The sequence below is a fragment of the Oncorhynchus gorbuscha genome, linkage group LG08 (genome assembly GCF_021184085.1).
Source record: "Oncorhynchus gorbuscha isolate QuinsamMale2020 ecotype Even-year linkage group LG08, OgorEven_v1.0, whole genome shotgun sequence".
Lineage (NCBI taxonomy): Eukaryota > Metazoa > Chordata > Actinopteri > Salmoniformes > Salmonidae > Oncorhynchus > Oncorhynchus gorbuscha.
The window spans coordinates 16,728,374-16,872,552 of record NC_060180.1 but is presented as its reverse complement, the minus strand read 5'-3'; the positions used below and the strand labels follow the sequence as shown (position 1 = coordinate 16,872,552).

The following is a 144,179-nucleotide window of genomic DNA, read 5'->3' as shown; positions in this document are numbered from 1 at the left end:
CCTCCAGCTAAATCAAAAGAACACAGAGGTATTTTTTGAGTCAATGAACAGAGTGAGAATCTAGCCGCACATTTAATTCACAGGCAATTTTTTACCTTTATTTAACTAGGCAAGTCAGTCAAAACACATATTTTTTGCTTTGCTTTTCCTTAGGGTGCTTTTTTTCTTCAGTTTGTGTCTGTCACGCCTGATCTGTTTCACCTGTCTTTGTGATTGTCTCCACCCTCTCCAGGTGTCGCCGATCTTCCCCATTATCCCATGTGTATTTATACCTGTGTTCTCTGTTTGTCTGTTGCCAGTTCATCTTGTTTCGTCAAGCCTACCAGTGGTTTTTCCCTCTGCTTCTGTTCTCTCGATTGTTCCTGTTTTCCTGGTTTTGACCTTTCTGCCCGTCCTGACCCTGCTTGCTGTCCTCTACCTTTGCCCCACTACTCTGGATTACTGACCTCTGCCTGACCTTAAGCGTGCCTGCTGTCCTGTACCTTTGCCAGACTACTTTGGATTATTGACCCCTGAACGTCACAACCAAGCATTGGACACTTTGCGGGAGCAATTCCGTGGGTTGTCTTCTAGGCAGCCTACCATGATGGTAACATCCCAGCCCCTTAGTAACCCGGCTGGTAGCAGCCCCGTCACATCGGTTTCCCGGGAACCCCGCTTACCTCCCCAGGAGCGCATCGATGGAGAGTCGGGCACCTGCCGGGCGTTTCTCGCTCAGTGTTCCCTCTTCATGGAGCTGCGGCCTTCCACCTTTCCCTTGGACTGCTCTAAGATAGCATACCTCATCACACTGGTGTCCGGGAGGGCCGTCGCCTGGGCTACGGCTGTTTGGGAACAACAGTCGGCCGTGTGCTTCAGTCTGGAGGGATTCATGGCGGAGGTGACAAAAGTTTTTGAGGCTCCGGTGTCCGGGAGAGAGGCTCCCCAGAAGTTACTCCAGCTTCGGCAGGACTCCTTCAGTATAGCGGACTATGAACCCAGAAGTTACTCCAGCTTCGGCAGGACTCCCTCAGTGTAGCGGACTATGAACCCAGAAGTTAATCCAGCTTTGGCAGGACTCCCTCGGTGTAGCGGACTATGCGGTGGATTTCTGCACGCTAGCAGTGGATGTTGCCGGGAACCCAGAAATTCTGTTTGACTCATTCCTGCACAGATTATTGGGGGATGTAAAGGACGAGCTTGCAGCCTGGGAACTACCGACGGATTTTGACTTACTCATCTCTTTAACCATCCGGAACAATGGTCAGCTACGGGAACGTAAGAGGGAGAAGAGGTCTGATTGCGGTCCCAATCGCTCACTCAAGGATCCCACCTTGCATCGGCAAAACTTCGGAATTCCCCGGCGTCTACGTCCCTGAGAGGATTCGAGCTTACCCAAGTTCCTCCAAGAGCCTCCGAAGATTTCCGATTCACCTCTCCCCGAGCCGATGCAGCTTGGCAGGGCTAGGCTGTTTCCAGCCGAATGTGTACGCAGACTTGACACCCAGAGTTGTCTGTATTGCGGTACTGCCGGTAATTTTGTGTCTACCTGTCCCTTCAAGAGACCTAGCTCATTCGTTGGAGTGAGTACTCTGGTGGTTCTTAAAGATAATTGTTCTTCTCCCCTTACTCGCCGCCCTCTCCATGCTATCCTGTTGTGGGGCGATCAGTCCAAGTCTCTCCAGGTACTCATCGACTTGCGGGCTGATGTGAGTCTTATGGACGTTACCCTGGTATCCGAGCTGGGCATCCCCACTCAACCCCTCCCCATTCCCATGGATGTTAGAGCGCTGTACAGGCGCTCTATAGGCCGGGTCACTCCAACTAAATCAGTGATCAGTGGAGTGAGGTTGGCCACCTCTGGTATTGCCTTTTTTTTCTTCACCTATTTACATTTACATTTAAGTCATTTAGCAGACGCTCTTATCCAGAGCGACTTACAAATTGGTGCATTCACCTTATGACATCCAGTAGAACAGTCACTTTACAATAGTGCATCTAAATCTTAAAGGGGGGGGGGGGGGTGAGAAGGATTACTTATCCTATCCTAGGTATTCCTTAAAGAGGTGGGGTTTCAGGTGTCTCCAGAAGGTGGTGATTGACTCCGCTGTCCTTGTCATGTTTTGTCATTTATTATCTTGTCTTGTCCCTGTGCTTCCCATTCTATTCGTTTCCCTCTGCTGGTCTTATTAGGTTCTTTCCCTCTTTCTATCCCTCTCTCTCCCCCTCCCTCTCTCACTCTCTCGCTCTCTCTTCTCTCTATCGTTCCGTTCCTGCTCCCAGCTGTTCCTATTCCCCTAATCATCATTTAGTCTTCCCACACCTGTTCCCGATCCTTTTCCCTGATTAGAGTCCCTATTTCACTCCTTGTTTCCCGTACCTGCCCTGTCGGATCCTCATTTATAATTCACCGTGCTGTGTCAATGTTTTGCCCTGTCGTGTCGTGTTTCCCTCAGATGCTGCGTGGTGAGCAGGTGTCTGAGTCTGCTAGGTTCAAGTGCCTTCCCGAGGCAACCTGCAGTTCTCGATCAAGTCTCCAGTCTGTTCTTGTCTTTACGTGTAGTATTATGCTTTTTGTTTTGTAAAGTTTATTCTGGATTAAATACTCTGTTTTCGCCAAGTCGCTTTTGGGTCCTCATTCACCTGCATGACAGAAGGATCCGACCAAGGAATGGACCCAGCGACTACAGACGCTCGTAACACTGCCGTCGAGATCCAAGGAGCCATGCTCGGCAGACACGAGCAGGAATTGTCTGCTGCTCGCCATGCCGTGGAGAACCTGGCCGCTCAGGTTTCCGACCTCTCTGGACAGTTCCAGAGTCTTCGTCTCGTGCCACCTGTTACTTCCTGGCCTGCCGAGCCTCCAGAACCTAGGGTTAATAACCCACCTTGCTACTCCGGGCAGCCCACTGAGTGCCGCTCCTTTCTCACCCAGTGTGAGATTGTGTTCTCTCTCCAACCCAACACATACTCTAGAGAGAGAGCTCGGGTTGCTTACGTCATTTCACTCCTTACTGGCCGGGCCCGAGAGTGGGGCACAGCTATCTGGGAGGCAAGGGCTGATTGTTCTAACAATTACCAGAACTTTAAAGAGGAGATGATTCGGGTTTTTGACCGTTCAGTTTTTGGTGGGGAGGCTTCTAGGGTCCTGGCTTCCCTATGCCAAGGTGATCGATCCATAACGGATTACTCTATAGAGTTTCGTACTCTTGCTGCCTCTAGTGACTGGAACGAGCCGGCGCTGCTCGCTCGTTTTCTGGAGGGACTCCACACAGTGGTCAAAGATGAGATTCTCTCTCGGGAGGTTCCTTCCTGTGTGGACTCTTTGATTGCTCTCGCCATCCGCATAGAACGACGGGTAGATCTTCGTCACCAGGCTCGTGGAAGAGAGCTCGCTTCAACGGTGTTTCCCTGCTCCGCATCGCAACCATCTCCCTCCTCTGGCTCTGAGACTGAGCCCATGCAGCTGGGAGGGATTCGCATCTCGACTAAGGAGAGGGAACGGAGGATCACCAACCGCCTGTGCCTCTATTGCGGATTTGATGGACATTTTGTTAATTCATGTCCAGTAAAGGCCAGAGCCCATCAGTAAGCGGAGGGCTACTGGTGAGCGCTACTACTCAGGTCTCTTCATCTAGATCTTGTACTACTATGTCGGTCCATCTACGCTGGACCGGTTCGGGTGCTACATGCAGTGCCTTGATTGACTCTGGGGCTGAGGGTTGTTTCATGGACGAAGCATGGGTTCGGAAACATAACATTCCTTTCAGACCGTTAGACAAGCCTACGCCCATGTTTGCCTTAGATGGTAGTCATCTTCCCAGTATCAAATTTGAGACACTACCTTTAACTCTCACAGTATCTGGTAACCACAGTGAGACTATTTCTTTTTTGATTTTTCATTCACCTTTCACACCTGTTGTTTTGGGTCATCCCTGGCTAGTATGTCATAATCCTTCTATTAATTGGTCTTGTAATTCTATCCTATCCTGGAACGTATCTTGTCATGTGAAGTGCTTAATGTCTGCCATCCCTCCCATTTCTTCTGTCCCCACTTCTCAGGAGGAACCTGGCGATTTGACAGGAGTGCCGGAGGAATATCATGATCTGCGCACGGTCTTCAGTCGGTCCCGAGCCAACTCCCTTCCTCCTCACCGGTCGTATGATTGTAGTATTGATCTCCTTCCGGGGACCACTCCTCCTCGGGGTAGACTATACTCTCTGTCGGCTCCCGAACGTAAGGCTCTCGAGGATTATTTATCTGTGTCTCTTGACGCCGGTACCATAGTGCCTTCTTCCTCTCCGGCCGGGGCGGGGTTCTTTTTGTTAAGAAGAAGGACGGTACTCTGCGCCCCTGCGTGGATTATCGAGGGCTGAATGACATAACGGTTAAGAATCGTTATCCGCTTCCCCTTATGTCATCAGCCTTCGAGATTCTGCAGGGAGCCAGGTGCTTTACTAAGTTGGACCTTCGTAACGCTTACCATCTCGTGCGCATCAGAGAGGGGGACGAGTGGAAAACGGCGTTTAACACTCCGTTAGGGCATTTTGAGTACCGGGTTCTGCCGTTTGGTCTCGCCAATGCGCCAGCTGTTTTTCAGGCATTAGTTAATGATGTTCTGAGAGACATGCTGAACATCTTTGTTTTTGTCTATCTTGACGATATCCTGATTTTTTCACCGTCACTCGAGATTCATGTTCAGCACGTTCGACGTGTTCTACAGCGCCTTTTAGAGAATTGTCTCTACGTAAAGGCTGAGAAGTGTTCTTTTCATGTCTCCTCCGTTACTTTTCTCGGTTCCGTTATTTCCGCTGAAGGCATTCAGATGGATTCCGCTAAGGTCCAAGCTGTCAGTGATTGGCCCGTTCCAAGGTCACGTGTCGAGTTGCAGCGCTTTTTAGGTTTCGCTAATTTCTATCGGCGTTTCATTCGTAATTTCGGTCAAGTTGCTGCCCCTCTCACAGCTCTTACTTCTGTCAAGACGTGTTTTAAGTGGTCCGGTTCCGCCCAGGGAGCTTTTGATCTTCTAAAAGAACGTTTTACGTCCGCTCCTATCCTCGTTACTCCTGACGTCACTAGACAATTCATTGTCGAGGTTGACGCTTCAGAGGTAGGCGTGGGAGCCATTCTATCCCAGCGCTTCCAGTCTGACGATAAGGTTCATCCTTGCGCTTATTTTTCTCATCGCCTGTCGCCATCTGAGCGCAACTATGATGTGGGTAACCGTGAACTGCTCGCCATTCGCTTAGCCCTAGGCGAATGGCGACAGTGGTTGGAGGGGGCGACCGTTCCTTTTGTCGTTTGGACAGACCATAAGAACCTTGAGTACATCCGTTCTGCCAAACGACTTAATGCCCGTCAAGCTCGTTGGGCGTTGTTTTTCGCTCGTTTCGAGTTTGTGATTTCTTACCGTCCGGGTAGCAAGAACACCAAGCCTGATGCCTTATCCCGTCTGTTTAGTTCTTCTGTGGCTTCTACTGATCCCGAGGGGATTCTTCCTTATGGGCGTGTTGTCGGGTTGACAGTCTGGGGAATTGAAAGACAGGTTAAGCAAGCACTCACGCACACTGCGTCGCCGCGCGCTTGTCCTAGTAACCTCCTTTTCGTTCCTGTTTCCACTCGTCTGGCTGTTCTTCAGTGGGCTCACTCTGCCAAGTTAGCTGGTCATCCCGGTGTTCGAGGCACTCTTGCGTCTATTCGCCAGCGATTTTGGTGGCCGACTCAGGAGCGTGACACGCGCCGTTTCGTGGCTGCTTGTTCGGACTGCGCGCAGACTAAGTCGGGTAACTCTCCTCCTGCCGGTCGTCTCAGACCGCTCCCCATTCCTTCTCGACCATGGTCTCACATCGCCCTAGACTTCATTACCGGTCTGCCTTTGTCTGCGGGGAAGACTGTGATTCTTACGGTTGTCGATAGGTTCTCTAAGGCGGCACATTTCATTCCCCTCGCTAAACTTCCTTCCGCTAAGGAGACGGCACAAATCATTATCGAGAATGTGTTCAGAATTCATGGCCTCCCGTTAGACGCCGTTTCAGACAGAGGCCCGCAATTCACGTCACAGTTTTGGAGGGAGTTCTGTCGTTTGATTGGTGCGTCCGTCAGTCTCTCTTCCGGGTTTCATCCCCAGTCTAACGGTCAAGCAGAGAGGGCCAATCAGACGATTGGTCGCATACTACGCAGCCTTTCTTTCAGAAACCCTGCGTCTTGGGCAGAACAGCTCCCCTGGGCAGAATACGCTCACAACTCGCTTCCTTCGTCTGCTACCGGGTTATCTCCGTTTCAGAGTAGTCTGGGTTACCAGCCTCCTCTATTCTCTTCCCAGCTTGCCGAGTCCAGCGTTCCCTCCGCTCAAGCGTTTGTCCAACGTTGTGAGCGCACCTGGAGGAGGGTGAGGTCTGCACTTTGCCGCTACAGGGCACAGACTGTGAGAGCCGCCAATAAACGCAGGATTAAGAGTCCTAGGTATTGTTGCGGCCAGAGAGTGTGGCTTTCCACTCGCAACCTTCCTCTTACGACAGCTTCTCGTAAGTTGACTCCGCGGTTCATTGGTCCGTTCCGTGTCTCCCAGGTCGTCAATCCTGTCGCTGTGCGACTGCTTCTTCCGCGACATCTTCGTCGCGTCCATCCTGTCTTCCATGTCTCCTGTGTTAAGCCCTTTCTTCGCACCCCCGTTCGTCTTCCCTCCCCCTCCCGTCCTTGTCGAGAGCGCACCTATTTACAAGGTACATAAGATCATGGACATGCGTTCTCGGGGACGGGGTCACCAATACTTAGTGGATTGGGAGGGTTACGGTCCTGAGGAGAGGAGTTGGGTTCCGTCTCGGGACGTGCTGGACCGTTCACTCATTGATGATTTCCTCCGTTGCCGCCAGGATTCCTCCTCGAGTGCGCCAGGAGGCGCTCGGTGAGTGGGGGGGTACTGTCATGTTTTGTCATTTATTATCTTGTCTTGTCCCTGTGCTTCCCATTCTATTCGTTTCCCTCTGCTGGTCTTATTAGGTTCTTTCCCTCTTTCTATCCCCCTCTCTCCCCCTCCCTCTCTCACTCTCTCGCTCTCTCTTCTCTCTATCGTTCCGTTCCTGCTCCCAGCTGTTCCTATTCCCCTAATCATCATTTAGTCTTCCCACACCTGTTCCCGATCCTTTTCCCTGATTAGAGTCCCTATTTCACTCCTTGTTTCCCGTACCTGCCCTGTCGGATCCTCATTTATAATTCACCGTGCTGTGTCAATGTTTTGCCCTGTCGTGTCGTGTTTCCCTCAGATGCTGCGTGGTGAGCAGGTGTCTGAGTCTGCTAGGTTCAAGTGCCTTCCCGAGGCAACCTGCAGTTCTCGATCAAGTCTCCAGTCTGTTCTTGTCTTTACGTGTAGTATTATGCTTTTTGTTTTGTAAAGTTTATTCTGGATTAAATACTCTGTTTTCGCCAAGTAGCTTTTGGGTCCTCATTCACCTGCATGACAGTCCTGGCGTCGTGAGGGAGTTTGTTCCACCATTGGGGGGCCAGAGCAGCGAACAGTTTTGACTGGGCTGAGCGGGAACTGTACTTCCTCAGTGGTAGGGAGGCGAGCAGGCCAGAGGTGGATGAACGCAGTGCCCTTGTTTGGGTGTAGGGCCTGATCAGAGCCTGGAGGTACTGAGGTGCCGTTCCCCTCACATCTCCGTAGGCAAGCACCATGGTCTTGTAGCGGATGCGAGCTTCAACTGGAAGCCAGTGGAGAGAGCGGAGGAGCGGGGTGACGTGAGAGAACTTGGGAAGGTTGAACACCAGACGGGCTGCGGCGTTCTGGATGAGTTGTAGGGGTTTAATGGCACAGGCAGGGAGCCCAGCCAACAGCGAGTTGCAGTAATCCAGACGGGAGATGACAAGTGCCTGGATTAGGACCTGCGCCGCTTCCTGTGTGAGGCAGGGTCGTACTCTGCGGATGTTGTAGAGCATGAACCTACAGGAACGGGCCACCGCCTTGATGTTAGTTGAGAACGACAGGGTGTTGTCCAGGATCACGCCAAGGTTCTTAGCGCTCTGGGAGGAGGACACAATGGAGTTGTCAACCGTGATGGCGAGATCATGGAACGGGCAGTCCTTCCCCGGGAGGAAGAGCAGCTCCGTCTTGCCGAGGTTCAGCTTGAGGTGGTGATCCGTCATCCACACTGATATGTCTGCCAGACATGCAGAGATGCGATTCGCCACCTGGTCATCAGAAGGGGGAAAGGAGAAGATTAATTGTGTGTCGTCTGCATAGCAATGATAGGAGAGACCATGTGAGGTTATGACAGAGCCAAGTGACTTGGTGTATAGCGAGAATAGGAGAGGGCCTAGAACAGAGCCCTGGGGGACACCAGTGGTGAGAGCGCGTGGTGAGGAGACAGATTCTCGCAACGCCACCTGGTAGGAGCGACCTGTCAGGTAGGACGCAATCCAAGCGTGGGCCGCGCCGGAGATGCCCAACTCGGAGAGGGTGGAGAGGAGGATCTGATGGTTCACAGTATCGAAGGCAGCCGATAGGTCTAGAAGGATGAGAGCAGAGGAGAGAGAGTTAGCTTTAGCAGTGCGGAGCACCTCCGTGATACAGAGAAGAGCAGTCTCAGTTGAATGACTAGTCTTGAAACCTGACTGATTTGGATCAAGAAGGTCATTCAGAGAGAGATAGCGGGAGAGCTGGCCAAGGACGGCACGTTCAAGAGTTTTGGAGAGAAAAGAAAGAAGGGATACTGGTCTGTAGTTGTTGACATCGGAGGGATCGAGTGTAGGTTTTTTCAGAAGGGGTGCAACTCTCGCTCTCTTGAAGACGGAAGGGACGTAGCCAGTGGTCAGGGATGAGTTGATGAGCGAGGTGAGGTAAGGGAGAAGGTCTCCGGAAATGGTCTGGAGAAGAGAGGAGGGGATAGGGTCAAGCGGGCAGGTTGTTGGGCGGCCGGCCGTCACAAGACGCGAGATTTCATCTGGAGAGAGAGGGGAGAAAGAGGTCAGAGCACAGGGTAGGGCAGTGTGAGCAGAACCAGCGGTGCCGTTTGACTTAGCAAACGAGGATCGGATGTCGTCGACCTTCTTTTCAAAATGGTTGACGAAGTCATCTGCAGAGAGGGAGGAGGGGGGGAGAGGGGGAGGAGGATTCAGGAGGGAGGAGAAGGTGGCAAAGAGCTTCCTAGTGTTAGAGGCAGATGCTTGGAATTTAGAGTGGTAGAAAATGGCTTTAGCAGCAGAGACAGAGGAGGAAAATGTAGAGAGGAGGGAGTGAAAGGATGCCAGGTCCGCAGGGAGGCAAGTTTTCCTCCATATAATAATGCTTTAGTAATAATAGCCTAGCCACTTGTTACTAAAATGTCAAAAATGTACATATGAGTTATCATACACTTTGAAATTATATGAAATAAAGTGTTGATTCTTCGAAGTGAAGTGTTTAAACTTGGACAAAGTAGTAGAAGTAGAAACTGATGCTGCTGCAGCATTGTTCATCTTCACAGTGGGAATCCAGTCAAAATGGGTGTCTTGATAGAGGTCAGCTGGTGAACGAATATACAGTACATAAGGAAGTGAAAATCACACCTAATGTTAAAATATCACTATGCCATCAGTGCTCTTGAATGTTTGGTTGTGTTTAATTCATTCAGGTGTTTTAGTGTCATATAAAGACTATATCTATTGTTGGGCTGGAACAACCAATAGTCAACACTGCTGGTTTTCTATCCCATTGAGGCCTTTGTCCTATGCTGTAATGTCCCCCCTTTTATGAATAAAGTTCTCAACAAATTATCATTGGGTCAGTGCCACTGGAGAGTTTTTTTGGACAATAATGTCCTACACCAAGCTAGATGGAGGTCATATTGTACAATTTGTGTCTCCCCTTTCGTGGACCTAAAGTAGATGGTTGGATTCAAGATGAGGTTGTTTTTATTGAACTGTTTGTCAGTGACAACAGAGTAGGCCTAGGCTACCCTGTGATTTGTTGCATAAAAAAAAATCTGGTATTGTCTCCAGTCATATAAAGTGTAGTAGAATTGCATGACGTGTTTATCAAAAGCCACATTTTCTCCCGTGCAAAGGAAAGAGAAGGAACATCTCTGATGTGGCCTATAGGCCTATGCCACTACACGCTCAGCCACGCACAGTGATTATATTGAGCTATATTAATAGCCTAAATTATGATTATCCATTCTACTCATCACATTAGGTATGGTAGGCTTACATTAGTCTGCAAATGCCATGATCGATGCATTCAATGCTTTATTTTTTTAAATTTTATGGTGAAAAAAAGAGCTTCCCCAAAATGTGAAACTTGTGTGTGCGTGCGTGTGTGTGCCTGTTAAACTGTGTTGGCTAATGTTTCTTTGGCCTTTTCACACTCATTTTGGAGACACACAGATGGCATTGTTGATGCTGTCATGTTATTACCATGGTTTCAACTTCAACTGAAGTTTTTATGTGGCTACTCTTGCTTGGAATAAGATGAAATCGACTGTGTAAAACATTAGATAACTTGACTGTACAAATGGACGTTATAGTTTATTATTGTATTGTGCATACTTTACTTTGCAATTCTACGCACCATTTGCTGTCGGGTGTGAAGACCTTTAAAGTGTTTCCCTTCTCGATGTAAAATCACATCTCCTGTGACATCAACACCTAACATTTCTTTCCTTTTCCTGAGTTCGGAAACATCATAGCTGTCACCATGACGGCAATGATTTATCACCTAGAGTGCATCTATGATATGTGTGTGTGTTTAAGGGTTTAAGGGTTCCAATTGTGTCGTGGCCTTTTCTCATACTAGTCCATCAAATTGGTTTCCATGATGAACAGTGAACTATGTCACACCTGAATAAACTGCATTCAGACAAGAGCCCTTGCTTCTAACCATGCCTTTCTGTTATGAATCATCCCTATGGTTACCATAATGATTCAGGAAATTGGCAGGGGGTATGGTTTAAAGGTGAGTGCTTCGTGAACTGTAGCTCAGTTGGTAGAGCATGGCGCCTGTAACGCCAGGGTAGTGGGTTCGATTCCCGGGACCACCCATACGTAGAATGTATGCACACATGACTGTAAGTCGCTTTGGATAAAAGCGTCTGCTAAATGGCATATTTTATTATATTATTATTATTATTATTAAAAGGAAATGGGTCAGAGTCAGTCAGAGACCAATAATGGAAGGCTCTCCTGCATTCCATTCACAGCCATTAAAGATGTTGGCTATTCAGCCATTAATTCTGGGACACAGCAACAATCCGCCTGGATAGCAGTAATGAGGTCAACACAGGGTCAAAGGTCAAAAGTAATGTGCTGAAAATATAAGACAATAAGAACAATTGAATGACAACCGGAGGCTACTTGGCCATATAGGCTCTCCATTTGCCTGGATGGAATGGAACAGTGGATTCAATGGGAAACAATAGAGAATAAATCAATATTATAGTGATAAGATAGGCATTTCATAAAATCATTATGTACATTTCAGCCGTATTATCAGTACATAGATCAGAAAAGCTATGAAGGGGTATTTCAAACTGGACTCGGTCTTAGTGCTTTGTCTGTTTGAGATAATCATGCTCTGTTGTAATCTGTCCTCTCCCTCTCCTGAAGAACAGTGTGTGTGACAGGTGAGGAGAAATGACCGCATCTGTCTGTCAATAAGGAGTGTGGTTCAGGAGCGGCGGTGTCCTTTCAAGGTAATACACACATCACACACAGTCCGTTCAGAATATGGATCACTTGGTTGTTGTTTGCTGGACTCCTTTTTCCCCCAAAGCCCATTCGTTTGCTCTGTAGTGACGCGTGTGAAAGGGCAAAAAGGATGGAACTTTGTGAGGTCAATTTCTCACACCCACGGCAGCCATGTTGTTGTTCTGGTAGCTTTTGGTCATTTGCAGTGCAGTTCCCTCTACTTAACACCATCACAAGTGTGAGCAAAGCGCCTATGTCATTATGGCATCCATACAAAACAAAATATAAGACTTGCAGAGACCTTTCTCTAACCATGGACACTACACTCACTGATTCTGAACACATGCTTTTTATGTATATGGATTCATACGTTTTTTTTCTGATCCTCTTAGTTTGGGGATGTCTACAGCCCATGTTCAGTAGTGGAAAGGGTGGTATTGCGTAAAAGCAACAATATAATCGTGACAGGCTCCAGATAGATCTGGCGTTTCCAGAGTCTTTGACCTCCGTCTGAGGCAGGTTGTGTAACAAGCATCAGTTGGACGGGCTTTAGGAAAAAAGAGTTGAACTGGTAGATAGAAACACATCTGACGTTTTTCACTTTCGGAGATTTGATACACAAATTCATGTAATGCTGTTGTCGTGAAACGTACATATTGTGATTATATACTGTAGATAGCGCAATTATCTCGGACAAAAACTGCAACAGAATATATTCAGAGCCATAGATAAAGCCACCTGAACACAACAATAAGAGAAACACCAATAAACTGTCTGTCTCTGCACTCTGGCATAAATGCAGTGTGTTAAAATATGATGTGTGTGTATCTGAGCCTCACAAAGTTCTCGCCTCAGCGAGGCCAGGTGTCTGTGACCCTGAGAAGGTAAAGAAAGCAGGAGGAAGATTGCCATGAAAATACCTATTGTATCTACAGTTCACAGGCTATTCACATAAAGGAAACAGACATCATATAATACATTCTTGGCAGTCTGAAGAACTGCTCATCCCAGTAGTTGACCTTTACTATACAGTACCACTATCACCATGGTTACGTACCCTGAGAAAACTATTGCCTACATGAAAGATAGTATGTCAGCAACTGAAATCCTATTTTCAGGACAACACCAAAATATGTTGAAACCTTTGTGTAAGGATTGTATATAAATTAATGTGTTTGGCAATATCCGATAGTATATTTACATTGACAACTAATATGTCTGCACTCATATGCTACAGTAACAATGGTATTATTTAGATATCATTGGCAGCTGGTTAGCCAGGCAGGTTAAATGTGAATTGACCTCAGGCTCTTGGTACAATTTCCATGTGACACTTCAGTCTAAATCTGTACTACAGTGATCACCCGAGCCTGACGTTTCACACCCCCACAATCCCATTTCGTGTCACAATGGACCTGCCATGACCCCAAGTTAATATGGTCTGAGCTACTCAAATAAACAACCATGGCTGTGTGGTCAGGGAATCCTCAGGGAATGTATTTTCCAAATTAATAAACAAGACCACTGATTGTTTGGTTATTAAAGACAAAACCACACAATAATACAGTTTTAAGCAAGGTTAACTTTAGTAGGAATCAGACCTAACTAGCACTTCACCTTGGGCAATGCAAGTCAATCTCTTCCCAATCAGACTTATGGAGGGTGGGTTTCTTTGGAGTCAGACTAGTCTCTCCTCTAATGTTAACCAGTGCTTCAGCAATCAGAACAGAGGTAGTGTCACGACTTTTGTCGAAGTCAATGCCTCTCCTTGTTCGGGCGGTGCTCGGCGGTCGACGTCACCGGTCTTCTAGCCATCATGATCCATGTTTCATTTTTCATTGGTTTTGTCTTGTCTTCCTACACACCTGGTTCCAATCCTATTCATTTATTGTTGTGTATTTAACCCTCTGTTTCCCCTCATGTCCTTGTCAGAGATTGTTTATTGTTATGCTCGTGTTTTATTTTATTATTTTATTATACTTTGGTTTTGGAGTATTGTTTTACGTTATTAAACTACTCCATTATAACAAGTTTGATTTTCCTGCGCCTGACTTCCCTGCCACCTAAACCCACGTCATGACAGGAAGCTAGACATGAGGTACCTACTGCAGAGCTGAGAGAACAGGCAAAGAGCTGACAGAGACATGCTGAGCAATGTCAGAGTGCAGTTCTCTCTGGGCTATTCAAAATCAAATCAAATCAAATTGTATTGGTCACTTGCGCCGAATACAACAGTAATATGCTTACTTACAAACCCTTAACCAACAATGCAAAAAAAGAGAAGACAATAGAAGAGCACCAATTTGTAAGTCGCTCTGGATAAGAGCGTCTGCTAAATGACTTAAATGTCAATGTAAATAACAGTATCAAGCCTATATACAGGGGGGACCGGTACAGAGTAAATGTGCGGGGGCAGATTTTAAGGTAATATGTGAGTAGAGTTAAAGTGACTATGCATAGATAATAAACAGAGAGTAGCAGCAGCGTAAAAATGTGGAGGGGAGGACTACAACAATGCAAATAGTCTGGTTAGCCATTTGATTAGCTGTTCAGGAGTCTTTTGGCTTGAGGCTAAAAAATGTTAATCCGCCTTTTGGACCTAGACTTGGCGTTCCGGTATCGCTTGCCGTGCAGTAGCAGAGAGAACAGTCTATGATTAGGGTGGCTGGAGTCTTTGGCAATTTGTAGGGCCTTCCTCTAACACCGCCTGGTATAGAAGTCCTGGATGGCAGGAAGCTTGGCCCCAGTGATGTACTGGGCCGTATGCACTACCCTCTGTAGGCTGAGCAGTTGCCATACCAGGCAGGGATGCAACCAGTCAGGATGCTCTCGATGGTGCAGCTGTATAACTTTTTGAGGATCTGAGGACCCATGCCAAATCTTTCAGTCTCATGAGGGGGAATAGGCTTTAGAGTGTGTTGTGTGTGTGTTTGTTTGTGTGTGGATTTGTGTGTGTATGTGCACATGTTTTCCTACATTATCAGGACCCCAAGGTCCTATCATTTCCCCTTAATGTCCTGGAAAGGTAAGAAAACAATAACTTTCTTGAAAAGTCAGGTCCTGAATCTGTTCAAATGTAATTTTAAGCTTAAGGTTTAGGGTTTTGGGATTAGGGTTAGGTTTAGGTTGTTGGGGTTAGGGATAGGTTAACGGTTAGGGTTAGAGTTAGGGTTAGGTGTAGGGTTATGTTTAGGGTTTTTTGGGGTTAGGGATAGGTTAACGGTTAGGGTTAGAGTTAGGGTTAGAGTTAGGGTTATGTTTAGGGTTTTTGGGGTTAGAAATAGGTTAACGGTTAGGGTTGGAGTTAGGGTTAGGTGTAGGGTTAGGGGTTAGGGAATATAGGATTTGTAATAGGGGAAGAAAATACACTCCAAAAAATCCTGACATTTCACGAAAACACAGCTGTGTACGTGTGAGAGAGAGAAAGAGAGAGAGAGAGAGAGTGAGTGAGAGAGATAAATAGAGTTGAAATGGGATGCTCATCACCAGGTTATTCTTCAGGTTCGAGATGCTGTTCAAGTCAAGATGCAGTGCACTGAGAAGCTAAACGATCAGAATATTTCAAAGACTCCACCAGGCAGTCCTTCTCACATGAAGCACCGATACATTGACATCTCACTTACTTTTTTCTAAAGAGTGATAATTACCCATGAATATGCATGATAGCATTGACACTTTCCCCAATCATTAGTTGGCAGATTCCCTAGCGTGTGGACTCTCCCATCCCGCTGAATCTAAACCGTCCCCTCAGACGTGACATGAGTCTGAATGTCAAGAGATAGGGCTGTTAGACATGACTGTCTCATTGCGAGTGGAGCGGGGAAGGCTATGGTAGTGCTTCTGTTTTACCCTTTATCCTTGCCATAGCTCCTCTTCAAATCGATTTACAGATTACCGGGGAGACAGGAGAGCAGAAAGAAATAGTTCATCATTTCCATCCATTTAGCTCTGGGGATGTGGCATGTTTCCATCAGAAATCGGCCCTGTCACTCCAGTGGTATTTTGGCTCCTTTTTGGCAATGGTGGTTTTGCAGCACTCTGTACATGTATCGGCTCAGTGTAGGCCTAGTGTTTGTCATGACAACCAATTATCCACTGCAAGAGCAGCAAGGCTAAGTAAGGCAATTAAGTGGTGAAACAAAAGTGTATGTGAAAGGAAGGTAGACTAGCAGTTAAGATCATTGTGCCAGTAACCAAAAGGTCGCTGGTTCAAAACCCTGAGCTGACTAGGTGAAAGATCTGTTGATATGCCCTTAAGCAAGGCACTTAACCCTAATTGCTCCTGCAAGTCGCTTTGGATAAAACATAAATATATAGTGGGTGTGTAGCTGTGACTGAAATTTAATTTACCAGCCTACTTGTAGTGGCAGTGATACAGAGTGAATGATCCAGTGGAACGGTTGAGAGAGCCAAGCCAGTGTACTGTAACCCCTACTGGGAGACAGAACCGGGTGTCAGTGTATCATAATGTAGCCTGCATGGTCAGTATTGTGCACCATAATTTACCTACATATTACATAATGCACTTTATCATTCATTACCACTGTTGTGCTTTGTTGCAATGGATATTTCAATTGTAAAAATATACATGTATATGGAAAAAGTCAGAACTGACTTCATTGTCATTTAAACATTGTTGCATCCTTCATGTTTTTCTCTATACAATCCATAATTAGATTAGCTGGGACATAATTCCTACTCCTCTGAATCATGGAAATTGATGTATAGGTGTTCAAAAACTATTAAGATATCTTTACAGAGGCCAGAATTGTTCAATTTAAGTCAAAACCATGAGTACGTTCCATTAGCTCCATATCCTTGTCCAGCAGTGAGATTGTTGCCAGGCTCCCACTCAGAGGTGTCATGCACCAATTATTTAACAGGAGGCACAAAGTATGTGAGGATGGAGGTGGGGTGGTGGGGAATATAGTATTTTTCAAACCCCTGAAACATATTTTGCCTGCAGTCTACAGCCATGATCCTTATGCCTAATTCTATGTAAAAAGATGTATATTTTTCTGTATAAATTATCTAAGCATACCTCTTTACCTGTTCAATTGTCATTTTTATGAGTCATTCTGACTGTTGTAAATCACATATCTCAATTTACTGCACTAACATGCCAAGGATATTACATCTACATTACAACACAGTACATGGGATCACACCACACGTTATCAACACAGGCACATATCATGGCATCATAATTAACCCATTACAGTCACCAGCAAAGCACTCCCACACCATCACACCTCCTCCTCCATGCTTCACGGTGGGAACCACACATGGGGAGATCATCTGTTCACCTACTCTGTGTTTCACAAAAACACAGCGATTTGGAACCAAACATCTCAAATTTGGACTCATCAAACCAAAGGATCGATTTCCACCGGTGTAATGTCCATTGCTCGTGTTTCTTGGCCCAAGCAAGTCTCTTCTTTTTATTGGTGTCCTTTAGTAGTGGTTTCTTTGCAGCAATTTGACCATGAAGGCCTGATTCACAGTCTCCTCTGAACAGTTGATGTTGAGATGTGTCTGTTACTTGAACTCAGCAAATAATTTATTTTGGCTGCCATTTCTGAGGCTGGTAGCTCTAATGAACTTATCCTCTGCAGCAGAGGTAACTCTGGGTCTTCCTTTCCTGTGGCCGTCCTCATGAGAGCCAGTTTCATCATTGCACTTGATGGTTTTTTTGCGACTGCACTTGAAGACACTTTCAAAGTTCTTGAAATGTTCTCTATTGACTACCAACGTCTTAAAGTAATGATGGACTGTCATTTCCCTTTGCTTATGTAACAATTGCTTAACAATATGGGCTACTGTATGTTTACGTTTAAACTCTATTGAACCAGTTAGGTTCGCTACTGGAGCAGTAGGGAGAAATGAAAACCACACAACTGAATAATTGAGGAAAAGAACGACGGCTTGTATTTTGTAAATAAAAAAACGTACAAAAAATGTATCACCTTGAGTAAATATTGATATGTGAAATGTGTACAATGAGCTCAATATGAATGAAATACATCAATAGTACAATAGACTTAGATATCGGCCATATATCCTGCCTATAGTTTACTAGGGTGCACCCAACTTTATCTTAATCTGAGGGTCTCTCAGATTTCAATGTTCAAAGTTCAATAGCAATACAAAACATGAATCCACAGAAAAGCATAAACCAATTGTTGTTGTGTGTAGATTGATAAGGATTGATCTTTTAAATAACAAAATGGGGGAAAGTCAACAGGTCCGAATGCACTGTATATCTAGCTTAAACCGTCAGATTTATAATGGGGATTTTTGTATTATGCTAATTTGATGTATGCGGGGGCGCAGACATGGACCAAACATGCTGACCAGACTGGACACGTAATGTGTGCGAGCATCGCAAAATAAATTTAGAGATCCATGTTATTCAATTATTGCACCCACACTGCTCGCGCGTGCTAACGAGCGTCTGCGTTGCCAAGGGTTAAAATAGAAGTCATTCCTAATTCTGGCGCAGATCGCTCTGCAAGTCCTGCCTCTCCCATCTCCCCATTTTATAGAAGTAGCTTTACACCCACGTGGGTGATTGAAAGATTAAATGTTTTGCTGGTTGTCGTGGTAATACTATGAATGTGTAGATGCCAATCAACATATACGTTCAAAGATGAAAAAGCCTGGAAGGAGGAGAGATGACTAGAAACGATTCGGTTGGCCGTTTTATGTGTGGATAAATTATCGGAGTAGAGGATCTTGTGCATTTCAGGTAAAATAACAACTCAATGTTTATATCCCAGGACAAATTAGCTAGCAATAGCAAGCTAGCTAAGTGGGACAAATTAGCTAGCAAGTGCAAGCTAACTAGCTAAATTGCCATACATGTTTAATGCTTTTCAACCTGTCCCCAACTTAATGTCATTGGCTCAGAGTATGTTTTGATATTTTAACCTGCGTGTCGTGATCACGTTTGGTGTAGGGGGACAAAATACATTTACAAAAAAATGTCCCTATCAATCATTGCCCCCTAGCATGTGGGATGGACACACACACACACACACACACACACACACACACACACACACACACACACACACACACACACACACACACACACACACACACACACACACACACACACACACACACACACACACACACACACACACACACACACACACACACACACACACACACACACACACACACACACAACCCCTTTGCCCAACAAACAACCATAAGCTCAGATGCTCAACAGTTGTTTTGTCCCTGAGGCCAACTCAAGAAAGGACTTGATTTACAAACGCATATACTGTACAGTTGCAGCTGTTTGAGAAGGCGTGCAAAAATGAGGAGATTTGATTAACCATTGTCAAGTCCTAGGTGAGATCAGATACACCCATATCCCCTGAAACACACACACGCTGGTCCCACTTTGTGACCATTTCCCAAAGCATCTGTGTGCAGTCAGACCTTTGATTATTTTGTGAAACCAGGGCCACAATAATATGCTCCCTCTCTAATTGTCCAAATGTGACACCCTCCCCATGGGTTACTGCAGCTAGTGTTGCCAGCACTAGCTGCAGCAATACCATCACCAAACCCCTCATGTTCCAACTGTATGAGTAACCCAGGATCCTACCTGTGTGTATTCTGTTGCTCATTTACAGTCTTCTGCATGGCAGTTTATGGATGAGCTGGGTTTAAGCCTAATGGTCCTTGTATTGATTGGTTTGTGTATCCTTCCCCATCGCAGCCAGGGATTGAGCAATGGGATTGTTATTCAACATATCCAGACACAATCCAGACTCGTTTTATTGGCCTCCTCGTAATGGATAATGTAGGGTTTGTTTGGAGTGCCATTATATCCCTCTGTGTTTGTGTGTCCGTTTAACAAGGGGACGATGAATCTTAAATGGTCTATTGGATAGATTATCTCCATGCTCTAACAAATATTAGACAGAATATACCAAATCGAATTTTCCAAATAGAGTTCATTGTTGGTTTATTTTCTCTGTTGATTGTTTTTCTGAACATTGCAGGGTCTATTATATTAAATCAAGGCAACATTACAAAAGGCTTATAAATTGCAGCCTGGGAGATTGGTATTACATTCTCCACACAGAAATGTAAGACTATAAGTCATTTGAAAACCATGGCCAAAATACCTATAGTCGATAGGTAAAACTTTTACAGTGATATCAAATAAAGTGCATTCGGAAGTATACAGACCCGTTGACTTTTTTCACATTTTTCCTCATCAATCTACACACAATACCCCATAATGGCAAGGCAAAAACAGGTTTTTAGAAAATGTTGCTAATTTATATATGTTTTTAATATCACATTTACATTCAGACCCTTTGCTCAGCACTTTGTTAATGCACCTTTGGCAGCAAGCACAGCCTCGAGTCTTGGGTATGACGCTACAAGCTTGGCACACCTGTAATTAGGGAGTTTCTCCCATTGTTCTCTGCAGATCCTCTCAAGCTCTGTCAGGATAGATGGGGAGCGTCGCTGCACAGCTATTTTCAGGTCTCTCCAGAGGGGTTCGATCGGGTCCAGATTCTGTCCAGATTCTGTCTGGGCCACTCAAGGACATTCAGCGACTTGTCCCAAAACCACTCCTGCATTGCTCTTGGCTGTGTGCTTAGGGTCGTTGTCCTGTTGGAAAGTGAACCTTCGCCCTAGTCTGAGGTCCTGAGCGCTCTGGAGCAGGTTTTCATCAAGGAAAACGTTTTTGCTCCGTTCATCTTGCCCTCGATCCTGACAGGTCTCCCAGTCCCTGCCATTGAAAAACATCCCCACAACATGATGCTGCCACCACCATGCTTCACCGTAGGGATGGTGCCAGGTTTCTTCCAGATGTGACGCTTGGCATTCAGGCCAAGAAGTTCAATTTAGCAGACCAGAAAATCCTGTTTCTAATGGTTTGAAAGTCCTTTAGGTGCCTTTTTCTTTCACTGAGGAGTGGCTTATGTCTGACCTCTCTACGATAAAGGCCTGATTGGTGGAATGGTGCAGAGATGGTTGTCCTTCTGGAAGGTTCTACCATCTCCACAAAGGAACTCTGGAGCGCTGTCAGTAACCATCAGGTTTTTGGTCACCTCCCTGACCAAGGCCCTTCTCCCCAAATTGCTCAGTTTGGCCAGGAGGCCAGCGCTAGGAAGAGTGGTGGCTCCAAAGAGCCACTCACAAGAGTGGTGGCTCCAAACTTCTTCCATTGAAGAAATATGGAAGAAGCGACCTTCAATGCTGCAGAAATGTTTTGGTACCCTTCCCCAGATCTGTGCCTGGGCACAATCCTGTCTCGGAGCTCTACGGACAATTCCTTCGACATCATGGCTTGGTTTTTGCTCTGACATGCACTGTCATATGTGGGACTTTATATAGACAGGTGTGTGCCTTTCCAAATCATGTCCAATCAATTTAATTTACCACAGATGGACTCCAATTGTCACGTTCTGACCTTTATTTCCTGTGTTTTGTATTTAGTTAGTATGGTCAGGGCGTGAGTTGGGTGGGCAGTCTATGTTTGTTTTTCTATGATTTGGGTATTTCTATGTTTCGGCCTAGTATGGTTCTCAATCAGAGGCAGGTGTCATTAGTTGTCTCTGATTGAGAATCATACTTAGGTAGCCTGGGTTTCACTGTGTGTTTGTGGGTGATTGTTCCTGTCTGTGTTTTGCACCAGATAGAGCTGTTTTTGGTTTTCCACGTTTATTGTTTTGTAGTGTTCATGTTTATCTGTTTTTATTAAACATGAATCCATATAACCACACTGCGTTTTGGTCCTCCTCTACTTCACCACAGGAAAACTGTCATCACTGTATATGACTGAAATGAAGAGAAAAGGTCATATACAGTATAAAGCACCTATATACGTTGGAGAGCTTCTTGTGTTTTCCACCATCCAGTGCAGGCAGGCCCTGAGTCACAGAGAGACAGTGACCAGCAGTAATCCAGAGGGGATCAGTGTGTATGTTCTCACCTCTCTGCTAAGAGCCTCTCCTGTTAGTGCACCTTCTGTCTCTCGTTTCCATCAGACCCATGGACAGATGGACAGAGGGTGGTGACTGGAGGCTAAACCCACAATGGGACCATGAGGAATCAGAGAAAGCCAGGGGACACCATGCCATGGAAAAACACACAGTTGCACACACACACTTACACACACAAACACACACACTCACACACCAACAGCAACGCAAGATCTTTCAAGGCGTGTATAAAATCAAACTGGTGACAGCTCCTCAGATGTCGCTACGTGAGGCACAATGTTTGACTGGTGGCACATACATTATCACATTGTATTATCATCTTTCTCACCAGCTGAAATGCAAACCGGATGTTATTTACCTTGCTCACATCTTTCTTGCCTTTGTCCTCTGTCCACTTTCTCATTTTCCATTTCCCCGTTCTATTCCTTCCATCCACATGTTTATCAGTGGTGTTAAAAGCCTGTCTTATCATCATACTTACAGCACCATCACAGACTGTATCCCAGGAGTCTGGTTGAGCCATGTTGACCCTCGATTCTTACCTATGAAAAATACCTGCTGTTTACTTTCCTAATGGACTGTGCTCTGTGGCTGCCTGGCTACAATTGATGTGGCGGTACTGGAGAGAAGATGGAACGCTTGGAGATACCATTACCGTCAGGTCTAATGTCTTTTTAAAAGGGAAAGACCATCAGGGCCCACACACACATGCTGCTCTGCGTGCTGCTTTGTGGCGATTGCGTGATGCGGTACTATCGTCATCTCCTTTTGTACAAGGTCAGCTGTCCTCCCGGTTCCTACCTTCGTCAGAGCTCTCTCACATGAGCAATTAGCCACTTGGCAGAATGTACATTGTGCACTGTATATAAGCTTATGATGAGGCGTTGGGTAATGTAAATAGAACATTCCAGACCAAGTGTTTATTTGCCCTTGTTTAGCTGTGTAATCATTCTATTAGCCCACTGAATAATATGTCTTTGTGGACTAAGTAAAAGCAGGTGTCGCTTGCTTTGTGGCTTAGGCTGAAAAGCATACATACACACACACATATAAATATATATATATATATGCACACAAACACCGACCTAACCGTCAGGTCTTGACAGTCGGTATTCAGCTGGTCTTGTGGCATGAATGGAAAAGCTCACCCCCATCTGGGAGAGACCGACAGATGTAGCAGTAGACTCCCCAATCTGCCATTGAAATACAGATATAGTTGGTATCATAAGTATTCACCACCTTGGATTTTTAAAAATTCTGTTGAAATAGATTCAATTGTGATTTTTTTGTTGTTGTTGTCATTGTCCTACACAAAATACGAATCAAATTGAGGAACTAAAATACAGTTCCTGCATAAAATATTCAATCACCAACTTTGTTTAGGAAAGCATAAATGAGTTCAGGAGTAAAATGTGGCTTAACAAATTACATAAATGACATATGGATTCCCTCTATGTTAAATAATAGGGGTTGACATGATTTTTTAAATGACTACCCCTTCCTCTGTCCCTCATACATAAAACATCTGAAAGGTCCATCAGTCAAGTGGTGAGTTTCACGCACAGATTCAACTACAAAGACCAGGACACCTAATAAAGAAGGGCAGTGATTGGTAGATGGGTAACAATAGCAAATCAGACAATGAATATCTCTTTAAGCATGGTCAAGTTAATAATTATGCTGTGGATTATGTATTAAACCACCCAGACGCATCAAAGATACAGTCGTCCTTCCTAACTGAGCTGCAGGACAGGAAGGAAGCTGTTCAGGAATGTCACCATGAGGCCATTGGTGATTTTCAATATCTACAGAGTTCAATGGCTGTGATGGGAGAGAACAGATGATGGATCAACAACTATGTAGTGACCTAAAAATATACAAAACAAAAATATAGTGCCAACAAGGCACTAAAGTAATACTGGGGGAAAAAACACAGCAAAGGAATACACTTTTTTTGGCCTAAATGCAAAATGTTATGTTGGCACCAATCTCTGCCTCCTTATTGTCAAGGATGGTGGTGGCTTCATCATGCTATAGGTATGCTTGACATCGGCAAAAACTGGGGAGTTTTTATAAGGATAAAAGGAAATGGGATGGGAAATTCCTAGAGGAAACCTGTTTCAGTCTATTTTACACCAGACACTGGGAGAGGAATTCACCTTTCAGTAGAACAATAACAAACAACACAAGGCCAAATCTACACTGGAGTTATTTACCAAGAAGCCAGTGGATGTTCCTGAGTGGCCAAGTTCATCCCCAACACTTTGAGAGCTTGAAGAATTTTAAAAAGAATAATTGACAAATATTACACAATCCAGGTTTGCAAAGCCCTTACAGTAAGCCTTGTTCACATTGACAGTTTGAAGTGACTCAAATCCTATTTGTTTGCATATCTGATTCAAATTGTTTTCCTGCATTCTGAACAGCCAATAAACATATATAATCAGATACTTCAAGCCTCATTTCATACAAATCTGATTCCTGGCCATGCGACTTGTGTCGAAACAGTCAAATCTGATTTATTTGTCCTCAAGGGGTTTTTAGATTGTTATTAGGCATATCTTGTTGCTTCCAATCTGCTGTGTTGACAGTTTAACATTAACACGTGGTAACTAACTATTTTGTTAAATGTTTACAAACAAATTAATGAATGTGCTAGAAAGCTAACAGCTAGCTAGTTGACTGCTGTGGCTAGCCATTAAGGTCTCGTTTTGAAAGTTGGGTCATCTTTCCCTTTGAGGCTTTAAAATTGTTCTATGATTTTTAATATTCAAACAACTAGGAAACATCCAGAGCAGGCATTGTTGTCCCTTTAGCTTGCTACTTAACTTCTGAGTGCTAGGAAGCACGATCACCACCACCAATCAGCCTACACCACTGCGTTCGCACCCGACATTACTACGACAACTAGCATAGCCATGTCAGAAAATGACTGCTGTCTGAACACACACATTTGATTTGGTCACATTTTATTTGCTGTTGTGACAGTCAGTATTCAAAATCTGATTTAAAGCAACAAAACTGATCTGAGCATTACGGCCTGCAGTGTGAACAAGGCTTTAGAGACTTACACAAGCAAAATCACAGCTGTAATCGCTGTCAAAGGTGTTTCTAACACATATTGACTCGGGGGGGTGAGTAGATTTATCTAATCAAGGTATAGTAGTGTTTTATTTTCATTAATCTTTTTACATTTATAATTGTTCTTGGACTTTGACGTTACAGAGTATTCACTGTAGATCGATGGCAAAACAAATGACAAATAAATCCATTTTAATCGCACTTTGTAACAATAAAATGTGAAGATATCCAAGCGGGGTGAATACTTATGATAGGCACTGTCGAAGAAAATGAAACATACCTCTCTAACTGACAGTAAATGCTGATTTTAAACAAATATATATATTTTATATATGTATACATTATTTTTAATATTTTGATGGGTAAATGGAAGTAATATCTACATTTACTATCATAATCATGATTCTACATGTTGTGCACGTCAAGCAAGTCAGTGAGGAAAGCCAGAGCAAGGCTCACACCAGAGACCCTACAGTCATAGGCCAGAGCAAGGCTCACACCAGAGACCCTACAGTCATAGGCCAGAGCAAGGCTCACACCAGAGACCCTACAGTCATAGGCCAGAGCAAGGCTCACACCAGAGACCCTACAGTCATAGGCCAGAGCAAGGCTCACACCAGAGACCCTACAGTCATAGGCCAGTGCAAGGCTCACACCAGAGACCCTACAGTCATAGGCCAGTGCAAGGCTCACACCAGAGACCCTACAGTCATAGGCCAGAGCAAGGCTCACACCAGAGACCCTACAGTCATAGGCCAGAGCAAGGCTCACACCAGAGACCCTACAGTCATAGGCCAGTGCAAGGCTCACACCAGAGACCCTACAGTCATAGGCCAGAGCAAGGCTCACACCAGAGACCCTACAGTCATAGGCCAGAGCAAGGCTCACACCAGAGACCCTACAGTCATAGGTCAAGTGCACTCTTTCCTGTGCCTGTCAAGACATCCCTCATGTGCCATTAAAGCCACATACATACAGGAAGGCTACACATTAAGACACCTTTCAGCTCGTCTGGTAATTGGCCAGAAGGGCTAGGATAGGTATGGTTGACCTATGCGTTAACTAGGCAGGTGCTGGAATGGGTGCGTTGGCATGAGAGTGCCTATTTCAGTTTCAGAGGAACTCATCCAGCTCATAGAGTGAATCAGAAAAATATTAGCCTAATTAGAGCTGGGCCTGGTACTCAGACTCCGAGGAGCTTGGCAAGCAGGGGCACTCGGTATTCTCCACCGGTAATGGCAATTAAAACAGACCACTAATAACCCAGACGAACTCCCTGTCTGATGACAATGGGTAGCAACACCTTCCTTACAATGCTTAAATAGTGATTGAATAATATGATAGACGTTGATTATAAATGAATGCCAAGCATATAGAGAATTACTGCCCAAACAAGGTTGGTGACAAGGGATCCCCTGTCAAACATTGTAGGCTATATGGATGCCTCTCCACACAGGTTCAATACATCATCTGTCTGGCTATATGAGGTTACATGAGGCTTCCTCTTGAAGGTACACTCAAGTCACAGTGAATCAGCCAAAGTTAATCAAATCTGACGATGAACTGTCTTTAATTGTGAAGCTATAGTAATTTTATTTTATCTTTACTGTCATTCTTCCCATTTCTCTCTCTTCTTTATTGCTACCTTCTCTGCCTCTCTGTTTCTCTTCTTTATCTCTGCCTACTGTCTTTCTCCCACGGTCTCTTCTTTATCACTCTGTGTCTAATCTCTCTCTCTCTCCAGATCCCACTGGGCACAGACGTCAATTCAATGTCTATTCCACGTCATTTCACTGACGTGGAAACAACTTTGATTCAACCAGTGTGTGTGCCCAGTGGGATGACTGATTCATTCCCTCTCTTGATTTGCATGTCAAGGTTTTTTCAGAGGAAGTTAATTCATTAAGGGACACAACGTATTCACCTCTCCCACTTGTTTCTCCCTTTCCAATTATCCTCCATTCGCACTGAGAATGTGTGTGGAATAACAATGGCAGGATTATATCTCTGTCTCTGTCTTTTTTTGCCGCCACCTGTCTTCTTCCTAACTTCCTCTATTTATCTTTTCTCTCTCTCCTCCACACTCTCTCCTGTGTCTCTCCTGCCTTCCTCCTAGCTCCATCTTTCTCGCTATATCTCCTTTCTTCCTACTCAAACCTCTCCATTTCACTCTCTCCTTCTCTCTCACTTGTATTTCTTTGTCTACCTCTCTCTCTCTCTCTCTCTCTCTCTCTCTCTCTCTCTCTCTCTCTCTCTCTCTCTCTCTCTCTCTCTCTCTCTCTCTCTCTCTCTCTCTCTCTCTCTCTCTCTTTGCCTCTATCTCTCTGGAACTCTCTCAGTCTTTGTCTCCCCCCGACAGAGATAGAGGTTAGGTGAGAACAGCACTGCTGCTGGGATGCTTTGGCGGTTGTTTGCTGGAGATCATTAATAATGGAAATTGTTTGTGAGACGGAGGTTTTCGTTCCAGACGCAGGGCTATATTGATGCTAAGCCTTGGCATGGCAAGAGCCAGTTTACGTTTCATTTACACTGATTTATAGGAAGGAAGGATAGAATGAAGAAACCAATGCGGTGGAGTTTTTTCACTCCCAGAAAGGAAAACAGAAGTCATAGAGTTGACCTTGCTACCCGTTGGGGAAAATAAGGCTACAGTTACAGGCATGTCAGGTGCTTCATATACACTGAGTTTACAAAACATTAGGAACACATCCCAAATATTGAGTTCTACCCTCTCGTTTGCCCTTAAATTAGTCTCAATTTTGTCAGGGCATGGACTCTACAAGGTGTCAAAAGCGTTCCACAGGGATACTTGCCCATGTTGACTCCAATGCTTCCCACAGTTGTGTAAAATGGATGGATGTCCTATGGGTGGTGGACCATTCTTGATACACACGGGAAAATGTTCAGCATGAAAATTCCAGTATCGTTGCAGTTCTTTACACACTCAAACCATTGCGCTTTGCACCTTCCACCATACCCCATTCAAAGGCACTTAAATATTTTGTTTCACACATACACAATCCATGTCTCAATTGTCTCAATGCTTAAAAATCCTTAGTTAACCTGTCTCCTCCCCTTAATATACACTGTTTGAAGTGGATTTAACAGGTGACATCAATAAGGGATCATAGCTTTCACTTGGATTCACCTGGTCAGTCAATGTCATGGAAAGAGCAATTATTCTTAATGTTTTGTACACTCAGTGTATATAAAGCCCATTTACACAGTATTGTACTCCTTTGGTATCACAATTACATTCAACAGCCATTATTAATATAACTGTAAAAACAGAAAAATATTAGTATTTTTGTTGCAAAAATATACTTGTTTTGAAGTTTATGGGAAATAGTACATGATATATTGAACAAATAATTCACAAACAGATTTGGTGACAAAGGGTTTTAGACCGACATGGACTAGATTGCTGCTTTATGGTAAGAGTCATCGGTCTTCAGCAGAATGATCTTCATTGTGAATACAGTAACAAGACATGTCTGTTCAATCCTCACACGAAGGCAATGAAAACATCACAGCGGAGGTGAACATCACAAATTAAGTCCCAGCGGGCTATGACAACAAACCAGCGAATCACCCGCTGGACAAAGGAATCTCCCGGCCCACAGTCTGTCTCTGACCTGCAGTGAGGAATATGAATAGCACTTACATGATAGCACAACAATTACGTTTTCGAATAAGGGAGAGAGAAGGTGGAAAGAGAGAATAAGAAGAATTAAGATAAAAAGAGAGAGTGAGAACAAGAAGGGGGAAGAACAAAGAGAGAAACAGTCAAAGAGAGAGTGAGTGATGGGTTCAACTTATTCTTGTTCAGTGCCTAACTGGGTTCCATTTTAAAGCACAGCAAGTTTTTCCTAGCCACCGTGCTTCTACACCTGCATTGCTTGCTGTATGAGGTTTTAGGCTGGGTTTCTGTACAGCACTTTGAGATATCAGCTGATGTACGAAGGGCTATATAAATATATTTGATTTGATTTGATTTGATTTAGGGTTGAACATTAGTTTGTAAGATAGGCTTAACTTCAGGTCATTTACTGTATTAAAAAAGTAATATTGAATTGTGTTTGGTTGACAACACAACCAAATATCAACATTTTAAAGGATAGGTCGCAACAAAGCATCCTTCACTCATGCTGCCAAACATACCCTCGTAATACTGACCATCCTACCGATCCTCGACTTTGGCGATGTCATTCACAAAATAGCCTTCCACTCAACAAATTGGATGCAGTCTATCACAGTGCCATCCGTTTTTGTCACCAAAGCCCCATATACTACCCGCCACTGCGACCTGTACACTCTCGTTGGCTGGCCCTCGCTTCATACTCGCAGCCAAACCCACTGGCTCCAGGTCATCTACAAGTCTCTGCTAGGTAAAGCCCCGCCTTATCTCAGCTCACTGGTCACCATAGCAGTACCCACCCGTAGCACGCACTCCAACAGGTATATCTCACTGGTCACCCCCAAAGCCAATTCTTCCATCTGTAAATAGCTCATCCAACTACCTCATCCCCATACTGTATTTATTTATTTATCTTGCTCTTTCGTACCCCAGTATCTCTACTTGCACATTCATCTTCTGCACATCCTACCATTCCAGTATCACATTGCTATATTGTAATTACTTCGCCACCATGGCCTATTTATTGCCTTATCTCCCTTATCCTACCTCATTTGCACACACCGTATACAGACTTCTTCTACTGTATTATTGACTGTATGTTTGTTTTACTCCATGTGTAACTCTGTGTTGTTGTATGTGTCAAACTGCTTTGCTTTATCTTGGCCAGGTCACAGTTGTAAATGAGAACTTGTTCTGAACTGGCCTACCTGGTTAAATAAAGGTGAAATACATATACAGTATACACTTCAACTATATATATATATATATATATAAATGGTAACTTTTGTTTTTGATTGAGTTGGAGACGTGAATCCAACATATAATTTGGTACATTTTTGACAAGTTAATATACTATATATTGTATTTCAACAGTGATATTGAATTGTGTTTGGTTTTCAACATCAATCAACAATAACAATCCAAGCAGAAGATACTCCTTCAAATGTTGATATTTACATTTAAATCAACCAGAGCTTGAAACACTAGGCCTATTTTTGCCTATTTTTAGTTGAATTCAGGGTTGAAGTGAAACAATAGCTGTTGATGACTTTGCAAATTCTATGTAGGCCTAAATAACCATCATTGATTATATATGAGTGACAAAGTATGGTCACATTTCTTTATTTTTGATAAGATTATTATTATTTGTATTTTTTTTTTACAACACATAACATACAAACGACAACATCACACAAACATTAACATCACACCTGCCCAGACCCACATGCTCACATCTCTAGTTCCCGCATCACTCCCTGCCATATGGCCTCAAACTGCTCCATGTTGTTTCTCTCTGTCGCCCACGCACTTTCAACTCATTGACCTTCCCATTGTGTTAACGACAGAGGATTGGTGATTTCCCGATATACCTTTTTTTCAAGATGATTGATGATACCTTTTTTTCAAGATGATTGACGAGAAGAGCCTCGTCCAACCCATCAGATATCTCACTTCACCCTTATATGCCATGTCTTGAAAAATACAGACAGATGACATTAAAATAAAATTGACATTGTAATTCTTTTCTAACTCCGCCCATAACTTTTGGACGTTATATAATTCCCAGAAGTCCTGGATTATTGAGTCATTGTTCGTTTCACACTTAAGACAAGACTCTGGCGTTGTGCTGTAGAATGTGTGAATTTTGTCTCTTGTATTATACATTCTATACGTTATTTTATACATTTTAGTTAACTGTCATTGTATTATTTATGTTCCAACATTCCCTCCATCTTGTGCCAAAATCAGTTATTTTTCATTCTTGGTTCCAAAAGTTTGTATTTGTTTCTAAGAGATAGTCAGTTGGAAAGGCTCTCTGCATGATTTTGTATAGCTTTACCTATCATATTAATATCCCTTTCTGACTCAAATAGGATTCCTTGAAGATTTCTCTGACGTCCGAAAGATTTCAAATCGACATTATATCGACATCGATATAGCATTTTTAAGTAGCTTTTTCCCGTTTCTCCAAGTTGCATGTATTTTGAAAATATCTACATTGGTCAATCCAAAATGGCTTATTAATGCTCTCATGGAAATAAATGAATTTCCTATTACCAAAATGACGGGTGAATTCGGAAAAGGATTGTTCCATAGGGTTATGTTTAGGGAGTGATATTGGTACTTGTACAATATGTTGGATTTTCTTCCATGTTGTTATAGTGTTCTCAACTATGAAGTTATTCATGTTCTTTTCTTTATCCTTTGAAAATAGATACATGAAAACATTCTGGGGATGATCATGCGCATCTTCATTAAATACCCATTGATCCTCTTCAGTGTATTTATCTATATGTCACAAGTAAAAGCTTTGGGCGGCGAGTTGATACAATTCCAAGTCTGGAAGGTCACATTTCATTTGCTCTGTTACCTACTCTGGAATGATTTTGATAGCAACAGTGAGCCAATGTATTTACTTTTAAAGCGGCGATCTCTCAACAATAATTCTCACGCTAGCACATTGGTGATAGTCAGTGACAAACGACTGAGCACACACTGGTTGAAACGATTTTCACGTCATTCAATGAAATTACGTTGAACCAATGTGGAATAAACGTTGAATTGATGCCTGTCACCAATGGGAAATATCATAGCTAAGCAGGGCTGGGTATAGTTAAATCCCTGGATGGGAGACCAAAGGGAAACTGAAGAGATCAATTCTCCAGTAGGAGGTTCTGCTCAGCTCACTGTCTTTTTTCTGGTAGTGGATATAACAATGGAGATCTGACATTGTTTTAAAGGTACAAATTATCCACATATACAGTGGGGCAAAAAAGTATTTAGTCAGCCACCAATTGTGCAAGTTCTCCAACGTAAAAGGATGAGAGAGGCTTGTAATTTTCATCATAGGTTCCTTCAACTACGACAGACAAAATGAGGGGAAAAAAATCCAGAAAATCACATTGTAGGATTTTTAATGAATTTATTTGCAAATTATGGTGGAAAATAAGTATTTGGTCAATAACAAAAGTTTATCTCAATACTTTGTTATATACCCTTTGTTGGCAATGACAGAGGTCAAATGTTTTCTGTAAGTCTTCACAAGATTTTCACACACTGTTGCTGGTATTTTGTCCCATTCCTCCATGCAGATCTCCTCTAGAGCAGTGATGTTTTGGGGCTGTTGCTGGGCAACACAGACTTTCAACTCCCTCCAAAGATATTCTACAGGGTTGAGATCTGGAGACTGGCTAGGCCACTCCAGGACCTTGAAATGCTTCTTACGAAGCAACTCCTTCGTTGCCCGGGTGGTGTGTTTGGGATCATTGTCATGCTGAAAGACCCATATGACATTCTCCTAATCTTCTCATGGATCATCTAAATGCTCTCTAGCAAACTTCAGACGGGCCTGGACATGTACTGGCTTAAGCAGGGGGACACGTCTGGCACTGCAGGATTTGAGTCCCTGGTGGCGTAGTGTGTTACTGATGGTAGGCTTTGTTTCTTTGGTCCCAGCTCTCTGCAGGTCATTCACTAGGTCCCCCCATGTGGTTCTGGGATTTTTGCTCACCGTTCTTGTGATCATTTTGACCCCACGGGGTGAGATCTTGTGTGCAGGTCTACAATTTTGTTTCTGGTGTCCTTTGACAGCTCTTTGGTCTTGGCCATAGTGGAGTTTGGAGTGTGACTGTTTGAGGTTGTGGACAGGTGTCTTTTATACTGATACAAGTTCAAACAGGTGCCATTAATACAGGTAACGAGTGGAGGACAGAGGAGCCTCTTAAAGAAGAAGTTACAGGTCTGTGAGAGCCAGAAATCTTGCTTGTTTGTAGGTGACCAAATACTTATTTTCCACCATAATTTTCAAATAAATTAATTATGTGATTTTCTGGATTTAAAAAAATCATTTTGTCTGTCATAGTTGAAGTGTACCTATGATGAAAATTACAGGCCTTACAGGAGAACTTGCACAATTGGTTGCTGACTAAATACTTGTTTTGCCCCACTGTATTATACAAGGTTTGTCGATGTTGAAATTTGGTTACCATGATGGCATAATTCTGTGGTTGAAATGTCACCCTCTCAACAAAAGTTTTTTCAAATAAAATGTATTTTCCATTTAGATTCCAGGTCACAAAATGTTGACAAATTACATTGAAACAACGTTTATTCAAGTGGGAATAAATTCTCTGTGATTAGCCAACACTGTTTTTAGAGGCAGATAACCCTGACAACAACACAGGTATTCTTGGAATAACAAAATACCACTAAACAGAGGATAAACCACTAAACAGAGGATAACTTTACCACTGTTGGTGTTCATTGTTGATCATAGAAGGAAATAAACAGTATTTGTCCCCTCATTCAGATTACATCCTCTGACTTTCGGGTTACCTGAAAATGAAATAATCTCCAAAATATTGCTACTTTTAAAACAAGCAATAGAAAGCTGGTTGTAATTTCAGTTTAGTCCACCAGAAAAAAACAAATCTGAACAAATATTATGGTTAAACTCAAATATACTAATTGATAACAAAATTGAAGAAAAAAAACGGTATAATCTTTCTAAATTATATCATTAATAGGACTGGTGGAGTTATGTCACAAATAAGGACTAAGGACTAAGGACCCAAAAGTGGACAGCTCCACCATACAGCTGGAAAAATAGCTGGGATGAGATTTTTGATGTACCGATTTCATGGCACATGGGTTAAGTATGAACTGATACACAAAATGATGCAGAATTCAAAACAGAGTTTTTTCAATTTCAGTTATTATACAAAATTCTTGCAACATATATATGTACTATGGGGGATACAACCATCCCAGCTCTACAGATTTTGCTGCGAAGAGACAGAAACATTAGACCACTTATTTTGGTACTGCCCATATGTAGCTTGTTTTTGGTCGCAGGTTCAGAAATGGCTATTAAAATGCAACATTTACTTGGAGCTAACTCTGCAATAGCACTGCTGGGTGACTTGATAAGTCACTGTCAATCGATCAATATTATAATAATACTCTTAGCAAAGGTTTTTTTATCTTTAATTTACAATCTGTAGAAACTATGAGAATAGAAAGGTTCTGAACTTTTGTGAAACATCACAGCACAGAGGAACAATATATGACAGCTAGAAATCCAAACTGGATGGTCTTCAGAGGTAGATGGGAGGGGTTGAGGGTAGCTGAACGCTGGGACTAAAAACAAACAAAAGGTCATATAAAATACACTGTCAGTGTGTGTAGTATGTATAAGCTGGAAGTCTAAACCTAAGGAATCAATGTCCGTTTGTTTATTCCAATTAAGGGAGGGGTGGTAGGGTTAGGAGAAGATAATAAAGAAGGAAAACATATAACAAAAATATATGTTAAATAATATATTGACAAAAAAATATAAACAGGGGACTGAAAATTTGGCAGACGATTACATCGACAGAAGCCACAATCTATCTAGAATATTAAAGCTGATCCACACATAAAAAAGAAATAAACAAAATAATAAAGAACAGTCTTGGAGAGCTGCAGGCTAGGCAATCAGTTAATCGAGGTCTTTTTGATTTAGCTGAATGAGGTGACCACTGATCTAAAGGCTCCTGTTCTGTTGTTGCTCCAGGATACTGTAGTAGTTAATGACTATGTCATTGTCAGATGCAATCTGAGCGGCTTACCGTCACACCCTCAAGACGTGTATTGAAATCTCTGACTTTTCCCTATGTCCCAAACCACCACAAACATCAGATATCTAATCTCACAGAGTCTGAGGCAGTGGTTTCCGAGGGAGAGAAAGAGAGAGAGACAGAGCGAGAGAGAGTGAGAGAGAGCAAAACACCATCGGAATGTGCAATTCCTGTGGCACTTGTGGCCGAGTAATCAATGCAGGTGTGATACCCATGATCATCCCCTCTACCCTCACGCCCCCTCGTCTGCCTCACTACCCAACAGACACAAATAGCAGTTCACACAGTGAAAGCTTAGCAACTAGTAGCAACTGAACTCCCATCGTTTTCTGTTCATCTTTGCTTATGCCTCCTCTCTAGCTGACAGTCATAATGCACTTTCATCTGGGTACTTTTATTTTTGGAGGGTTATTCATGGTTTCTCAGGCAACAGAAATGAAATAGTTTGATTATTTTGACTTCTCTTTGGTGTGTTAGGTTCTTTTCACTATCAGTTCAAACAGCAGTCATTCATGTCTGTATGAAAAGCAGAGAAGCAGAAAACTCATAATATGGGGTGCAGAAGCTATTGGTAAACTTCCATTTAAAATATATATCCTTTGAGGAAGTCTTAGTGACACCTTGTAGATAGACAGGTAACATTTGAGAGTTATTTGTGATATTGAAACAATATTTTAAGTGTTTGATGGAGTAATGTCTGCTTTTTAAATCACCCATTCAAACTTAATTCTCGATAATCGAGAATTTCAATAAGCATTTCTCTACGGCTGGCCATGCTTTCCTCCTGGCTACGCCAACCCCGTCCAACAGCTCTGCACCCCCCTGCAGCAACTGGCCCAAGCACCCCCCGCTTCTCCTTCACCCAAATCCAGACAGCTGATGTTCTGAAAGAGATACAAAATCTGGATCCCTATAAATCTGCTGGGCTAGACAATCTGGAACCTCTCTTCCTAAAATTATACGCTGCATTGTTGCAACCCCTATTACTAGTCTGTTCAACCTCTCTTTCATATCGTCTGAGATTCCTAAAGACTGGAAAGCGGCCGCGGTCATCCCCCTCTTCAAAGGGGGAAACACTCTAGACTCAAACTGTTACAGACCTATATCCATCCTGCTCTGCCTTTCTAACGTCTTCGAAAGCCAAGTGAACAAACAGATCACCGACCATTTAGAATCCCACGGTACCTTCTCCGCTATACAATCTGGTTTCCGAGCTGGTCACGGGTGCACCTCAGCCACACTCAAGGTCCTAAACGATATCATAACAGCTATCGACAAAAGACAGTACTGTGCAGCCGTCTTCATCGACCTGGCCAAGGCTTCGACTCTGTCAATTACCGTATTCTTATCGGCAGACTCAACAGCCTTGGTTTCTCTAATGACTGCTTCGCCTGGTTCACTAACTACTTCTCAGATAGAGTTCAGTCTGGCAAATCGGAGGGCCTGTTGTCCGGACCTCTGGCAGTCTCTATGGGGGTGCCACAGGGTTCAATTCTCGGGCCGACTCGTTTCTCTGTATATATCAATGATGTCACTCTTGCTGCGGGTGATTCTTTGATCCACCTCTACGCAAACAACACCATTCTGTATACATCTGGCCCGTCTTTGGACACTGTGTTAACAAACCTCCAAACAAGCTTCAGCGTCATACAACACTCCTTCCGTGGCCTTCAACTGCTCTTAAATGCTAGTAAAACTAAATGCATGCTCTTCAACTGAAACAAATCAAGCCTGGGAGTTGTTTGGAAGTTCTGACTTAGAATATGTGGACAACTATAAATACCCAGGTGTCTGGCTACATTGAAACTCTCCTTCCAGACTCACATTAAGCATCTCCAATTTAGAATCGGCTTCCTATTTCGCAACAAAGCCTCCTTCACTCATGCTGCCAAACAGACAAACTGACTATCCTACTGATCCTTGACTTCGGCGATGTCATTTACAAAATAGCCTCTAACACTCTACTCAGCAAATTGGATGCAGTCTATCACAGTGCCATCCGTTTTGTCACCAAAGCCCCATAAACTACCCACCACTGCAACCTGTATGCTCTCGTTGGCTGGTCCTCGCTACATATTTGTCGCCAAACCCACTGGCTCCAGGTCATCTATAAGTCTTTGCTAGGTATAGCTCCGCCTTATCTCAGCTCACTGGTCACCATAGGAACACCCCCGTAGCACGTGCTCCAGCAGGTATATTTCACTCGTCATCCCCAAAGCCAACACCTCCTTTGGCCGCCTTTCCTTCCAGTTCTCTGCTGCCAATGACAGGAACGAATTGAAAAATCACTGAAGTTGGAGACTTATATCTCCCTCACTAACTTTAAGCTGTAAATAGCCCATCCAACCAAATAACTGCCTCATCCCCATATTTTGTTTTTCTGCTCTTTTGCACACCAGTATTTCTACTTGCACATCCTCATCTGCACATATATCACTCCAATGTAAATTGCTAAATTCTAATTACTTCGCCACTATTGGCCTATTTATTGCCTTACCTTCTTACTTCATTTGCACACACTGTATACAGATTTACCTATTGTGTTTTTGACTGTACATTTGTTTATCTCATGTGTAATTGTGTTGTTGTTTTTGTCGCACTGCTTTGCTTTATCTTGGCCAGGTCACAGCTGTAAATGAGAACTTGTTCTGAACTGGCCTACCTGTTATATATATAATATATATGTATATATATATTAAAAATAGTGGCAGTCTGCAGTTCAAACAATTGGCCAACCCATTAGTATATTGCTTAAACACTGAGAGATGGAACTGGAGAAATGTCAAATTCATAGACAAAGCTAAATATTTGAGGACTGACCATCCATTAAATAAAAATTATAGTTTCAACTGTGTTTTGAGACTATATATGTTTTTTTTTACAATTGCATTGTTAACAAACAATGGAGTAAAGCTCATATTTTGTGTGCTGATGGGTTACGGCAGTTGAATGGAGGCATTTTTAAGTTATATTCTTCTTCACGAGTCAGTGGGGATATATTGTTATGGTTTTACTAGAGCGTTATGTCATCTAGAGATAGCATCCCATTTAGATGACAACTAATACTCACAGGAGGCGCAATATCACACAACAATGTAGTATACTAACACAAATCTATGGTTTTTATATACCCTCACCTCTACAGGCAGGTGCTGTAACTCTAGCACAAAGGGACATTATCCACCATCATGCACTGCCATGCGAGCATAATTTCACCTTCATTCAGTCAGAGAACAACTCTCCCAGATAGGATACAGTACACAGATAGCAGACATGAACACGTGTGACCTATGACTGTAACAATATCATTCATTTAAAAGTTAAAAAATGTGTGTACCAATTGTAGATTGCTCCTTTAAAAAATGACTGTGTGTACCAATTACAGATTGACCCTTTTAAAACAATCTATAGCCTGTCTGAAAGGTCAAACCTGGAGGGTTCCAGTCTTGAAAACAACAGCAGGGGTTTTGGTGTGTGTGTAGTGTGTTTACAGTGTGTGTGTGTGTGTGCAGGTCTGGGGCAGTGCTCTTCCTTACGATTGAAGGCCAGGATTGCCAGGGTGATACTTCCCCCCCCACACACACCACAAACGCACGTACAAACATTTCAATGACCTCATACAAGTTGTATGATCTTTTTGGAATGACTTGGGCCGTGTTGAGGCTACACCCAGTTAATAGGCTAGGGTTATAACCTCGCAATGTTCATACAATGCTCTCTAATGGAACAGTAAAAGTTGATGACTCAGTCATTAGATAGCATTATATGTTCTGCATTATCTTCTCTATGACGACATCGTTGGCATGTTTTATGCATGCTTCAGTATGCATACAACGTCTCTTTGAGGTGGTGAGTTTATTCACAGGACTGAGTTTTCTGGGGAAGGCTGCATTAGCCTCCCAGCTCAGCTGGTCTCCGAAAAACTATAGCCTTTTGAGACTTAGGGCCCGATTCAATCCGTAGAGCTGAAGTTCAGTATTATAGTGCGATTAAAATGTAACGGTTGAGCCAAAATACCCAACGTTTACCGTGAACGCATTCTCCACTGACGTGGGAAGCCAGGAACGTTGCCTTTACATTTCTATCACGCTGTAGTTCAGCGCTTTTTATCGCAATGGATTGAATCAAGCCATTGTAGTACATGTAACCATCACACACAGTAAGTGAAAGCCATTTGTCCTACCTAGAGAAGAGGTCATGGTATACTGACGTCATCCTCAGAAACAAATGTATTTCTAGAGGTGGCATGCGAGAGGATTTGAGAAAGATGAGAGAACTAGGCTGTCATGTGTTATGTGACTGAGGCTTTGCATCCATGGGGATGACGTCTTATCTTCACCTTGATTAGACATGAATGAACACCCCCACGCAATGTTAATTGAACACTGTATTGTTGTCATTATAATCAAATAGCTTTTTTAATGAAAGGATTAAGGGATTTCATTCATCGATTCAGTCTTTTAATGAGACATAGACTGACATTTTGTGAGACAAATTAGTCAAAGAGTTGCTATTTCAGACCTACAAAACAGAATGCACTGTACTCTCCCTGGCAGGTTTGCCAACACTGGCTTGCAGCTGCCTGGTGTGCCTAGTGTGTGACCAAAAGTAACAGAGGATGTGCCAATCAAAATGGAAGTGAGCATCAATCAATCAATGAGGAAACCAAGCAGGGAGTTTTTACCGCAGGAAGAAGTAAAGAGGTGTAATGGAGTGCGTACTGGCCGCAGAGAAGTCAGGCGCAGGAGAGCAAAAACGGATTTACAACGGTGCCATTTAATAAACATTAAAACCACCGTAAACAGAACAATCAATGAATGGGTCAAACAAAACCCGGTATCTACCAGTATAACGTACACAAGCACTACAATAAACAATTCCGGACAAGGACATGGGGGGGAAACAGAGGGTTAAATACACAACATGTAATTGATGGGATTGAAACCAGGTGTGAGGGAAGACAAGACAAAACCAATGGAAAATGAAAGGTGGATCAGCTGATGGCTAGAAGGCCGGTGACGTCGAACGCCACCCAAACTAGGAGAGGGACCGACTTCGGCGGAAGTCGTGACAGGAGGCTTATCTTGTCTGGATAAATAAATCATTGTCTCACCAATGTAAAAAGGCAGGTGTGTGGGAGGGAGTCTGTAGGGATGATGGAAACACTAATTAACGGAGAAGATCCTATACTCTATATATATATATATATATATATATATATATATATATATATATATATATATATATATATAAAAAAAAAAATTGTAGGATCTAGTTATTTCCCTATGATGATATCAGGCCAGTCCCTGTCTAGGACAATACTGCATAGGTATTCCTTTTCATGATCCATCATGCCAATCTTTATGTGATATGTTGCTTTTTAATGGTATCTACTGTAATTGCCACAGCTTTACTTTAGGTGATCGATAGAACACCTGTGTGATGATGTAATAGAAAATCAAAGAAATAAGATTATAGCAGTCCAAGATGACACATGTCTGGTTTCCTCTGTATTGATTCTCAGATAGCCTACACCTTTGGGATGAGGTCACTGTACCTGAGAGAAATACTGCTACAGATATCATGGAATCATTCAATTGAGAATCATGACACACATTTTGGCTTGTCCTTATTTAAGATTGTGTCTGCGAATTGTAATGAGAGAAGTAATCATTGGGTAAGCTTGCAGAGCATGAAAACCAATCGCCATTCGGCGTGCGCTCAACTCCAAATATCCCCAAACATGCTCAGCAGATAATGCTCTCTCTTTGAGAAAATCGACTTTTCCATGGGCAGTCACATTGTAAGATGTGGCCAATTATAAAGCAGTGTGGGATGTCGCTGATCTACGGCATGTCGTGTACAACACAGCTCTGGAATAATGTGCAAGATATGGTGAAAAGATTGCTTTGTCTGTTTGTTGTGATGTTGCAAGCTCCTTACATTGTCTCCATTCTCTTGTTGTTTCCAATGCAAGGCCAAAGGAGCACCATTTTGTCTGCTCTGGGCTATAAAGAGTCAAAGACCTGATATGCTCTATTGACCGACAAGCCTCCTTTCAATGACATGTAATGAAAACAAACACATTTTCATGGCTGGTTTTATATGATTCACATCATCTTGTCATTGCAATGAATTGTCTACATGGCATTGTGTTATGGACTCAAAGACCTGTACCCTGGTTTGTTTTGGGTCCAGACCTAGAATCAATGCCCACTTTAGAGAGCTGAATGACCAGTTGTGGTTCATATCACACAGCAGAAGATATAGCCTGGGACCCATCACACAGCAAGCAGAGAGAAAGGGAAATAGCATCCGTCTCTATCTAATCCCAAACACACTTTCCCAAATCTCCTCCACAAGTACTTGCACTGATAACTACAAAGACCTTTGATACCAGAAGGGCTATGTATTTCATAAAAACAAATTTGATCATATTGTTTGTTGTTGTATCCTTTTTGCCTCTCATTACAGTCTTCTCTTCTCTGTTCCACCATTTTCATTCCTCCCTCTCTGGTGCTCAGCTGCAGGAGAAGCTGCCATGTTCCCTGTTTCTAAGAACCAGCTGCTCACATAGAGGCCACAGCCCTTCACCATATTGTAGTAAAATATGTTGTCCATTCAAGTATAGGCTACAGTCTACATACTTGTGCATAAGACAAATAATTGAGGCACAAGCTTTTTTTATAACCAAGGCTACAAAGTCTATATGGGTTGGCCTAGCAGTTAAGAGTGTTGGGATAGTAGCCTAGCAGTTAAGAGTGTTGGGATAGTAGCCTAGCAGTTAAGAGTGTTGGGATAGTAGCCTAGCAGTTAAGAGTGTTGGGTTTGTACCCGAAATGTCACTGATTCAAATCCCAGTGCCAACTAAGAGAAACATTGTCGATGTGCCCTTGAGCAAGGCACTTAACTGTAATTGCAGCTGTAAGTTGCGCTGGATAAGAGCGTCTGCTAAATGACTAAGATGCAGCAAATGTTTATGCCTGGCACTGTACTTGGACACTGGTATAATTTTCTGCACACCAGGGGTCTAATAAAGCAAGGAATCATTCACAAAGTTATTTAAGGAAGACCATGTAGAACTAGTTGCTGTAGGTGTTTCTATTCAGGGATTTCCTACCAGACTTTTCCTACTTAGTTATTCACCACCAAATCTGACCAGAGAAGGAATTCTCCGGTGTCCTGGAAGTGTCCTACTCCTCTCCACTAAGACTCGATAGAGCTGAGAGAGAGGAAGAGAAGAGGGAGACACACCCGCCGGCGCCGATTGGTGGAACGTCACGCGGAGAGGACCTGAACCGAGGAGCTGATAAATGATAGATGAAGAAGGAGAGAGAGCTGAGGATGCAGGTTTGGTCTGAAACACAACCACCCGTCGACTGGTCTCGTAGCATCGCCCACACAGCAAAGAGACGCTAAACCCGAAGGACGGTCCAACTTCCACTAGCCCTCAGCAGCCGAGGAGATGTATCCCCAAAAGGTCTGATTCCGACATCTCTTCAGAGGAGCATCCCGCCCGAAGAATTCACTCCGACAGGCACCCTGATACATGCCAGACATGATGCTCGGATCTCTCAGATATGGGACAGCAGTTGGATTGATATTACTAAACTCGCTGGTTCTTGCAACACAAGCCACGGAGGAAGGGATATTTACAAATCATCTCTTGGTTCAATTGCATGAAGGCGCACACGATGAAGCGCACCAACTTGCAACGGAGCACGGGTTTCAAAGCTCCCGGAAGGTAAAACCGTAACGTTAGGCTATTATGTGCAGAAAATTAGGATTATGTAGGCTAATTCGATTTTCATTGATGAACATGCCCAGTTTTTGTCGCTAAACTCCACTTGAAAAAAATAATATTATTATTGTTATTTTTCTTTTCTAAATGGCCTAGAATATTATACATATTATTTGGGCTATTATTTTTCAAAACATAAATATTTGTTTTGACTTCAGTTACATGTTTTTAATTTATAGCATATGATTTGAATTATGCCTAGGCCTATTTGTTTTGTTTTTCAGACGACCGTCAATTAAGTTGATCTCGATCATTTATTTGGTTACATAATATATCGGTTTATGTCGCCTAATCTTCATATTCGATACATAAATATGTCTTGAGCCTAAATTGCTGCTGTAATCTAACATTTTCTTCGAATGCTATCACTGCAACTGTCAATCAGTTACATTTGTTCCAAAACTGCCACCATATTGCCAGTATATTTCTTGGTCTCCAGTAATTTTGGAAATTATAAATGTGGCCTGAATAGATTATGTGAATTTGGGCATGCTAATAGCAGCCTAGCATCAGTTCCACTGGGATCATCCTTGAGGACTCTGCCCACTCAAGACATCATTGAAAACTAATTTGGTTAGTTGATGACCTGTAGCCTCAGCCTAAAAATATAGTTGTTGTCAGTTCATAAATATAGGTCTCTGTCAAACACTGTAATCAATCAATCAATCAATCAAATGTATTTATAAAGACCTTTTTACATCAGCTGATGTCACAAAGTGCTGTACAGAAACCCAGCCTAAAACCCACAAATAGCAAGCAATGCAGATGTAGAAGCACAGTGGCTAGGACAAAACCCATAGAAAGGCAGTAACCTAGGGAGAAACCTAGAGAGGAACCGGGCTCTGAGGGGTGACCAGTCCTCTTCTGGCTGTGCCGGGTGGAGATTATGACAGAACATGGCCAAGATGTTCAAACGTTCATACATGGCCAACAAGGTCAAATAATAATAATCACAGTGGTTGTAGAGGGTGCTACAGGTCAGTTGCATAACTGCATTCATTTAACTGAAATCAAATCAACATCAAATCAAATGTATTTATATAGCCCTTCGTACATCAGCTGATATCTCAAAGTGCTGTACAGAAACCCAGCCTAAAACCCCAAACAGCAAGCAATGCAGGTGTAGAAGCACGGTGGCTAGGAAAAACTCCCTAGAAAGGACAAAACCTAGGAAGAAACCTAGAGAGGAACCAGGCTATGTGGGGTGGCCAGTCCTCTTCTGGCTGTGCCGGGTGGAGATTATATCAGAACATGGCCAAGATGTTCAAATGTTCATAAATGACCAGCATGGTCAAATAATAATAATCACAGTAGTTGTCGAGGGTGCAGCAAGTCAGCGCCTCAGGAGTAAATGTCAGTTGGCTTTTCATAGCCGATCATTAAGAGTATCTCTACCACTCCTGCTGTCTCTAGAGAGTTGAAAACAGCAGGTCTGGGACAGGTAGCACATCCGGTGAACAGGTCAGGATTCCATAGCCGCAGGCAGAACAGTTGAAACTGGAGCAGCAGCACCAGTCCTGAGGCATGGTCCTAGGGCCTGACCCTAACCCCCGACACATAAACTACTGCAGCATAAATAATGGAGGCTGAGACAGGAGGGGTCAGGAGACACTGTGGCCCCATCCGATGATACCCCCAGACAGAGCCAAACAGGAAGGATATAACCCCACCCACTTTGCCAAAGCACAGCCCCCACACCACTAGAGGGATATCTTCAACCACCAACTTACCATCCTGAGACAAGGCCGAGTATAGCCCACAAAGATCACTGCCACGGCACAACAAAAGGGGGGGGGGGCGCCAACCCAGGCAGGAAGATCACGTCAGTGACTCACCCCATTCAAGTGACGCATCCCTCCCAGGGACGGCATGTGTGTCTTCCGCATTTAGACCACCCCAATCTGAATCAGAGAGGTGCGGGGTGCTGCCTTAATCGACGTCATCGGCACCCAGGGAGAAGTTGTTGGAGGTTAACTGCCTTGTTCAAGGTCAGAAAGTCAGATTTATCCACCTTTTTGTCTCCGGGATTCTAACCAGCAACCTTTTGGTTATGGGCCCAACACTCTAGGCTTCCTGAGCTGACACACACCCCCAAAGAATGTTGTAGAGTTACTGACTAACGGAGGGTAACTATAAAAAGAAAGAAAGAAAGTTTCACACTCTGAATATGCTCTCAACAATTTAAAGGGTACACCTAACCAACGTATCGGCACAGAGTGCCTTCTTCAGGGTTGAATAAACATACGAATATTAACCAAGGAATAAACATAAGGATTCTGATGAGGTCACTATGTTCTCACACATGCACACCTGCTCACAGAATATGTAACACTTTGGGATGGTCCATCTGTAGATGCTCTACAGACCATCAGTAACATTTCAACTAACTATCTACTAACCCTAACCATAACCCTCATCCTAACCCTAAACTTAACCCTTATCCTAACCCGAACCTTAGCCTTTAACCTTATTCTAAACCTAACCCTAACCGTAATCTTAGCAAGCAGTTGCTTATCAAAATATAGTTTGTCGACCGTATCACCATGTGTAGAGCATCTACGTATGGAAAGACGGGACTATCCCAATAACGTGTGACCACAGAAGATCCTTACACTCGCTATGTGAAAGCCTGAGTATGTTCTTATCCTTGAGCCCATTCATTGAGTGTATATTGCACACACATGTTCAATTGCTTGTGCGCTGGTGCTTTGTTTTGGAATTACATGCCAAGGTGTCAAGTACGCCTACACTGCATTTATGTGTTTGTTCCATACATTTAGACCGAGCATTGTCCAGGTCAGCAAGACGATCTAAATAAGAGTCCATTTCTAAAGTCTGTATACTCTTCATACACTTTAGCAGAAATCAATTCACTGAATTCTCAATGTAAGAAAACAATTTGATCAGAAACCAGCAGAATACTTTGTCTTCAGACATGGCAGTTTATACTTATCATTTTAGTAATTTAGCAGACACTCTTATCCAGAGCGACTTACAGGTGCAATTAGGGTCTTGCACAAGGGCACATTTTTCACCTAGTTGGCTCAGGGATTCAAACCAGCGACCTTTCGGTTACTGGCCCAATGCTCTTAAACAGCCCAGTGAATGCAGGCCCTGTCATCACACATCAAACACCTTAAGCAGCCATTGATGTCTCAACAGGAAAAATGATCCCCCTGACTGAACTGCCTTGTCAGATGTCAGAATAAGAGCGTGGGTGCAATTGGCTGGGGAGCAAGGCATTGAGGCGAAGCATAAAAATCGAGGTTACTGTGGTTTTGTGAATTAAAATTCTCACTTCGGCATTCAAAATAATGGCATGTCCCTCTTGGCTACTGAAGACTTGATGTGTAGTTTGACAGGGATGATTAGATACTGAATGTATGTTGTTTTGACTGAGGTTTAATGGCAGAATCTCTAACTGGTTTCTGAAAGTGTCTGCTTGCTAGTCTTTCTCCTTGTAGACACTTCCATACAGTAGGCTATCCCCCTCCATCCACTCTTTCACTGCTTCACACATACACCTTCTCTAGATTATGTAATATCCAGCTATGTTTGTCTCCATAGCACACACACCATTAAACAATATCTGTGCAGTGACACACACACATTAAGCCAATTCCCTAATGTTTACTTTGAATCACCAGCATTTACTGTACATAACATCCTGTGAAAAGGGAAGCCAGGATTTACTCTTGAACATCCTCTCACATCGGCTATTTACTGCAAGTCTTACTGTATTGTACGATGGCTGAGTGCAGTGGACCCTGGTAACCATACATTACCATAGCTGCATAAACATACTGATTCACATAGATCAGACAGGCACATTAGACTGTGTTTCATTGAAAACTGTGACCTGGCATCCCAGCCTTTATTACAGCGTATGGAGGTCTTTAATCTTACTAGGGAGCCTTAGGCACTGCTCGTACCATGCATCTCATTTCTTCCCTCTGTGATTTATGGTAGTTCATTCCAGCAGTGCACACTTTCTTAAAATAGACCCTGTGATTCCACAGAATGGAGTGATGCTCTCTCTCTCTCTCTCTCTCTCTCTCTCTCTCTCTCTCTCTCTCTCTCTCTCTCTCTCTCTCTCTCTCTCTCTCTCCCCCTCTTTCCATTCTGCCATTCTGCCATTCACTCCATTACTTTCTATATATATATTTCGGTCCATTGCTTAATCTTTCCTCTCTCACCTGTCTCCTTCCTCCATCATTCTCTGTGCCTCCATCAACCGCTCTCTCATTCCCCCATTTTTCTTTCCATAACTTCATCTCTTTCTTCTCCCACTCTCTACTTTCCTTCTCTCTCCAACACTTTCTCACTCAATCCTTCCCTCTCTCTTTCTTTCCTTGTCTCACACAATTATTTTCTCTCTTTTCCAGCTTCCCTTTGGAGAGGGCCTTTTTCACTTCTACCCCCAGGACACCCCTCAGAGGAGGAGCAAACGCAGCCTTCGGCACAGACAGCGTCTGGAGAAAGACCGCAGGGTGAGTAAAACACACACACGCACGCACACATGCACACACACACACACACACACACACACAGACACCCAGGTTGCCATGGAAATGGGCCTAGTTCCAACGCCACCCCGAAAAAATGATTACAATTTGAGGCTGGCTCCTCAAGGGACATACTAGCCCCTAACAAGTTTATCTATCAAAGTTATTATCTTGTCTTTGCATACAGTGTTATTTTTTTAAATCAGTCATTCTTTTGCAGTATGACTATGATGATCAGGAGAGGCTTGGGCTGTAACAAGCTATGATTATAACTGAATTTCGTCATGCAACTTGTATGTTTAGTGCTGAAGTCCATGTGATTTCTTATAGTAGCCTACATAATCACTTCAGAAAGCTACACAGCATTATTCCATCCAGCGCGTACCACGAGGAAAGTATTAATTCAGTTCTTAAATTAAATATAACACTTAAACATAATGCACTTCTTTTTAATCTCATGTTTCATGTCAAACTGAGAAATTGGTTTTGCACCTTTCTTTCAATCTAGCCACATTTATTCACATAGATATAAAGGTGAAAAAGACATAGACAGCCCCTGGTTACTGACTTGGATATACTGTATAATGCCTTCAGAAAATAGGCACCAAAAGTAGGTTATACCAAGCATATGGTAATGATCTGTGGTCCTTCTGTAGCTCAGTTGGTAGAGCATGGCGCTTGTAACGCCAGGGTAGTGGGTTCGATCCCCGGGACCACCCATACGTAGAATGTATGCACACATGACTGTAAGTCGCTTTGGATAAAAGCGTCTGCTAAATGGCATATATTATTATTATTATCTCAAAACTACTGCAGATTTCATTCAGAAATGTAAAAGAAGAGCAGAATATCAATACTTCTTCACGAATGGGATGCTTTTATCAGGAAGATAGAATGACAATTTTCCATCTTTATATCGCATGAAATTTCTATGTTTATGGGTGAAAGCAATTTTGTTGAAGATGACCCAAATCTAACCACAGAGTTTCTAAACCCAGAGGCGCAACCTCACAAGACTTCCGGGATTGCTTGAGAAACAAACCAAGCAGCTTCGGACACTTGTGGGGGTCGTAGATAGTCTCATCTTTCCATAATAGTCTAGCTCTGTCATCTTTCACCCCAGATGCGGAAGTGCAACCTCACAAGGATCCCCCCATTTTCCCCCCTATTTTTTTCCCCCACCTAAAATGACAACGAAATCTAACTGCCTGTAGCTCAGGACCTGAAGCAAGGATATGCATATGATTGACACCATTTGAAAGGAAACACTTTGAAGTTTGTGGAAATGTGACATTAATGTAGGAGATTATAACACATTGAATCTGGTAAAAGATAATACAAAGAAAAAAACATGCGTTTTTGTTGTTGTTGTACCATCATCTTTGAAATGCAAGAGAAAGGCCATATTGTATTATTTTGTCCACTAGATGGCAGCAGTATATGTGCAAAGTTTTAGACTGATCCAATGAACCATTGCATATCTTTTCAAAATGTTGTATCGAGATTGCTCAAATATACATAATTGGTTTATTAATACATTTTCAAGTTCATAATTGTGCACTCTACTCAAACAATTGTATGGTATTATTTCACTGTAATAGCTACTGTAAATTGGACAGTGCAGTTAAATTAAGAATGTAATCTTTCTGCCCAGATATGGCTATGTCCTGGGAAATGTTCATGATACTTACAACCTCATGCTAATCACATTAGCCTACGTTAGCTTTACCGTTCCATGGGGGACACACCGATCCTATAGAGGTTAAACTGACAGATGTATATGGGATTTTTTTTATTATGTTAATTCGATTCCCGCAGGGCGGAAATATAGTGTAAACCCCGTAAGCTCTACAGCTGGGATGCTCTCCGCTCAACATGCTCATATTTTCAGCTTTTTGTGGTTCTGAAATAGTGGGAGAGGTTAGCTGCACATTGTTGCTGCCTCTGTCTCTTTTAAAGTATTACAAGCTTGTTCTCCTGTTGTGCTTTGACTGTTTCTCCTAGGACAATGGGTTGTATTGTGGAGGATGACCTAGATAGAATCCCCTTCGATTACTTTGAAAGCAATTTTCTATAACTTTCCTTTTTGCCACTCTTGTGCTAGGGAAGAGCACATAAAATTATTATAGGTTCTAGTTATTATTCTGAATTATAAAAAATGGATAGCTAAGAAGGTGCAATTTTGTTGAATTTATGAGCCTTTTCTAATACATTTACGACGACATAAGGAGTAATCATGATCTTACAGGTTCCTTAGAAAACCAACAGATTGTCTAGTGGCCCTATTGACTGAAGTAGAGTATTGATTAGATTCTGTTTATGTCCTCGGGTAAAAAGTGGAGGTTGGTTTATACACACAGCTCTGTTATCTTTGAGTTTTCCCTAACCACTGACACAGGATCAGATATTTTTCCATCCCTCTAATAGAAACGATTAGGATTGGGGGTAGGACAATGTTAACCTAGATCTGTGGTTAAGGGCTCCTCCTTCCTCAAGCCAACTACAGATAGATCTGTGACACATGTCTGCTTGTGTCTTCATTTTGACATTATCCCTCTTCCCTAGTCATTCATGTCTTGGTATAAACCTCACATTTGTTCCACCTGGGGAACATGACATTTGAGTTATAATCCATAGGGCCACATTTCTGACCATGAATATAAAATGTGCTCTATCTTTGCAGTTCATCCTCTTAAATGTAAAGGACCCTATTTGATTTTTAAAAATTAAATTCAGTCTGGTATGAGAACGATCTGCAGAAGCAGGGTGTCTGCGGAAAGCGGAGTATCTTGGCTATTGATTTGTCCCTTAAAATCTTTGGTATGACTTACTATACTGTATATGAATGTATAAGAGCAGGCCGAGCCGATGACCTAATTTCAAAATGGCGGCTACTTACATTCCGGTTTGTATGGTGAAGCATACATCAAATTAAATCAAATTGTATTGGTCACTTACATATATTTAGCAGATGTGTAGCGAAATGCTTGTTTTCCTAGCTCCAACAGTTAAGTAGTATTTAACAGTAAAGTAGTATCTAAAAATGATTCACAACAATACACACAAACCTAAAAGTAAAATAATGGAATTAAGAAAGATATAAACATTAGATCGAGCAATGTCGATGTACAGTAGATTAGAATACAGTATATACATACAGTACCATTCAAAAGTTTGGACACACTCATTCAATGAATTTTTATTTATTTTTTATTTTTTAAACTATTTTCTACATTGTAGAATAATAGTGAAGACATCAAAACTATGAAATAACGCATATGGAATCAGGTAGTAACCAAATAAATGTTGAACAAATCCAAATATATTTTATATTTGAGATTCTTAAAAGTATCCACCCTTTGCCTTGATGACAGCTTTGAACACTCTTGGCATTCTCTCAACCAGCTTCACCTGGAATTATTTTCCAACAGTCTTGAAGGAGTTCCCAATTATGCAGTTGCAGAGTAGTTGTTGGCTGCTTTTCCTTCACTCTTTTTATTTAACTTATTTCACCTTTATTTAACCAGGTCGGCTAGAGGTTGACATTTGTAACTGCGACCTGGCCAAGATAAAGCATAGCAGTGTGAACAGACAACACAGAGTTACACATGGAGAAAACAATTAACAAGTCAATAACACAGTAGAAAAAAAAGAGAGTCTATATACATTGTGTGCAAAAGGCATGAGGAGGTAGGCGAATAATTACAAATTTGCAGATTAACACTGGAGTGATAAATGATCAGATGGTCATGTACAGGTAGAGATATTGGTGTGCAAAAGAGCAGAAAAGTAAAGAAATATAAACAGTATGGGGATGATGTAGGTAAAATTGGGTGGGCTATTTACCGATAGACTATGTACAGCTGTAGCGATCGATTAGCTGCTCAGATAGCAGATGTCTGCGTTCAAACTTATCCCAAACCATCTCATTTGAGTTGAGGTCGGGTGATTGTGGAGGCCAGGTCATCTGATGCAGCACTCCATCCCTCTTCTTCTTGGCCAAATTGCCCTTACACAGCCTGGAAGTGTGTTGGGTCATTGTCCTGTTGAAAACAAATGATAGTCCCACTAAGCGCAAACCAGATGGGATGGCGTATCGCTGCAGAATTCTGTGGTAGCCATGCTGGTGAATTGTGCCATGAATTCTAAATAAATCACTGACAGTATCACCAGAAAAGCATCCCCACACCATCACACCTCCTCCTCCATGCTTCACGGTGGGAACCACACATGCAGAGGTCATCTGTTCACCTACTCTGCGTCTCACAAAGACACAGCGATTGGAACCAAAAATCTCAAATTTGGACTTATCAGAACAAAGGACAGATTTCCACCGGTCTAATGTCCATTGCTTGTGTTTCTTGGCCCAAGCAAGTCTCTTCTTATTATTGGTGTCCTTTAGTAGTGGATTATTAGCAATAATTCACACAGTCTCCTCTGAACAGTTGATGTTGAGATGTTTCTGTTACCTGAACTCTTTGAAGCATCATGAGATGCTACTTTTAAGAATCTCAAATATTAATTTGTTTAACACGTATTTGGTTACTACATGATTCTATATGTGTTATTTCATAGTTTTGATGTCTTTACTATTATTCTACAACATAGAAAATAGTAAAAGTAAAGAAAAACCGTGTAATGACTTGGTGTGTCCAAAATTTGGACTGGTACTCTATATACATATAAGATGAATAAAGCATTATGTAAACATGATAAAAACATTAAACTAAATAAACACGGAATAAGTTGATTCACACCGAAAGCCTGGACTCCACAGAACATGTGGATGTCTTCTTTGTCTGCCTGTGACCTACCGTTATTCATCACCAGCCCAGAGAGTCAAAATGTTTATTTTACACAACGTTTTCACCAAACAGCATACATCTTACAAGAGAATGTTTGATTTGGTCTGTGTTTGAGCTATAGCTTTATGGGGGGTATGAAATTAATCCTTAGGTTGATAATGGCAACATTGAATGTCCACCGAGTGACTATATCTTTGCGCATGATAAATATGATGATAACACTTAGATATCCCCTGTATGTCCTCCGAAACCACCACAGTGTTTGAGAGAGGTTGGCGTTGTGGGAATGTATTTTTTATAGTTAACAATAACTTTTTGGCACATCCAGTGTGCAAAACAGTGCAATTACCACATTGGGACACTTTGGAGAGGTTGTGTCATGTCATGTGTGTAGGTGGCAGTGAAGTCAGGAGCAGGAGATTTGGTATAATGGAGTAGTTTAATAACGTAAAACAAAAACTACAAAACAAAAATAAACGTGGGTACAAGATCCCGTCGCGCACCAATCCATAAAACACGAGCATAACAATAAACAATATCTGACAAGGGCGTGAGGGGAAACAGACGGTTAAATACACAACAATAAATGAATGGGATTGGAACCAGGTGTGTAGGAAGACAAGACAAAACCAATGGAAAATGATACATAGATCAATGATGGCTAAAAGACCGGTGACGTCGACCGCCGAGCACCGCCCGAGCAAGGAGAGGCATCAACTTCGGTAGAAGTCATGACAGTACCCCCCCTCCCACCGGCCTTGGGGATGATCCGGAGGACGAAGCACAGGGTGATCCGGATGGAGACGGAGGAACTCTAGCAGCAGAGAAGGATCTTACAGGTCCGCCACATGAACCCGGCATCTCTCCTCTGGACTGTACCCCTCCCAGTCCACAAGGTACTGAAGGCCCCTCGTCCGACGTCTCAAATCCAGGATGGAACAGACGGAGTACGCCGGGGCCCCCTCGATGTCCATAGGGGGCAGAGGAACCTCCCGCACCTCAGCCTCCTGGAGCGGGCCAACCACCACCGGCCTGAGGAGAGACACGTGGAACGAGGGGTTAATACGGTAATCGGGGGGAAGCTGTAAACTATAACATACCTCGTTCACTCTCCTCAGGACTTTAAATGGCCCCACAAACCGCGGGCCCAACTTCCAGCAGGACAGGCGGAGGGGCAGGTTTCGGGTCGAGAGCCAGACCCTGTCCCTGCCTCACTGGGGTGACGGTCTGCGACAACTTTCTGGCACAGTACGGCGCGCGCTGAAGGTTGACGTGGGTGGCCTCCCATGTTTCCTCCTGAACCAGTCGTCCACCGCAGGAGCCTCTGTCTGACTCTGATGTCAAGGAGCCAGAACCGGCTGATACCCCAATACACAAAGAAATGGAGAAAGATTAGTGGAGGAGTGGCGGAGCGAGTTCTGGGCCATCTCTGCCCAGGGCACGAACGCCACCCACTCCCCCGGCAGGTCCTGGCAATAAGACCTCAGAAACCTATCCACATCTTGGTTAACTCTCTCTACCTGCCCGTTACTCTCGGGGTGAAAACCTGAGGAAAGGCTGACCGAGACCCCCAGATGTTCCATGAACGCCTTCCAGACCCTTGACGTGAACTGGGGACCCCGATCAGATACTATATCCTCAGGCACCCCGTAGTGCCGGAAGACATGTGTAAACAGGGCCTCCGCAGTTTGTAGGGAGACCAGGCAAAGGGAGGAGACGACAGGACTTAGAAAAACGATCCACAACGACCAGGATCGTGGTGTTACCCTGTGAAGGTGGAAGATCGGTTATAAAATCCACCGACGGGTGCGACCACGGCCAATGTGGAACGGGTGACTTACCTCTGGGAAGGTGTCTAGGAGCCTTGCACTGGGCGCACACTGAGCAGCAGGAAACATAAACCCACTAAGACAGCGCACTGTCCGACCGATCCCAGGATGACCAGAGGAGGGTGACGTGTGGGCCGAATAGATCAGCCGATCGAGGACAGCAGACGGAACGTACAGACGCCCAGCTGGACACTGAGGGGGAACGGGCTCTGCACGTGACGCCCGATCAATGTCCGCGTCCAGCTCCCACACTACCGGCGTCACCAAACAAGAGGCTGGGAGTATGGGAGTGGGATCCCTGGACCGCTCCTCTGTGTCATACAGCCAGGACAGTGCATCTGCCTTAACGTTCTGGGAGCCTGGTCTGTAAGAGAGGGTAAACACAAAACGGGTGAAAAAGATGGCCCACCTTGACTGGCGAGGATTCATTCTCCTCGCCGCCCAGATGTACTCCAGATTGCGGTGGTCAGTCCAGATGAAAAAGGGGTGTTTAGCCCCCTCAAGCCAACGTCTCCACACCTTCAAAGCCTTAACGACAGCCAATAGCTCCCAGTCCCCCACATCATAGTTTTGCTCCACCGGGCTGAGCTTCTTTGAGAAGAAGGCACAGGGGCGGAGTTTCGGTGGCGTACCCGAGCACTGAGGGAGCACAGCTCCTATCCCAGCCTCGGAAGCCTCCACCTCCACTATGAATGCCAAAGAGGGATCCGGATGGGCCAACACAGGAGCCGAGGTAAACAGAGCCTTCAGGTTCCTAAAAGCCCTGTCCGCCTCAGCTGACCACTGCAAGCGCACCGTGCCCCCCTTCTGCAGTGAGGTAATGGGAGCAGCTACCTGACCAAAACCCCGGATACACCTCCGGTAGTAGTTGGCAAACCCTAAGAACCGCTGCACCTCCTTTACCGTGGTGGGAGTTGGCCAATTACGCACGGCTGCAATGCCAGGGTCCTAAACTCCAGGGCATACTCCTGGGCGCTCCTCGTCTCCTGCCTCAGATGATAGAGACGCTCACCTCTGCCCTCGAGTGGGTGGTCGAAGACTGCCCGGAAACTGCGGGTGAACTTCTCAAAATGGTCCAACGCCGCATCTTTTATGTTCACACATGGAGCTGGCCCACTCCAGTGCTCTCCCGGTGAGGCACGAGACGAGGGCGAAACCCTTCTCACGGTCGATGGAGCTGGTTGGACCGTGGCCAGATAAAGGTTTAATTGGAGGAGGAAACCCTGGCAGTTGGCAGCATTTCCGACGTACCACTGCGGCATGGATAGACGGATCCCACTGGGTTCAGGCGGGAAAGGGCCGCTCAGGATAGACCCCGGTTATGCTGGTGGAGGCATTGGAAGAACTCCCTGTCTCTCCCAGCGGTCCATATTCTGGACAACGTGATCCATGGCGACGCCCAGATAGTAAAGCTTCTCCCGTATGCTCTTGGACGTGTTTCTCCACCTCCATGTCTGGGGTACTTACTCCTGCTGACTTCATATTTATGGTCAGAGATTCTGATGCCGTGTGTGTAGGTGGCAGTGAAGTCAGGCGCAGGAGAATCAAACTTGGTATAATGGAGTAGTTTAATAACATAGAACAAAACTCCAAAACCAAAGTCCATAATAAAATAAACGTGGGTACTAGAACCCGTCATACACCAATCCATAAAACACGAGCATAACAATTAACAATCTCTGACAAGGACATGAGGGGAAACAGAGGGTTAAATACACAACAATAAATGAATGGGATTGGAACCAGGTGTGTAGGAAGACAAGACAAAACCAATGGAAAAGGAAACATGCATCAATGAAGGCTAGAAGACCGGTGACGTCGACCGCCGAACAAGGAGAGGCATTGACTTCGGTAGAAGTCGTGACAGGTTGAAAGGACACTTGAATGTACCCTGGATACCCCATAACACCACCACTATTTGAGTGAGGTTGATATGGTAGAAGTTGTGTTTTTATACTGAACAAATAGCATTTAGGGATTACAAATATGTCATAGCACTGGAATGATCTCATTTAATATGCCACTTTGGAGAGGTTTAGGGATACCTGGAATAGTCCCGTGACCACACCTGACACCACTTACTAAAACATCTTCCCATTTCTAGTTGTTAGGTCTATCAATCCCATTTCTAGTTGTTAGGTCTATCAATCCCATTTCTAGTTGTTAGGTCTATCAATCCCATTTCTAGTTGTTAGGTCTATCAATCCCATTTCTAGTTGTTAGGTCTATCAATCCCATTTCTAGTTGTTAGGTCTATCAATCCCATTTCTAGTTGTTAGGTCTATCAATCCCATTTCTAGTTGTTAGGTCTATCAATCCCATTTCTAGTTGTTAGGTCTATCAATCCCATTTTTTTTTCAGATGTTATTCACATGTTGTGGAAGCCATCTGATGTGTTTCCAGTTCTGAATATCAGTAATTCATTTACAGCTTGTCAATGAAAGATTATTTTTATAATATAAGTTATTTTGTGTGTGCTTGATCTTGTGTATTCTGAACTATGTAACGCCTACCTATCGTCTGATAATTTCCTCATAATCTCCCAGATGTGTTCTTTCCAGATATACCATGTTTTGGCATGTCGGAATCATGTAATGAATAGCAGTTACTTTTGGGTATATCTATTTAGGTGGAAATCTATATTTTGCCATTACATCTAAAAATCCACTTCGTTGTTAAGACAGTACCATGTTGGAAGGGAATTAATCCATCTAAATGTGCTGTATCTTGGTGCTCTGAAATAGAGATGATTTAGAGAGAGAGGGAGGGAGAGAAAGATAGAGAAAGATGGAGGACAGCTCAGCCCTTTGAAATGAGGTGGCGTTTGAAGCCTTGCTTGGTGGTGCTTCTAGTTGGCAGGCAGGAACAGGGAACGGGCAGAGAGCAGGTGGGGAGCAGAGCGCGGGGAGGGTGATTGTGCATGGGCTCCTTCTGATGATGTGAGTGGGCGACATGAGACACTGGGTCGAGGGCTGTCTCGAGGGGAAACACCAGTGCTAGTCATATAATGGAGGGTACGGATGGAGGGGTATGGAGGGAGGAAGGAGGAAGGAAGAGGGAGGGAGGGAGGGAGATAGGCGATGGAAGGAGAGAGGGAGAGAGATGAAGGAAGATGGATGGTTATTTTACGTTCCCTGTTACGTCACCAGGTTGAGATGTGCTATGTGGCTCCATTAAATGGCTATATAGTGCACATTAGTCCATTTTCCATGTCTATGTTGGACAGTTTAGCAAAATGAAAAGGTATACAGGATAGAAAACACAATGCTCTGAGTCTGAAAATTGTTTTGTGACAAAATGCAAAACGCTTTGCTCGCATCTATCTGTAACATAGGATCGTCAGGGGTCCACCCTGACTGCTATATCTGTCGCAGGTACTTAGGCAGTGAAAGAAGAGATGTGTTTTATGGGCTTGGTCCCTTTTAAAGCCAACAATAAGTGTCCTCTAGCCTTGTAAAGAGCATGCTTAACGGCGGATCCCTTATCTACGGTGGTAAAACACATCGGACAATGCCTAGTCCACTCTCCATCATGTGTGTTTACACATGTAAGCTCAGGAAGGACTTTCTTTCATTGCATATCTGACTCTATTCAACAAGCATGCAGTTGAAAATAATATATTGACTCAATATTATGAACTTAACATCAATGTGATAAGTAACCTAGCTGTGGTTGAATTGCTATTTGGCCAAATTGAGCCACTAGCTGCAAGTTGTTATATTTTTAAGTCCCTAAAGGGAGTTGAAATATTTTGGAATTCAATAGTAGTGCCTTGATGGAAACTTACCTTGACATTATGCAAAATAATGTAAATTCCATCTGAGGATGAGCTATTAGCTGGAGAGAGGTACATTTATAGAGCTCATCTTAAGACAGCACTGTGTACTTTACCAGTCATTCTGAGCAAGGTGTTCCAACTAAATTAGTGTCCTTGAGCAGCCCGTGACAAGTAGAGCAAGGTCCTTTACTCTCCCTAATAACTTCCAGATAGAGAGCCCTACTCCAGTCTGAAAATGAGGCTGTAGCCCAGGCTGCAGAGAGAATATAAAGCATTACTGTACAGGCACTTGATTTGGCTCTGGTCACTGTCTGAGTTACTTTCATTGCTATATACTTTTATCTTAGTTTAACTGCCTCAGAGTCGCTGAGAATGACAGGGAGAGTGAGAAGATTCAAGGCTTTGATCCGTTAGATGATGTCTAATATAATATTCAGCCAGGTCACAATTTCATGTAGCAATATTGGTTATGATATTTTCAGACTCAATTTTATTAACTTGAGCTTTATATTATATTGTGCATTTTGCTGTACAGTAAATGATAGACAAAGCTTGTAGATTTTAATACATTTGCCAATGTGGAGATCCATGCTTTTTATGCTTGACTGTTGGGATTTTTGGACTTAAAGCTAGAATCCTTAGTTGCTACATCAAGTTTTGGACGTATAAATTAATTTAGTATACCATTGGTTCTTGAAGAATATAACTTCTAAATGCCTTATGAGCTTAGTTCAACTGTCATACCCATCAGAACGCAACGCTTGCTTTAATGCAATGTTTGTAAACAATGTAAATCTGAACAAAGACTGTATAGCCTCAAAACATGGTTAAAACTACTATTTTGATACCATGGATGGTCGGTCATTGAATCCATTGCCCTGTCTATGAACCTGAGTGGTTGCACTTCTCCAGGCCCATCCCTCAGCTTCTTACCGAAACAGAGGCGAGATGGCCTTTTGTTACTGTTTCAATTCTACTTGAATTCAACTCCAGCTTTTATACTAAATAGGCTTATGCTACATTGCCTCTAGCGAAACACACTGCCCCCTCACTAGATCATTAATGTCTCCCTTTCATCTTGAATACTGTTTGTGTCCACAGTTAGTTTATCTTGATTAGATCAGACCATATAACCCAGATATTAACAAACCACTCCTTTAGAAACACCATTGTAAATCTTTATGAAATCATGAGAAAAAAACACCCTCTGTTGTTGATCCTGCTTTTGCAAAAGTGTCCCTGTTGCAGCAGTAAATAAGCTCTTTAGTCAAAGTGTCTTTGATGATGGGAACAAACACAAGGACTTTGTCAGGCTAATTGGGGAGTTCTTTTGTCTGCTAGGGCACCCTCTGAAACAGTCTCTTTCAAATTCCCGTGTGTGTGTGTGTGTGTGTGTGTGTGTGTGTGTGTGTGTGTGTGTGTGTGTGTGTGTGTGTGTGTGTGTGTTTGTGTGTGTGTGTGTGTGTGTGTGTGTGTGTGTGTGTGTGTGTGTGTGTGTGTGTGTGTGTGTGTGTGTGTGTGTGTGTGTGTGTGTGTGTGTGTGGTACTGTAGGGACCCAGCTGCATGGCATGTATGATTCAGATGATTCAGACTGAGACAAATAGAATTAGCCTGTTGATTTATGTGACGCCCCCCTCCATCTCTACACTAGAGACACAGGTGGACGGGGTAGGGCATTATGAATGTACAGGGCCTTCAGAAAGTATTCACACCCCTTGACTTATTCCAACTTAGTTCTGTTACAGCCTGAAATCAAAATGGATTAAACAAAAATATATCCCATACTGACAAAGTGAAAACATTTTTTTAGAAAATGTTGCTAATCTATTGAAAATGAAATACTGAAATATCTAATTTAAGTAAGTATTCACATCAATACATGTCAGATCACCTTTAGTAGTGGTTACAGCTGTGAGTCTTTATGGGTAAGCCTCTAAGGGCTTTTCAGACCTGGATTGTACAATATTTGCACATTATTCTTTTAACAATTCCAATTCTTCAAGCTCTGTTAAGTTGGTTATTGATCATTGCTAGACGGCCATTTTCAAGTCTTGCCATAGATTTTCAAGACGATTTAAGTCAAAACTCGGCCACTCAGGAACTTTCGATGTCGTCTTGGTAAGCAACTCCAGTGTATATTTGGCCTTGTGTTTTAGGGTATTGTCCTGCTGAAAGGTGGACTTGTCTCCCAGTGTCTGTTGGAAAGCAGACTGAACCAGGTTTTACTCTAGGATTTTGCCTACGCTTAGATATATTCCGTTTCTTTTTATCTTAAAAACCTCCCTAGTCCTTGCCGAAGATAAGCATACCCATAACATGATAAAACCACCACTATGCTTGAAAATATGAAGAGTGGTACTCAGTGATGTGTTGTGTTGGATTTGCACCAAACATAACGCTTTGTATTCAGGACATGCTGTAACATTCATTTCTTTACCACATTCTTTGCAGTTATACTTTCTATCTATCCTCAGTTTTCTCCTATCACAGCCATTAAACTCTGTAGCTGTTTTACAGTCACCATTGGCCTCATTGTGAAATCCCTGAGTGGTTTCCTCTCTGGCAACTGAGTTAGGAAGGACACCTGCATCTTTGTAGAAACGGGTGTGCACTGATACAGCATTCCAAGGTCTAATTATTAACTCTGTCTTGCTCAAAGGGATATTCAATGTCAGGTTATTATTATTATACATGTTTTTATATATATTTTTTTGTCTCCCAATAGGTGCCCTTCTTTGCGAGGCAATGGAAAACCTCCCTGGTCTTTGTGGTTTACAGATAATTGTATGTGTGGGGTAAAGAGATGAGGAAGTCATTCAAAAATCATGTTAACCCCAGAGAGTCGCTTGCTGCACCGGTGTGTCAATCTATGTTACATAATAAAAAAATAAAGCTTGTTTTGTACCTACCCCCAAAAAGGGGTTCATTAAATATGTGTAAAAAAATATGCTGTATATCTCTTGGATTTAGGACAGGCACTTCAAAACCTTGTTCCTTATGATGTATTTTTTGACTGTCCTTTTCTGCCATTTATGAATGTATTATTCAATGCATTTCTATGGGCTTTAGTAGTAAAGGCCAAAATCTATATTTGATCCCCCCAAAATTATATACAGTACCAGTCAAAGGTTTGGACCCACCTACTCATTCCAGGTTTTTATTTTATTTCTTAAAACTATTTTTTTGCATCGTAGAATAATAGTGAAGACATTAAAACTATGAAATAACATATATGGAATCATGTAGCAACCAGAAAAGTGTTAAACAAATTAATATTTGAGATTCTTCAAAGTATCCACCCTTTGCCTTGATGGGGTTTTATAGACTGGGTTTCTGTACAGCAATTTGAGATATCAGCTAATGTACGAAGGGCTATATAAATACATTTGATTTGATTTGACAGCTTTACACACTCTTGGCATTCTCTCAACCAGCTTCATGAGGTAGTCACCTGGAATGCATTTCAATTAACAGATGGCCTTGTTAAAAGTTAATTTGTGGAATCTCTTTCCTTCTTAATGCGATTGAGCAAATCAGATAGCCCTATTTGGTAAAAGACCAAGTCCATATTATGGCAGGAACAGCTCAAATAATCAAAGAGAAATGACAGTCCATCATTACTTTAAGACATGAAGGTCAGTCAATCTGGAACATTTCAAGAACTTTTAAAGTTTCTTCAAGTGCAGTTGCAAAAACCATCAATGCTATGATGAAACTGGCTCTCACGAGGACCACGACAACAAAGGAAGACCCAGAGATACCCCTGCTGCAGAGGATAGGTTCATTAGAGTTACCTGCCTCAGAAATTGAGCCCAAATAAATGCTTAACAGAGTTCAAGTAACAGACACATCTCAACATCAGCTGTTCAGAGGAGACTGCATGAATCAGGCCTTCATGATCGAATTGCTGCAAAGAAACCACTACTAAAGGACACCAAAAAGAAGAAGAGACTTGCTTGCAACAAGAACCATGAGCAATGAACATGACCAATCTGTCATTTGGTCTGATGAGTACAAATTTGAGATGTTTGTTTCCAATTGCTCTGTTTTTGCGAGACGCAGAGTAGGTGAACGGATGACTTTGAGATGTCTGGTTCCCACCGTGAAGCATGGAGGAGGAGGTGTGATGGTGTGGGGTTGCTTTGCTGGTGACACTGTCATTCATTTACTTAGAATTCAAGGCACACTTAACCAGCATGGCTACCACAGTATTCTGCAGCGAAAAGCCATCCCATCTGGTTTTCACTTAGTCGGACTATCGTTTGTTTTTCAACAGGACAATGACCCAACACTCCTCCAGGCTGTGTAAGGGCTATTTGTTCAAGAAGGAGAGTGATGGATTGCTGCATCAGATGACCTGGCCTCCACAATCACCTGACGTCAACCCAATTGAGATGGTTTATGATTAGTTGGACTGCAGAGTGAAGGAAAAGCAGCCAACAACTGCTCAGCATATGTGGGATCTCCTTCAATACTGTTGGAAAAGCATTCCAGGTGAAGCTGGTTGAGATAATGCCAAGAGTGTGCAAAGCTGTCATCAAGGCAAAGGGTGGATACTTTAAAGAATCTAAAATCTAAAATATTCCATATGTGTTATTTCATCGTTGTGATGTCTTCAATATTATTTTAGAATGTAGAAATTTGTAAAAAATAAAGCAAAGCCCTTGAATGAGTATGTGTGTTCAAACTTTTGATACCTAAAGGGGTCCTAAAATTCAAAAATCATATAGCTAAATAATCTATAGTATGACCATCTCAAACAATTTCATATGTCAGCTAATATTCCCTTTGAATGGATGTTCAGTTCAAACAAATGAAAAGTAGTTCCCTCTAATGTACACTTTGCACAGTTATGCAAATTACTTATAGGTAAAGTGTTTATGAGTGGGTTTCTTGTGTAGTCACCATATACACCTGAAGTACATTGTAATGATACATTTTGACTATATAGATTCAGATTACTCTGAATATAAAGGGCTCATGGTGTAATATTTGCATTTCCTTTCTCAGGTAAAGAATGTGTTGGACCAGGAGGGCTTCGGCCGACAGAAGCGAGGCTACAGAAGCATCAACGAAATTGACGTCAAAATTACCGACCCCCTATTCAGCAAACAGTGGTATCTGGTGAGTTGTCATCAGCGTCCGTTATACTTGTTTACTCACTAACCACTGATCACAGACATATTCACGGCTGCTCCTCCTATGGAGATGAAGTCTTCTCATTAGGTCAGTCAATATTGCCCACACCATCTCATCTCCCTGTTTATGTCAGCCTCCTCCCCCAGTGTTTACCCTAGACTGGCAAGCGTGACTTTCCTTTCCACCAGGGCCAACGTGCCTTCCTTTGTTCCACTTGTCAGATTAAACGCTCCGCAGTAGGATCCCAGCTAAGTGCCATATCTGTGACATTTACTCCCCCTCCCTCCCATCCTCCACACCTCATCTCTTCCTCCCCCTTCCTTACCCCTATCTTCCTCCATGTTGACTAATTATCTAATGGCCCCTCGGCTGGGTGTCCTGCGTCACGGCCTGTCTCCATATTGTTTGTGTGACTGATTAGATCAACACGGGCCAGGCTGATGGGACCCCTGGACTGGACCTCAATGTGGCCGAGGCTTGGGGACTTGGCTACACCGGGAGAGGCATCACCATAGCCATCATGGACGATGGTAGGTACCAGTATAGACCTTACGGTTGAAGTTGTATCACTATCTTTTTATTTTTTATTTTATATATTTCACCTTTATTTAACCAGGTAGACCATTTGAGAACAAGTTCTCATTAACAATTGCGACCTGGCCAAGATAAAGCAAAGCAGTGCGACAAAAACAACAACACAGAGTTACACATGGAATAAACAAACGTACAGTCAATAAAACAATAGAAAAAGCTATATACTGTGTTTGCAAATGAAGTAAGGAGGTAGGCAATAAATAGGCCAATAGTGGCAGAGTAATTACAATTTAGCAATTAACACTGGACTGATAGATGTGCAGATGAGGATGAGGAAGTAGAAATACTGGTGTGCAGAAAAGCAGAAAAACAAAAACAAATATGGGGATGAGGCAGGTAGTTGGATGGGTTATTTAACAATGGGCTGTGTACAGCTGCGGAGATTGGTAAGTTGCTCTGACAGCTGATGCTTCAAGTTAGTGAGGGAGATATAAGTCTCCAACTCCAGTGATTTTTGCAATTCGTTCCAGTCATTGACAGGAGAGAACTGGAAGGAAAGGCGGCCAAAGGAGGTGCTGGCTTTGGGGATGACCAGTGAAATATACCTGCTGGAGCGCGTACTGTGGGTGGGTGGTTCTATGGTGACCAGTGAGCTGAGACCTGGAGCCAGTGGGTTTGGCGACGAATATGTAGCGAGGACCAGCCAACGAGAGCATACAGGTTGCAGTGGTTGGTAGTATATGGGGCTTTGCTGACAAAACGGATGGCACTGTGATAGACTGCATCCAATTTGCTATTGGAGGCTATTTTGTAAATGACATTGCCGAAGTCAAGGATCGGTAGGATAGTCAGTTTTACGAGGGTATGTTTGGCAGGAGTCTTTGTTGCGAAATAGGAAGCCGATTCTAGACTTAATTTTTGATTGAGATGCTTAATATGAGTCTAGAAGGAGAGTTTACAGTCGAGCCATACACCTAGGTATTTATAGTTGTTCACATATTCTAAGTCAGAACCGTCCAGAATAGTGAGTAGTCCAGAGTAGTATCTTAATAGAGGTCATCACTAGGATTGTAGTTCTGGGCTAAAGCCCTATGCATTCGGCCTCCACCGAGGTCCAGAGGTTCTCTCTGAAAATGGGTTATATTTCCTCACCGTCAAAATTTGCAATAAACATAAGGTCAGCTATCCATGTTTTGTGGGGATTTTTTTTTAGCTTTTAATCAGGTGACTGTTAGTGAGCTGGACAGTGAAGAGACAGACTGTATAATGTAATACTGTTATACACAGTTTCGATTTGGTTTTAATCATTTAAATGCACAGTAGATTGAGGGCTTTTTTTGTCATACAGGGGCTGTGTGTTTGATTCCCCTACTTTATACCCTGTAGCCAGTGGTGTTAAGGAACTGAGTAAAAAAAAACTTGAAGTACTACTTAAGTAATTTCTTTCTATCTGTAGTTTATTTGACTATTTATATATTTTTTTAAACTTTTACTTTTACTTCACTACGTTCCAAAATAAATTCTGTACTTTTTACTACATAAATTTCCCTGCCAACAAAAACTACTTCTCACACTTTGCATGCTCAGACAGGACAGCAATATGGTCTAATTCACGCACCTATCAATATAACACGTTGTCATCCCTACTGCCTCTGATCTGGTGGACTCACTAAACACAAATACTGTGTTTGTAAAGTATGATTATTGGGTACTTTTTCCACCAGGACCAGAGTTGGTAGCCATTCATAACAATTGGTGGCCACTACACAGTATGTGTCAATTATAAAGATTTATTAAAGGTATTAGTCATCCACTTATTAATGTGGTTATTTATAGTTCATGACGACAAGGTATCTACACATGGTTAATGAACTAAATACCATTTGAATAAATGACATGTACAAATACCGACCAGCTCCACATTAGAATGTAATAAGTACAACGTAAAATAAGTGACAATTTATTGGTTGACATCTTCTTATAAAGGTCAAAACCTCCCCTCAAGACCTAAATTATTTTGTGGAAAAATGTATAGCATTATCTCACTAATTTATGTTGAAATTATGTTTCAGGAATCGACTATCTCCACCCAGATCTTGCATCAAACTACGTAAGTGCTTAATCTTTGTTCTCATTTCACAATCCTCTCCGTTAATTCCCTGTATTGCTGTTTTGACATAAATCAGGCCTTGAAATGGCACTTGTCACAGGTTTGTTGTTGAGTGCCAGTGGCTGTGCCAGTGGCAGGTGTATTCCAAGTTTCCTTCATGGTTGGCAAGTCTCCTTGAATCCTTGGAGGACGGGGAGACAGGCATCCGGCCAGCCAAGCTGTTTAATGTTAATGCGTACAGCACTGTGGCAGGCGGGATGGCAGGCCGATCTGTCACTGGTACAGATAATGCCAGGGTAGCTAGCACCGCATGTTGTGATATTCCAACTCCAGAATACTGATAATAACACCTCAAAAGACTGCCAGTGTTGCTGGCCAGAAACAGGAAAAAGACTAAGGAGTAAAAGTAAGGAACTCATATTACAAAATATATTATTTAACTAATAACACTGCAGTACTAGTGAACATCTATGGACTATGTACTCAATAAGCTCAGTGTTCAGTGGTAAACAGAACTGGCCAACTGCTGAAATTCTGAAATGGCTGTTGTTGAAATGGCTGTTGTTTTGACTGATAGTGAAGAGTTGTGAATGTTATCAGATCTGACAGAATCGTTTACAGCAGGGTGCCCAATACTGATACAGGAAACCAGTCATGTCTTTTGTAACACAGCACCATCCAGTAATATGTTCTCTCATAGAGACACAGTAATGAACAGTACTGAAAGGCTATGCTGCATCTCTGCTGTGGGATGCAATTAGACACACACAAACACACACACACATACACACAGTGCTGTTCCTCCATCCCTTCATCTCTGCTTCTCCTCCCTTCTCGTTCCTCTCATCTTGGAAAGATTTCAGAGCTTCAGAGAAGGTGAAAGATGAGACGGCAGAAGAGGGAGAGAGTGAGAGTGAGGGAGAGAGTGAGAGTGAGGGAGAGAGTGAGAGTGAGGGAGAGAGAGAGATGATTAGATGTAAACTATTTCCTTTCAGTCGGAGGATATTGGAAAAAGGGGAATTATTTTAAGATAGGCAAGGAAACTTGATACTGTGTGCAGTTCTGTTCAGCTTTTTGACATAAGCTCTGTGGTTCCTGTGTGATGCCTGTGTGTGTGTGTGTATGTTTCTTGCCTGTTAACTGGGATGAGTCTTACCCCAAAAATAGCCTGTCGTGAACGTGGCAGTCAGGATGATGCAGGACATGTATGCTCTACTGGGCTGATGGATCACGCTGTGTAACGATCTAAAACTGACTTAGTGCTATACACTTCCTGTGTGTGTGTGTGTGTGTGTGTGTGTGTGTGTGTGTGTGTGTGTGTGTGTGTGTGTGTGTGTGTGTGTGTGTGTGTGTGTGTGTGTGTGTGTGTGTGTGTGTGTGTGTGTGTGTGTGTGTGTGTGTGTGTGCGTGCGTGCGTGCGTGCGTGCGTGTGTGCGTGTGTGTGTGTAGGAGGCTGATAATCTCATTTAGTGCATCTTCACTCTCTTCCAGGGCCGAAGCTGTTGTTGGTTTATGCATTCCTATTTTTCAGAAGACTACAAACACTGCAATCAGCCACTATTGATTGGTCTGCATTAGTATGTGCAAGAGCGCACGATTATACAGTGCATTTGGAAAGTATTCAGACCAATTCCCTTTTTCCACATGTTGTTATGTTACAGCCTTATTCTAAAATGTATCAAATATTGTTTCCCCCTCATCAATCTACACACTGCCCCAGAATGATGAAGCACAAACAGTTTTTTTGAAATTTTTGCACATTTATCCAAATTTAAAACAGAAATAAGAAATGACGGTGCCGTAGTCATCATTATAATATGATGCCATTATCAAAGGGCAGCAGATGTCAGGTAAAGCCGGGACAATCTTGTTTAGCGCCTCTTAACTTAAAGCAGTTATCAATGTTATCATCTGAAGGACTTTTGACAATGTGATTTTTTTTCTCCTATCTGGTCTTTGGGAAGTCTCTTGCAAGCTGGAGGTTTGTCAGTGCCCATATCAGCACTGGCATGTTGCATTGGGATGTTGTTACTGCAGTATTATTGGATGTTGTGTCTTTATATTGTTCAAGGATTACTTTCTTTCCTCCAAGGGAAATTACCATGCCAACGCCCGGTGATGTCACATAATCACAAGGGTTCATCTCGTACAGTGTGTGTTTTAGTGTGCGTGTGCCTGTATTTTATTAGGTTGTTAAGGGATTCTGAGTCTCTTGTATTGGCAAGTACTGCATGACGAAGATGGTGTGGTAAAGATAATCATGACGTATGAGTTTAACAAGGAACCAGAGAGAACTCTTTTTTATTCACACTTAGAATATCAATTAGTAGGCTATTGATGTAAATTAGTCTACAAAAAAATTCACAGTATGTGTTTCCAAACTGGTATATGAGGACACTCGATATTCAAAAGCTTTGGGCCAAGCTTTGGAATATTTATACTTTTTTAATATCAAACGACCTTCCTTTGTTCATAATGAGAATATCATAAGTGGTACTCTGAGAGAGGCATGAGAGCATTTCTAGTGCATAGTTAATTTGAGGATGTGGTAATATTCAATACAGTAGGGGATTGAAAATCTAAGCAGGGCTTTGACCTTATATAATATAAGGGGCCTATAGCAACGAACATTAGCCAGTGTACTAACACAAGGTAATCTCTCGCTAAACCATCAATACGTGGAAAAATCACCCACACAGCTGATCTCAGTTGCACTACTTTTTGGCGTTGCCTATTCTTATTATAAGTTTATGTAATCCATTAATTACATATTGTTTTAAAAATAAAGTTATTGTTGAATAGTATGGTCGTTACTTATCAAGCTCGGGGAAAACTATCCCGGACTGTCCATATTTGAAATGTGTATAAGTCAATCATGATGAGTTAGGTCTATATTATCTATTTTATTCAAAATGAAAGGCTGTCGAATAAAGTTATTTCAAACAGCACACATATTATTTTGTCATTTAAGGTGAAACATTTAAATGAAATATAGGCCTACTCCTTCTATATTCTTATACTCGAATAAGTATACTTTTTTTACAGTTTAAAATACTCCTGATAGGTTGATATTTCATTGTGGGTGAGAGTAGAGAACCTAGATGCAGCTGTCTAGTATCTGTAACGGCGTTCTTCGTTTGTCAAAAGAGAGTCGGACCGAAATGCAGCGTGGTGGTTGCTCATGTCTTTAATGAAGAAAAACAAAAGCGATACATGAAATAACTTATAGAAACAAAAACAACAAACGGAACGTGAAACCTAAATACAGCCTATCTGGTGAACACTACACTGAGACAGGAACAATCACCCACGAAATACACAGTGAAACCCCGGCTACCTAAATACGGTTCCCAATCAGAGACAACGAGAATCACCTGACTCTGATTGAGAACCGCCTCAGGCAGCCAAGCCTATACAACACCCCTACTCAGCCGCAATCCCCAAATACTACAAACCCCAATACGAAAAATACAATAACCCCATGTCACACCCTGGCCTGAACAAATAATAAAGAAAACACTAAATACTAAGACCAAGGCGTGACAGTATCATAATCATTTGACACGGCAACAGCGAGAGATCAACTGATCTCCTGGTTTATTATTGTGGGTGGTTGCAATCAAGTTTTAGTTGCAATCAAGTTTTAATAACACACATGTAATCTCCCGTGTGTCGCGTTTTAAGAAATCCAGTGGAAGCCTGCACGAGAACATTAAGTTCTGCCTGTCCTAAGTTGGGCTTTTTGTGAGTGGTTTGAATACAACCACCAAGTATTTTGTATTATGTTGAAGGATCTGTACATTTTGTGCTGACGTATACTCAAAAGGAACAACCTATGTGAGAATGATGTTCATTGACTACATCTCAGCATTCAACACCATCGGGCCCACGAAGCTCATCACGAAGCTAAGGACTCTGGGACTAAACACATCAATGAGGCCAAGCTTCCTGCCTTCCAGGACCTATATAATAGGCGGTGTCAGAGGAAAGCCCATAAAATTGACAGAGACTCCAGTCACCCAGTAGACTGTTTTCTCTGCTACCACATGGCAAGCGGTACTGGAGCACCAAGTCTAGGACCAAAAGGCTCCTCATCAGCTTCTACCCCCAAGCCATAAGACTGCTGAACAATTAATAAAACCGACCACCACGCCTCCCTTTTGTACACTGCTGCTACTTGCTGTTTATTATCTATGCATAGTCACTTCACCCCTACCTACATGTACAAATTACCTCAACTAACCTGTACCCCCGCACACTGACTCTGTACCGGTTCCCCCTGTATATAGCCTCGTTATTGTTATTCTTATTGTGTTACTTTTAATTATTATATTTTACTTTAGTCTACTTGGTAAATATTTTCTTAACTCTTCTTGAACTGCACTGTTGGTTAAGAGCTTGTAAGTAAGCATTTCACGGTAAGGTCTACACTTGTTGTATTCGGCGCATGTGACAAATAAATTAACACCGGTAACTTTTTGTCCTAACACCAACCTTCAGCCTCAACCCTCTCTGTATACAGAGCAGAGGAGGCTGATGGAAGGAAGCTATAGGAGGACAGGCTCATTGTATTGGCTGGGATGGAATAAATGGAACGGTATCAAACACATCAAACATATGGAAACCAAACGTTTCCATTTATTCCATTCCAGCTATTACAATGAGACCTTCCCCCTATAGTGCCTCCCACCAGCCTCCACTGATACAGAGGTATCAACCCCTCCAGACAATCTTACTCACACTACAGCCACGGTGCTGGAAGTCATTCTCTTCACCTTGTTACTACCTGGTTTCCTGCTCCACTCGGCTGATACAGCAGAGCAGCAGAGCAGAGCAGCAGAGCAGCAGAGCAGCAGGGTGCAGTGTTTTGGCATCTCTTTGTCCCTCACTGAGCCATCCCTATATCCTCGCTGGGAAATGTCAGCTGGAATCTTGCTAAGGTCTGACCTGGCCAGTCCACCCGGTAAAATCTGATGGGTTTAGCTCTATACTTCTAATGATCACCACCACACTTTCACCGCCATCTCCCTCGTGTCTCTGGTGTCTGGGCACACTGCTCTGTAAAAACTCCACGAGTCATAAATGCCATTCAGACAGACAAGCTACAAATAGAGAAATGACGGGGAATTGTGATTAGAACGACAGGGGATTTTGAATGTGAGCCGAAGGAGAGAGGAAGATGAGAGAGATAGCAGTGGAGAGTTAGAGAGAGACTGTCTAACATAGAAACAGGGGAAACACAGTGACAACCCACTGGGCACAGACATAATCAACATTTAGTTTTGATTTGGTTGAGTTGTCACCTAATGTGAATTCAATGGGAAATCAACCAAATCTGTCACCATGGATTTAGGTTAAAAGTCAGATGAAAAATAGATGAAATGCCCTAACATTGATGACTCAGTTTTCCATGTTGATTCAACATCATCAATCTCTCCTTGCCCCAGTCTGTAATCCCAACATGTTTCAAGCTGACCACAATTGTCCCTGTTCCCAAGAACTCCAAGGTAAAATGCCTAAATTACTATAGCCCTGTAGCACTCACATCTGTAATTAAGAAGTGCTTTAAAAGGCTGGTCAAGAAACACATCAACACCACCCTCCTAGACACCCTGGACTCACTCCAATTTGCATACCGTCCCCACAGGTCCACAAATGACACCATCGCAATTGCTCATCACACTGCCCTCTTCCACCTGGGCAAGAGGGAAAATAACTATGTGAGAATGCTGTTCATAGACTATAGATCAGCGTTCAACACCGTAGTCCCCTCTAAGCTCACCACCAAGCTAGGGACCCTGGGACTGAACACCTCTCTCTGCAACTGGATCCTGGACTTCCTGACAGGCGTGCCCCAGGTGGGGAGGGTAGGCCACATTCAGGGGTGCGGTGGGGCCTTTCGATCTGTCGAGTTAAGTGGAGCCTTTCGAGCTGTTTTGGTTCCTGACTCAATAATACCCTGCCATCTCCCTCAGAACATTAAAACGTATTGTATCCTTCACCAGCTCATATCTGTGTGAAGCTGGAATCAGCACTGCTCTTGTCTGCATTAAAACCAAATATCAAACCAGGTTGGATGTGACAGCAGAGATGAGATGCACACTGTTGATCACAGCCCCTGACTTTGAGAAGCTCTGACGTGACATGCATCAAGCATACCCATCTCATTAGTGGTGGTGAGATAATGATGCTTTCAAGACAACTGGAAACTCAGAAAATCACTAGGTCAAATCATGACATCATTGATCTTCAGGTCGGAAAGTCTGAGCTTTAGAGGCCCGAGTTCCCGACTTGGAGTTGGATGACTGTTCAAAGCGATTTTTCCCAGTCGGAGCTAGTTTTTTCTCCCAAATTCCAGTTGTCTTGAACCTACTGAAGTCGGAAGTTAGAGAATTATGAGTTCCCAGTTTCCAGTTGTTTTGAACGCGACAGAGACATTATGCCAGACACATTTGAAATTGTCCATCATAGCCCCTCATTAAAAAAGTCAACATTGGTTGTTAATTACATAATGGTTTTTACATGGTTGGGGTCGCTAGAATTTTGAGATATCAAAATGGGGTCGTGGACTAAAAGAATTTGAGAACCCCTTGTCTACAGGGTGGAGGTCAAAGACTTGGCAATGTGGTGCCATGACAACAACCTCAATGTCAGTAAGACCAAGGAGCTGATCGTGGACTACAGGAGAAAGAGGGGAGAGAACGCCCCCATCCACATCGATGGGGCTGTAGTGGAACAGGCAAGAGCTTCAAGTTCCTTGGTGTCCACATCACTACGGACTTAACATGGTCCACACACACCCGCACAGTTGTAAAGAGCAGCACCTCATCCCACTCAGGAGGCTGAAATTGGCCCTTGGATCCTCAGAAGGTTCTACAGCTGCACCATGATGAGAATCTTGACTGGATGCATCACTGATTGGTATGGCAAAGCGTTACCCAGGGCATCACTGGGGCCGAGCTCCCTGCCATCCAGGACCTCTATCACGCGGTGTCAGTGGAAGAATTGCCAAAGAATTCAGCCACCCAACCCCAGACAGTTGAATCTGCTGCCGTCCGCCAAAGCATCAGATCTCAGACTAACAGGCTTCTACCCCAAGCCATAAGACTGCTAAATAGTTCATTAAATGGTTACACGGGATATCTGCATTGACAATATCTTGCACTGACTCTATGCACACTCACAAGACTATGAGCTCAAAAGCAAGCATTTCATGGTTGGTGGATTTGTAGATCTGTTTGTGTGTGCGTGCCTATGTGAGTGAGTGTGGCTGCAGGGCAGGCCAATTGCTGATTACGCAGCATGGATTGATGACTCTCCGACAGATGTGCTTCTAATGCATCTGTTTTCTCCTGCTTTTCCGCTGTTAATTCCGCTTCTATTACTTTTGGCCACGTGGAATTAAATGGCGGGAATAATTGGTGTGTCAGTGTCTCAGCCGCTGTTCCCTGCTGTGACCATGCATTACCATCATATTAGTACTGTGTGTGTGTATGTTTGTGCGAGTGAGCGTTTTGGATATTTTCTTCATATTTATCTGTTCCACGTGACATGCTTCCATCAGACTGAAAGGTCTTCATTATAGCATGTTTTTGCATGAGGACATTCTACAAGAAAATTCTCGAAGCAATCAACCTTTTAATTATTCTGCCAGGTTAAGAACAATTGGACTCAGTGTTGTCCAGAAAAGTGTTTTACTCACACATGTTGCGTAACTGAGAGGAAAATGAATAGAAGAATCTGAAACGTCACAACACAGTGAACCACACCCAATATACAGAGGCTGCAACAACAAAAACATCAGTTGAGTCGTTAGTAAAGCGACACTTCACAGCGGTCTAGGTTGGGTCTGGATAAGACAAGACTAGATTTGAGAAGGTCACTGCACCTCTATTGGATGCTCTGTAGTTTTGTGTTACCGTTACCTTCTTGTTTCTCTCACTCTCTCTTCTTCCTGTTGTGTCTTGTAGCCTGTCTGATTAAACTGTTTGTGTTCGGTCTTTTCAGAACGCCGAGGCCAGTTATGACTTCAGCAGCAATGACCCATACCCATACCCCCGCTACACTGATGACTGGTTTAACAGGTAAAAACCAGCTGCCCCTCACCCCTCTAAAGTAATCTGCCCCATAAGAATTCATCACACAGTTATATTTGTATTACTGTTTTTCCATTTGTTTGTGTGTTTGTGTGTTTGTGTGTGTGTGCACTACCTGTTAGTGTATTCAATTATATGTGTGTTAATGTGTATACTTGTGTGGGCATGTGTGTGCTACCTGTCAGTGTATTAAATTATGTGGTGTGTGTGTGTGTGTGTGTGTGTGTGTGTGTGTGTGTGTGTGTGTGTGTGTGTGTGTGTGTGTGTGTGTGTGTGTGTGTGTGTGTGTGTGTGTGTGTGTGTGTGTGTGTGTGTGTGTGTGTGTGTGTGTGTGTGTGTGTGTGTGTGTGTGTGTGCATGCATGAATGTATGTTTGCAGAGGAGTGAGGCAGAGGAGTGAGTTTGAGCTTTGTGTCTGATAAACTCTGTTCTCCTTGGCTTGGCCAGGGTGTAGCAAGTCCCCTTGCCTGTATTGATTTTGTGCTGCCTTTAACCAGCTCAAAAACACCCTGTGGCGAACTGCACTAGCATCGAATAGTCCCCGCGATATGAAACTTTTCAGGGATGTCAGGAACCAATACACACAGTCAGTTAAGAAAGCAAAGGCTAGCTTTTTCAAACAGAAATTTGCATCCTGAAGCACTAATTCCAAAAGGTTTTGAGACACTGTAAAGTCCATGGAGAATAAGAGTACCTCTTCCCAGCTGCCCACTGCACTGAGACTAGGAAGCACTGTCACCACTGATAAATCCATGATAATCAAGAATTTCAAGAAGCATTTCTCTACTGCTGGCCATGCTTTCCACCGGGCTGCCCCAACCCTGGCAAACAGCTCCGCACCCCCCGCAACAACTGGCCCAAGCCCCCCCAGCTTCTCCTTCACCCAAATCCAGACATCTGATGTTCTGAAAGAGCTGCAAAATCCGGATCCCTACAAATCAGCTGGGCTAGACAATCTGGACCCTCTCTTCCTAAATGTATCTGCCGCCATTGTTGCAACCCCTATTACTAGTCTGTTCAACCTCTTTTTTGTATCGTCTGAGATTCCTAAAGATTGGAAAGGGGCCGCGGTCATCCCCCTCTTCAAAGGGGGAGACACTCTAGACCCAAACTGTTACAGACCTATATCAATCCTGCCCTGTCTTTCTAAAGTCTTTGAAAACCAAGTTAACAAACAGACCACCGACCATTTTGAATTCCACCGTACCTTCTCCGCTATGCAATATGGTTTCCGAGCTGGTCACGGGTGCACCTCAGCCACACTCAAGGTCCTAAACGATATCATAACCGCCATCGATAAAAGACAGTACTGTGCAGCAGACTTCATCGACCTGGCCAAGGCTTTCGACTCTGTCAATCACCGTATTCTTATCGGCAGACTCAACAGCCTTGGTTTCTCCAATGACTGCCTCGCCTGGTTCACTAACTACTTCTCAGATAGAGTTCAGTCTGTCAAATCGAAGGGCCTGTTGTCCGGACCTCTGGCAGTCTCTATGGGGGTGCCACAGGGTTCAATTCTCGGGCTGACTCTTTTCTCTGTATATATCAATGATGTCGCTCTCGCTGCGGGGTGATTCTTTGATCCACCTCTACGCAAACAACACCATTCTGTATACATCTGGCCCGTCTTTGAACACTGTGTTAACAAACCTCCAAACAAGCTTCAGCGCCATACAACACTCCATCCCTGGCCTCCAACTGCTCTTAAATTCTAGTAAAATGAAATGCATGCTCTTCAACCGATCGCTGCCCGCACCCGCCCGCCCGACTAGCATCACTACTCTGGACGGTTCTGACTTAGATGTGGACAACTACAAATATCTAGGTGTCTGGTTAGACTGTAAACTCTCCTTCCAGACTCACATTTAAGCATCTCCAATCCAAAATTACATCTGGAATTGGCTAACCTATTTCGCAACAAAGCCTCCTTCACTCATGCTGCCAAACAGACCCTCGTAAAACTATCTATCCTACTGATCCTTGACTTCAGCGATGTCATTTACAAAATAGCCTCCAACACTCTACAAAGCAAATTGGATGCAGTCTATCACAGTGCCATCCGTTATTGTCACCAAAGCCCCATATACTACCCACCACTGCGACCTGTATGCTCTCGTTGGCTGGTCCTCACTACATATTCGTCGCCAAACCCACTGGCTCCAGGTCATCTATAAGTCTTTGCTGGGTATAGCTCCGCCTTATCTCAGCTCACTGGTCACCATAGCAACACCCACCCGTAGCACGCGCTCCAGCAGGTATATTCCACTCGTCATCCTTAAAGCCAACACCTCACTAGCTTTAAGTGTCAGCTGTCAGAGCAGCTTACCGATCGCTGCAGCTGTACACAGCCCCTCTGTCAATAGCCCATCCAACCAACTACCCACCTCATCCCCATATTTGTTTTTGTTTTTCTGCTCTTTTGGACACCAGTATTTCTACTTCCTCATCCTCATCTGCACATCTATCAGTCCAGTGTAATTTGTAATTCATTGTAATTAATTCGCCACTATTGGCCTATTTATTGCCTTACCTCCTTACTTCATTTGCACATACTCTGTACAGATATTTATATTGTGTTATTGACTGTACGTTTGTTTTTCCCATGTGTAACTATGTGTTGTTATTTTTGTCACACTGCTTTGCTTTATCTTGGCCAGGTCGCAGTTGTTAATGAGAACTTGTTCTCAACTGGCCTACCTCGTGAAATAAAAAATATATATAAAAGAATCTCGCCACGTAGCTCTAGTCATTAATATCTTTGGGCACTCATAGCTGCTGCATTACTGCAGTCCACAACATATACCGCCCAGACTAGTTATTAAGGAGATATATCATGTGAGGTAGGTACTGTGAGTTAGAAGATATTGTGTGTTGCAATTTGTTCCTGCGTATCTGTATGAGTGGAAGTGAAGATTGGCTGATAAATTATGGATTCATTTAGTTTGATAGCTTGTCATCTATAGAGTATTTAGACACAGTTTAAATATATTATTTATTTGGATGAGTAGGCAACCTTGCTTTACATTCCAGTGATGTAAATCTACCTAGACAACGCACTCTGTGAGATCTTCTACAGGTATGAGAGATACACAGAGATACGGTGGCTAGATTGGCATTTGTCCACTCGCTCCTGTCTGCAGTGCTCACAGGGGCGACCTTATGTCCGATAGCGTCGTATCTTTCTCCCATCGCCAACTCAGACTTCATGACCCACTGTTGCCGAGGGCACCTCAAGGACTAGACGATTAAACATAGAGAACACCATCTACCCTCACTGCTCTCCACTCTCCACCACACGTGTGTGTGTGTGTGTGTGTGTGTGTGTGTGTGTGTGTGTGTGTGTGTGTGTGTGTGTGTGTGTGTGTGTGTGTGTGTGTGTGTGTGTGTGTGTGTGTGTGTGTGTGTGTGTGTGTGTGTGTGTGTGTGTGTGTGTGTGTGTGTGTGTGGTGTAGCGTCGTCGCTGCTGAATTAGTGCAGTGCAGGACTCGGTGGCTAATTAGCTGTTTGTTTATAAATAGCAGACTTTCTGTGGCAAGGCATGCTGGGAAAGCCGAGAGGGCTCACTGCAGCTACCCTGTGGGAAGCCCCCACACACACAAACACACAGGCACATAGGCATGTGCACACACACACAACGCAATTTTGCCTTCGTATGACCTTTTAAAATGCCATCTCCTCAACCAACCATCGGATTTTAATGCAAATCGTAGATTCTACCAATTTCTTAATCTTCTTTCGAATGAATGTAGTAGGAATTGTTGAAGCTAATGTTATCCAGGTGGCGCAATGGGCTGATTCCTCATTCTAATTCTTATTGATTTGTGCCCCAACCGGTAATTTGTGTCTTCCAACCGGTAATCCTATTCCTGATAGACATAATAGGTTTAAAACAGAAGTCACAAAGTCTACAATGGGTGGTTAAAGACCTGGTACATTGACCTAATACATCGATTCCCAATATGTTTTCCAACCTTAGCCCATTCCCCAATCTATCAGTGTGTTTCTGTGTGTAGTCATGGAACAAGATGTGCTGGTGAGGTGTCTGCAGCAGCCAACAACAACATCTGCGGAGTGGGAGTGGCCTACAACTCTAAGGTGGCAGGTATGTAGACTACTCTAATACTGTGGTAAATAACAGCTGGCTTGGATGTAAAAGTACTCGTGATCACAGTCATCTTTGAAAACTTGTAAAAGTGGCAGTCATAATAACCTATCCAATGCTTTTCAACTTTAGTAGTAGATGTAGGAAGAATCAAGTTGGCTACATAGCCATTTCTTCCGCCCTTGTAGCTAGTGATAGCTGGTGACAGTGATCAAAGATTATCTACACGGAGGATACCAAACATTAGGAACACCTTCCTAATATTGAGTTGCACCTTCCCCTTTTGCTCTCAGAACAGCCTCAATTCATCGGGGCATGGACTCTACAAGGTGCCGAAAGTGTTGCACAGGGATGCTGGCCCCTGTTGACTTCAATAATTCCCACAGTTGTGTCAAGCCTTGCACCTACTACCATACCACCTTCTGAATGGCACACATACACAATCAATGTCTCAATTTTCTAAAGGCTTAAAAATCCTTCTTTAATCTGTCACCTCACCGTCATCTATACTGATTGAAGTGGATTTAACAAGTGTCGACATCCGGAGGACATCCGCCAACCTATCAGAACTGACATGTTGTCCACTCAATCAAAGGATCAGATAATTAAACTAGTACTGAAAGCATAAGCTACAGCTAGCTAGCACTGCAGTGCATACAATGTGGTGAGTAGTTGACTCAAAGAGAGGGAAAGACAATAGTTGGTCTTTTTTGAACAAATGTATTTCTTTTAAGAAATGTTGGAGAAGCTGCAGAGAGAGAGACAGAGACTGAGCTATATTTCATTGTATTTTTTTCACTTTCACTTACTTGCAGCGAGCATACTTATCCTACTCAAACATCTGGCTCAAACAGAGAGAAATGCTATTTATGTGTCACGGAGGACTAGGAGTGGAAGGTAGGAATCAGGTGCAGAGAGCAGAGGGTTTAAGGACAAATGGCAATTTATTCAGGCACAAAATGATCATGCCCAAACACCGGGCGAAAAACACTGACCAACCCAAAACACAGGGTAACACGGTCTGGAGCACAATAACACCTCCAACTCAAAACGTGGACACAAAATTATCACGCACAAACAAGAGCGGGCTTCACAAGCTTAAATAGGCGAGCAAATCAAGAAAACATAAATAGGAACAGGTGCAACTAATAAGACTAAACTAACAGAAAGGGAAAAGGGATCGGTGGCGGCTATTAGGCCGGTGACGACGACCGCCGAGCGCCGCCAGAACAGGCAGGGGAGCCAACTGTCGGCGGGAGTCGTGACATTATGTTAGCTATGTTAGTTATTATAATTATTATAGTCAAGCCATAAAGAAAATTCCCAGCTATCACATAACTTCCTGAGAACCATAAGTTACTTAGAGCTTGATGAAAGTGTGGTTGTCTTATGGTTATATTGCATACAACCTTCCAACAACTTTGTGGGAATGGTGCAGGATAGTTGCTTGGCATTTTTGGAACCTGACAAAAAAACGTTATTTTCTTGGTATTTCATTACGTTTCCTAAAAGTTACAAAATGTTTACATTTCATTTCAATGTTGATAACCTATCATTTCCATTCTCAGAGTGTTAATAAAACCTTCCAGGAAGACTTTCAAGGAACCATAATAAACGTTCTCAGAACCTCCCTGCAAACTAAAAATAAACGTTCTCAGAACGTTTAAAAAACATTCAGATTTACCAGTATGTATGGTTTGTTCCCACAACCAATTTGAAACCAAAAACAGGAACCAAATGTGCTAGCTGGGGATATTCAGTTAACAGTGACTTAGAACTGTAATAGTGTGTACCTTACACTCTCTGTCTCTCCACCTGCCTACTGTTCTCCTCCTGCCCCCCAGGTATCCGCATGCTAGACCAACCCTTCATGACGGACATCATCGAGGCATCGTCCATCAGCCACATGCCCCAGGTCATTGACATCTACAGTGCCAGTTGGGGGCCCACCGATGACGGCAAGACAGTAGACGGACCCCGAGAGCTCACTCTGCAGGCCATGGCTGACGGAGTCAACAAGGTACTCACACACGCACATGCACACACACACAAACGCAAAAACACTGGTCTAACTGTGGACAGCAGGGTTATAGAGTACTTGTCTTACTCAGATAACTGGGTTCTTCGAATAGGCACACAGTATATAAGACTCGAGTCACAAAATTGGAAAAAGCACAGCTTTACACAAGAACAGCCTTGCTGTTAGACACTTTCAGAGACACCCTGGAACACACAGTTATTTAGCATACTGCCTGTGCCAGTGACAATTAGCTGCTTGATTAATCATAATACCACATGCAGAGGGGTAGTCTGGTCTGCTCTGACCAGATCTCAAGCAGCATTACTGAATAGGTGCAAAATGTGTTCTAAGCCTGGCTAAGATAAGCACAACTAATCAGCAGTATTTCACTCAGCCTTTTAATATATATATATATATATATATATATATATATATATATATATATATATACAATATGTACACCATTACGAAGGTTAGGCAGGATGCACTTTGTAAAACAACAACCCAAGATGAGAATCATTCAATTAGCATTTTTTCCATTGAACAGCCATGCATGTTTCCTCAATTTTCTTCAACAGTTAGGGAACACTTGTCACCCCCACCCTGGTCCAATCACTTCACTCTAAACGAGTCACTTAGTTTGCATCTTGAGCGAGGCGGCTTCGTTTTGCAAATTGACGTGGATAATGGAAACAAATCACACGGAATGTTCCGGGACGGCGCTAGGTATATGAGAGTGCTTGTTGGAGCACCGGAGACAGAAGCCGTGCACATAGGTGATCTCACCGTATTTCAAACAGCACTTTGCAATGGAAATGGAAAGGGAGGTATAGATGTGGAGAGAGGGACACGTACGTAACTCTGGTGAACCTAGATCCTCCACAAATAAACAGAAGGGATTTGAGATGCAGATACCTCTCGTGCTAAATCTTCAACTGGAGTGGGATACTTAAGTGTTTCATATCACCCAACTGGGCACAAACCGGTTGAATCAACATTGTTTCAATGTCATTGTGGAAAATACTGTACATTGGATTTGAAAAAGGTAATCACTGTTGTTCCGAGGATGACATTTAAACCACAGGATTATGTCATTATGGTAACCAAATGTCAACATAGACAAACCTTTTACAACATTTGTTGAATTAGTACCTTGAAACCAGATTTTCTAAATGATATCTCATTCAGAAAATAAACTATAGGCTTGGCAGCACCTCCTACTGGATCTATCAACATCTACCCTTTGGTCTCCCATCCAAGGTTTTAACCAAGCCCAACCTTGCTTAGCTATGATATTTGTTACTGACTATTACCAATGTACTATCGTGAGAATGATTGTTGAGCACTCCCCACTTAATAATAGATTCACGGTTGCTTTCGAAGCCATTCCAAAGGGTAGGTTTAACAGAGCAAATTAAATGTGCTATTTAGTCCTCTAGCATGTGTAAAGTCATCAACAGCAATCACTTCAATTCATCCCAGAATTCAACTAAAAATAGACAATACAATAGGTCTAAGGTTTCAAGCTCTGATTTACATTTAAAATGTGATACTATTTAGTGATGTTGAATTGTGTGTCGTTGTCAACGCAACCAAATATAAACATTTGAAGGATCTGTATCTTCTGCCTGGAAAATTCCATCTGTGCCAATAATTAGCCTGGCTTTAATTCCAGTTTGCCTCCAAATTAATCATCAACCAAAATTCCAAGTTAAAGAGTAGGACTAAATCAAATCTAACGTTATTTAAAAAGGAATTTAAAGTTGGATTGAATTTGATTTAGTCCTATTCTTTTGAGGACTAAGTCAGTGGTTACTGTAACTATACATTTCTTTTTATGTAATCATACAAAGTGTGCATGTTCAGGATATCATACAAATATCGTCACAGGTCTTTGGATCTTCACAATTGCTGCAATAATCTGTGCAGAATCTCTGTGCAGAATCTCTGTGCAGAATCTCTGTGCAGAATCTCTGTGCAGAATCTTGAACGGCATTGGTCATTTGAACCATGTACTTTTCATGTAATCTCAGCTGCAATCCAGGTCATTTGGTTCTGCTATTAGATGAATCACAGTGATAACATTTTCATCTGTTGTACAAATAAACAAAATATCTGGAATTTGTTTGTGCATTCAGATGGCTGAAAGCATAGTGATACACATTGGAAATTCAACTAATTTTGGCTGTCTTTTTGAGTGGGTGAGTCTAGGCTGTAATCTCTGTGATAAAAGTCTCAACCAAATATTACCCAAATGATCCATGTTGAAATGACATAGTGTGCCCAGTGAGAGCCCATTTGTCATCCCCAAACTGCTTTATGATATGGATATGTTGTTTGCTCCTTTCAATTCACACGGTGTATCTGTTTCGTATCTGATTGTTATGGACAAGAAGAGAGTCGCTATAATAGAGAGAGAGAGAGAAAAAATAAGATGGTTTGGAACAATATAATACAATACATTACCTTGTTCAGAGAACAGAGAATGCCCTCTTGGAACACTTAGTCCCCTTTTCTTAGCCACTTTCTCAACCCGTTACTGAAATGACCAACCAGTATGCTAATTCGGATTAGATTGGGATTGGGTTCAACAGGGCTCAATCAGATTTGTAATTTTACACCCATGGACAGATTCCATATTCAATTGCATTAACCGGAAATGGAACTGACCCTGGCTTTGATGCTGAGGGTCAAGCTCGGTGGCTTTTCCATCACATTACCTCTCTGTATCCACTCCTATGAGCTCAGTGGCCATACATGTAAGGAGAGGAGAAAATGAATGCAATCAAGAAAACTAATAGCATCCGCCTGGGCACACCACATCATTTCAACCTGGATAATTGGGTAATATTTGATTGAGACCTTGATCAATGAGATTAAATCAAATCAAATTTTCTTGGTCACATACAGCACACATATTTAGCAGATGTTATTGTGGTTGTAGCGAAATGCTTGTGTTCCCATCTCCAACAGTGCAGTAGTATCTAACAAGTCACAACAATACACACAAATCTAAAAGTAAAAGAATGGAATTAAGAAATATACTGAAAAATAATAGGACGAGCAATGTCGGCCTGGCATTGACTAAAATACAGTAGAATACAGTATATACATATGAAATGTATAAAACAGTATGTAGACATTATTAAAGTGTCTCGTGTTCTATTATTAAAGTGACCAGTGATTCCATGTCTATGTACATAGGTCAGCAGACTCTATGGTGCTAGAATGAGTGACCGGGTGATAGCCGGCTAGTGATGGCTATTTAACAGTCTGATGGCCTTGAGATGCTGTTTTTCAGCCTCTCGGTCCCAGCTTTGATGCACCTGTACGGACCTCGCCTTCTGGATGATAGTGGGGTGAACAGGCCGTGGCTCTGGTGGTTGATGTCCTTGATGATCTTTTTGGCCTTCCTGTGACATTGGGTTCTGTAGGTGTCTTGGAGGGCAGACAGTGTGCCCCCGTTGATGTGTGGGGCAGACGGCATTACCCTCTGGAGAGCCCTGTGGCTGCGGAAGGTGTAGTTGCCGTACCAGGCATTGATACAGCCCAACAGGATGCTCTTAATTGTGCATCTGTTTGGCCTTCTTCGCCACACTGTCTGTGTTGTGGAGAATTTCAGATTATCAGTGATATGTACGCAGAGGAACTTGAAGCTTTTCATCTTTTCCAATGCAGTCCCGTCGATGTGGATAAGGGCGTGCTCCCTCTGCTGTCTCCTCAAGTCCATTATCAGTTCCTTTGTTTTGTTGACATTGAGGGAGATGTTATTTTCCTGGTTTATCTCAATACTTTGTTATATAGCCTTTGTTGGCAATGACAGAGGTCAAACGTTTTCTGTAAATCTTCACAAGGTTTTCACACACTGTTGCTGGTATTTTGGCCCATTCCTCCATGCAGATCTCCTCTTGAGCAGTGACGCCAAAAAATAGTACGCAAGTATAAACACCATGGGACCACTCAGACTTCATACCGCTCAAAAAGGAGATGCGTTCTGTCTCCTAGAGATGAACGTACTTTGGTGTGAAGGGTGCAAATCAATCCCAGAACAACAGCAAAGGACCTTGTGAACATGCTGGAGGAAACAGGTACAAACATATCTACATTTTTGGAGGAAGGAGAATTATGTGGATATATTGAAGCAACATCTCAAGACATCAGTCAGGAAGTTAAAGCTTGATCAAAAATGAGTCTTCCAAAGGGACAATGACCCCAATCATACTTCCATAGTTGTTGTGAAATGGCTTAAGGACAACAAAGTCAAGTTATTGGAGTGGCCTTCACAAAACCCTGACCTCAATCCCATAGGACATTTGTGGGAAAACTGAAAAAGCGTGTGCGAGCAAGGAGGCCTACAAACCTGACTCCGTTACACCAGCTCTGTCAGGAGGAATGGGCAAAACAAAATTGTGGGAAGCTTGTGGAAGGCTACCCTAAATGTTTGACCCAAGTTAAACAATTTAAAGGCAATGCTACCAAATACTAATGGAGTGTATGTAAACTTCTGTCCCACTGGGAATGTGATGAAATAAATAAAAGCTGAAATAAATCATTCTCTCTACTATTATTCTGACATTTCACATTCGTATAATGAAGTGGTGATCCTAACTGACCTAAGACAGGGAATTTTTAAATGTCAGGAATTTTGAAACTGAGTTGAAATGTATTTGGCTAAGGTGTATGTAAACTTCTGACTTCAACTCTATTGTTTCTTTTTTCTTTTCTGATAGTGGATATAACATTGAAGATCTGACGTTGTTTTAAGGAACAAATTCAACATATTTTATATAAGGTTTGTGTATGTTGACATTTGGTTACCATAATGACATAATCCGGTGGTAGACATGTTAAATGTTTTTCAAACCCAATGTATTTTCAACATAAATTCCACGTCACAATACGTTGACAAATGAAGCAATGCTGATTGAACCAGTTTGTGCCCAGTGGGATACAGCTCTGGTATGTTTGTACAACCAGGAATGGCTCCCTCCCACATCGTTCCACAATATTAGCTCAACAGCTAGAGCTAATGAGTAAACAATTATAGTGCTTTGACTAAACCTGAGATTTGTTTTGGTTGGTTTGTGGCACTAGTACTAAAATACACCATCTGTACTGTTGCTGGAGTGAATAAAAGACACCATCTGTACTGTTGCTGGAGTGAATAAAAGACGGTCATTCTCTCCCTCTCCAAAATGCATTTCCCCCCCTCTAACATCTTTCCTCTGCACGACTCTTCAAACTCCCACCTCTTTCTCGCGTTCTTTATGTAACTGATTGTCAGCAACAGAGGATGAGAGCTATCATAGCACAAATATGTGTCAGGTATTAGAGATTGAGGAAAATAAACCACAAACTAAAAGCTTGACACGGGTGATTCTCTACATGATAGCGTTATGGATATCTCTCTGACAAGGTAGCTACAGGTCTTGGTATAAAAACCATAAAATATGATCATCCAGAGGCGGAAATAACTTAACCATCTGCTATGACAGGCTCATTGTCCACCTTCCCCCCCAAATGCCTGGGAGGAATGAGAGAGCCTCAGGGTCAGTAGTTTCAGCCTTAAATCACACATACACATTTATGTTGTCTCCAATTTATATCTATCGCTGATAAACTGCCAAGGAAAGGGCTAATAATAGCCCATATTAATATATGTTGCCTTAGAAATGATGTTAATGAAATCATTAACTTGTTAACATCAGATAACATTAATACACTTGCCATCTCTGAAAGTCACTTAAATCATTCCCTTGATGACACAGCAGTAGCAATACAAGGATATAACATATACAGAAAGGAATGCCTTTAGGGGAGGTGTTGCTGTATATATTCAGAGCCTTATTCCTGTGAACTTAGAGAAGATCTCCTGTCAAATGTCGTTGAAGTGTTATGGTTGCAAGTTTACATCTAAAGCCTCTTTTTTGGGGGTGCTGCTATTGGCCACCAAATGCTAACTGTCAGTATTTGAATTACGCTATTTTTAATTATTTATTTCTTTACAAATGACTTACACAAAGCTAGAATGACACACTCTACAAGTCAGCACCCAAAGCCAGTGAACTTACTGAAATTCAAAATAAGGAGATACAGTCAGTATCCGAATGGGTGATTAATAATAAACTGGTCTTAAATACATTTAAAACATTCTCTTAAGATCTAAAGCTCAACTGGAGTTGTACATAAAGTGTGTGCCCATTGAGCAAGTTGAGGAAGCTAAACTCCTAGGTATAACATTGGATGGTCAATTATCATGGGCAAGTGATATTGACAACGTTGTTGTGAAGATGTGTAGCGATACTGTCATAAAAAGATATTCAGAATTTTTCACACAAAAATCAACTACTAGTTGTACAGGCTCTGGTCTCGTCCCATCTGAGTTTTTTTGTAAATCGCTTTGGTACTGTTTTCACAAGTATGTGATGCATTTTCACAACTCTTAGTACAAAATGTCAAACTGGCCATATTTGTAACGCAGCCAGTCTTTCATTCAAAACCTGTCATTGTGCATTCATTTGGATTGTAAACATCTCTCCCCAGACAACCATTGATTCAAAATATGCATTTATTGTGAAATGTAATGAGAAAATTGTCTTAATCATCTAAATGCAACATAATGATATCTTTTCAATTTAGTCGTTTTAATGACCATTTAATCAAATAGCAAACAATGCAAGATACACATTTCAAATTGCCCTTAGAAGTGTTGAAATTAATATGCTACAGAACTGTAAATTTGACCATTTTCACATTAGGCAATACACTTACATTACCAAACAAAATTGACAGAAAATATATCATTTCCATAAAATCTATACAATGGGAAATCAAAGGTGTGGTCATTGAAGACATCCTCGACAATTATTCATGCCAATTTTTATATATATTTTTCAGATAGAGTTGAAACATAGGTGTGCTGTCTGAAATCAAAGGTAAGAAATTAAATGAATGAAAGTAAAACACAACGTTTAGTACGCATTCATTTGTATAAAATAAATTCCTATTCATTTTTAAACAACACCATACTAATGTTTTAACTTAGGAAGAGTTCAGAAATCAATATTTGGTGGAATAACCCTGATTTTCAAACACAACTTTCATGCGTCTTGGCATGCTCTCCACCAGTCTTTGACATTGATGTTGGGTGACTTTATGCCACTCCTGGTGCAACAATTCAAGCAGCTCGGCTTTGTTCGATGGCTTGTGACCATCCATCTTCCTCTTGATCACATTCCAGAGGTTTTCAATGGGGTTCAGGTCTGGAGATTGGGCTGGCCATGACAGGGTCTTGATCTGGTGGTCCTCCATTCACACCTTGATTGACCTGGCTGTGTGGCATGGAGCATTGTCCTGCTGGAAAAACCAATCCTCAGAGTTGGGTAACATTGTCAGAGCAGAAGGAAGCAAGTTTTCTTCCAGGACAAACTTGTATGTGGCTTGATTCATGCGTCCTTCACAAAGACAAATCTGCCCCCATTCCAGCCTTGCTGAAGCACCCCCCCAGATCATCACCGATCCTCCACCAAATTTCACAGTGGGTGCGAGACACTGTGTCTTGTAGGCCTCTCTAGGTCTCGCACCCACTGTGGAATTTGGTGGAGGATCTGTGATGATCCTCCACCAGACAACCATTGAGTCAAAAATGTCCACGGGGACCATTCCCACCTGTTTGATGGGTCCCATTCCCACCTCTTTGATGGGGCCCATGCCCACCTGTTTGATGGGTCCCATGCCCACCTCTTTGACGGGCCTCTTGTCCACGATCTTTTTGATTTATTCCTTCTATCCTGCTCCATGTTGAAAGACATTGCAAGTGTTCACACACACCCTTTTATATGATGACCCATTGTGCTTAGCACAATGTTAAGTCAATTAGCAATAACAAGTAGTCATTATGTATGGTAATCATCTATCATACATGTCATTTAGATGTTTATACTTTACAAACACACATTTTATTTCTATAGTTCTCAATTTCCATTTATAGTAGACACAGCAGTTTAAAATCTATAGGTTTACCAAACAGTTAAGTGATTAGCCAACCATTAAGCACAGTTGGATTAAGTGACAGTCAAATGTATTTAAACAAATGAGAAGCGAATCATATGAAAAGTATTGTGAGCATTGCATTGTGAAAGGCAATTACTTTGTATGAAAGTTATTTCTAGATGAAACACTGATTAGGTTTGCTGAAAAAGTTACTGTAGGATGTTGTGTGTTGTGCTTAACGTTTAGAAAAAAACAGACTTTTGATGATCTGTTTTTGAGTTTTGTACTAATAGTTGTGAAATTTTACCACATACTTGTGAAAATAGTACCAAAGCGAGAGAAAAAAAAACTGAATTACTGTCCGGTAATATGGTCAAGTACAGCAAAGAAAGACATAGCAAAGCTGCAACTGTCTCAGAACAGAGCAGCACACATTTCCCTTAACTGCTGTCGTGGAAATGACCACCAGGGACACCTGAAGTCAATATTAAATGAATCATTCTTTATTGACAGCTATCTGGAGAGGTTCCAACAAACTTAATGCACCATATTACACTTTGGTCGGGAGCTCCGTCGGGGCAGTCCCATTAGTTCTCTTATAAACTGCTTGCGCAGACAAGTTATATTTGCATGATTTACAGTATTCATTCTTCATTCAAAATTAACTTTTGGATCATTCATGTGACCGACCAATACCTAACGAGGCTTCTTCTCTCAAAGCTGAAACCTTAAAACTGAGATATTCCGTTCCGTTCTCAAAGCAATGTTCTGGACGTACTGCCAAATTGCTTGTACTAATAGTGAGGATTCCTCCCAGGCACGATCAATCAGTCACTTGCATGAACCCAGTCGAATTGGTTATTGGAAATGCACAAACATAAAATGTTCATTCACACTGCACATACAGAACTAACATCAACAACATGCATGCCCGTCTTTTCTGGTTGAAGGTTGACAAGAGATGATCTTCTCTTTGAGTTTTTATGAGAAATAATACTGTGATGAAATTTCCAGATTGTCGGCATAATCAAATAACATTGAGCCCAGACACCCATACATACAGTACACGACAAGACATGCCACCAGGGGTCTCGTCACAGTCCTCAAGTCCAAAACGAATTCACAGCAACTGACATTTTTATACAGAGCCATGATCGCATGGAACCCCCTTCCACCCCCAATTACTCAAGCAAACAGCACACTCTAACACACACACTATGATTTAGTTTTATTGTTTGTGTACTTTTTTTGGTTTCATTGTTTGTATATCGTTTTATTTTCAATTTGTGTGACTTTTCTTGTCTATCAGTGTATCAGTGTTTTGTTACTTGTCATGTATTGTGATTTTTGTGGACAACAGGAAGAGCAGCTCTGCTTTTTTAAAAGCTAATGGGATCCAAATAAACAAATAAGCAATTGCACATTGTTTGCTGTATTATTTGATAATAGTAGCAGTGGTAATAGTCATAGTAGCAGTTGTAGGGATAGTCAGTGTTTTAATTATACTGAACAAAAATATAAACGCAACATGTAAAGTAAATAAAATATCAATTGTTTTGCCATATACACGAAAAGGTTATTTCTCTCAAATTTTGGGCACAAATGTATTTACATCCCTGTTAGTGAGCATTTCTCCTTTGCCAAGATAATCCATCCACCTGACAGGTGTCGCATATCAAGAAGCTGATTAAACAGCATGATCATTTCACAGGTGCACCTTGTGCTGGGAACAATAAAAGGACACTCTAAAATGTGCTGTTTTGTCACACAACCCAATGCCACAGTTTTGAGGGAGCGTGCAATTGGCATGCTGACTGCAGGAATGTCCAACAGAGCTGTTGCCAGATAATTTAATGTTAATTTCTCTACCATGTCATTTTGAGAGAATTTGGCAGTACGTCCAACCAGCCTCACAACCACAGACCACGTGGGGCTGAGAAGTATTTCTGTCTGTAATTTAAGCCCTTTGAGAAAACCTCATTCTGATTGGCTGGGGCTGGCTCCCAAGTGGGTGGGCATATGTCCTCCCAGGCCCACCCATGGCTGCACCCCTGCCCAGCGATGTGAAATCCATAGATTATGGACTCATTTATTTATTTCTATTGACTGATATCCTTCTAGGAAATATAACTCAGTAAAATCTTTGAAATTGTTGCATGTTGCGTTTATATCTTTTTTCAGTATAGCATGATTGTAGTCATCATTAATAGCAGTTTTTATGATCATTGTTGGAACATTGTAAAATAATGTAACTAGTTTTACTACTACAGCACTACTGCTAATGTACTGCTTCCACTACCACTGTTTCTACCACTATCACACATGCTGAAGTCAGTTGATGTGTTGTCTCGTAGGGCCGAGGAGGGAAAGGCAGTATCTACGTGTGGGCATCTGGAGACGGCGGTAGCTATGACGACTGTAACTGTGACGGTTACGCCTCCAGCATGTGGACCATCTCCATCAACTCAGCAATCAACGATGGTCGTACGGCTCTGTACGATGAGAGCTGCTCCTCCACCCTCGCATCCACCTTCAGCAATGGGCGCAAGAGGAACCCCGAAGCTGGCGTGGTGAGTGTGTGAGAAAGAGTGTGAATGACAGAGAAAGAGAGAAAAAGAGAGCATGAGTGTGTGGTTGACCAAGTTCATCTCATTGTTATCCTCAGTCTGAGTACATTGAGTACACTGAGTGCTCAGATTTGTATGATTTCTATCCCTGAATCCAACCCTACAAAGACAAGGTTGCATAATGATGTGGTCTTTTCAGCCAACTTTCCATTGTTCTGTGTCGTTACGAGACATTAACTATTCACTGAAGACTGAATACCTATCCCTAGTTGTATGCACTCGTTCTCTGTGATTGATTGAGGGATTGTTCTATTCTCTTTCATTTGAACAATCCCCAGAGATGGAAACACGGCACTCAATCTATTCCTTATTTCAATGTATGTCAGCCCATTCAGCAGAAGAAAAGCTCTGGGATGAGACAGGGGAGGTTATAAGCCTGTGGTTTCACTGGGGGTGTGACATATCAGGTGGAGATTGAGGGGGCAGATGTGTGATTAGTTATACATCCCACTTTCTAACACAGTGTAACAAAGAACATCTGGGGTCCTCGAAGTATCAGGCACTGAGATAGACAGCTCACAATCTAGTGGTCCCCGATTTAATGTCTCCTCATGGTCTAGTTTTCATGGATAATGAAAGAAGATAGAAAAGAGGACTGGAACGAGGGAGATTGTTAAACCCTTTTCATCTCTGCTTACTGTCAAACAGGACATACAAGTATAAAATAGGATTTTACTATAAGGAAGATGTAGACAAGACACAGTATATTTTACTATTGTTCCCCATTTGTAGATTGTATGTGGTCTGGGATTTGTTCAGGTTATTGCTCATTTTAGAATACATAGAATATATATCGAGAACAAACTCTGTCCCTGAAATGGTCTGTTGGTCTAGAAGACAAGCCAGTTGCTCAACAACCCTGTGACTGTTTCATATCTGTCATCAGAGTAGAGGATTGGGACAATGACTTAGCAGAGACACATGGGCTACAACTGTCTGCTTTGTTGTTATTTCAGTATTTATCTGGGGAATTGTGTCACCGGGCAGAGTTATCACAAGACAATGTGTGAATCATCTGTGCCTTAGATAAATGCTCTGCGAGAGAGAGCGAGTGAGTGAGAGAGAGAGAGAGAGAGAGAGAGAGAGAGAGAGAGAGAGAGAGAGAGAGAGAGAGAGAGAGAGAGAGAGAGAGAGAGAGAGAGAGAGAGAGAGAGAGAGAGAGAGAGAGAAAATACCATCTGACCTTGATGGTCATACTACAGTCATTCTGGTCATACTCATCTGTTTTACTCACTCCTTTGAGTTTTCTCTTGCCACTTTGCCCCACGGTAGCTTGTTCTTCCGTTGTTTTGTTGTTCTGTAATTCGTAGGCAACTTTTTAAGAAAGCACCATATAAATACAATTTCATTTGATTGTGTTCAGTCAAGGCTATTCAATCATAGAGAATATTCTGACAAATAAATCCCCCTCTCAGTGTATTGATTTTCAAGAGATGTCTCTCTCCAATATGAGAACTGTATTTGGTATTTTGACTTTCACCAGGAAGCCAATGACGGTTGAGAAGAGACAGGAATTCCCTCGTGTGCTTCTCTCTCTCTCTGACTAATTGTATATTATATCTCATTATCTGTAATTAAATTACACATTATGAATCACATGTTTACTGAATCATTTGCATTTCTGAAGTCTTCTCTTCTCTTCTCCACTTTCCACTCCACTCCTCTCATTGAATGTTGTTATTCCACTGATATGATTACAGTCTTCCATGGTTGTTTTATACCAGGCCACCACGGACCTGTATGGAAACTGCACCCTGCGCCATTCTGGAACATCAGCAGCAGCTCCTGAAGCAGCCGGAGTGTTTGCCTTGGCATTGGAGGCCAAGTATGCACACACACACACACACACACACACACACACACACACACACACACACACACACACACACACACACACACACACACACACACACACACACACACACACACACACACACACACACACACACACACACACACACACACACACACACACACACACACACACACACACACACACACACACACACACACACACACACACACACAGGTCTTACAATCAGAGGAGAATATGGCTGTTCTAACTCTGTTAACATGGACAAGATGTGTTTCATAACTTCAGCTCCACACTGCCTGAAACCTTGGCTGTCTCATTACATATGACCTATTCCCTTCACTGTCTTTCTCTCCCATATTCTCTCTCACTCTCCCCCCTCCGTTTCTATCCTTCTCTCCAGAACACTTCACATCTTCCCTCTTCACAGAATCATTTATTAAACAAAGCTAGCATTAGGCCAATAGACCTACTCCATGAATAAAAGGGAAAGTTGTTTGTTGTCTTGCCCAGTTATTACTAAGTCTCTGTGTTCATGCCAGGGATACAAATCATATTTGGCCCGGCGTGTGTTCTTTATACCTCGTTACATGGCTGAAACACAAGGTTTCTATTGTAGATTTGGCCCAAAAGTGCACGTTCATGTTTTATGAATTACCAAATGGCCCATATACATGAACCAGAGCAACTCATCGCTAGTTGGTGATGTAAGATGATGGTGAAGTGTTCTCCCAGCATAGCCAGCCGGGACGCGTATGTCACGATGTTGCCCAGTGAATCGTACAAATACCGCAGCCCATTTAGACGATGATAAAATCCATAATTAATAATGCAACGTTTTGTTTTGGGGTTTTATTATGTTCAACAAAGATTACACTGTGGCAACAGCAATATTTACAAGTCTTTCATTTCATACATCATGAATTCACTGTTGATGTGAAGACTTATCTTAATTCGGTCCTTATGGTCTCGAAAATGTAAAACATATGCTAATGAAGTCAAATGGCACATTTGATCTGAATAATATAATACATTTTGACTTGATAGTTACTTTAGATCCTATGGGAGCATGTAAAGTGAAGTCCTGCCTCAGACCAGAGCTAGGCCAGGCTCCAGCTGCTCCCGGAAGACCAAAAAACGATATAAAAGTAGTATATTCTGAACATTCTATCTCACGTACAAGATGCAAGTACAAGGGTTTCTAGACAGGTTTCACCCACTGTCCCCAATCGTTTTCAATCCTTTTAACTCAGACAGCCCTTTTGCCACATTAAGGGCTGGTGTTGTTGTTCTCTATGCCATTAGCCAATGGCACAGACCAGGACTGTGTAAAGAGAAGCTGTTTGCTTAATACACAATAATGATGTTAGTGTCAGGGGCAGCGGATGCTAGCACTGGCTAGAGGTATAAAGCTGGTGTGTGTTAGTGAGTGCCGAGACCCTTTTTACTGGCCAAACACACTTGGACTGTGTGGTGTCAGGATTCAGTGAGTCAGCACAGAATAAAGCTGTTGTTCCACAGTAGAGATAAGCAGTAGAGACGTGCGGCCAGCCGTCTCAAAGCAGACCCTTTCATGTTCACACATCTGAGGCGTTATCATCAAAGTGTATCAAGAGATCAGACCTTCATTCCATTCATCACTTTTATGACAAAATGCACCAGAATCCATTCAGTCTCTTCTATTGGATGTGTTGATCATTTCCCTTACTTTGTGACTTAGAAGGAGATCTGGCACATGATTTGCTGGATTTTATCTTTATTTAACTAGGCAAATCAATTAAGAACAAATTCTTATTTTCAATGACGGCCTAGGAACAGTGGGTTAACTGCCTTGTTAAGGGGCAGAATGACAGATTTTTACCTTGTCAGCTCGGGGATTCGATCTTGCAACCTTTCAGTAACTAGTCCCGCGCGCTAACCACTAGGCTACCTGCCGCTCCACTCCATCTGATACTTTCCTGTACTGTGCTGTGCTGTGCTGTAGATGGGTGGTTTTGATAGCTTGCTTGTCAAGGTGAACAGAATAGATTCATTAACATGTTATCATCTACTGCCCCTGTCTGTGAAGTACTGTAGTGTTGAACGCGTATATTATAACCATAATCCCTGATCAGACACCTGTGTCCACCTGGTACACACATCTAACTCTCCTCTCCCTCCCTCTCCCCTCCTCACCCCACAGCCCCAACCTGACATGGAGGGACATGCAGCACCTGTCTGTGCTGACCTCCAAGAGGAACCAGCTTCATGATGAGGTGCACCAGTGGCGGAGGAACGGCGTGGGCCTGGAGTTCAACCACCTGTTTGGTTACGGTGTGCTGGACGCTGGCGGCATGGTCAAGATGGCCAAGGAGTGGAAGACCGTCCCTGAGCGTTTTCACTGCGTGGCTGGATCATTGCAGGATGTCCAGTAAGTGACTGGGTTCTCTTCAGACTTAGCAAATTACCGATCAGGCTGAAACTAGAATTAGTACTAAGATGTTAGTTTGTTTTGATAGGTTTGTTTGTATTTAGCTAAGTCTGCTCCAGTACCTGTCTGTGTGGTTCATCTGCAGTTAGACTCAAATTGTTACCTCTATCTGTCTGTAGAATAGGCCTGTGTGTTACAAAGTGCTTTGATGCTGATTACAGTGGGTTTACCTGGTCTGTGCTGTGGGGTGATAACCTCAGTGATATGATCCATACCTACCTGTTACAACTGCATGTCTGCCCTTGGTTTCCCCTTACCTCCCTCTCTCACTCCCCCTCACTATCTCATTCACTGTACCCTCTGCATCAGCCCGTTTCCGGAGCTTTGGACTTATGTCCTCCAGTGTCTCCCTGCGTGAGGCTCACAAGCACACACACACACACACACACACACACACACACACACACACACACACACACACACACACACACACACACACACACACACACACACACACACACACACACACACACACACACACACACACACACACACACACACACACTATAATTAGACCCCAACACATCGCTTGGCACAGCTTGCCCTAGCAACCCTGTCAATAAGACCGAGTAACAGGCGTGGAGGGACGTCATGACTGTCTGTGGGTGTGAAGGTGGATTCTGTGTGTGTGTCTGGGGGCGAGGTCGGTTTGTGTGTGTGCATACATGTGTGTGCGTGACTGCCCACATCTTCCTATGCTGACCTTTCAATAGATATCACCCCTCTCATTTTCCTTCCTAATCTGTGGTCCACAGTTGGGACGGCCATGGCAACACAGCAGAATGGCAACCAGAGTGTGTGTGTGTGTGTGTGTCTCAGAGGAGCCCAGTCATAGCAGAGTCAGTCGCTGGTGTGTGTGTGAAGATAAGGTGTGTATCTAAGCTCCTGTAATGACAGCCTTTAAGTCCAGTGTAGAAGAGGCTGCTTTTACACAGCAGGCCTGAAGTAGGACCCAAATCTAAATGCCAGTAGCTCAGGACCTGAAGCAAGGATATGCATATTCTTGGTACTATTTGAAAGGAAACACTTAAGTTTGTGGAAATGTGAAATTAATGTAGGAGTATATAGCACATTAGATCTGATAAACTTGTTTTTTGTTTGTTTTTTGCATCATCTTTAAATGAAAAAGTAAGGCCATACATTGACCTGGGAATCTACTTTAGATGTTGTCCACAAGAGGGTGGCATTGTGTGTGCAAAGTTTCAGACTGATACATTCAAGAATGACAGCTCTACATAATATTTTGTATCAAGTCTCCCAGGTGTCCCTCATGAGTTTGCCCAAATGTACCCAAGTGGCCGAATTGGTCAACTGATACATTTCCATGTACATAATTATAGAGAATATACAAAAAATATTATGGTAATAAAACATTTACGTTTACATACTCCCAGGAATGTGATCATTATCTTCGCTACAAAAAAGGTACTCATACCTCTAGATGGCCAGGTGGGGTGGGTGTGGAACTAGAGAGAGCAGAGGGGTCAGACTGGAGAAGCCAGTTCCTACATTTGAATGAGTGGGGGATGGACTTGAATGTGGTGTTGGAAGTTGGCTCCCACAAGTCATCTTACTCCCTACCACTATTGAACAATTCTGTTAGAACACAAGTTTTCTATTACTTATTTTATTTAACCTTTATTTTTTATTTTAGCAGGGGGAGAGCACTGCATGAATACATCAAATACACAAACATATATTATATAGAGTATGGGGAACACAATCACTATAATGAAATATGTGGATCAATAGGCAATAAGATGCATAGACTATACTAATATATTGTATGCCTCAGGTCTATATTATATAAACATATATAGAAATCAAATAGAAATATCTTACATGAATATGAAACCATTTTTAAAAAATGGATTAGCACGAGAAGCAAAAACCTATTTTTCTTACCGATATAAAGAAGTAAGGTTACCTTCTCCTTCCAATCTTTCTTGCATGCAGGACTCCTCATGTCGCTCTCCCGGTCAATTTCAACAATAATCTCATCCAAATGTGTATACTTGAAGATCGATTCAGCGTTTATACTCTTAGTAGCCATGTTGTACGTTTTAAGTTTTGAGAAAACTTTGTAGAAGAAAGCGAGTGCTGCGCAACGTAAACTGAAATAATCGCATTGCGCGCAGCCATAAGTCAATGGCTGTTACTCCTACAAAGGGACATCACATACCCATGTAAAGCCCAGCTCATTGGCTATCTAGCTAGCTATGTTTCAAAATGATAGGTGGTCATTGAACCAAGAGACTGTCAATCAAGTGACCACCGCCCGTCTCATTGGTGCTTAATGATGTCTGTCCTTCGTGAGCTAATAGTGTTGTCTAGCCAATACGTAATGTGGAATGATGAAACCATGTTTTGTTGCCTTCTAGTGTCTGAGGATTACACAGAAACCAAACTTGACTGGGTGAAACAAAGTTTAGCCATTTAGATTTCATAGATTGTTTTGTTGCATGTTGAAAGAGTCGGAATTCATACGAAACGCTCTATACAACATGGATCGTGTTACGGTATAAAAATAGATTTTATTAAACAAAGCTACACTACATTGTATCTCTGGGAAACCCAGGATGACAAATCAGAGCAACATTACTGAATGCACTGTCAGAGGTGAATGTATCAAACCAGTTGCCTTGATAAAAGTGGCTTGTTGTTGTGCACTATCCTCAAACAATTGCATGGTGTTTTTGTTGCTGTAATAGCTACTGTAAATTAGACTCTGCTGAGAGAACACACCACTGACCATTTTACTCTCACTAGCAGAGCTAGTCAGGCAGTTTTCATGTTATCCAGAGCATTGGTGGCTGTAACTGTGCTGCTGGCAACAATTTAATGATGTTTTTTTTGCTGACGTTTACCGACACCGGCCATATTCAACGGGTGTTGTGCGCTTGTAAATGCATCAGTTATTCTGCACTCTGGCACACTCAGACGAGTGCTCAACACCCCGAGATGGCCAGACTGAATTTACATATGCACCCGTTACTTACATAGTGGAGTCTTTTGTTAAATAAGCACAGAGAGATGACACAAAGAGAGTCTGCCCTCACACATGTAGAAACACACACATGCACACACGCACACACACATACACACATCTCTAGTGAATAGACATGTGGGTGGAATGTGCTCTGTTCATACGTGGGTTGTTTGAGTCAAATACAGTGGCATGGCCATCGTTTGAAAGGCAGAGGGTCTTTGATAAGAACGTTATTTTGGGCTGATATGAGGTAGAGGGAAAGGGGGGTACCTAGTCAGTTGTACAACTGAATGCATTCAACTGAAATGTGTCTTCCGCATTTAACCCAACCCCTCTGAATCAGCACTGCAACGCAGTACAACCAGGACTCCATCTAGTACCAGTGCTACATCAAAGTGCAGCAGTCCCCATTGTGACAGTGAATGAATTATAATACAGAGCATCAGGACTGGATAGCCCCTATGATAATGGAGAATGTATCACATCACACACACAGATGCACGCACGCACGCACGCACACACACAGACACACACCACTACTTAACATCACTGACTGCTGTGTGCGTTTTGGTCCGGCTATCTATCTATCTATCTATTGACATAATATTCATGCATATTATTAATGTTAGCTCTCTGTGTACCTCCAAGGGCCAGCCGTGCTGCCCTGTTCTGAGTCCCTCTTTGTGACACCTGACCACATGACTGAACAGTAGTCCAGGTGCGACAAAACTAGGACCTGTAGGACTTGCCTTGTTGATAGTGCTGTTAAGAATGCAGAGCAGCGCTTTATTATAGACATGACTCCTCCCCATCCTATTAGTTTAGCCACTTTCAGCATATTATAAATCGTCAATGTACTTGTTATAAAATCACAAAGCAAATAAAAGGTTTTCACCTCACAGATCATCACATCAAATACAAGCGTACTGTCTAGCCTAAGCAATGCGCGAAACAAAACAGGGATGAAACCATTTTAGGGCAGTTTGTGGTGGGGGTTTCAAGTCCTTGGGGGGGTAGAAATGGGGGAAGATATTGTGGGGGGATATGATGCAGGAAATATTACTATGATTGGGGATTTATCAATAAACGGGGGGGGGCAAACACTCTAAGTTTATACCCTGAGGTACCAAAGTTACAACTGGGAACTCTGGAAAAAACGAGCTCCGACTGGGAAAGATCGTTTTGAATGGTCATCCAACTTGGAATTCAAACTGGGGAGCTCGGGCCTCTTTCTAAAGCTCAGAATTTTTGACCTGAAGATCATTGAAGTAATGATTTTACCTAGTATTTTTCCCATTTCACAGTTGTCTTGAAAGCACCATAAGTCAGTCAAGTGAACTATCCCTTGTTATAACATCTTTGGTCTGACGGACACTTATATGACAAAGAGAATGCATTGTATGATGTCAGGAAACATGGCACCACAAATAGCCGGCAAATAGCTTAGCATTAGCTCATCATAATCAGTACAGCATTCAAGTACTTTACACACATCATATGTGTCCATTACAATCTATTCAAGAATCGGAATGCATGATTTGTCACCAGTACTTGAAAATGTTAATAAAACAGTAAATAAATTATGATCCATACATACGTACGGTGTGCTACAGCATAAATGACAACACGCTATACTGAAAATAAGCCACTTACTTTGATAGGAACGCAGACATGTCCAAAGTCCAATTTGTAAGACAAACAACCATGAAGGCAATGCGGGCTCCAGTCAGAAAATGTGCTGGGGGAAAACGTTTTTGCAAGGCCTGTTCTGACTAGAGATGTGCAATTTCTTCAGACTTGATCTGGGCTCATGTTGAAGAGATAAGTTTGTCTGCTCAGTAGTGCCTCAAACATAAATTGTCCGCAAGAGTGAAATGGGTTACGTCTCATGCGAATTAACGAGGAGGCGGAACACACCTCAATTCAAACTGTTGTTCTAAAATAAAACTTGCTAGAAAATAATTTTAAATTGACTAATTGAAACATAGCCTATTAATAATTAGCAGGCAGCGTGCCTTGGTTTGAGGGCAGCACGGGTAACTGTCCTATTGCGTAACAATCACATTTTGGAACAGAGAGAGAATTCTAACATCACGCGCATGAAAAAACTCAAGCAGGAGCTACGGTTAGAGATATTTCGAACCCATACTGAAAGGTTAAGACTAACTCATTCCTTGCCACCCAGTCTGAAAGTAACTGCAGCTCTTCGTTAAGTGTTGCAGTACTTTCAGTCGGCTGTAGTAGCTGACGTGTATAGTGTTGAATCATCCGCATACATAGACACACAGGCTTTACTCAAAGATTAGTATAGACTGAAAAAAGTAAGGGGCCTAGAGAGGGAATTCCTGATTCTACCGAGATTTTGTTGGAGAGGATTTCCTTAAAGAACACCCTCCGTGTTCTGTTAGACAGGATACATAGCAGGGGGTATAAAGCTTTATCAAACATGTTTTTCCAGCAAGAGACTATGATCGATAATGAAAAAAAAAGCCACTCTGAAGTCTAACTGAACAGCCCCCACAATCCATTTATCATCAATTTCTCTCAGCCAATCATCAGTCACTTGTGTAAGTGCTGTGCTTGTTGAATGTCCTTCCCTGTAAACATTCTGAAAGTTTGTTGTCAACTTGTTTACTGCAAAATAGCATTGTTTCTGGTCAAACACAATTTTTTCCAAAAGTTTACTAAGGGTTGTCTATTGGTTGTCTATTTGAGCCATTGAAGGGGGATTTACTATCCAATTTACTTCCCTCCAGGCCTGAGAGCACACACTTTCTAGTAGACTTAAATTGAAGATATAGCAAATAGTAATGGCAATATCGTCCGCTATTATTTTCAGTAATTTTCCATCCAAGTTGTCAGACCCCGGTGGCTTTTCATTGGTGATAGACAACAATCATTTTTTCACTTCTTCCACACTTACTTTTAAAATTACAATGCTTGTCTTTCATAATTTGGTCAGATATACTTGGATATGTAGTGTCAGTGTTTTTTGCTGGCATGCCATGCCTAAATGTGCTAATCCTGCTAATGAAAAAATCATGAAAGTATATTTTTTACAATTTATTTATCTGTTATTTTACCAGGTAAGTTGACTGAGAACACGTTCCCATTTGCAGCAACGACCTTGGAAATAGTTACAGGGGAGAGGAGGGGGATGAATGAGCCATTTGTAAACTGGGGATTATTAGTTGACGATCTTTAATGACCTCAGAGAGTCAGGACACCCGTTTAACGTCCCATCCGAAAGACTGCACCCTACACAGGGCAGTGTCCCCAATCACTGCCCTGGGGCATTGGGATATTTTTTTAGACCAGAGGAAAGAGTGCCTCCTACTGGTCCTCCAACACCAGAGTAGTTGTCAATATCTGCAGGTTTTGTGATGAATGAGCCATATGATTAAATTAATGGTAGCGCAGAGATGGACTTTTTGCCCAAAATGTAATTTAAGGTGCTCCAAAGCTTTTTACTATCATTCTTTATCATTTAGCTTTCTTATGTCATTTATCTTTCATAGTTTAGTTTCTTCTTCTTTTTATTCACATGATTTCTCAATTTGCAGTACATTTGCCAATCGTTTGTACATCCAGACATGGGTGCATGCTTATTAGTAACTGGGATAAGCAATTTCATAAATGTTTCAAGTGCAGCATCTGGTTACTCCTCATTACACACCACGGACCAACAAATATTATTTATATCAACAACATAGGAATCACTACAAAACTTATTGTATGACCTCTTATACACTATATCAGGTGCAGCCTTGTGATCAATACATGTTGATGTTTTCATTCCTGTGCTGTTTGCAACTACCCTGGTAGATTGATTGATAACCTGAAACAGGTTGCAGGCACTAGTTACAGTTTGAAATTTCTCTTGAGGGGCCTGATGAAAGCCAGTCAATATTTAAATCACTCAGAAAATATCACATACATTATCAATAATTTCACAAATGTTATCCAGATACTGACTGTCAGCACTTGGTGGTATATAGTAGTAGCTTCCCATCAGAATGGGCTTTAGGTGAGGCAGATGAACATGTAGCCATATTACTTAAACAGTATTTAACATGATATCCTCTCTAAGCTTTACAGGAATGTGGTTCTGAATATAAACAGTCACACCTCCACCGTTGGCATTTCTATACTTCCTATAGATCTTATAAACATGTATTGCTACCACTGTATCAGCAAAGGTATTATCTAAGTGAGTTTGAGATTGTCAGAATATGAATGTCATCTGTTTCTAGCAAATTATTAATTTCACGAACCTTGTTTTCTTAAACTACATATGTTAACGTGTGCTAACTGTAACACTTTTCTGGGATTATTGATTGTTTTTCTTGCTTTTACTGGGAAGCTTAGCAGAGGTAGACATGCTCAGGTTATTTATGTTAGTGCAGGGTGAGCTGCACACAGTGGACTTTCTGCTAGCCCACACCACCTCAGTGCTAACAGTATAAATCTGGTTCATAGGCACGTGATTACTGCATACAATAGCTGTAGGATCAGCAGAGGCATCCAGGGCAGTTAGAGGGGCATAACTTAGGTTACTTACATTGTGTCTTCCAACGTCCCTAGGATAATGTACATTTGCTGAAGCATTATGATAACTCAGCGACACAATGGTAGGGATTCAATTATCTGGACTTGGGTCATTGATAAGTCATTGTCTCAACGCAGCCTTATAATGCTGTGAAAAGATCCAGGAACCCAAATGATCTGGGTGGATCCCATCCTCCTTATAATACAAGCTTTGTTTCCAGAAGGTATCAAAATGTTCATTAAATGTTACAGCCACAGAGCTGCAATTGTCTTGTAGCCAGTTATGGAAAACCATTTTGAACCATTCATTGACACGGTTTAGGGAGGGCAGAGGGACAGATATTATGGTGCGTTTGTCAAATCAAATCAAATTTTATTGGCCACATACACATGATTTGTAATGGTTTTCTAGGTGTGGTGAAGGAGAGTCGGACCAAAACACAGCGTGTAGATTGCGATCCATGTTTAATCAAACAAACGTAAACACGAAATAACACAAACACTACAAAACAATAAACGTAACGAAACCCGAAACAGCCTATACTTGTCAACTAACACAGCGACCGGAACAAAGACACTAAGGACAATCACCCACCACAAACTCAAAGAATATGGCTGCCTAAATATGGTTCCCAATCAGAGACAACGATAAACACCTGCCTCTGATTGAGAACCACTCCAGACAGCCATAGACTTTGCTAGATACCCCACTAAGCTACAATCCCAATACCAACACCAAAACCCCAAGACAAAACACACTACAATACAAAAACCCCATGCCACACCCTGGCCTGACCCAATACATAAAGATAAACACAAAATACTTCGACCAGGGCGTGACATGATTAGCAGATGTTATTGCGAGTGTAGTGAAATACTTCTACTGTAGACCCGGCAGTGCAGCAGTACCTAACAGGTAATATCTAACAAATTCCACAACAAAACCTAATATACACAATCTAGTAAAGGAATGGGATGGGAATATATAAGCATTAAATATATGGATGAGCAGTGACAGAGCGGCTAAGATGCAATAGATAGTAAAGAATAGATAATGAAGGATACAGTATACAGTATATACATATGAGATGAGTAATGCGAGATATGTATTTATTTATTAAAGTAATAATAATAATAATAATATATGCCATTTAGCAGACGCTTTTATCCAAAGCGACTTACAGTCATGTGTGCATACAGTGGCCGATGATATCAAGTCTGTAGGTAGGCAGACACCTCTCTGTGCTAGTGGTGGCTGTTTAACAATCTGATGGCCTTGAGATAGAAGCTGATGCGCTTTCTTCACCACACTGTCTGTGTGCGTGGACCATTTCAGTTTGCCAATATGTACTCAGAGGAATTTAAAACTCTCCACCTTCTCCACTGCTGTCCCGTCTATGTGGATAGGGGGGTGCTCCCTTTGCTGTTTCCTGAAGTCCACGATCATCTCTTTTGTTTTGCTGGCATTGAGTGAGAGGTTATTTTCCTGTTACCACACTCTGAGTGCCCTCACCTCCTCCCTGTTGGCTGTCTCGTTATTGTTGGTAATCAAGCCTACCACTGTAGTTTCATCTGCAAACTTGATGATTGAGTTGGAGGCGTAAATGGCCATGCAGTCGTGGGTGAACAGGGAGTACAGGAGAGGGCTGAGAATGCACCCTTGTGGGGCCCCAGTTTTGAGGATCAGCGGAGTGGAGATATTGTTTCCTACCTTCACCACCTGGGGGCGGCCCGTCCGGAAGTCCAGGACCCTGTTGCACAGGGCGGGGTCCAGACCCAGGGTCTCAAGCTTAATGATACGTTTGGAGGGTACTATGGTGTTGAATGCTGAGCTGTAGTCTATGAACAGCATTCTTACATGGGTATTCCTCTTGTCCAGATGGGATAGGGCAGTGTGCAGTGTGATGGCGATTTCGTCATCTGTGGACCTATTAGGGTGGTAAGTAAATTGGAGTGGGTCTAGGGTGTTAGGTACGGTGGAGGTGATCTGATCCTTGGCTAGTATCTTAAAGCACTTCATGCCGGAAGTGAGTTCTACGGGGCAATAGTCATTTTGTTCAGCTACCTTTGCTTTCTTGGGAACAGGAACAATGGTGACCATCTTGAAGCATGTGGGGACAGCAGACTGGGATAGGAATTGATTGAATATGTCCATACACACACCAGCCAGCTGGTCTGCGCATGCTCTGAGGACGTGGCTAGGGATGCCGTCTGAGCCGACAGCCTTGCGGGGTTAACACGTTTAACCTCTTTCAGCTAAGGGCACTATTTTTAAGTTTGGAAAAAATAACGGCCTATTTCTCAGGCCCATAAACTAGAATATGCATATAATCGACGGATTAGGATAGAAACACTCTAAAGTTTCCAAATCTGTCAAAATATTGTCTGTGAGTATAACAGAACTGATATTGCCTGCAAAAACCTGAGGAAAATCAAACCAGGAAGTGCCTTCTATTTTGAAAGCTCCATGTTCCATAGCCTGCCTTCGCTGCATTTAAAGGGATATCAACCAGATTCCTTTTCCTATCACTTCCTGAAGGTGTCAACAGTCTTTAGACATAGTTTCAGGCTTTTATTTGGAAAACTGAGCGAGAAAGATAACATCGCATAGTGTATAGCTGGGTGTTCGTTTGAGTTTTGCTTGCTCAACACAGTGGGGCAGCCATTGACTCTCCCTCTCCTACTGAAAAAGAGACAGTGCCGGTTGATATACACTGCTCAAAAAATAAAGGGAACACTAAAATAACACATCCTAGATCTGAATGAATGAAATATTCTTATTACATACCTTTTACTTTACATAGTTGAATGTGCTGACAACAAAATCACACAAAAATGATCAATGGAAATCAAATGTATCAACCCATGGAGGTTTGGATTTGGAGTCACACTCAAAATTAAAGTGGAAAACCACACTACAGGCTGATACAACTTTGATGTAATGTCCTTAAAACATTTTGTGACTAGGGGGCAGTATTTTCATTTTTGGAAAAATAACATTCCCGTAGTAAACGGGATATATTGTCAGGACAAGATGCTAGAATATGCATATAATTTACAGCTTAGGATAGAAAACACTCTAAAGTTTCCCAAACTGTAAAAATATTGTCTGTGAGTATAAAATAACTGATATTGCAGGCGAAAGCCTGAGAAAAACCCAATCCGGAAGTGCCTCATGTTTTTAAAGTGCTGAGATGACAGGGTGATTAACAAAAGGCTAAGCTGTGTCTCAATATATTTCACTTGTGATTTTCATGAATAGGAATATTTTCTTGGAATATTTATGTCCGTTGCGTTATGCTAATTAGTGTCAGTCGATGATTACGCTCCCTCATGCGGGATGGGGAGTCATTAGAGGTTAAAACAAGTCAAAATAAGGTTCAGTAGTGTGTGTGGCCTCCACGTGCCTGTATGACCTCCCTACAACGTCTGGGCATGCTCCTGATGAGGTCGCAGATGGTCTCCTGAGGGATCTCCTCCCAGACCTGGACTAAAGCATCCGCCAACTCCTGGACAGTCTGTGGTGCAACGTGGCATTGGTGGATGGAGCGAGACATGATGTCCCAGATGTGCTCAATTGGATTCAGGTCTGGGGAATGGGCGGGCCAGTCCATAGCATCAATGCCTTCCTCTTGCAGGAACTGCTGACACACTCCAGCCACATGAGGTCTAGCATTGTCTTGCATTAGGAGGAACCCAGGGCCAACCGCACCAGCATATGGTCTCACAAGGGGTCTGAGGATCTCATCTCGGTACCTAATGGCAGTCAGGCTACCTCTGGCGAGCACATGGAGGGCTGTGCGGCCCCATAAAGAAATGCCACCCCACACCATGACTGACCCACCGCCAAAACGGTCATGCTGGAGGATGTTGCAGGAAACAGAACGTTCTCCACGGCGTCTCCAGACTCTGTCAAGTCTGTCACGTGCTCAGTGTGAATCTGCTTTCATCTGTGAAGAGCACAGGGCGCCAGTGGCGAATTTCCCAATCTTGGTGTTCTCTGGCAAATGCCAAACATCCTGCACGGTGTTTGGCTGTAAGCACAACCCCCACCTGTGGACGTCGGGCCCTCATACCACCCTCATGGAGTCTGTTTCTGACCGTCTGAGAAGACACATGCACATTTGTGGCCTGCTGGAGGTCATTTTGCAGGGCTCTGGAAGTGTTCCTCCTGGTCCTCCTTGCACAAAGGCGGTAGACTCCGTCACATGCTACCACTAGAGTGAAAGCACCGCCAGCATTCAAAAGTGACCAAAACATCAGCCAGGAAGCATAGGAACTGAGAAGTGGTCTGTGGTCACCACCTGCAGAACCACTCCTTTATTGGGGGTGTCTTGCTAATTGCCTATAATTTCCACCTGTTGTCTATTCCATTTGCACAACAGCATGTGACATTTATTGTCAATCAGTGTTGCTTCCTAAGTGGACAGTTTGATTTCACAGAAGTGTGATTGACTTGGAGTTATATTGCGTTGTTTAAGTGTTCCCTTTATTTTTTGAGCAGTGTTTTATCAATTACATATTTTAAAAACAACCTGAGGTTGGATTATAAAAAAACATTTGACATTTTTCTGTGGACATTACGGATACTATTTGGAATTTTCGTCTGCGTTGTCGTGACCGAGGATTTCTGAACACAAAGCGTCACAAAAACAGAGTTATTTTGGATATAAAAATAATCTTTATGGAACAAAAGGAACATTTATTGTGTAACTGGGAGTCTCGTGAGTGAAAACATCCGACGATCATCAAAGGTAAGCGATTCATATTATTGCTTTTCTAATTTTCGTGACCAAGCTACTTTGATGCTAGGTGTTCATAATGTTTTGTCTAGTGATCGATAAATTTACACAAACGCTTGGATTACTTTCGCTGTAAAGCATATTTTCAATCTGACACGACAGGTGGATTAACAAAAAGCTAAACTGTGTTTTGCTATATTGCATTTAGATATATATTGCATTTATTTTAGATTTCATGAATCTAAAATATTTTTAGTAATATTATTTGAATGTGGCGCTCTGCAATTCAGTGGTTGTTGACAATTATCCCCCTAACGGGATAGGTTGCGTCAAGAAGTTAAGTATTTTACTCATGTCGGCCACAGAGGAGAGCCCACAGCCTTTGGTAGCGGGCCGTGTCGGTGGAACTGTATTGTCCTCAAAATGCGCTCCGACGTTGTTTAATTTGTCTGGGAGAAAGACGTCGATGTCCGCAATGGGGCTGATTTTCTTTTTGTAATCCATGATTGTCTGTAGACTCTGCCACATACGTCTCATGTTTGAGCCGTTGAGTTGCAACTCCACTTTGTCTCTATACTGACGCTTTCCTTGCTTGATTGCCTTCCGGAGCGAATAACTACAATGTTTGTATTCGTTCATGTTTCCAGTCGCCTTGACATGATTAAATGCAGTGGTACGTGCTTTCAGTTTTGCGCAAATGCTGCCATCAATCCACATTTTCTGGTTAGGGAAGGTTTTAATGGTCACAGTGGGTACAACACCTCCTATACACTTCCTTATAAACTCGCTCACAGAGTCAGCGTATATGTCAATGTTATTGTCTGAGGCTACCTGCAACATATCCCAGTCCACGTGATCAAAGCAATCTTGAAGGGTGGAATAATAATAATAATAATCCGAATGGTCAGACCAGCATTGGATATACCTAAGTACGGGCACTTCCTGTTTTAGGTTCTGCCTATAGGAGGGGAGCAACAAGAAGGATTCATGGTCAGATTTGCCAAAAGAAGGGCAGGGAAGGGCCTTCTATGCATCGCGGAATTTAGAGTAGCAGTGGTCGAGTGTGTTACTCGCTCATGTACTGCAATCAATATGCTGATAGAATTTAGGTAGCCTTGTTCTCATATTAGTTTCGTTAATAAAATCGCCAGCTACAATACATGCAGCCTTAGGATATATGGTTTCCAGTTTGCATAAAGTCCAGTGAAGTTACTTGATGGCCGTCTTGGCATCCGCCTGATGGGGGATATACACGGCTGTGACGATAACCGAGGAGAGTTCTCTTGGGAGATAATACTGTCAGCAATTGATTGTGAGGAATTCTAGGTCAGGTGAACAAAGGACTTGATTACAATTACACCATGAGTCATTAATCATGAAACATACACCCCCGCCCTTCTTCTTACCAGATAGATGTTTGTTCCTGTTGGCACGATGCACCGAAAATCCCGTTGGCTGAACAGACTCTGACAGCATGTTCCCAGCTAGCTATGTCTCCGTGAAACAGAGTATGTTACAATCTCAGGTATGTCTTTGGAAAGCAACTCTTGTCCTAATTTTGTTGACTTTGTTAACTAGGGACTGGACATTAGCGTGTAATATACTCGGAAGCTGTGGGTGTTGTACTCTCATCCGAAGCCTCACTAGAGGACCGTTCTGCACCCTCTCCTCCTTCGACTGCATTGTTTTGGGTCGGCCTCTGGAATCAGTTCAAATGCCCTGGGAGGTGCAGGCAAAGGATCCGCTTTGGGAAAGTCGTATTCATGGTTGTAGTACTGTTTGTGCTGGCAAAGTTGACATCTCTCTGATATCCAATAATTATTCCCGGCTGTATGTAATAACACTTAAGTTTTTATGGGCTAACAATGTAAGAAATAATACATACAAAAAACAAAATGCTGCACAGTTTCCTAAGGACTTGAAGCAAAACTACCATCTCTATCGGCATCATATCTTGTTGGTGTCAAGGAGTAGCCCAATCAGTTATTTTAAATCCATCTTCAGCTGTTCTGTGCTGCCCTTCATAATGTCATTCAACCCCACATGAACCATGACAGTATCAGTCCCGGGTGACTGACGCACAGTCTTGGGAAGCAACCTGGTGATATCCTGAACTTTTCACCCAGGAAAACACCAAGTATTTGCCCCAGGTACAGATATATGCCTCACAATTAAACTCCAATCACAATCAGCAGAATGATCCGGCCTCTACCGTGTCTCGAAGCAGATTGCGAGGCCAGAGTCACAGAACTCCCCTGAGAAGAGAGCTGCTGAGACGCCAGCTGCGTGCAGGCCACAACAGCCAAAGGCATCAAGAGAGCACAACCTAGCGGAGGGGGGCCAAGGTGGACCAGGCTGTGCCCAGACAATTGATTGACTAGGACAGGGAGAGGTTGCTGGAGGGGCATCCACAGCCGTGGAGCATCTAAGTCCACGGCAGAAGACAGCTAGTACAGGGGCTCTAAGCGATTTGAAAGTCTTAAGTCCGGATGCTGGGTAAGAAGGCAGGCACGCCGAGAACAATTATTCTACTTCTTTCTGGTTTCGACACGCATCCATTTACGCTCAACTGGAATCGAACAGTGAGCAGTCATTTTCTGGTTCAAGTTAGTAGAGGGGTGCAGTGTGGGAAATTGATCATAGTCTAGGATGGTCCCATTATGATCCTCTTGGATGTTTTGATTGGAAGCATTTAAAGATGCCGATAGTCTCATAGAATCCGTATTCAGTTCAAGGTGCTTGGTTAAATGTTTTATTTTTTCATGAAGAGTAATAATCCTTTATTTAGCTGCATCAAGTTCAATACATTTTACCCGTGACAACTACGAACATGTCGCAGATTATACACTTAATAGCACATGAGTCCTCAGCCGATTCAAAGGAGTTTTCACTGCTGAACGGCAACAATCAAACAGGAACAAACATTTCCCGGCTTCGCTATAATACCTGTCTCGTACCAACGCTTCATTGTGCCTCGCACAACTATGTTGTTGTGGGTTTCTCGTTGAATGTGAAGAGCGAGAGAGAAGCGCAGGGGGCCAGGTGATGCTAAGTCGGTTGTCAGTGGCAGGACGCCGGCTGTTCCTTGCTACGCACCGGTCCAGCTGCGTGGTAGCGTTTGGTGTAGCCTCTCACAGCCGTGTTGGGCGTGTCCCCAGTGTCTATAGTCGTGGGGAACACAAAACATACAATTACAGCATGTCCTGGCCAACAACTGTAGTCACATTCACATGCTGGAAATAGTTCTATAGAGAGCGTTATATGATTGGAGCTCTTGGTTGCCTGGTTTGACTGTTGGTATCCAGGTACTAAAGTGTTCGGGTGAAAAAGTTGAATGAAAAAAGTGAAGCGAGGGAAAAACTAAAAGTTGGCAAATGTGTTAAATGCAGAGTTTGGATTAAACGTTTATAAAAAATGTAAAAACCGAAAAGTTTGCAGGTAACCAAGACACATCAAACACCACAGCAGCATGGAGACAACGAGGAAGTGAGGAAGTGTGACGTTGCTGTGATGATGTGTGGGAAGCACTAGTGGTGGGGTTTATGACCATAGGGAGTCATTATTCTCATACATTATCTGATGAGATTGCTGCACCTGCTGTTCAGGAAAATCATTTTGGCGACAAATTGATTTCTGCACACATTCATGAGCCCAGACACACACAGAGCAACACATATTATGTACTCGTGCACACACATGCACAGACAGACACACACACATACACTTCTGCTTTTCAATGATAGATAATGTCATATCAGTGCAGAATGCAATATCCCTCCTGTCTCAGGATGTGATGTGATCCGGTGACATTTTGGTGGCGGACAGAGGCCACCAATGAGGTTCACAGTTCGACTCATTAACTTCCCAGCTGGGCCACCTGGCTGAAATGTATTCTGGGTTATGGATCTACAGGATACATTTACATCAAAGCATCTACATATTACATAGTGGCCTTAAACATGAACTTTCAATTCATTTGTATTTCTATTGTATAGGTATATTGGAATACAAAACATGTATGAATCTACACATACATTATCATAAAACAAGAAAAGCTCTCAACTAATTCACTGTTAAAACTCATTAAGTTCTCTGGGATATGTGGGACGGTAGCATCCCACCTCACCAACAGCCAGTGGAATTGCAGGGCGACAAATTCAAAACATAATTCAAATTCCTCAAACATACAAGTATTTTACACCATTTTAAAGATAAACTTCTTGTAAATCCAGCCACAGTGTCCGATTTCAAATAGGCTTTACAGCAAAAGTACACCAAATGATTATGTTAGGTCAGCACCTCGTCACAGAAAACCATACAGCCATTTTCCAGCCAAGGAGAGGGCTCACAAAAATCAGAAATAGCGATTAAATTAATCACTAACATTTGATGATCTTCATCAGATGGCACTCACAGGACTTCATGTTACACAATAAATGTGTGTTTTGTTCTATAAAGTTAATCTTTATGTCCAAAAACCTCATTTGAATTTGGTGTGTTATGATCAGAAATGCATTGTCTCAAACAAACATCCAGTGAAAGTGCAGAGTGCCATATCAAATGACAGAAATACTCATAATAAACATTGATAAAAGATATAAGTGTTATGCATGGAAATATAGACAAACTTCTCCTTAATACAACCGCTGTATCAGATTTCAAAATGGCTTTACGGCGAAAGCACACCTTGCGATATGTTAGGTCAGCGCTAGTCACAGAAAAACATCCAGCCATTTTCCAAAGGAGAGGTGTCAGAAAAGTCAGAAATAGCGTTGTAAATATTCACTTACCTTTGATGATCTTGATCGGAATGCACTCCCAGGAATCCCAGTTCCACAATACATTTTTGTTTTGTTCGATAAAGTCCATAATTTATGTCCAAATACCTCCTTTTTGTTTGCGCGTGTAGCGCAGTAATCCAAATGCATAATGCGTGATCACTTGTTCAGACGAAATGTCAAAAAAGTTATATTACAGTTCATAGAAACATGTCAAACGATGTATAGAATCAATCTTTAGGATGTTTTTAACATAAATCTTCAATAATGTTCCAACCTTTGTCTTTAGAAATGCAATGCAACACAGCTACCTCTCACGGGCATGTGCGTGATCAGCTCATGGCCTTCTGCCAGACACCTGGTTGAAACAGCTCTCATTCTCTCCTCCTTCATAGTAGAAGCCTCAATCAAGGTTCTAAAGACTGTTGACATCTAGTGGAAGCATTAGGAAGTGCAATATGACCCCATAGACACTGTATATTCAATAGGCAATGACTTGAAAAACTACAAAGCTCAGATTTTCCACTTCCGGGTTGGATTTTTCTCAGGTTTTTGCCAGCCATACTCACAGACATCATTCAAACAGGTTTAGAAACTTCAGAGTGTTTTCTATCCAAATCATAATTATATGCATATTCTAGCTTTTGGGCCTGAGTAGCAGGCAGTTTACTCTGGGCACCTTTTTATCCAAGCTACTCAATACTGCCCCCCCAGTCCCAAAGAAGTTAACTGTAGGTCCGAGCCGTAACAGACTACATCTGGTTTTCAATGAAACCACATGACAGTGTATTGTACTGAATCCCATTGTCCCATTAAATTACCACTAATTTAACCACCTCACCATCAGACTTCAGCACACCTCTCTGCTCAGGATAATATTCTAACCAATGTGCTTCCCAGAACATACCTCTCCTTCTCCCCCCCCCCTCCCCCTCTCTCTCTCTGTCCTTCCCTCTTGTGTGCTGTGCTAATCTGAGAGAACTGTAATGGGCCAGAGATTTGGCCCCTGACTCTAATAATGCAATTAGGTGCACTTTACCCCCATCGTCCTCTCCTCAGCTCAGGTTCCCCATCTTTCTAGCTACCCAGTGGTCCACCCCTGCCCGAGTGAGCTCTTAACACCCTCACCGCCTCACCACAAAGCAAGGAGTCAACAGGGTTCCTGTGTGTGCCTCTGAACCAGAGAATAACAACAGAACATCCCTGCTCCTAAGGCTTTGGCTTGGGACCCTCAATCTGGACAAGGCGATCTCCCTGCACCAGCTCTCTGCCATGAGTTTAATAGGAAGGAAGATAATATAATTCTTAGGTGGTCCAATATGACTTTGGGTTGCTATAGTGGTTCCTCCTTTAAAAGTTGTGTCATACTGCGGCAGAACTTGCGTGCTAACTATGTTAATACAACCTTTTGTTGTATTAACATAGTACATGGGATTGATTTTAAGAAATTTGGCTTAATTCATTTGATTAATATTATGGTGTTTCTATTCAGAGAAAAACGAAAAATGAAACCCTCAGGGTTTCCGTTAGGATGGAATGGAAAATATGGCGCTGTACAATGTGAAGGTCGGAAGTAGGCTACAGGATTGGAGAATTCTAAATTGTTTTCCTTCATTAGACAGCTTTGTTCCAATATTTCTGCAATTCAGTGATATTTATTCCCATAGTAATTTGTTATGGATCCATAACTAAATCAACATTTGTATTTTGAAAGAGTATTTGTTTATCATTATTTATTAACAAAATGTGCTTATTTGTTTATTAGGCTACTGTGCAGTCTACAATACATACTGTGGTAAACATAGGAAAGTGCCTAATTCCTTACATAAGGGAGAGCAGGCCATGTCTGTACTACAGAATGCGGGGCACGCGGGAGACCGGTGTTATTTCATAGTTGTGATGTCTTCACTATTATTCTACATTGTAGAAAATAGTAAAAATATAGACAAATCCTGGAATGAGTAGGTGTGTCCAAATGTTTGACTGGTACTTACTTAATTTGATTAATATTATGGTGTTTCTATTCCATGAAAAATGAAAAACCCTCTGGGTTTCCTTTAGGATGGAATAGAAATATGGCGCACTCATAAATTCAGTGTTGTCAGATTGTCCGTTTGTAAATTCAGACCGTTTCGCTCTCGGAGCGCACACTGGACGTTCGGGCCGAGGAATAGGGTTGATTTGAGCGTTCTGGCCTTACAACGGCAGTCAAGCACCCAAGCTAACGTTGGCTAGTTTGCTAGCTACTGTAGGCCCTTGCAATCCTGGAGTGAACAGTGAAATGCTGTGGGCGTGATTGTGTAGTAGAGCCTGTTGCTTTGGGCAAGATGGAGAAAAAAACTGTTGAATAGAGTGACATTTAGTTTATGTAAATGTTATTCTGTCCTTTTCTTGTTTTAATCTATGTTCCTTTTGAAATACAAGTTCAATAGTAGGATGCAAGTTCAATATTTGAAAGGAAAATAAACCACAAGTCTTTTTTAATCCTAAACATTACATAGCATATTAAGAATAATTGGCATGAGCTTTCATGACATGACATATTATTCTGAATTACATATCATGAAGATGACTGGTAGATTTCTGAAATGGACCTAGATTGTTTATCCATCCATTTATTAATATCTGTTAGAACTACATGGTAGGCAATAGGAGACAGGCTCTGTTATAGTATTGTTCTTTCTAGGGTGGTCCTAGTGCCTGTGGCTGGCCTCAGGGCGACTCCATGGAGTTCTACTGTGCTACACACTTTCTCATTCTCCTCCATTCAATATTCAACACTAGTCATTAACATTTTCATAACAGTTCTTGCTTATTCAAAAAGGGCTAGAATATTAGGTGTATTTTTCAGCCAGTCTCTCTGGGCAAGGGTAATGGTGTCGTCGATGGTATTTTCTTGGACACAAACAGTGATGTGTCCTTCAGACAAACATCCTCAAAGCATTTTGAAATGCATGAGTTATTTCAGGTACTAGCCATAGTATTTAAGTTCCTACAATTACATCAAAATTACGTACAAATGCTTTATTTTGATCTATCAAGTGAATCTCAATCTGTAATAAAGATTGGCAGCTAAGATAGTGGTCGCAGGAAGGTAACATATGAGTCTAAGTCTAACCAAAAAGCCTGCACGCTTCGGTTTATTCTAATAATTGAATGGCAAAGAAAGCTTTGTTTCTGTCATTGTTGTGTTGCCGTGCGGGATCAGGATTTGAGGCACCACCAGTGCTGTATCAGGGTCTACTGGGTCCATGCTAAGTAGGTCAGGTAATAGCAGGATATTTGAGGGTGGAGGAGTAGACAGAACTAGACCGACTGGGCTATGGTAAATACTCTGCACCCCCAGGCTAAATCTCAGATTGAATTAGATACAGGGACACCAGCTTTCTCAAGGAGCTGACCAGAATACTGATAATGTTGCTATTTTTCTCTCTCTCTCTCTCTGCTCTCTCTTCCTTAATACATCTTTATATTAGCCTCTTTTTTGCTACCTCCATCTTCCTTTTAATTTATTTCTGTCCTGTTTTTCCTTTCTCCATTTTCCAGTGTTTCTCTCATTCTCTGACCCTCCCTTTCCGAACTTTCGTCTTCTGTCTCCCTTTCACGAGTCTTGTTAATCCCTCTTTCCATCTCTCTTTCTGTCGTCCCTTATCATTGTCCTACTTTTATCACTTTCTTATTTCCCTTTGGGTCTCTCTTGACTCTTCTTCTGCCTTCACCTTCCTAATCTTTCTCTCTCCTTTCTCCTCCAACCCTCTCTCCCTGCAGTAAGATCCAGTCGGGTGACAAGCTGATCCTGGCCATCTCCACTGACTCCTGCCAGGGGAAGGACAACTTTGTCCGCTACCTGGAGCATGTTCAGGCCGTGATCACCGTCAATGGCAGTCGCCGTGGTGACCTCAACATCAACATGACCTCCCCCATGGGCACCAAGTCCATCCTACTAAGCCGCCGGCCCCGGGACGACGATGCCAAGGTGGGCTTCGACAAGTGGCCCTTCATGACTACCCAAACCTGGGGAGAGGACCCCCGTGGGACCTGGGTCCTGGAGGTGGGCTTCCAGGGAAACGAGCCACAGAGGGGTGTCCTGAAGGAGTGGACCCTCATGCTGCACGGAACACAAAGTGCTCCTTACATAGACCAGATAGTGCGTGACTACCAGTCCAAATTAGCCATGTCCAAAAAGGAGGAGTTGGAGGAAGAGCTGGACGAGGCGGTGGAGAGGAGCCTGAAGAGCCTGCTGAGTAAAAACTAGCTGACGTAGCTAACTAAACACCGTCTGGTCAGGTCAGCATGCCGGGCCACTCTCTCTCTCTATTTCTTTCTCTCACTCCCCCTCTCTCATCTCTCCTATCCTTCTCTCACTCCCCCTCTCTCTTCTCCCCTATCTTTCTCTCACTTTCCCTTTCTCTCACCAAATAACTTTCTCTCCCTCTCTTGCCCTCTCTCACACTTTCTCTCCTCCCTCCTTACTCTCCTCTCTCATTGACTTTCTCTCCTTCTCTCCTCTCTCACACTTTCTCTCCTCCCTCCTTACTCTCCTCTCTCATTGACTTTCTCTCCTTCTCTCCCCTCCCTCCCTTTTCTCTGCTTTTTGTTTTTCTGTGTTTATATTAGCCCTCCACTTTCGATAGATGTTTCTTGTAATCCGATTATGATAAAAGTGTAACCTTCAAATAATCTGTTCTATAGAGAAAACTAAAAGATCCCATCTTGCTTTCTGTCTATGTTTTTTACACTTTACTAAAATGTATATAAACAGAATATATCCACTATATGGTGTTATTGCATTTCCCCGCCCCTCCACCTCTGGTAAAACAACTATTGTACAGTTTGTGACTGTAAACGATTTTCTGTGTCATTCTTAAAGTTGAATATCTTGCAATCAGAGCAGTGATACTTCTTTCTGTTTATATTTTTGTGACAAGCAACTGTTTCTATATAAACAAGACAAGGAACGTGTGCTTAATTTTGACGCCTGTGCACCTAAAAAAGTATACCATAATAAATCTATTCAGCTGTTTGTTAAAGTGATTTGCCTCACTCGGCAATGCACATTCAGGTAGCAGACATGTCTTCAGTCTCTTTGTCATTTGAATAAGGATGAGAAATAAGACCAGCAGAGAGATAGAGGTCAGAACCTGCGTACGTGCCTCTGTATTCCAATTCCACTTTTTAAGGTAAGTAATTTTGCCTTACAATGGTCATCGCCAGTCACCTGAAGCCTATGCGGTAATGGCCAGCCCTTATCTGTGAACTCGAGAGCACAAAGCACAGGGACATTTAGATCACACACTGTGTAAAGAGACTATATCGTATAAAACACTATTAGCTTCTCTTTCTCTCCCCTTTTTGTCTTACTTTTGTCTCTCTGTCACACGCACACGCTCTCTCTCCTTCTCTTTTTCTCTCTCTTGTCTGTCCCTCTAAGGGAGAGTGGATTATGCAGAGTTCAGAGGTCGCTGTCTGCTCCTCCAGATCACCCCAATGAAACATTCATGTCTTTCCTTCAGTAGCTGCAGAGTTCAAGGTAACACCTTTCACTCTGGGCTGGGAGACTCCCGGTGTTTACTAAACACTGCACTAGCTTACTTAGTGTAGTGTCCTCACTTTGGTGCAATTCATATTCCTCTAGTACCTAAGTAAAACAGGGTGATCAGATAAAAACGAGGCATCCATCGCCTCTACCCTTCAATCATCTTTATAAAGCAGGTAAAAGAGTCTGCATACAGTACATAGAAAGTACAAATATGAAACATCAGCTGTTATTATTCAAAGAATATAATATGAATCGTTTCATCTTTTTTGGAACTACATGAGATGATGAGAGGGACTGGGGGCGGGGCGTTTGTTTGTAAAGCAACCGTGTGTCATAACAGCCGTCTTAACATTAAAACACAAAGACAGGAGAGCTTTATGCTTGTGGAACGTGATATTTTTTTTTATTATTAAAGCAGTTTTATACACAGCAAGACTGTGTTGAGGGAGGTCAATGGCATTCAATTGAGCAAATTAAGTCTTGGGTGGAGGTTTGGGTTAAGGTTTGATTTGGAAGGGTGGCAAACATCCATGAGGGCAGTAGCATGTAATCCATTTTTTTCGCACATCAAAGTCATGTTTTTATTCACTTTATTTTTTATTTTTTTTGGGGGGGGGGGGGCTTGTTCTGTTGTTTTGATGCTGGTACTTTGAGTTTTCAGACAGTAAAGGCATAAGGTATTGGCGTAGGTAGAAACAACAACAGCAGCATTATGGAACCAGCTAACTCTTGCTGAACACAAAGCCAGAGAGCGTGAGTAAATGGAGGAGCAGTATCATGAATGTGGAAGGAGTCTTTAGCAGTTTCCTATGTGAGGACTGGCTCATAGCAGTTGGTCTCATCCACGGTTGAACAGTGTTTTTAGAATGTCTTTAGCAGAGTCTCATATTGGTCTCATTGTTTGTTCTTGCTGGCATAAGGTGAGGTGGAACTTGTGAGGAGTCTGTCCAGCTCTTTTGGTCGAGGTCAATCTCCTCAGACTCAGTGCTTCTTCTTGCTGGTCTTCTCAATCATGGTCTCCACCACCATGGCCGTCTCCTCATAACCCTTGGTCTTGCGGTCGTTGGAGAACCTTTCCACTGACTCCACCATCTCCACCTTCTCATAGCTCATGGTGTCAGGGGGCATGCTGCTAGCGCCACGGGGGGAGGGTATGGGAGAAAGGCCCCTACGGCGACTGTCATCTTTACCCCCCTTGGGTCCGGAGGGATTGCTGGGGCATTTGGGGTCTTTGGGATCAGGGCCTGGAGCTGGGGCAGGGTTGGGCTGTGGGGGGGGAGTAGGATCTACGTCCCTAGATTTCCCCTTCCCACCACCTTTTCCGCCCTTATCGTCACCTTTGCCACCCTCTCCGTCGGAAGGTGGGGTGGGAATACAGGGGCAAGGGGGTGGCATGGGCTGTGGATGAGGGGGGTCAGGGGAGGGGGTGTATGGGCTGAAGGGGTCATTAGGGGAGACCATGCCGTCGCAGATTGTGACAAAGACGTGTCCAGCGGAGGGGCTGGAGGTGTAGAAATGGGGGTGGGGGTAGCTGCCGTCGCCCGTCACCAGCACATAGCGCCCCTTAGTATAGAAGTCAGCAATTGGCTCTGGCTTCTTGTACTTCCTCATGCGGTCTCTGACGATGTTACAGAGCGTGTCGAAGGCCTTGCTGATCTGAGCTCCGTCTGGGACGTCCTGGGGGGACACACCCGTGTACAGCGAACTCTGCTTCTCTCTATTCACCTCGTCCTCCTCCTCCTCCATCCCTCGCTTCTCATCCTCCATGTGTTCAGCTCCACCGACTCTTTCGTCCTGGCCACTGTCCATCACGTCTTTGGGACTGATCTCCTTCTTCTTCGTGACCTTCTTGGCCAGGTTCTTCTGGCGAGGCTTGACACTGCTGATGTCCTGGACGGCTTGGGTGATGTCTGGCAGATAAACAAAATAAACATCTTATATGAGACAAAACACTTTAAAAATTCTAAAAAATATTATTGAAGGGGAAAGGACTTCCGCGGGACCTGTATCATCCATCCTAACCTGGATCATGAATAGAAACCTTTATATAAGACAAAACACACTTAAAAAATTCAAAACACATTATCGAAGGAGGAAAGGACTCCTGCAGAACCTGGATCCTCCCAACCACGATCACCATTATCCATGTATAGACCTCAGGAGGATCCATTGTTTGTTGTTTTAACTGGGGGGGGAATCAAATCAAATCAAATCAAATTTATTTATATAGTGGCTGATATCTCAAAGTCATAAAACCCCAAACAGCAAACTATGTGGCTGTTTTCATTAGGGCTCTAGCTGTGGTTATAGCCTATGATGACGATGGGTTGTTACGTGTCTGCTCCGTATGTATGGAAACTATCAGTGTGAAGAAGCTGTGGAATGAGACGTGGCATGTCCTCACCTCTGCCCCTGCTCGACATGGTGGGTGTGTGGGTAAAGCGGTAATTGGTGGTGAACAAGGTAATGGGAGTCCCAATTATCGCTGAATTCAACCTGTGGAAGAGAATGAGGAAGAAAAATCAGTTAGGACACCACCACAGAAGCAGCATGTGATAGTGTATTTGTATGTGTTAGTACTAAACATTATATTAGTAATTCTAAGAGGAAAATTCCTTCGTCCTTTTTCTAATTACTTTCGCATTTTTGTATTGTGAGGCTGTAAAGAAAAGATGTATTGATAAAGTAAACAAAAGAAGGATTAGGCCATATTAAAGGGGATTAAATATTACATTAAAAATAAATAACCTTCCTGAAGAGATATTCAACCATGATTGAACAAATCTGAGGTGGAAAACACACAAATATAATATCCAACACTGCCACCATGTGGCTGATATTCTACTACAAGATTTTGCAGAGTCAAGACATTGAAGTGCTTCCTAATATCCAGTAGCAGGACACTGGTCACTGTGTGTTGTGGTTAGTAATTACCTGTTGTCCTCATTCTCAATGATCCTCTTGTACCTCTCCAGCTCATTCTCCAGGGAGATCTGGTACATGGCCAGGTGGCGGCACTCGTTGGTGTATTTCTCCAGGGACCTCTCGGCCTCCTCAATGTCCTTCCTCAGAGACTCAATTTGCTCGTTGTACAGCTGGATCTCATCGTCATAGCTCTCCTGGGTGCTCTTGATGGAATTCTCCAACACTGAGGTCTGACACACACAGAGAGAGAGAGAGAGAGAGAGAGAGAGAGAGAGAGAGAGAGAGAGAGAGAGAGAGAAATCTGATTATCATTTCAATATAGAGGTGGGAAACATTTTATCATATGGTATGCTACTGTACACTGCTTATTAAAAAATAAAATAAAAAACAGAATAGATGTCATATAGAAAGGTTCAACTTAATTTTTATTATTTAAGCGATAGTTGTCATTCCTGCTTGGTCATCGAACTATGCTAACGTGCCAGCTGTCTGACTTTAAAAAGACAGAATAAATCAGAACATCATGACTACTGTACTCTCTGAGGATAAGTGACTGTCCCACTGGATGTCATAAGGTGATTGCACCAATTTGTAAGTAGCTCTGGATAAGAGCGTCTGCTAAATGACTTAAATGTAAATGTAAATGTAAATGTAGTACCACACAGGTGTTCAACCCACGTACATATTCAACCTTCATGGCAACCTGTATACGTTTGAAAATTGAGCCTTTAGAATTTTTAGAGATATGATAATTATTTCATTAAAATATTTAGATTTCTTGCAATTATAGTCACAAAATTTAAAAACAGTCTGAGTTATAGAATGCCATTTGAAAATGTTTTGCTAGGAAACACAAACAGTCATGAGGTACAGGCTACAGAAAATGAACAAAGTGTGTCTCTGTAGCTCAGTTGGTAGAGCATGGTGCTTGTAACGCCAGGGTAGTGGGTTTGATCCCCGGGACCACCCATACGTAGAATGTATGCACACATGACTGTAAGTTGCTTTGGATAAAAGCGTCTGCTAAATGTCATATATTATTATATTATTATCATTTGGGAAGAAAGCAGAGGTAGGGACCAAACAACTAAAATGAAGGGATGCTCATTGATTCAATAGATTCACAACTTTTGGAGAAAATAAACATGGACTTATGCATCAGTTTGAGGTAGACATTGAGAGTTGTTTTTTGTCCTTCTATGTCTTTTAGTTTTTACTAGTATTTTTCTAAGAGATACACCTGTATTTCCCCGCTTCTCTGTTGCTTGTATCATCTTTACTCACTCATCTAAAGGTGATGACTGACACCTACTGGCGCCCCTGTGCAACTACAACCAATTTATGTACTGTCCTCCATGGGTACATGTAAAGTGTCTACCTCAATTCAAGTGGCTACCTCATCTCCCTTCCTCACTAATATGCATAGAGAGTAGGGCCTAGGGGTTTAGTTGGAATGTGACACCTTCAAACACTTGAGCATGAAATGTTCGCTAAGTTATCATAGTAATGGACAGGAACCTACCTCGGTCTGCAGATGCAGCTTCTGTGCCTGGAGCTGGCAGAGGGCGCTCTTGTACTCCTCCAGCTGGCTTTGCAGGGCTGGAACTCTCCTCTGGGCCAGCTGCTTTTCCTGCTCCTTCACACAGAGACAGTTATAATACACAATGATCACACAGAGACAAGACAGGCCAGTTATAACACATAGCGATCACACAAAGGGACGACAGGCCAGTTATAAAACATAGAGATCACACAAAGGGACCACAGGCCAGTTATAACACATAGAGATCACACAAAGGGACCACAGGCCAGTTATAACACATAGAGATCACACAAAGGGATCACAGGCCAGTTATAACACATAGAGATCACACAAAGGGACCACAGGCCAGTTATAACACATAAAGATCACACAAAGGGATCACAGGCCAGTTATAACACATAGAGATCACACAAAGGGATCACAGGCCAGCAAACAGCTTACAGACTGACAGCATCAACATACTTTCTATAAAGGGACAACATGACACACAGAGCTGGGATTAACTGTCATAATAATAATAAACAGAAGTATATTATTTCACAGAAATGTCAGTGCACATTAACACATTGGAACACATCACAACACATTTTCCATTCAAAGACACAAAGTTCAGCTCACATAGCTGATTCCACTGGTGACCCTTGGGGCTTTATTGTTATCTGGTCTGACACCCCTGGTCTGACTCAGCTGTTTCCCCTGGACACAGACAGATGCCTGGTGACCTTACCTCAGAGATGCCCACGGCCACGTTGGGCACCAGGGATATTGTCTGGTTGATCTGGTGCAGGATGTTCACGTAGGTCTGGATCTCTGCCAGGTTCTACAGGGAGAGGGTGGTGGGGTGAGAGGAATAGAGGAGGAGAGGGGATGAGTTAACATTATATTTGACTTGAAATGATCTTGTATACATCCTGCTCCTGTATCAAATGAAAAATAAACTTTGCCTTTAACACACAAACATTGCATTTAAGACGTTCCCCAATACAATATTAGATCCTGGACTATAACAAATAAAGGGGACTGTCATACAGTTTGGGTGTATTTAATATGGTTGGGATTAGAGTAAAGTACACAACGTCTATGTACTCTAATCCTAACTTTATTAAATATACCCACCCTGTATGTCATCCCTTTATTTTCCTCAGTATTACATGTGCGTGCACTGTGTATTTTGAATCCAGGGTCTGTAGAGTACACAATATCCATAACCAACTCAGTGTCCGTGTGGTTAGGGTCCGCACTGATATCGAAAGGTTAGGAGCAGGATCGGTCCTTGCCATTCTGCCGCCCTAGGTGAGACCAAAAAAAGTCACCCCTACAAAACTAGAATAGTGTATTGTATGTATGTGTATTGTAAATTATATTTTGATTTGTTTAACACTTTTTTGTTATTACATGATTCCATATGTCTTATTTCATAGTTTCTACAATGTAGAAAATAGTCCAACTAAAGAAAAACCCTGGAATGAGTAGGGGTATCCAAACTTTTGACTGGTTCTGTATGTTAGATCATATTTCTGACAGAACGTTGGTGGACGCCGCAGCGATGCGTCTCTAGAACAGCACATTGGAGAGGCGCGCTGGGAATGGATAAGCAAAATATTTGTGCCCCTGCCTTTGACAAAGTGGGCACTGCATACCACAGGTTTGCATCAGCACTCACCTAAAAAGCCCATATGCCACAGGATGAGAGAAATTGAAATGGTTTTTGGATAGAATTACGTGAGGCTTTATTTGTACTTGTTGGAGGTGCGTCTTGGTCCGTTTAGCTCAGAAAATGCCGCCCTCGTCAATCTGCCGCCATTGGTGGCCGCCTAATCCTGCCTGATAGAGGGCTGGCCATGGTTGGTAGTTCAATCCCTGGCCAAGTAATACCAAAGACTGTAAACATGGAACCACTCAGCTTAAGTAGCTAATGAAGATTGGGGGTAAGGCCCTGTGATAGACTAGCGTTCCCTGTCCAGGGGGGTGTACTACATCAAGCTGCCTCACACTACAGACACAGGAGGTAGGCTCCTGCTCCTATGAGCTGTTCCAAGCTAAGGCTTGTGCAAGGCAACTTACTTCCCAGCTACCATATTTGAAATCTGTAACTAATTCTAGTAAATCAGGGGGATTTACATTTACATAATTTAACAGACGACTTATAGTGAGTGCCTACATTTTCATACTGGTCCCCCGTGAGAATTAAATCTTTAACCAAATCAAATCAAATTTTATTGGTCACATACACATGGTTAGCGGATGTTAATGCAAGTGTAGCGAAATGCTTGTGCTTCTAGTTCCGACCTGTGATATCTAACAAGTAATCTAACAATTTCACAACAACTATCTTATACACACAAGTGTAAAGGAATGAATAAGAATATGTACATATAAATATATGGATGAGCAATGGCCAAACAGCATAGGAAAGATGCAGTAGATGGTATAGAGTAGAGTACATACATATGAGATGAGTAATGTAGGGTATGTAAACATGATATAAAGTGGCATTGTTTAAAGTGACTAGTGATACATTTATTACATCCAATTTTTTATTATTAAAGTGGCTAGAGATTTGAGTCAGTATGTTGGCAGCAGCCACTCAATGTTGGTGATGACTGTTTAACAGTCTGAGAGATAGAAGCTGTTTTTCAGTCTCTCGGTCCCAGCTTTGATGCACCTGTACTGACCTCGCCTTCTGGATGGTAACGGAGTGAACAGGCAGTGGCTCGGGTGGTTGTTGTCCTTGATGATCTTTTTGGGCTTCCTGTGACATCGGGTGGTGTAGGTGTCTTGGAGGGCAGGTAGTTTTCCCCCGGTAATGCGTTGTGCAGACCTCACTACCCTCTGGAGAGCCTTGCAGTTGTGGGCGGAGCAGTTGCCGTACCAGGCGGTGATACAGCCCGACAGGTTTCTCTCGATTGTGCATCTGTAAAGGTTTGTGAGGGTTTTTGGTGACAAGCCAAATTTCTTCAGCCTCCTGAGGTTTAAGAGGCGCTGCTGCGCCTTCTTCACCATGCTGTCTGTGTGGGTGGACAATTTAATTTTGTCCGTGATGTGTACGCTGAGGAACTTAAAACTTTCCACCTTCCCCACTGCTGTCCCACCGATGTGGATAGCGGGGTGCTCCCTCTGCTGTTTCCTGAAGTCCACAATCATCTCCTTTGTTTTGTTGATGTTGAGTTTGTTCTCCTGACACTACACTCCGAGGGCCCTCATCTCCTCCCTGTAGGCCGACTCGTCATTGTTGGTAATCAAGCCTACCACTGTAGTGTCATCTGCAAACTTGATGATTGAGTTGGAGGAGTGCATGGCCAAACAGTCATGGTTGAATAGGGAGTACAGGAGAGGGATGAGAGCACACTCTTGTGGGGCCCCAGTTTTGAGAATCAGCTGAGTGGAGATGTTGTTTCCTACCCTCACCACCTGGGGGGCGGCCCGTCAGAAAGTCCTGGACCTAGTTGCACAGGGCGGGGTCGAGACCCAGGGCCTTGAGCTTAATGACGAGTTTGGAGGGTACTATGGTGTTAAATGCTGAGCTGTTGTCAATGAACAGCATTCTTGTCCACATGGGTTAGGACAGTGTGCAGTGTGATTGTGTCGTCTGTGGACCTATTTCGACGGTAAGCAAATTGGAGTGGGTCTAGGGTGTTAGTTAGGGTGGAGGAGATATGATCCTTGACTCAGCTCTCAAAGCACTTCATGATGACAGAAGTGAGTGCTACGTGGCGATAGTCGTTTAGCTCAGTTACCTTAGCTTTATTGGGAACAGGAACAACGGTGGCACTCTTGAAGCATGTGGGAACAGCAGACTGGGATAGTTATTGATTGAATTTGTCCGTAAACACACCAGCCAGCTGGTCTGCACATGCTCTGAGGACACGGCTAGGGATGCAGTCTGGGCCGGCAGCCTCGCGAAGGTTAACATGTTTTACTCACGTTGTATGCTCTACCAACTGAGCCACACAGGACCAGTTATTTGTGCCAGAAGGGCAATGGCTGGAATCAAACCCACGTCGACACTGTAGACCTATATGTGGGCATGAAAGGCAGCAGCCCTAACAGCTAGACCACCCCAGGCCACTATTGAACTAAATGTTGACAGTTCAATCGTAACCTTAATTTCATTTCGACATTTTTATGTCATAGCCTAGTGGAGACCAATATCTAGCTTGTGTCATTAAGCTATATAAAACAATGGTTGTTGATGTGTACGGCTGCATAGCGTTTGAGTGAGTGAGAGCGAATCTTATTTTGAAAGCAAGTTCTGATCCCAATGACTCGACTTCTCCCGCATGGAGAAAGAGAACTGCTAATTTTCCGAGAATCACAAGGCTCATTTGAATTTCCTGATGCATCAGGAAAATTATCTGTGAAAAACGAGTGATCAAGTTAAAATCCGACATCTGTAGCCTACTTCAACAAGGTACGTCCTTTAGAAAAAGGTTTAGTAAAATGTGGTACAGTATGTGGCTAAAGAGGCAGTGGTAATATTGTCTGTCTGTTTACAAGGGGCTGTTAATGACCTAGCCAATACCAGCAGCCTCTGTAGCCTCTGTAAATGAGGGCAGTGGTGTGAAGAGTTTGGTAGACCACTGGGCTCATCATCATTACAGCCTTTAAATGTGTCTAAATTGTTTGACTCTCTGAGGTGTTCTGCCTGACCTGCATCAGTACAGGCCTAACCTGATTAAGAATTTAAGAGTAAATATGTGTGCAATTATACATTTAATAGCCTCTTAAGTATGTTTCCTAAGCAAATAAAATGTGTTTGCAGGGTAAACACCAACGCACTGAGGTGGGTTGTTAAATTCACTCGTCATTGATTTAGTTTCAGTATTTATAAATTGGATTTATATGGTCCATCTGGTGGATGTAAACAAAGCATTACGGATGTGACATCTTAATTTGATCACAGAAAAATCTAATAATCCTTGTGATTTACCTAAATTCACTGAAAACCTCCAGTTCTCTTTCTCTCTTGCTCGCTCAAAAGCTAAAGCAGCAGACAGAATAAAAATCCTACCCCTGTACATCCTACTACTGCCACATTCAAATGTAAAAATGTTTACCTGAAATGCCAGCCTGGTCTCATAGACTAGACATAACATAGTAAATGTAAACGCGGGACACTTAAAATAGTATGACACAGTATGTTACGTTTGGTATTGTTACATATGACAGAAGGTTACTTAAGGAAAAACAAAAGTACGGTTGTTGGTCGGGGTGCAGAGGTGGCGAACGTCTAGCATCCCAAAGGTTGCATGTTTGAATTTCATTCCGGACAACTTTAGGAAATTTGCAACTACTTAGTACTTTTTTGCGACTTAGCATGTTAGCTAACCCCTCACCTAACCTTAACCTTTTAACCTAACTCCTAACCTTAACCCCTAACCCCTAGCCTAGCTAACGTTAGCCACCTAGCTAACGTTAGCCACCACAAAATTGGGATTCATAACATATCATGCATTTTGAAAATTCGTAACATGCATATCGACAACCGTTGTTTTATATAGCTTAGTAACACAAGACAGATACACTCCTTTCCATATATATGTGACCGACCGGCTCGATTCTGTCTTATGTAGCAAAATTTGAAATTGTAGAGACTCTGAGACTCAGAGATAGAAAATGGTATATCATACACTACAGTTGAGGAACAATGGGAAAGTAATTCTGCTTTGAAAGTTGATAAACTTGTAAACTCACATTTGAGAAAATGGTCTTTGAATGTTTTAGTACACCTACTGGAGAGCTCTTTTTTGTCTATACCCATTCAGCATCATTCACACCCTGTTAAGTTTTAGCCTCACCCATCTCTTTAAGGATTCACATGTGAATACTAAACAACAAAAGATTTTAAGACTAAAGGCTGGTTTATACTATGGGTTTGTAAATTTAATCTGGAGTGCCAGAGTGTGCTCTGGGCATTCATAAACTCAGAGCGTTTTCAGATTGTCCGTTTGTAAATTCAGAGCGTTTTGCTCTTTGATCACACTGGACGCTGTGGCCAAGGTGCAGGGTTGATCCGAGCGTTCTGACCTAACAACGGCAGTCAAGCACCCAAGTTAACTGGCTAACGTTGGCTATCTTGTTAGCTACTTCCAGACACAAATGAGAGAACAGCTCACTCTGACCATTTTACTCACCCTAGCAGAGCTGGTTAGGCTGCTTTTATGTTATCCAGAGCGTTGGTGACTGCAACTGTGCTGCTGGCAACAATTTAATTACGCTTTTTTGCCAACATTTACTGACACAACGCATGTTGAGCATTCGTAAATTCTTCAGTTATTATTCTGTGCTCTGCTACACTCAGACGAGAGTGCACTGAAATCAGAGTTGATAGCCAGAGAGAATTTACCAGCTATGTCTATAGACAGTTGTCACAGTGACATCATGAACATTCTATTGAAATGGTTACTTGCATAGTGGAGTCTTTTGTTTAGACATGTAGCTAACCAACCAGGTTCAATGTTAGCTAGCTGTCATGGATGCCATGGTTGTCCTTACTTTGAAGATGTAATCCGGAAACAGGTGTTTTATACAACAGCCTTCTGTGTGTTCTCGTTTCGACTCTGTCTGCATATTTGCAATCAAACACCAGACATTTCCTCCATCTCCTTAGCTATCATACTCTAATTCCACTGATTTCAAAACTCGGCCCTCCAGAAAGTGGAGAGCAACAGTTGTGCAGTTCTACTATGTGATATCTTTCAAAAAAGCTGGGTTGGAAAGGATTACCTACACATACTGACAGCTCATGTAACAGCTCATGTTATAGACAGAAGCCTGCTACACGACAGACCAATCCGAACTCATCTCTTGGCATGTCCAGCCCACTCATTGTCTCAGTTGACTTTTTCCGTGGCTAAACCAACTAGGCTTGTCATTTAACAATTTTATTCGTATTTACAGATATTTTATTCGTATTTTCAGCAGACAAGTTTGTTTTTAAGGCACATGAACGTTCACATGTTCCAGAAGGCTCTCCTGTGAAGTTGTGATGTGCGAAAAATGCCCTCGTTTCCTGAAACTAGTCACATATTGACAGTGAGGCTAAAATGTTTAATTTGGCTCTATACACCAGGATTTTGGATTCTTACTTTCTGATAAAGTCTCCTGAGGGATAAATATCATAACCCCCAAAAATGCTAATCTCCCCTGTTATTGGTAATGGTGAGAGGCTAGCATAGTTTGGCAGAATAATCTTTGTACCTCTGTATCTTTCTCATTCATCATTATTCACAATTCATTCATGATTATCTGAAATCATGTTAGCATCCACATGAATGTAGAAGTGTTCAGAAACATATTCTATTCTTATTTACAAAGTGAGTCCTGTCACGCCTTGGTCATTATATTTTGTGTTTTTGGTATATGTTTGGGTAGGCCAGGGTGTGACATGGGTTTATATGTTGTGTTTAGTATTGGGGTTTGTATTAATTGGGATTGTGTATGATTAAGGGTGTGTCTAGTTAGGCTTGGCTGCCTGAGGCGATTCTCAATTGGAGTCAGGTGATTCTCGTCTCGGATTGGGAACCGTATTTAGGTAGCCTGAGTTCGCATTGTATTTTGTGGGTGTTTGTTCCTGTCTCTGTGTAGTGTTCACCAGATAGGCTGTAATAGGTTTCACATTCCGTTTGTTGTTTTTGTATTTATTCAGTTATTTCATGTACCGCGATATATTTCATTAAAGTCATATTTAACCTACACGCTGCATTTCGGTCTGACTCCTTCTTACAACAGACGAACGTCGTTACAAGTCCAAAATGACAAAATACACTATTTACCATTAATATATATTTGGCACAACAAAATCCAAAACCCAACCAAATCTAACTGCAAATGCACCCAACAAGTTTGTAGAGTCGCAAGCTTGATGTAGTCATTTCATGCTAGGATTATGGGACCAAATACTACACTTTTGACTACTTTAATACACTTTAATACACTTGTCCAAATACTTATGACACCTTCAAATGGGGGGACTAGATACATAAAGTGATCTCAAATCCAAAATGCTGGAGTACAGAGTCAAATTAAAAGTTGTAGCTTCACTGTCTAAATAAATACAGAAGGGAGTGTATTGGTCTCCAGTACGACATGCAAGTGTATACAGAAATGCAGCGCTAGGCTACACCTAATAGCCTACTGTGGCCTATGAAAACAAATATTTTTTATAATCAAATCCTCTTGCTACAGGATTATGTTACTCCTGTTGCGAGACTGGTCAATTTATGATCCTACATCTGCAGGTTGAAAGACGATATGCTATGCACACTGTTCCGGTTTCCTTTCCAATAAGTATTTTTTGAATGATTAGTACACTCCACTGACCTAAAATACTTCCCCCAGGGCTAATTGTATGATTGTACAATATAAAGGCAGAATGAGTTTGTAATAGACTGCAGATGATGTGTAGGTTGTATACCTCTTACCTTCCTGTGTCTGTCTTTGGTGGAGTTGATGTCGTCCTGAAGGAACTGGGACTGGATCTGAAACTCCAGGTTCCCCAACAGGGCATAGTCAGCCTCCTAGGAGAGGAGAGGAGGTGGAGAGGAGAGGAGAGGACAAGAGGAGAGGAGAGGAGAGGAGAGGAGAGGAGAGGAGAGGACAAGAGGAGAGGAGAGGAAAAGAGGGAAGAGAAAATAAAAGAAGAGAAGAAGATAGGAGCAAAAGAGAAGAGAGAGAGGCAAGTCGATAGGTAGATATCCACTCCTCATAAAGCCTCACACAGTATTACACTGCGGTTATTATTCATCTGAACACCACACAAAGCCTTTTCTTCACTAGTACATTCCTCCATTATGTCTAAAGCATCTGATATCACGAACCCAGAAAGACAGCGATGTGAGAAGACATTTTAATTCAGTTCCATGAGCTCACTGTATTGTCCTGACCTCTTAAGCTTTGTCTCTCAGCCCCAAAGTCCTATCAGGATTGCAGTTAGACAATATAATTATGATTCTACCACTCTGGACAAAGCTTGTAGATTATTAACCAGACAGAAAATATATTTGATCTTTTTGTTGTTCCACATTGCAAAGCCTCTTTCATGCACAGGGCTTATGCACAAAACTTTGCTCACAAGTTGTGTTTTATGGTTAATGCAGCAGGACAGTTTAGCAGTTGTATTACAGTTTAACATTTTAGGAGGTTTCCCGCAAACAGATTAGGCCTAGTCCTGGTCTAAAAAGCAAGCCCAATGGAGAATGTCCATCAAATTATTTTTTTCTGGATTTAATTGAGTTTTTTTTTACATTAAATTAAACGGGTGAAATTGTCATAGGACTCACACACATACCTTGTTGAGTTGTTCCAGTGTACCCCGCAGCTGTTCTTGATACTCACATTCATTTCTGTATCTTTGGAGTACAAAAACATAATCACAAAACATAAATTCAAGACTTTTGTGTGACCTACCTTGTAATTGCTCTGTCATTTGCACGAGTTTGTGTATTGAGCACATTGAGAGGATCGACGTTTCTCTATCTGGCTTTTCTGACTTTACAATGTCTGTAAAACAACACATTTCACTACACCTATCTGTGTGACAATAAAACATCATTTTTTTCCGTTTTTATTAACTCTTCATTTTCCTTAATCAACCTGACTCCCCTTGAGAGCACTTGAAAGGGATGTTTGTTATCTTTTTTCAACACACAACCACTTGTGCAGTATTCTTCCTAGTACTGTCTTGGTGTTAGAAGATAGAAATCCATGACACTTACCATGACTGAACTCACAGCACCTGCCATTTCCATGTCAATAAACCCCTTTATTGAAGACAGACTTTCAACAGGTGGACAATGTATCACAATGTATCACAATGTATCACAGTCAGATTATCTGGGAAACTAAGCCTTCACCAGCATACAAACAGTTTACTTTGCATCTGGTCTAGAGAAGGGCACCTCACCTCTGCACTGGTTACTCACAGGCGGTGGCCCATCCACACTTTCCTTCTCTCTGACCCACACATCAGTTTAAAAAAACACACTACCCTTACTGACGCACGCACACAAATACAAGCACGCACACCTTCAAACTCACGGACATCACTTACTTGTTGGTGAACTCGTCCAGCATGCGGCATGAGTCCTTCAGCTCTCGCTCAAGCTTGGCACGGTCAGCGGAGAGCTCCCGGATGCGCTGCTGATTCAGGCCAATCTGTTCGGTAAAGGCCTCCTCGAGCCCGCTAACCTCCTCCATCCGCTGCAGCGTCTCTAGCTGCTTCCGGAACACGGCATTGCGCTGCTCCAGCACGCGTGCCCGGTTGATGTAGCGGGCGAAACGGCTGTTGAGTTCCTGCAGGCTCTCCCAGCCCTGGATGGCCGAGTCGCCCGCCGACGCGTCAGGGCCGTAGGGCTCCTCGAATACATCGGAGCGCTCATACTTCTCCTTGCGCACCTCGTGCGTGTAACTGGTCTGGTGCATGGTGGTGGTTGTCGCTCTCCCACTGTCTCGGTTGGTGTTATCCCCGGAGTGCGTTCTCCCCTTCGCACCTTTAGTGTGTGAAAACTCGGGTGCTCACCCTTGGCTGTCTCATGCTAGACTAAAGGCTGCCCGGCCCCTGCCGGCTGCGAAATAGACCCCCACAAATCTCATGCTGGCCTGATCCCACGCAAGCCGCGCGCATAGGGCCTTCCAGAGTTTGTTAGCCTTTGTGGCTGACATTACAAAAGCTCTGCCAATGATGATCGAGCAAAAAGACAAAAACAAACGGCAGACAGGCGAGGGAGAATATTGCTGTGTCAAAAGGACCATTATCAGAAGACTCATTGTTTCCAATCAACTGTTTTTCTAGATCTCGGTTTGATTTATGGGGAATTTTGGACTATGGCCTAGGTTTACCACATGACCAAGTGGAAATAGCATGCTGTGCAGGTTTTTGTTGCAGGCCATAGCCAATTACTAATGTGCCAAAAGTACCCTGGTAACCCCTAAAGCAGATTTGAGCTATTTTGTTCTCCTACTGATTATTATACAAACGGTTACAAATTGGCAAGCCCTGTCACAGTATTCATCACACAAGTGAATTGAATATTCATAGATCCGCAAACATTAAATTATTACACACAATAACCCACAGCATTGGCCAAGATCCAGCTCAAATAATGAAAATGGTCAGTCATACATTATACAAACCGTTCCAATTGCATAGAGATTATACGAAATTACAATCCCACTGATTGGAGTCACAACAATTGAATAACTGTCCCATGGGTAAAAAAAAACAAAACATTTTTTATCAACTGCATGAGAAAAATACATATGGAACCAAAGGGCTTGGTCTTATGTAAACTGCAGATGATCTTGGAATGTTTGGTTTAGCTCTCAACTTGTCTACTGAATATTCTGAATGGATTGACTGTACACAAATCGACAGCCTGCTTCTTTTTCACATATGGGGATTGGTGTTACTGTAAAATGTGTATTCCTCTGTGGAATTAGCCAATTCAAGGCCAGGTGCAGCCACAGTAACACTAGTATCTGTACAAATGAGCTTATGTTGCATCCACCCTCACCTCACAACAACACACCAAAAGCCAAAGAGCTCTCTCTCACCTAAGTTTATATGCGGATGGTGTTGCTGCTCCCTTAAGGAAAGCTCTCAACCTGAAATACCTCAGAAATTCACTGAATGTTTACATAAACTGTAAAAATGTCAAATAGAGCCCAGACAACAGCTTTTTTTCAGGGAGGCTCTCTGGACACTGATAAATGTTTGTGCCTCAAGCAATGCTATTTAAACTGTGTCTGGTGGGTGGTGGTGGTGGTGTGTGTGTGTGTGTGTGTGTGTGTGTGTGTGTGTGTGTGTGTGTGTGTGTGTGTGTGTGTGTGTGTGTGTGTGTGTGTGTGTGTGTGTGTGTGTGTGTGTGTGTGTGTGTGTGTGTGTGTGTGTGTGTGTGTGTGTGTGTGTGACCTCACTTCACATTGCAGCAGACCAGTGTTGGTTGAGTAGCACAGGTTGAGTGCATAAATTACTCATCTTGTTCCAGGGCGATAGCAGTGCTCTGTTATGTACGTTTACATGACTTCATGACCTCTAACCCAACTGTGTCAGTTTGTGTGTTGACATATATTGTATTTTGTTCAAATGGTGTGTATGTGCATTAGGGCATTGTCCTGTGTGGTGGGTGGTTACACTCGACAGATCTAGAGGGGCTGTCTGCCCGTATAAGGCTGAATGGAGCACATGGCACAATGTATTACATCAGCACTTCTGACCCCAGAAAAGCCAGGGGTTCAGAGAAAAAAGGCATAGGCTCTGAGTTCTGTTAAAGATATGTTAGTATTAGTATTACTGAACAAAAATATAAACACAACATTCAACAATTTCAAAGATTTTGAGTTGCAGTTCATAGAAGAATATCAGTAAATTGAAATAAATTCATTTGGCCCTAGTCTGTGTATTTCACATGACTGGACAGAGGCTAAGACATGGGTCCCCCCTCTCCCCCAGGTGCACCTTGGTATTGTGTTGTGACAAAACTGCACATTTTAGAGTGGCCTTTTATTTTTCCCCAGCACAAGGTGCTGTTTAATCAAATGCTGTTTAATCAGCTTGTTGATATGCCACACCTGTCAACTGGATGGATTATATTGGCAAAGGAGACCGTGTCCATTCTATTATGTTGGAAAGAATAAGGACAGTAACTTTCATAGAGCCATGTCCATGGATTTTGGCACTGAGAATTCTTACCTTCATCTGCTACAAGCAGAATGAGCACCGTGCTTGTCAAATCACTTCCAAAGGCAGCCTTGAGAGAACATTTACTGTGTGATAATGTCTTGTTTCCAATATGGCATTTTCTCCCAAGCACAAGGTGCATCTTTGTAATGACCATGCTGTTTAATCAGCTTGTTGATATGCCACAATTGTCAGAAGGATGGATTATCTTGGCAAAGGAGAAATGCTCACTAACGGATGTAAACAAATTTGTGCACAACATTTGAGAGAAATAAGCTTTTTTGTGCATATTTAATTAAATTCATGAAAAATGTAAAGAACATGTTGCGTTCAAATTTTTGTTCAGTATATATTAATTTGTTATTTATAGATTTTCAAGTTCAGTCCACTGTAGGCCCCTATTGATTTACCTTACAATAACACTGTCACACTGTATAATGATAGGAGACAAGCGCAGGAATACGTAATAGGGTTTTTTATTTTCTCCACCCAAACAAAAGAGTGAGGTGTAAACCTCTAAATAATACACAGGACGAGACCTGTAAAACAAGTGCACAATAACACATAGCATGGAAGCCTATACAACACAGGTACTCACAAGACTAATGGACACGATAACAATGACTGACAAGGACAAGGGAAAAAGAGGGCACATATACACTAATCAGGGGGAATGGGAACCCGATGTGCGTAATGAGACAAGACAGTCCGGGGTTGATGGTATTTTTTTACCTTTATTGAACCAGGTAGGCCAGTTGCGAACAAGTTCTCATTTACAACTGCGACCTGGCCAAGATAAAAAACAAAACAGTGCGACACAAACACAGAATTACACATGGAATAAACAAACGTACAGTCAATAACACAATAGAAACATCTATATACAGTGTGTGCAAATGTCGTAAGGTTAGGGAGGTAAGGCAATAAATAGTCCATAGTGGAGAAATAATTACAATTTTCCATTAACACTGGAGTGATAGATGTGCAGGAGATGTGCAAGTAGAGATACTGGGGTGCAAAGGAGCAAACAAAAATTAAAATAACATGGGGATGAGGTAGTTGGGTGGGCTATTTACAGATGGGGTGTGTATGCTGCAATGATCAGTAAGCTGCTCTGACAGCTGATGGTTATAGTTAGTGAGGGAGATATAAGTCTCCAGCTTCAGTGGTTTGAGCAATTCGTTCCAGTCACTGGCAGTAGAAAACTGGAAGGAAAAGCAGCCAAAGGAGGAGTTGGCTTTGGGGATGACCAGAGAAATATACAGTTGAAGTCGGAAGTTTACATACACTTAGGTTGGAGTCATTGAAACATGTTTTTTTTTTAAATTCTCCACAGCCAAATGCAACCTCCAAAGAAAACTGCTGGCAACAGATACTGTATATAGTGTGTTTTGTCCTTTTAATTATGGCACATTTTGCCATGTTAGCTGTCAGTCAAACTGTGCAAAAGTTCAACTGAAACATACGTTTAGGCATACATTCCTACTAGTGAAGGTTAGCTTTAACCCCATAGCTTGTCGCGAGTCTACTAAATGGTAACAGGCACTTTCAACAAACTAAATATGGCTGGACAGCACATAATCCACTGGAGCTTGGGCTGCTTCAGCCACTGTTTGTTAGAGTTTCATTCTCCTCTGTTCAACATTGGATCTTCAGCCGGTCAGAACACTCAGAAAGAAATGCTCACTTACATTATACCTCTTACCTGCACAGAGAGAGAGATGATAGGTGAGAGATGATAGGTGTTCAGTTCATCCCGGTAACTCTGCTTTCAGACACTAAATAGGACTTCACAGAGAAGGACACTCACACACAATCCAATATAGTCTTTAAATGCACTATCACTGGTCACTGCAGACACACTCATAGCGCACGCACACACACACAAACTCTGCATACACTCACAACATTAACAGAGTGTTGCAAAATCAGCATCCCGGAACAAAACAAAATCCAAGCCAACGAGCTGCACAGAGCCGCAGTCTGGCCACTTTTACACTGGATACTGTATATCTGTGTACACCACTGATCTCTATCCTCAAAGTGGCCATAAATACAACAACTATCCGCAGGATTCATTTCAGAAGGAATTTCTGTTGTTAGCATAATGCGTCCACGTGAGAAATGGGATAAGGTGCAGGCTAGGTTCCCGGACACTTGTCCTTCATATATATTAGATAATAGTGGTCGTAAATCCAGAGCCTTTGCCTGAGATTAGAAAGCTGTCTGAGGTGGAAATGAGAGCCTTGTGTTTATACTGCCCGTCAGGTTTGCTTGGCTCTAACAACAGACTTGACCTGAGGCTTTGGCTGTGTTAGTGGCGCTGTAAATTTTAAGGGTGTTATAAAGAACAGAAAAACCCAGCGGCTACTTTATTGTGCGTAAGGCCTTAAAAACAGTCTGTCGATACAAGAAGATGACCAAAATAGGTAGATGCACCTAAGCAGGGAATCATATAATGAAACATGAAAGAGACCCATTTATTTTCCCTCCTTGACTCTCAGTTTAAAAAGTCGATACATCCAAAGGAATCAGATTTTTTGAAGCCGGCCTGCAGCTCTTGACGTCTGAAAGAGGGACAGAGCATGATGAGCGAAGCGGGGACAGTGACAATGATGATTGATTTTCAAATCCCACAGCTGCCATCTGTCCATCTGTTTATCTGCTCTGTACGATGGATTGCTATAGAAACATTTCTGTTAAGGCTTTCTACAGCTTGGTCAATGCTGTGCCTCCAGAGAATCAGAAACGTTCCAGCGAAGTCATGCATGGGGTAGTGTAGCTACATCTAGTTAGCACATTATGAACTATTGTAATGTTGTAAAAGTATAAAGTGTATTCTTACTGAAGGACCAACATTGTCCATAACACATATCATCAAAATAATGCATACACAAGATATTGTGAAACAACCTTGTGTTGCTGAGGACATGTTGAGAAAAACTAGAAGGAACATTGTAAACAGGAAAGACAACATTATCACACATTAAATGTTCTCTCAAGGCTGCCTTTGGAAGTGCTTTGCCAAGCACGGTGCTCATTCTGCTTGTAGCAGATGAAGCTAAGAATTCTCAGTGCCAAAATCCATTGCTGGCTCTATGAAAGTTACAGTCATTATTCTTTCCCACATAATAGAATGGACAATATCCCCAAACCTAGTGCCATTTGTACAACTGACAATGGAAGCGTTTAGTCACTGCTGTCAATAGGAATCAGAAACATACAGCTTTGCTTAAAAGGGGGACTTGGGGAAGTAATCTATTACTGAACAACAATATAAATGCAACATCTAAAAGTGTTGGTCCCATGTTTCATGAGCTGTTTGATAGAAAAGTTACATATTTAACTGATCTATTTGATATTGATGGATAACAATTCATATTTAACTAATAGAAATACATGTCTGTTCTACTAGTGTCTGTGTTTTCATGGGCTCCACTCTAGTTCCCTGCAGCCAATCTGGGCGTATGGACACCAGAGATGGCTTGAGCTGACAAGTGAGTTATAGACTGCATTACATAGACAATAATGTGTTTTACTAGAGATAGTTTAGGAGCAGAACAATCCCTCATTGTCTCAAAATCATCTTTGCATCTGGGAAACTCAGCCAGGGTGGGGATAAGACAACAACCTACGCGCAGATAACGACAGGATGAACCCAGAGTGGCTTATGATGCTCCTTGGTCTGCATGAGGGGGGTTGAACCAACCATGACTGAACATTGTTAGTGTCAGCTATATATAGTTTTGTTTGTGTAAAGGTTAGGTTACTCGTTCCAACACTCAAGGGTGGGGGGTTGACCAGCCTCATTATTGCAATAATTCATCAATATTAAATAAAGATGATTGTTTGAAGAAATGACCAAGTCTCTCTCAGTACTGAATTTCCACCACCGCTGAAATACAAGATCCCAGAAATGGTCCATACGCACAAAAAGCTTATTTCTCTCAAATTTTTAGCATACATTTTGTGCACATCCCAGCTAGTGATCATTTCTCCTTTGCCAAGATAATCCATCCACCTGATAGGTGTAGCATATCAAGAAACTGATTAGACAGCATGATTTCCTTCACAGGTGGACCTTGTGCTGGGGACAATAAAAGGCCACTCTAAAATGTGCATTTTTTTAAACAACACAATGCCATAGGTGTCTTAAATTGAGAGAGCATGCAATTGGCATACTGACTGCAGGAATGTCCACCAGAGCTGTTGCCAGATAATTGAATTGTAATTTCTCTACCATAAGCCACCTCCAACATAATTTAAGAGAATTTGGCAGTATGTCCACCCTGCCTCACAACTGCACACCAAGTGTAACCATAACACCAAGTACTAAGACATGCTTTTTTCTGGATTTTTGTTGTTGTTGTTATTATGTCTCTCACTATTCAAATAAACCTACTGTTAAAATGACAGACTTTGTCAGTGGGCAAAAGTACAAAATCAGCAGGGGATCAAATACTTTTTTCCCTCACTGTATCTACTACTGTCATGTTCCAGCACAACTTGACCTGATATAATAATGGAAAAATTTCCTTGTCACGTACAGTACTGTACAGGTGTTGTAAATTTTAATGGGTTACAGAGTTAATGTTTACAGTTAATTTATTGAGCTGTGTCTAAATATATTTTCTTTACAGTTATTTACATATGGAATTGTATTAGAATTCATGTGATGGAGATTGTAGTTCTCTCATATATATTTATGTTGTATTGGTTAGTACTGGATTAGGCTATTGACTGCAAGTACCAGAATGCCTTGCGACAGGTAGTAGAAAAGCAAAGAATGCGCCAGTTATGTGACAACTGATTATCCTGACTTTCCCTAACAACTTTATTTTATTGTTTGTAGAATCAAAAGTTGTTAAATGTAATGTGAACAAGTATTATTACTAAAAGAAGAGTTCACTTCACAACCTGACGTCCAGAGTCATTACTTTGAAGATAGTTATTTTGGGTGCCAAAACCTGGGAAGAATGAGCTGCAACGAAGATCATAGGGATGAAGAGGCTGAAATGGCTGAGGAGGAACGTCGGCATAATGCAGAAAGACTGAGACGAAAGCGGGGTACCAATCGAGGTGCCTCAACACGGATTTTGAATCAGATTGACGTGGAAATAATCCAGTCAAGTCCGGATACCGATCACTTGAGTACATTGTTGGAATTGCTGTCAGCTCAGGAGGACAGCTTGTTTGAACTTGATCATGGAATTGAACAGTTAACGCCATTGGACGGATTGGAGGCGAAGTTTGCATGCATGGAGGATTACAAAGAGCGTGTTATCATGCTGAAGAGCCGTTCACAATGGGTGGTAAAGAGAAAACAGGACCGCAATCCACTACCAGCATGGGTGATTGATGCTAACTCAAACAGATCACAGAGAAACTGAGTAAGGCTACCAAAGTTGACTATTGAAAAATTCTATGGAGATGTCAGTATGTGGCAGGAGTTTTGGAGCCAGTATGAGACTGCTAATCACAACAATGATTCACTGTGTAATAAAGAGAAGTTTACCTATCTGAAAACGTATCTCACTGGACCAGCTGCTGAGTCAGTAGCAGGACTGATGTTAACAGACAGAAACTATGATGCTCACATGGTAAAGCTGCGGAATCTTAATCCTGTGGAAAAATCCTCTGTTCTAAATGCATTGAGGCAGCTATATGATGAATGTGAAATTCAGATTAAGAGCTTGGAGTCACTGGGTGTAGTGTCAGAAACCTATGGAAGCCTACTATGCCCAATCTTACTGTTGATGATTCCAGAGGACATAGCTCATGACTATAGTCATCATAGGGGAGTAGATGATGGATGAAATCATCAGTTTCCTACAGAAGGAGGTTCAGAGCAGGGAAAGAGCACTACAAATGACGAGATCATGCAACCAACAGAAAGAGAGCAAACCATGGAACAAGTCTTGCTCCTCCAATGAAATTAAAATAAAAAGACCCAAGGTGCCATCTGCTGTGGCACTGCACACAGCCAGCAAGAAGGAACAAAACGGTCTATTCTGTGATAGTGCAGACCACAAACTGCCCTGACCACAATATTGCTACACGCAAAGAGAAACTAAAGAATGGGAAGATGCTTTGTATGTTTAGGACAGAAACGCATAGCAAAATTATTTAAATTCAAAGATGTGTCATGTGAAACAAGTGGAAGCATTGCTGAGTGTACTGGTAAGAGGAGTGAGGTGCAACCCCCTACTGTTTCTGCAGATGCTGTTGTTTCCTCAGTTATTCCCCATTCAGTGAAGATGAAACCAGATGGACAGAACACTGTGTTGCTACAAACGTCAAAGGCATGGGTAGAAGGCCCATCGGGCAGGAAGATAGCTCGTTGCTTACTAGATGGAGGCAATCAGAGAAGTTTCGTACATGAAAACCTTGAGAAGGGCTTGATGATACCAGTAATCAGACAAGAGGCACTCGCTCTTCACACGTTTGGCTCCTCTGCTTCAGCAAAGCCCCAACGCAACACAGTGAAAGTCGTCTTGGAGAATGTCTGGGACACACAGCAGAGAATAGTAAAAAAGGCATTTGAAACCACACAAGTGTGCACAGCTGTGATGAAGGTTCCCGGTGAACAGGTTAAACATGAGCTCAATAGAAAGGGACTGCAGCTCGCAGAATTTCCAGGAGATGACAATGATCCTGAACTCTCTGTCCTGATAGGAGCAGACTACTACTGGCAGATGGTATCAGGCAGCGTGGAGCGACTGACGGAGACGCTGGTTGCTTTAGAGAGCACCTTTGGATGGTCGGTGCAGGGACCAGTGTCCATGTCAAGTGACGCCAAGGCAACATGCATGTTCATCCCACTTGATGAAGACACACTAGTCTCCAAACAACTGCATGCATTCCGAGAGCTTGAGTCTCTGGGTATTATAAGCGAGAAAACACAGAACCCAGAAGAAAATAAGGCTCTACAGAGGTTTGAGAAAACAACCACCTTCAAAGATGGACGATAACACATGTTTGCCATGGAAACGAGACCATGATAGAATCACAAAGAAACGGTTGAAGGACTGAATAAAAGACTGAAGAAGGATGTGATGCTGTACAGCAGATACAATGAAGTAGTAGAGGACTACTTACAACAGGCAGAGGATGTGCACAAGGACAACGCATCAAGCACAGAAAACGTAAAATACTACTTACCTCACCTCACCATCTGAGAAGGTAAGGTTATGACAAAACTGAGAGTGGTGTTTGATGCCTCGTCCCATGAAGATGACTGTCTACTCACAGGAACGAACCTGAATCTTGATCTGCTCAGCGTTCTGATAAGGTTCATACTACATGAGATCTCATTCATGGCAGACATCAAGAAGGCTTTCCTGCAGATATCCCTAGCAGAGAGGGACAGAGACGCCATGAAATTTCAATGGCTCACAGGCCCACCAAGGGGAGAAAATGAAGAGGAGCTGCGTGTGCGTAGGATAAAAAGTCCATTCTTGCTGGCAGCTACAATCAGGAAGCACCTGAAACAATATGAAACAAAGTAACCAGAAGTTGTAGACATATTAAGAGAGTCACTCTATGTACATGACTTCATTGCAAGTTCATGAGATGTTGAAGAGGCTTACCTTGTGACAACAACTGCAAAGCGAATGATGTCGATTGCAGGCATGGACCTCTGCAAGTGGATGACCAACTCACCTGAACTGAAAACAAAATGGGAGAGTACGACAACTGACCACCCGTTGGCGCTAGAAACACATGGAGTAGTGCTGAAGATTTTAGGTTTAGTATGGAGACCGGGAACAGATTGCTTTGTGTTTGAACCTCAGGCCGCTACTGAGCATTCTAAAGCAAAAGGAAAACACAAAGAGAAGTGTTCTGCAGTCGTCTGCACGCATCTTCAACCCTGTTGGTTTCTTGACCCCTTCACCATCTGGATCAAGTGCATGTTCCAGTAAATGTGGGAGAGGGGACTCAGCTGGGTTGAAGAATTACCACCTGATCTAACATGAGAATGGCAACAGTGGTGTTCAGAACTAACCCAGTTACACCAGCTCGCCATACCAAGGAGGTACAGAACAGACATGCGGCCACAGAACAGCCACACACTGAAACTACACATGTTCTGTGGCGCAAGTGAATGGGCTTACGGTGCAGTAGCTTACTTGCAAGGTGAATCACAAGACACGGAAACAACGACAAGTCTAGGCGCATCCAAGTCCATTCAAGAAAATGAATCCGCCACACCTGGAGCTCATGGGAGCTGTGATTGGAGTGAGACTAGCAAACAACCGGATGATCACACTGCAAATGGAACAAAAACAGATCTCTCTGCTAGGGATATCTACATTCTTTCTGCTAGGGATATCTACATCCTCTCTGTTAGGGATATCTACATCCTCTCTGCTAGGGATATCTACATCCTCTCTGCTAGACACTCAGCATCCAATGCTAAACAAGGAGAAAATTATACGCAGATGGAATACAGGCAGAGATTTGTGACCAGCTTCTGGAACAGCTGGCGAAAAGGCTACTTGCTGGATCTAAAGTCAGCACACCGCTGTGACACATCACAGCCCACCCCACTGAAAGTGGGTGACGTGGTACTCATCGGAGAAGATAACACACCCAGACAAACCTGGAAATCAGGAATGATTGAGGAACTGTTTCCAGGCCCAGATGGCCTAGTTAGGTCATATTCAGTTCGTACTGCTTCAGGTACTTTGTTGAGAAGACCTATTCAGTTGATATACTGCTTAGAGATTTAGATGAAGACAGTTTTTCATCAGGGGGAGGATGTTGTAACTTTTAATGGGTTACAGAGTTAATGTTTACAGTTCATCCATTGAGCTGTATCTAAAGATATTTTCTTCACAGTTATTTACATATGCAATTGTATTAGAATTTGTTTGATGGAGATTGAGAGCACTACATACATATTTATGTTGTATTGGTTAGTACTGGATTACGCTACTGACTGCAAGTACCAGAATGCCTTGCGACAGGTAGTAGAAAAACAAAGAACACGCCAGTTATGTGACAAGTGATTATCCTGACTTTCACTAGCAACTTTCTTTTATTGTTTGTAGAATCTAAAGTTGTTAAATGTAACGTGAACAAGTAGTATTACTAAAAGAAGCTTTCACTTCACAACCCGGCGTCCAGAGTCAATACTTTGAAGATAGTTATTCTCATCACTGGTACAAAGGAAAACTAATACCCTCACTAACTTGCTTTCCAAACCAGATGCATTCACAAATGAGCTGTGAACATGTGAAACATATTCAGCAAAGAGGACAGTGGAAGTTGACTTTCAATAGAAGAGAATAAAACGTTTATTGTCCATCCAGGATGGACATTTTTCTTTGGCATTACCTTCATTAAAAGAATCACATACACACACATTCTCACATCATACACATTTAAATATGCATATTCATTATCAGATGCATGTTCATGATCAAAACTAATTAGTTAAAATGTATATGCTTCATCTGTATATTTTCACATTTATTCAACCACCAGTGCATGTATGGAAAATGGAAAACAATTGATTTGCTTCCAGGGGTAACATGCAGTCTGGCCATTGACATAACTGATTGCTAAAATGTGTGGTCTAATGCCAAAGTGTTAATCCGAAGGACATTTTGTGATTTATACAAACTAGCTAATTTGTTAAAATGTCACTTAGAGAATAGAAATGTCACCCATTAGGCCTATGAATAGTCTTGAATTTGTCTTTTAGAAATGTATTAAACAGTGTGGCCCCATGAGTGAGCGAACTGTGACCTCTGCCAAGGTACTGGAAAATCTCCCCATTGAGTAGACTATAACGTTATAACAGGTGCACCACAATTCAATTAGCAAAGCCAGTGATGTCATGTGTGGTGGTTAGTTTCTTTTCTATCAAATGAGAGACAAACTTATCACGCAAGTCAGAGTTAGACTTAAACTAAATCTTGAATCACTTATTAATAAAGTGAATCGATTGAGTGCTCTATGGTAATGATGGCTGGTCATGGCTGGTCGACGATTCACACTCAGATGATTCGTTGAGAGCCCCGAGACAAAAGTACAAAGGTCTTTTATAGCCAAGATACACCCCTTTCAACCTACATGACGACCAGATATATAGAATGGGTTACAAGGTTAAGATTTGTATGAAAGATACCTATAATACATAGCAGACAGTATCTGCTGTGTCAACAGTTTTCATTGTGTAGAGACCAGTGTCTGTCCCCCCGACTCCAAACTGGAACCATCTCTCCCTGGTACGGTATAGAACAGAAACATTAACTCAGGCTCTGGAATGCTCTTTAGGTTTTATCACCCAAAAGACATCATAAATCTCCTGTCAGTGTTATCTCCCAGAGGCCAATCCTCAGTAGAACACAC

General features: G+C 42.5%; 2 protein-coding genes across 3 annotated transcripts; one reads left to right on the top strand and one right to left on the bottom strand.

Moving 5' to 3' along the window:
- The first annotated feature begins 41,758 nt into the window (after positions 1-41,758).
- On the top strand, positions 41,759-115,565 carry pcsk2 (proprotein convertase subtilisin/kexin type 2). The gene is made up of 12 exons (XM_046358637.1): positions 41,759-42,199; positions 46,642-46,746; positions 62,185-62,298; positions 62,735-62,843; positions 64,920-64,957; positions 72,965-73,041; positions 77,067-77,155; positions 79,000-79,175; positions 89,522-89,737; positions 91,519-91,619; positions 93,790-94,017; positions 114,903-115,565. Exons 1-12 carry the CDS (start codon positions 42,005-42,007, stop codon positions 115,387-115,389), a joined length of 1,935 nt encoding a protein of 644 aa, XP_046214593.1. The 5' UTR covers positions 41,759-42,004; the 3' UTR covers positions 115,390-115,565.
- A 1,486-nt stretch (positions 115,566-117,051) lies between these two features.
- LOC124041259 (filensin-like) lies at positions 117,052-131,760 on the bottom strand. Of its 2 annotated transcripts, none has more exons than XM_046358636.1 (8): positions 131,193-131,760; positions 130,431-130,491; positions 129,565-129,660; positions 121,869-121,961; positions 121,121-121,228; positions 119,608-119,828; positions 119,078-119,169; positions 117,052-118,583 (listed from the first exon to the last, which is right to left on the bottom strand). In XM_046358636.1, exons 1-8 carry the CDS (start codon positions 131,561-131,563, stop codon positions 117,655-117,657), a joined length of 1,971 nt encoding a protein of 656 aa, XP_046214592.1. In that variant the 5' UTR covers positions 131,564-131,760; the 3' UTR covers positions 117,052-117,654. The 2 variants fall into 2 exon arrangements, with proteins under 2 accessions (XP_046214592.1, XP_046214591.1); XM_046358635.1 differs by having other exon boundaries at positions 121,121-121,234; positions 131,193-131,759.
- Between the last annotated feature and the right edge of the window lie 12,419 nt (positions 131,761-144,179).

Bases quoted from the DNA above. Each gene is read 5' to 3' on its own strand.
- pcsk2 (XM_046358637.1), top strand. From the start codon at position 42,005: ATGCCAGACATGATGCTCGGATCTCTCAGATATGGGACAGCAGTTGGA. The intron at 62,844-64,919 runs GTAGGTACCAGT...ATTATGTTTCAG, and splicing joins CATAGCCATCATGGACGATG to GAATCGACTATCTCCACCCA. The intron at 77,156-78,999 runs GTATGTAGACTA...CCTGCCCCCCAG, and splicing joins CTACAACTCTAAGGTGGCAG to GTATCCGCATGCTAGACCAA.
- LOC124041259 (XM_046358635.1), bottom strand. From the start codon at position 131,563: ATGCACCAGACCAGTTACACGCACGAGGTGCGCAAGGAGAAGTATGAG. The intron at 121,962-129,564 runs GTAAGAGGTATA...CTCTCCCTGTAG, and splicing joins CCAAAGACAGACACAGGAAG to AACCTGGCAGAGATCCAGAC. The intron at 119,170-119,607 runs GTAATTACTAAC...TCTCTTCCACAG, and splicing joins ATTGAGAATGAGGACAACAG to GTTGAATTCAGCGATAATTG.